A 138,548-nucleotide genomic window follows, 5' to 3' on the forward strand; every position below is an offset into this window, starting at 1 on the left:
TGACACCCTGTGCCAACCTCTGTGTGTAGCACTATGTTACATTTTGAAACCGCATGTGACAACACGTGTGGCAAGCCTTCATGATCTTCTTTTGTGACCTTGTGGTGCCACTGCGGATGACACCGTGTTTGTGATGCTGTATGCATCCAAGAAGCTGGGGGATTTGGTGTGGGACATGTGTGAGATGTGTTTTATGGGAGTGTGTGACTGTTAGACAGTGACAGTGTATGACACCCCACGTGTCATGTTGGGATGTGTGACCGTGACCCTATTTGAGTGTGTGACTGTGGGTGTTAACCCTTCTTGTGATGCTATTTGTGACTTCTTGTGACTGCATGACATATGAGTGTGTGACAATTACCGGATGTGTGACACGTGTGTGACTGGTGTGACAAGTTTGAGTGTGTAAAAATGTGTGTGACACTGTGTGATTGTGAAGCTGTGTGTGACCTGCTTGTGACTGCTTGTGACCCCATGGCAGTGTGCGACAGTCTATGACATTTGCGTGCTTGTGTGACACAGCGTGGGTGGTGACGGCACTATTTGAGTGTGTCACTATGTGTGAGGCTGTCGGGCACTGTGCCAGTGTGGGACCCCATGTGAGTGTGTGACTGCGTCTGAGTTTGAATGTTTGACTCTGTGTGACCCCGTCCGTAGGGGGTGATACTGTGTGAGTGTGTAGCTGTGGATCGTGTTTGCGACGCTGCATGTGACCCTGTGTGTGTGTGTGCCAGTGTGGGAGTGTGTGACCCCTTGAGGGTGCGTGGCTGTGGGTGACGCTACCTCTGGCCCCGCGAGTGCTGTGACTCGGTGTGTGACCGCGCGTGGGCCAGCGCTGCAGGCGGCCGAGGCGGCGGGGACCGCGGGCGGGAGGGGGTCCCGGGGGCGCGCCGAGCGCGGCGGCCGCGCGAGCGGGGGAGGCGCGGCAGTGGCGGCGGCGGCGCATGCGGATCTGGTCGAGCGGCGGGGCCGCCGGGGCCGAGCGGAGCCGGGCCGGGCCGGGCCCCGGACACCGAAAGGGAGGGCAGTCGGGCTCTGCGAGCAGCGGATACAGCGGCACCCGCGGCTGCGGGCCTAGGTGAGCGGCGTGGGGTGATAGCCCCTCCCTGCAGCATCTCCCCACCTGCCCAGCATCCCTCCCCCGCGCGCTGTGGGCATAGCCTGAGCCCCTAGAGTCCCCCCCGCCCCCCCCCGCCTGGAGGAGGGGACGAGTCTAGGGCAGAATGCACCCGCACCCCTCAGCCCAGCCAGTCTCCGCGCCATGCGTGGGTCTTCCACCCGGGCCTTGTCCTTCCCAGGCCCCCTCCTTGCGAGCAGTGACTAGACTGCAGGGAGAGACACGGCCTTGGAAGGGTTAAAGCATCGAGATATATAGATATATATATATATATATATATATATATATATATATTTTTTTTTTCCCCCACCCCCAGCCTCCAGCCTTTGCTGGGGCCGCAGGACACCTCTCTCCACCTCCCCCATCTCCCTCTCCTCCCTTCCTTCTCCATTCAATCGGGTAATGGCTAGGGCTCTTCCTGGAGCTGACAGCTCACCAAGTGTTAAGTACCTCCCCATCCCCAAGTATCCTCCACCGAGGAAACAGCTGTTTTAACAGGGAGAGAAACTGAGGCAGAGAGACCAAGTTAAAACGGAAATAAATCAGGGCTTGAACTCATGTCTGTCTGACTCCAACACAGGCACTTTGGTTTGCCAAGATATGTGACCAGAGGAATAATAATAGCAAGGACCATGTATCAAGGGCTTGCATGAACCAGATACCATGTTCCCTGCATTATTAACTCACTTCATCTACAAACATCCCTAGGAAATGAGCAATGTTACCATTACCATTTTACAGATGAACAAACTGAGGCCTAGAGAGAGGAAGTGACTGGCCAAGGTCACACAGGTGGTAAGTAGCAGCCATGCGCCGACTTACAGCTTTCCAAGGAAGAAGAGAAGAATAACAGGGGATTTTGCAGTGTCCACCAAAAGGGACAACCTCCGCTACCCTGACCAAGACCTGGACCTTGCTTTCCTACAATCTGAGTTGTCAAATGTCTGAGTTTTTGAGAAGGACAGTGATCTCCCTGCCATTCCCTCCTTTCTTAGTCTTGGAATCAGTGAGCCTGGAGGGAGGAGGAGATGTATCTGATGCCTCCCACCCCCTTAAATTTCATATTTGCAATCTGGCAGTGTTCTAGAGCCTAGCTCTGGATCTGACAATATGTCAGCTTGCTGTTGCCACAATAATGCTGCCTAAGGAACCATCCCCAAACTCAGTGTCTTAAAACACTGAGCGTTTATTTAACCATCAAGTCTGAGGTCAGTGACTTAGGCTGGGCTCAGCTGGCCAGTTTTTCTGGGCTCAGCTGGCCTTATGCTTATGTGTTGGATGTGGTGTTGGGAGTGGTGTTGGTGGCTGTAGCTGGCCTTGGCTTTAGTGACTGGGCCCGTAGACCAGGACTATGCCAACAATGTTTTCCTGACCCTCACAATCAAGCACAAGCAAAAACATGTGGTCTCCTGAGTTTTAGGCTCAGAATTCACTGGCACTTCTCCCTAATCCTGTTGATCAAAGATAGTCATGGGGCCAAACCCAGAGTCTAGGTTGTCAGGGGACACTCCTCCGATTTCCCCATTCCTACAGTAGAAGAACAGTCAGGAGTTATACGGCAAAGGACAAGGTTATAGGGATGAAAAATTGGGGCTGTTTAATGCAATCATTTGATCACAGTACCTACATTTGAACTCTGGCTACCCACTAGCTTGCGACCTCCTCTCTAAAATAGGCCAAAGACTAGCCTATCTTTAGGGAATTAAATAAGATAATGCATATAAAGTCCTGGAGACAGCACAAATGCTCGATAAATGTTAATTCTTGTTCTTACTGCATTGGAGAGTTCTACCGATAACAGTGTCATCATTCTAACAATAATACAGGGACAGTTTGCTGAGCCCCTACCCTACGCCGGGTGCTAAGCTGGGTGCTTTGCCACCGCCCTGAGAAGTGATCTGGGCGAAAGTGACTGTCAGTAGTAGTCTGAGGAAAGACAGGGAAACCATTAGAAGCAGGACCTCTGAGCTCAGGCTCTGTTTCTAGCCTAATGCGCCTCTGCTCCTCCCCAGGCCTCACCTTCCCCAATGGCGCAGGTTCCAGGGGAAGTGGACAACATGGAGGGCCTCCCGGCCCCCAACAACAACAACCCTGCAGCCCGCTGGGAGAGTCCTGACCGGGGCTGGGAGCGGGAGCAACCAGCAGCCTCCACAGCGGCCGCATCGCTCTTTGAGTGCTCCCGGATCAAGGCCTTGGCAGGTACCTGGAGGAGGGCTGGGTGAGAGAGAGAAGGGAGGGGAAAAGGCTGCTGGGCTGGTGTCTGGGTACCTCCTCCGTCAAGAACCTTGGTGGCCTGGAGGATGGTAAAGAGAGTCAACGACCCTTTGCATGTGAATCTCTAGACCAGCAGCGTCCAACGAATGGAACGTTCCTCGGCGACAGGAAAACGTTCTCTATCTGTGATGTCCAATACATGAACCACTAACCACTAGTACTTGTGGCTGTAAGCACTTGAAGTGTGGCCAGTGCTTCTTGAGGGGCTGAATTTTTCATTGTATTTCGTTTTAATTAATTTAAATTTAAATAGCCACATGTGGCTGGTGGATACTGGCTGGGGCAGGGCTGCCTTAGAACCTTAGAAAAGTAGAGTTCAGAAATGTGGGATTTTATAAGCATACTTCCTTAGAATCTCAAGATGCCGAAATACTAGATTTTTGGACCTTGGAATGTCATGCTCAGGAATTCTTCCAACTTGAGGCCTTTAGAAATGAGGTTAAGCATCTGCCTTTGGCTCAGGTCATGATCCCAGGGAACTGGGATGGAGCCCTGCCGTGTTGGGCTCCCTGCTCAGTGAGGAGTCTGTTTCTCTCTGCCTGCCACTCCCCCGACCTGTGCGCTCTCTCTCTGACAAATAAATAAATAAAATATTTAAAATAAATAAATATTAAAAACAAAACAAAACTATGAGCAAAGACCCCGAGAACCTTCAGAGACATGTAACTTCATAATCATTAGCTTTAAGCCTTTAAAATACTAGACCCTTGGGACCTTTGTTATCTCGGGAACTCAGAATGTTAGAAACAGAAACTATAGATTGTAGTAATCATGAAATCTTAAAACCCTAAGGTCGGAATCAGTTCCCTGAGAATCTCAAGAATTTTAGTAACTTAACATTTGACAATCATGGGATCTTTGCTACTAAGATTCTTGGAACTTCATAATTATAAGATTTTGAACAGTGATGTCCAACCCAAGGGCATCTGGGAAACAGGTGACAGGAATGAAAGAGTAGACTGGGGATCATGGTCAGCTGGAAAGCAGTGCCCTGAACACCAGCACCAGCCATGGGGAAACGTGGGCCCCAGATTGCTAGCTGTGATGTTTATCCAGAACTTCCCAATTGAAAAAAAAAAAATCTGTATGTGCCACAAAGTCTGAACTAATATTAATTCACGATTGCCAGCTTCCTCTGATTGAGAAACTAGAATGGTATAAAATGTATTTTCGGAAACTTAAAATCATAGTATCAGATGGGGCATCTGTGTGGCTCAGTGGGTTAATGCCTTTGCCTTCGGCTCAGGTCGTGATCCCAGGGTCCTGGGATCAAGCCCCGCATTGGGCTCTCTGCTCAGCAGGGAGTCTGCTTCCCTTCCTCCCTCTCTGCCTGCCTCTGCCTACTTGTGATCTCTGTTTGTCAAATAAAATAAATAAAAATCTAAAAAAATATATCATAGTATCAGACTCTTTGAGCCTTAAAAACTATGATCTCATCCACAAAATATTTATTCAGTGCCTGCTCTGTGCCTGACCCGTGTTGGACAATATAAGGGACATGATGGTGACTGAGCCAGCCCCTAGGGCTCCCAGGCCACTGAGAGAGTTAGATCCAGCCAGAGAGTAATGACCCTGAGTAGTCAGGGCCTGGATGGTCTGGGAAGGGAAAGCACAGATGACACCCCTGCTTCAGTCCAGGGGACTGCCCTGGAGGAAGCCAGAGGGCTTTCTGGAGGAGGAGGTACTGAAGATGAGCCCCAAAAGGATGAATAATAGTGAACCCTGGGGTAGAGAGTGGAAGAGTATTCCAGGCAGAGGAACAGCATATGTAAGACCTTCAAAACTTGGGAGTGACTAGATTGAAGTAATGAGGAAATGACAGTGAGAAAGGAGGCAGTGGGAGTCAGAGCCTGAGGACCCTATAAGCCACCATGCAGGGTATGAGGGCACTGGGGAGCTATGGTAAGAGTTTAAGCAGAGGTGGGATGTGAATGTGGGGATCAATCAAGGACTCTTCGCTTCTGAGAAGAATATCAGTGCCAAATACCACAGACAGATAAACATCTAGTCCAGGGAAATAATTGGTTCCCTGTAAGAAAAATAAATTCTCATACATTCCCTGTGTCTACTTAAATTATTATATCTATAATTTTCCTAAATGCAACAAACCCACAACTCTGTTTCTGTCTCTCATGCCTACAGTTCTCTAAAACTAAAACATGTTATACTGGACTCCAGAACCAAAGTGCAAAATCAGTTAACAGTCAGCTTGGAGCACCTGGGTGACTCAGTTGTTAACTGTCTGCCTTCGGCTCAGTTCATGATCCCAGGGTCCTGGGATTGAGCCCTTTGTCGGACTCCCTGCTCGACAGGGAGTCTGCTTCTCTCTCTCCCCGTCTCTTCACCCAGCCCGTGCTCATTCTTTCTCAAATAAATCAATACAGTATTTTTTTTAAAAAGATTTTATTGATTTATTTGACAGACAGAGATCACGTAGGCAGAGAGGCAGGCGGGGGTTGGGGGAGCAGGCTCCTTGCTAAGCAGAGAGCCTGATGCAGGGCTTGATCCCAGGACCCTGAGATCATGACCTGAGCCAAAGGCAGAGGCTTTAACCCACTGAGCCACCCAGCTGCCCCCATCAATAAAATCTTTTAAAAAAAGATTCAGCTTAAAGTAACTTCAGGATGCTGTTTATGCTGTTTAAATGATGTTGCTGCTCAAAATCCCGACATTGTGACATGGATCATGAGGGTGCATTTTTTTTTGCATCCGTTTCCTTATAGTTTTTCTCTCATGCTTTTTCTCTATTCAGACTATAAGTCCAAACCTTTGAGCAGAGTCCTGAGTAACATGCTTTCGTAGGAACATGTTTGAGAAAATTGTCTGGACCCCATGCTCAAGAGAGTTCCCTTAATGATGTTCCCCAGTTTGTGGCTTGTTGTCTTTATCAGTCTATGGGAGGATCCTCTCCTCCTCTTCATCTGTTCATTTGCTCTCTTTGCTTTTTAACATTTTTTTAAAAAGGAACCTCTATGCCCAACATGGGGCTTGAACTCAAAATCCCAAGATGAAAACTCTTGGGTTCTACCAACTGAGCCAGCCAGGCGCTCCTATTCCCACATCTCACACCAATGCCTTCTCCCCTATGGGCAACCATTCTAATCATTTGTTTGTTTGTTTGTTTGAAGAACAGTCTATCTGCTTATTTTTATTTTTATTTGTTTTTTTAGAGAGAGAACATGCATGCATGTGCTCTAGCGGGGTTGGAGGAGGGGCAGAGAGAGAGGGAGAGAGAACCCCAGGCCGGCTCCACAGTCAATACAGAGACCACTGTGGGGGCTCGATCCTACCACCCTGAGATGAAGACCTGAGCTGAAATTAAGTCAGTCACTTAATCGACTGAAACATCCAGGCATGCCCGACCCCCCATTCTGATAGCTTTTTTTTTTTTTTTAAGATTTTATTTATTTATTTGAGAGAAAGAGATCACAAGTAGGCAGAGAGGCAGGCAGAGAGGAGGAAGCGGGCTCCCCGCTGAGCAGAGAGCCTGATGCGAGACTCGATCCCAGGACGCTGAGATCATGACCTTAGCCGAAGGCAGAGACTTAACCCACTGAGCCACCCAGGTGCCCCCATTCTGGTAGTTTTAATGCAAATGATTATCTTTGCATGCCGATGATTTTGCAAAATGTACGTTGCAATTAGTGTGCACATATACGTATATTTTAACTGTTCATTAAAGTATGACATGCACACAAAAAGACAGATAAATTGTGAGTGTCCAGCATTTCCACAGGTGAGCACCCTCTGGTAACCAATCCCCAGATAGAGGAAACAGAATATGACTGCCCCAGGGCTGCCTCTCTCACTACATCGCAAAAGTAAACACTATGCTAACTTCTAAGAGCACACCCTGGTTAGGCTGGTGTTTGAACTTCATATGAATAGAATCCTAAAGCATGTACCCCTTTGTGTCTGGCTTTATTCACTCACCACTGTGCTGATAAGATTCGACCGTGTCTATCTGTCCTTGTTGGGTCTCCCTTTTCATTGCTGTATAGTATTCTACAGTGTGACTGTGCCATAGTTTATCCATTTACAGGTTGATGAGGATTGGGGTTACTCCTCTTTTAAGGTTATCCTAAGCTAAACTATTGCAAACCCGTAATTCCCAGTATTTCAAACTATTACAAACTGTTGCTGCTGGTGGGCGTAAGCCTTCATTTCCACCCAGGAGGGAAAGTGTTGGGTCATAGGGTAGGTGTATATCAAACTTGAATGGAAACTGCTGGTTTGTGTCATTTTCTATTCCCACCAGCTGTGTATGAGGGATTCACTTACTGTACCTCCAACCCTTCGGATGGTCAGTCTTTTTTATTTTAGCCATTCTGATGGGTGTGCATTCCATTGTGGTTTTAATTTACATTTTCCTGGTCACTAATAACAACTAGTGAAGTTGACTAGCTTTTCATATCTTTTGTTTTGTTTTTAAAGATTTTATATATTTATTTGACAGACAGAGATCACAAGTAGACAGAGAGGCAGGCAGAGAAAGAGGAGGAAGCAGGCTCCTTGCTGAGCAGAGAGCCTGATACAGGGCTAGAGCCCAGGACCCTGGAAGAGGCTTAACCCACTGAGCCACTCAGGCACCCCACTTTTCATATGTTTACTGACTATTTGGATAGCTTCCTGTGAAGTGCCTGGTCAAGTCATTTGCTTATTTGTATTTTAATTTTCCTGCCTTTTTCTCATTGTTTTATGGGAGTTCTTATATATCCTGGGTACAAGTCCTTTGTCAGATAGATGTGTTGTGAATATTTTCTCCCACTGTGTGGCTTGTCTTTTTATTCTTTTAAGGTTGCCTCTGGATGAGCAGTGTTTCTCTTTTTTTTTTTTTTAAGATTTTACTTATTTATTTGAGAGAGGGAGAGCACGAGAAGGGAGAGGGGCAGAAGGAGAGGAGAAACCAGGCTCTCCGCTGAGCAGGGAGCAGGATGATGTGGGTCTTGATCCCAGGACCCTGAGATCATGACCTGACACAGAAGGCAGAGGCTTAACTGACTGAGCCACCCAGGCTCCCTGATGAACAGTATTTCTTAATTTAAATATAGTCTAATCAAATCATTAGTAATTATTTCCTGTGTGGCTAACACTTAGTGTTTGAAGAAATCTTTGCTTACTTCAAGGTCATAGAGATTTTTTTTTTAAGGAAACCTTTTTTTTTCTTTTAAGATTTTATTTATTTATTTGACAGAGATCACAAGTAGGCAGAGAAGTAGGCAGACAGGGGGCAGGAAGCAGGCTCCCCGCTGAGCAGAGAGCCCGACGTGGGGCTCAATCCCAGGATCCTGAGACCATGACCTGAGCCGAAGACAGAGGCTAAACCCACTGAGCCACCCAGGTGCCCCTGGTGATATTTTTTTATGTTTTCTTCTAAAGGTCTTATTTGATCCTTTCACATTTAGACTTATAAGCCAGCTGATATTTACTGTATTTATTACTGTGTACAGTGTGGAGTGTCAGTCAAGGTTCTTATTTTTGCCACATGCAAATCCAGTCGACTCCATTCCATTTATTGAAGACTTTCTTTTCCTTACTCTACTGCAGTTTGACGGTTAAAAATCCGAGAGTTCTATGTACATGAATTTGTGCATGCAAACATTGCTAACTGGTGAAGGTTTTAGCATATTCTAGATCACAGGTTTTTTTTTTTTTAAGATTTTTTTTATTTATTTGACAGAGAGAGATCACAAGTAGTCAGAGAGGCAGGCAGAGAGAGAGGAAGGGAAGCAGGCCCCCGCTGAGCAGAGAGCCCAATGTGGGACTCGATCCCAGGACCCTGAGATCATGACCTGAGCCGAAGGCAGCAGCTTAACCCACTGAGCCACCCAGGCGCCCCTGTTTTTAAGTAAGCTCTAGGCCCAACATGGGGCTTGAACTCCGAACGCTGAGATCAAGAGTCCCATGCTCTGCCCACTGAGCCAGCCAGATGCCCCTAAGATTACAGTTTTTGCATTGTTTCCCCATTCAGCACTATGCCTTAAGACTCAGCCATTGTGGGGGCACCTGAGGGGCTTAGTTGGTTAAGAGTCTGACTCGATTTCAGTTTGGATCATGATCTCAGGGTCCTGGGATTAAACCCTGGGACAGGCTCCTCATTGAGCATGGAGTATGCCTGGGATTCTCTCTTCCTTCTCCCTCTGCCACTCCCCACTTGTGCCCCCCCTCAAGTAAAATAAAATAAAAATCTTTAAAAAAGGAAAGACTCAGACATGTGGCGGTGTGTGCATCGATTTTACTGCTTGTAACTGCTACATGGAGGCTATAGTATGAACTCACTGTATCCAGTTTTCCCAGTGATGGACAACGAGGCTTTATTGAACGGCCAACCTGCCCCTACCCCCTACTCCCCAAATAACATTGCATTGGACATCCTCCTCCATCCTCCTTATAAAGTAGCATGGAAAAGTTTATAGCACTTAAGCACAGGGAAAGAACTGCTCTGTCATGGGGGTATGCCCTAATTTCATTTGACTCCCAGGGCTTCCAAGATGGCTGCCCCAGTGTGTGACTCCCACCAGCAGGCACATTTCACCACTACTCGTGGCTTCCTAACTTTTCTCAGACCAGTAGCCAAACATTATTGACATGCTAAGTGTCGCTTTCCCCATAACCCATAATGAATAAAAGCATAGTTTGTTATTCCTCAGCTCTGTGAAAGTCTCAGTGTATGAAAGAGAAGAATACGCTGAAGTCTTATTTTAAGGAAATTGTTTTGCCTCTGACTAGAGACTACCACAGCAGAGAAGACATATAAATGACAACTCATGGGACGCCTGGGTGGTGCAGTTGGTTAAGCCTCTACCTTGGGCTCAGGGTCCTAGGATTGAGTCCCGTGTCAGGCTTCCTGCTCAGCAAGAACCCTTCTCCTCCCTCTGCCAAATAAATAAATGCAATCTTAAAAAATAGTTATATAAAAAAATGACAACTTACTATGAACACAATGGCAGGGGTAGGACGGTTGTCATTTGGCTTGGAGTCTTGACAACCCAAAGGCATGAATGCCAGCTAGAGTCCCGGCAGGAAGCAGATGACTCCCCTCAAGGGGGTAAAATTGCGGAGAGCTTAACAAAGGGACTAATTACAGAGGTGTGGCCAAGGCTATAGGAACCTACAAGGCCAGGGGACACCCCAGGGACTGGGGCAGGGCAGGGAGTGGTGAGAGGGCAGAGGGCTCCCAACTTGGGGGTTTAGAGAGAGGAACCAGATGCTGTTGTAAGCAGGGAGGGAATAAATTCCTCAGCCCTTCCTTTATACTCTTTTTTTTTTTTAAATTTAATTTCTTTACTTGCGTGATCGAGAGAGACCATGTAGAGAGAGAGGGAGAATGTCAAACAGACTCTCAGCTGAGAGCAGACTCCAACTTATGGCTCAGGGCTCGATCTTAGGACCCTGTGATCATGACCTGAGCCCAAATCAAGAGTCAGACACTCAACCAGCGGAGCCACCCAGGTGTGCTACCCACTTCTCCTCTAATCTCCTGCTAGCCAAACCCAACACAGGGTCTGAGGCCTTTGAGGGCTATGGAGCCCATTCATAACAGCCCCCACGGGCAGTCTCCCCGGGCCCAGAGCACGTGCAGAACAGTAGAGGCAGGCACCCGAGGGGTAAATGGAAGATACCCTCCATGGTAGCCAAACACATTCACCAGCAGAGTAAACATCCAGTGTCAGCTGAGGTTAGAAGGGGCACTTGGGGACATACCTGGTTTCCTCCACTGTGGTTTTTCTTTTTTCGTTTTCTTCCTTAATTTAAGGTTTCTTTATTTAGGGGCACCTGGGTGGTTCAGTCAGTTAAGCATCTGCCTTCAGCTCAGGTCATGACCCCAGGGTCCTGGGATTGAGTCCCGTATCTGGATCCCTGCTTCTCCCTCTCCCTCTGTTGCTCCCCCTGCTTGTGCTTTCTCTGTCAAATAAATAAATAAGTAAACAAATAAACAAAGAAAGAAATAAAATCTTTAAAAAAAGAAAAATATTTATTTGAGAGAAAGTGAGCACACATGCGAGTGGGGGGAGGGGTAGAGGGATTGAATCTTCAAGCTGACTCCCTGCTGATAGTACAGACTAGTGTAGGGCTGATCTCACAGCTCCTGAGATCCAGGATCTGAGCTGAAACCAAGAGTCCAAAGCTTAATTGACTGAGCCACCCAGGCGCCCCACCCACACTGTTTTGTTTCTTTTTATTTTATAGAGTTTATTTATTTATTTGACAGAGAGAGAACACAAGCAGGGGGAGTAGCAGAGGGAGAGGGAGAAGCACAGTCTCTGCTGAGCAGGGAGCCTAATGCAGGGTTCGATCCCAGGACCCTGGGATCATGACCTGAGCTGAAGGCAGATACTTAACTGAATGAGCCACCCAGGCTCCCCCCAATAATTAGTTAAAATAAACAAGATAAACAAGTAATTTAAAATAAAAAAGTAATTTAAATAAACAAGATATTTCTTATGGATTTACTATTAGTTTCTGCATACTCACTTTTTTTTTAAAGGTTTCATTTATTTATTTGACAGAGAGAGAGATCACAAGTAGGCAGAGAGGCAGGCAGAGAGAGAGGGAGAAGCAGGCTCCCCACAGAGCAGAGAGCCTGATGAGGGGCTTGATCCCAGGACCCTTAGATCATGACCTGAGCTAAAGGCAGAGGCCCAACCCACTGAGCCACCCAGGCACCCCTCTGTATTTACTTTCAAATGATAAGTAAACATTCAAGATCTTGTTTAAAGTAAAAAACAAAAACAAAAACAAAAACAAAAACAAAAACAAAACAGGACAGTCAGTGGATACTTTCTAGCAATGTCCATACGTTTTCACTGCCAGAATCACATGCAGTATTTAATATTACAAAAAGGGTGCTTGGATGGCTCAGTTAGTACAGCATGAGACTCTTGATCTCTGGGTCATGAGTTCGAGCCCCATGTTGGGGGTAGAGTTTACTTAATAACAAAAATAAATCATGGGGCACCTGGGTGGCTCAGTTGTTAGACTCTTGATTTCAATTCAGGTCATGATTTCTGGGTTATGGGATTGAGCCGTGTGTCTGGTTCCGTGCTCAGTAGGGAGTCTGCTTGGCCCTCTCCCTCTGCTCCTCCCCTCCACTTGCTTGTTTGTGCACGTGCGCTCTCTCTCATAAATGAATAAATAAATAAAACCTTTACAAAAAATATTACAAAAGGTAAATTTTTTGAAAAAATAAATTATTGACAGATTTCAAACAGTTAAAAAGGGAAATAGACTGGCTATTCAAATCTTGCTTCCTGCACTAATAGAAACTTAGAAGTATAATAATTAAGTTATTTAGTAATGAAATGCATACCATGCCCCTGAGCCGTTGCAACAGACCCAGCAATGCAACGCCTTAAAGGAGATAGAGGTTTATGTCTCCCTCCTGGATAATTCTGACATGAGCAGCCTCATGGGCAGAGGACGCTCTGGTCCAAGCAGTCAACCTTCTTCTGTCCTGTGCCTTGTGGACCTTGTTTTCAAGCCTGTGGGAGTTGGGGGAAGAGAATGGAAGGCCAGGTAGTAAGCTTCCTGATCTGGTAACACTTTAAATTGGGAAATAATCATAGATCCACACAAAGTTGCAGAGAAAGTACAGATGATAAAAAGACTCACCGAAGGGCGCCTGGGTGTCTCAGTTGTTAAGTATCCAGCTTTTGGTTTCATTCAGCTCAGGTCATGATTGCATGGGTGATGGGGTCAAGCCCCATGTCAGGCTCCGTGCTCCGCACAGTCTGCTTGTCCCCCTCCCTCTGCCCCTCCCTGGCTTGTTCTCTCTCTCTCAAGGAAATAAATAAAATCTTTTTTAAAAAATAAAAAATAGGGGTGCCTGGGTGGCTCAGTCAGTTAAGCATCTGCCTTTGGCTCAGGTCATGATTCCAGGGTCCTGGGATCGAGACCTGCATCAGGCTCCCTGCTCAACAGAGAACCAGCTTCTCCTTTTCCCCTGCTGCTGCTCCCCCGTTTGTGTGTGCTCTCTCTGTCAAATAAATAAATAAAATTTAAAAATAAAAAATAAATAAAAAGATTCACCCAATTTAAAAATGGGCAAAGGATTTGCATAGATGTCTCTCCAAGGAAGATACACAAATGGCCAATAAACACATGAGAAGAGGTTTACCGTCATTAGTCACCAGGGAAATGCAAATCAGAACCACATTAAGAGACTGGTTCATACCACTCTAATGGCCATGATCAGATAGGAAATAGCAAGGAGTGGTGAGGATGTGGGGACACTGGGACCCTTGTCCATTGCTGGTGGGAATGGAAAATGGTGCAGCCACTTTGGAAAACAGTCTGGCAGTTTTTCAAAAGGTTAATCCTAGAGGCGCCTGGGTGGCTCGGTCAGTTGAGCATCTGACTCTCGATTTCAGCTCAGGGCATGATCTCAGGGTCCTAAGATTGAGCCTCCCCTTCCCCCTCATCTGCTCTGCGTTGAGCAGGGAGCCTACTTGGTATTCTGTCTCTCTCTCTCCCTCTGCCCTCCCCCCTGTGCGTGCTCTCTCTCTCATAAGTAAATAATTATTTGTTTTTAAAGGTCAACCATAGAGTTAACATAGAGCCCAAGTATTTCACTCCCAGGTATATGCTCAAGATAACTGAAAACATGTGTCCACACAAAGCCGTAGGTACCCAAATGTTCATAGCCGCATTATTCATAATTGCCACAAAGTGGAAGCAGCTCCAATGTTCATCCACAGGAGAATAGATGAGTTAAATGCAGGCTGTCCGCGGAATGTCTATTATTTAGCCGTCAAAAAGAAATAAAGTACTGACACATGCCACAACACGGACGAACCTTGAGAACAGGACACTAAATGAAAGAAGCCAGACACCGAAAAGGTCATATATTGTATGATTCCATTGATATGAAATGCCCAGAATAGGTAAATCCATAGAGACAGAAAATAGATTAATAGTTTCCTAGGGCTGGGAGAAGGGGGAATGGGGAGCGACTGCTCCTAGGCACAGGGTTTTTTCTTGGAGGGATGAAAATGTTCTGATATTAGATGGTGATGTGGGCTGCACAGCCCTTTGAAAATACTAAAAATCACTGAATTTACGCTTTGAAAGGGTGAATTTTATAGCATGGGAATTATAGTTCACACTAAAGCTGTTGTTAAAAAAAAAGGGATGGGCACTTGGGTGGCTCAGCTGGCAGAGTGTCTCACACTTGATCTCAGATCAGGTTTTGATCTAAGGGTAGTGAGTTCGAGCCTGGTGTTGGGCTTGGTCGAGGAGCCTACCTAACCAGCTGAGCCACCCAGGCGCCCCTTGGTGGAGCCTACTTAAAAAAAAAAGGTAGTAGGAGAGGTTCCCAACTAATGTCTTTGTCAGTGAGGCAGCAGTTGAGCAGCTGCACAAATTCCTCCACCCCCTCCTGTTGGCAGTCACTTGCCTACTCTGCACCCTAGAGATGTGGGAAACTCGGGGTCCAGCTGGCAGTCCTACTACCACAGGGTGGGGGTTCGGGTGTGTGTGTGACATGGTTCCTGTCCTCAGGGTGCATTCTTACTAGCGTATTCCTTCCTCTTCATCCCCCACACCTGGCCAGTGCCAAGTCTTATTTTTTTCATCTGTGACTAACTCTTCAGTATGTCCCCTTCTCCCATTCCCAGCTTCTGCCCTCTCCACTTGTCCTCTCTCTCCAGAATTGCTTCCCCAGTCTCCCCCCTGAGCTGCCATTCTTGCGCTCTCTGACCTACCCTCCCCATTCTCCACCGCACAACTAAAACATAACTGAAACACAACTCTTATTCTGCCCCACCCCCTCCTTAACTTTCCATAGCTCCCTAGTGTAGTATCTGTGCCCCCCATAAACTGAGCTCTGGGAGGGAAGGCCTGTTTGTATTCAGAGCCTAGAACATAGTAGGTCCTCAATTATTGATTGACAAAATGAACAGGGCCAACTGGATGAGAATCCGGGAAGGCTTCTTGCGGGAAGTGGTAATCTCAGTAAAGCTTTAAAGGACCTGTCTCTAGGTGGGCAGCAAAGGGTTTGTGCAAAGCCCTGATTGTTGCAAGCTGGGCCAAAACAGCGTTTGGGCCCGAGGGGAGGCTGGGGAGAAGCTGCAAAAGGGGGAGGTACTGGGGATGCGGGAGCTCCTCAGAGCCCGTCTTTCAGATGAGCGCGAGGCCGTGCAGAAGAAGACCTTCACCAAGTGGGTGAACTCACACCTCGCCCGAGTCGGCTGCCACATCGTGGACCTCTACGCAGACCTCCGCGACGGCTTTGTGCTCACGCGGCTCTTGGAAGTGCTGTCCGGGGAGCAGCTGGTGAGGGGACCTGAGGGCCTGGGGGAAGGCCGCGACCCTGGGATAGGGGCTGGGTTATCACAGGGTCGGGCTAATGGATACCTGGAACGTCCAAGAAACCCTGGCGCGTTTGAGGCCTCCGTACTCAGGTGGGTGGGGCTATGGCCCAGAGGTGGGGCTTGAGTGAGCCTGGGGGCGTGGCTGGGAACGGAAGTGGGGATTCGGTGTAAGGTGAAGGCGGTGGTTCCTGCGGGCCTCTGGGCATGGGGTGGGGAGAAGCTCTGTTGGAAGGGGTGGGGCTATCGGAGAAGGGAGGGGCTTTATTAGAGGGGGCTGGCCTGCGTAGCGCCGTAGCGAGACCGAGGATTATAATATAGGGGCAGGACCCTGTAGCAGGGGGTTGAAGAGTGAGGGTGCGGTTGTTATCGGAAGGGGCGGCCTAGGTCATGGAAATCTGGGGCACCAGACAGAACTCTGGTGTGAGTTTGGCTTGTGGTATCGGTTGCCGTTGTATTTCTGGGCGTGGATGAGGCTTCATCGCAAACGGCGGGATTCTGACGGAACTAGAGATTTAGTAAAGGAGCTCAGAAATCCTAAATGGCATGGCTAGAGAATAGAAACAAAGGCCACTGGAAATGCTAGAGCTGTAAACAAGGAGAGACGTAGGGGAAATAGGCGTGGCTCTTGGCAAGGACCTGAGAGAGGGAGGCTGGGGGGTGGTGTGTGTGACCAAGGATCCAGTGGCCACACCAAGGTGGCCTGGGGCAGCCCTCCATGGGGAGGGGCGGGAATACGGTTTGCTGGCTTGATAAGAGGTGTGGCTATCAGGTCGGAGGCGGAGCTTCAGTTAAATGGATGGAAACAGGAAATAGAATGAGCCAAGAAGGGAACGGGCTCTTAAGAAAGGGTCTGGCCAAAAGAAAAGAAAAGAAAAGAAAAGAAAAGAAAAGAAAAGAAAAGAAAAGAAAAGAAAAGAAAAGAAAGAGTCTGGCTACGGGAAGGGGCAGGGCTTCTTTTAAAAGGATGGGGTCCCTGGTCCTCAAAAAGACTGCGGGGGCGTGGCCTGAGCTTGGGCACCCAGGGGGCATGGCTATGGGGGCTGGCCTTTGGAAGGGGTGAGGCCGAGGGCCCAGTGTTCTTGGCCAGGCCGCCCCCCAACGCCCCTGCCACCCTAGCCAAGACCCACGCGCGGTCGCATGAGGATCCACTCTCTGGAAAACGTGGACAAGGCGCTGCAGTTTCTGAAGGAGCAGCGCGTGCACCTGGAAAATGTGGGGTCGCATGACATTGTGGATGGGAACCACCGGCTGACCTTGGGGCTAGTCTGGACCATCATCCTGCGCTTCCAGGTGATCCCCAAGTGACCCCGGCCCGGTCTGCTCCCCACCGTGTGGCCTTAGGAGGGCGTCCCCCATTTACTCCCCCCACTTACTCACTCATTCATTCCAAAAATTTTTCCAGTATGGGCCAGGAACCCTAATTCCCGTGGTGGGGAGGGGGTGAACATTATGATAAAAATAATATCATTATCACCACCATCACTATGATCATTTACATATTTTTTACTCTGTTCCAGACACTGTTCTAAGCACTTGGCATTTAAAAGCCCAACAACCCCATAAATTAGGTACCATTTATTGTGTTTTACCATAAGGAAAGTGAAGCCCAGAGAGGTGAAGTAATATGTCCAAGGTCACACAGCTGGGGAGTGGAGCTGGAATTAAAATCCAGGCAGTTTTGCTTTAGTTCAGAAACAAAACCGACAAATTTCTTTTCTTCTTTTTTTTAACCAACAAATTTTCTGCCTCTATGGAGCTTACATTGTGGTGGGGGAGACAGACAGTAAAGAAACCCTTAAATACATAGGACAAGAGATAGATGAGAAAAGGATCAGCTTTAGGTAAGAGTTATGCAGAAAAGATTATGATAAAGCAGTAAAAGAAATACAAAACATCAGGTTGATGATGCTGAGATTTTAGACTTAATGGTCAGAGAAGGGCTCTCTGGGAAGCTGATGGCTTACATGACATGAAGATGAAGGAAGAAAGCATTCCAGGCCAGAGGCACAGCATTTGCAAAGGCCCTGACTAAGTTGGGAAGGAGCTGGAATGCCAGAGATCTAGGAGGGCCACTGTGGCTAGAGAATGGGAGGCAAGGGGGAACCAGGAAGATGAGGTCAGAAGGGTTGACAGGGCCTAGGTGATCTGAGATTAGCGGTTTTGATTTTATTGTTTGAGATGGGGAGAAATTAGAGAGTTTTAACAAGAAAATAGACATAAGGATGCCAGGGTGGCTCAGTCGCTTAAGAATCTGCCTTCGGCTCTGGTTGGTCATGATTCCAGGGTCCTGGGATCAAGTCCCATATAGGGCTCCTTCCTAAGTGGGGAGCCTGCTTCTCTCTTTGCCTGCTTCTCCCCCTGCTTGTGCTCTCTCTCTGACAAATAAATAAGATCTTTAAAAAAAAAAATCAAGTGGTTGGTTAAGACCTCACTGAGAGGTGACCAATGAATCAAGACCTCAAGTTGGGGTGGAGCCATGTGGGCCCCTGAGGGAAGGAACAGGCAGTGCAAAGGCCCTGTGATGGAAGGACACTGGTGATTTAATAGAAAGAACAGCAGGTCTCTAAGACAGAGCGGAGTAGGCTGTTGAAGATGAGGTCAGAGACATAATAAGGGGAAGTTTACTTTTGCCATGAGTGAGACCAACTGAGGGTCTCGAGGATGGGAGGGAGGCATGTGATCTGATCTGGGGGCTCACAGGGTCCCTCTCTGCCGTGAGAACAGATTGTGGGGGAGGAGCAGAGACACCAGCATGGAGGGGACTGCGCTAGCCCAGGCCCAGAAATGATGGTGCCTTGGATCAGAAAGTGAGCCAGATGCCAAAGTTTGGAGGCATCCCTGAAACTGACACCCTAATCCACAACCGCCTCCCCTAGCTGTAGATGTCCCAGCCCACCCAGGTCCCACTCTCACACTCCTGAACCCCCAGCCCCAGCCTGAAGCTCCCTCTCCCATCTCTTCTGTAACCGGCCACCCCCCCCACCCCCCAAAACGGGATCTGCCGGTGTCTCCCAGGCTCATGCCCTCCTGGTCCCAGCAGCCATGTTTTGTATCCTCACAGATTCAAGTAATCAAAATCGAGACTGAGGACAACAGAGAGACCCGCTCAGCCAAGGACGCCTTGCTCCTGTGGTGTCAGATGAAGACAGCTGGGTAAGCACACCCCCACCTGGCGCCCCCACCAGGTAGACAGGGCCCTAACCTAATCTGGAGGGTTCATTATAGGACAGGAATTCAAGGGGGCAGCCCAAGTCCTCAGTGTCAAAAGTTGCATCTGAAGTTAATGAACTGCTGGATAAATATGTCCACTCTTCTGACCTTGACAATAAACCCATGTAACAATCTGGAAGTCCTGGTTCAAATTTAGAACTCGGGCTCCCCAGAGAGCAATGTTGGAGAGTAGTGGACTGCCCCCAGCTTGCTCCCCTCCGTCGTCTCCCCACCCCCACCTCCAGAGGCCTCATGTGCACCTGTTTGGACACCCCAGCCCTGTTCCTGAGCTGTGGCCACCCCCCGACCCTGAAAGCAACCACCCTTCAGCCTAAGAGGGTCCACCGTGGGGCTCGGGCAGCTCCAGGAAGAAGTTCCAGCTTCTGGGACCTTTGCTGGGGCTGAGAAGGGAACTGTGCAGGCTCTGTTGGGAGGTCCCCAGGATGCTCAGTGCTCTGTCCTGTGGGAGGGGTGTGGCCTGGAACGTGGGCGCCCTCTAGAGAGCTGCCCCTGGGAGGAAGGGGAGGCCGGTATGGACGGAAACTGGGCTTTCTCTGATGTTCAGCCTTCTGGGTCTGGCAGGCTCTCTTGTAGTGCTGTCTTTCCTGGTGTCTTGTGTTTACCTCTTTGTCTGCTTTTCCTTGTTCTTCTCCCTCCCGCTTCTCTCACTCCTCCTGCCTCCTCCCCTCTCTCCTTTCTTTTCCCATCTCTGTCTATATCTTGTTTTCTCTCCCTCTCTCTGTCTTTCCATCTCCCTGCCTCAATGGATTGATGGATTAATCGTTCGATCTATCTATCGTCTATCTACCCACCCATCCATCCATCTCTGTCTCTCTTTCTCCCTCCCTTTTTTTCCTCCTGACTGTCTCCCTCTCTGCCTCTGTCTCTCCCTTCCATGCTGCCAGTTACCCTGAGGTTAACATCCAGAATTTCACCACCAGCTGGCGGGATGGCTTGGCCTTCAATGCTCTCATTCACCGGCACAGGTACTGCCCAGACCGCCCTGCCCTGCCCCCTACCCTGCGTCCTGTGGGTACAAGCCCGCATACGTGTGCATGTAGATGACCCATGTAGACTTGAGGACCCACCCCTTCACACACACGCCCTTCACACTTGTACAAAGCACATACCCCCTATCTTCCCAACTTAGTCCAGGCCATGTACTCTGTGTACACGCGGAAACACACGTGCCCTCACACAGATGTGTATACACACTCACACTCGTGTGCATACACGGCTTGCGCCTGCTGCTTCGATGCCCCCAGGGTGGAGAGCTCACTTCCCCAGGGGCTGTCCTCTCTGGTGTGTGCGTGGGGGCCCCCTTCTCAGCAAGTCATTCCTCTAGATGAGCCCCAGAGCCCTCCTTCTGCCTTTCACCCACCTTTCACACCCCCAGGCGTGGCGCTGAATTGGCTGAGGGGTTGGCATCCAGACAAACTGCACCACATCGTGATCATACAGATTAGGGAAACTGAGGCCCTGAGCCCGGGAAGGACTTGCTCTGGTGTGGTGGAAGTGGATCCCCAGCTTTTTCTGCTGTAGGCACGTGTTCACTCTCAAGCCTTGCCTGTTACACATAAACACTCATATACATGGGGAAACCCAGCCCCACCTCCACAGCCAGAAACCCACCAGCTCTACCTGATGGCAACATTTACTGAGCATTTCCTGTGTACCCATCATTGTTCTCATTGCTTTCCAATAAGTCACTTAATATTTAGTGAGCCCATGAAGCAGATACTAGTATTATCCCCATCTTATAGAGGAGAGAACTGAGGCACAGAGAGACAAAATAGCTTACCCAGCATGATAGCCAGGAAGTGGCTGAGCTGGGGTTTGGGCCCAGTAGACCGACTGTAGACCTCACACTTCGAACTGCTATGTGCTACTGTTTAGAAACACACCCAAGTAGTCACGTAAGCTTTGCGAATGCAGTCGCGCACATGCCCTCATGCTGTTCTCACAGCCTCAGATAAATGCACAGACACGCACCAGTGCACACAGCTTTCCCTGGGCCCGGGGGCGCCCCTCCTGCCCCTCGCTGTGGGTGGGGCTCAGACGAGGACGTCTTTCTACCCCCTTGCCCACTGGCCCTGGAGTCTGCCTGCTGCCTGCCCGCTCTGTGCCCCTGCCCAGGCCTGATCTCGTGGACTTCAGCAAACTCACCAAGTCCAATGCCAACTACAACCTGCAGAGAGCCTTCCGCACGGCTGAGCAGCACCTGGGGCTGACGCGTCTGCTGGACCCTGAGGGTGAGCCCTGCACGGCCCCAGCTAGACTTCCTCTTGGGGGGACTCCCGACCCCAGTGCCATCCCAAACTGCACTCCATCCTGCTGCAACACCGTAGGAACCCAAGGCCTTCCAAGTCCCAGCTCCCTCCCACCCTCTCCCCTTCCTCATCTCCAATCCCTCCTCCTCCCTATCCTCCTGTCCCTTCCTTTGGCATCTCCATCTCCAACTTCAGCCTCATCCCTCTTCCTGTCTCCAGCTGAGCCCCCTCCCCTTCCCAAGCCCCTCCTGAGTCAGCTCCCCTCAAGCCCAACCCCCTCTCCCTCCCTGACTCCAGTCCCAGCCCCAGTGCAAAGCCTGCCCCCAACATGATCCCCATCCCCTGACTTCAGCCTTGCTCCTCATCCATGATCATGCCAACACCAGTCCCCCAATCTCTGGAGTAACAGCTCTTCCCCTTCTCTGAGCATCTCCTCTGTGCCAAGCCCAGGGCCAGGAATTTAATGGAAACTTCTCCCCTTTATCCTCACACTGACCTGGTTGGATAGAACTTATCCATCCTGTTTTTAAAGGGATGGAAATGAAGGCTCAGAGAGGTGGAGTCCCTTGCCCAGGGTCACACAGCAAACCGGCAAATGGGACTTGTGATAGCTGGATTCTGTGCTCAGGGCCTGGCACAAAGAAGGTTTTTGGTGGCTCTCGGTTTCAGGAGTTGGTGAAGAGTAAAGGCCAAGTGTAATATTGTGCATTCAGTGGGCAAATCGAAATGACAATCGGAATTCGGGAAGTTTCTCCTCTGTGCCAGGCTAGTCTTTCTAATACTTATGGTGCTCCCAGGTGGCAGGCACTGTGATTATCCTTCCTGTTACACTGGGGAAACTGAGGCTCAGAGAAGTGAGGTCTGAGGACACACGTGAGGAAGTGGTTGAATAAGGATTTAAGCACATACTGCCTACAAAGCCCATGTCCTTGACCTCTGATCTCATACATCACTTATATACTTCATAAATATTTATGGAGTTCCTACTCTGTGCTGGGCATGGCTGAGACAATGGTGAAAAAAGACAGCCTTAGGGACACCTGGGTGGCTCAGTCAGTTGAGTGTCCAACTCTTGATTTCAGCTCGGGTCATGATCTCAGGGTCATGGGATCAGGGCCCACCTAGTGCTCTGAGATCAGTGGGGAGTTTTCTTGAGGATTCTCTCTCCCTCTCCCTCTCCCTCTCCCTCTGCCCCTCCCCTCACTCGCATTCACTTGCACATGTGCTCTCCCTCTCCCTCTCAGAAAAATAAATACATCTTAAAAAAAAAAAAAAGGCATAGCCTTTGTCCCCCCTGGTGCTTAAAGTCAAGCTAAGGACATGATCACATGAATGAATATTTAAATGCAAATTATAACATCTAGGAGGCAGTGATAAGATGCCATGAGGAAGACTAACAGGGATAACCAACTCTACACATGCTGAACAGGGAGGCTTATCTGAAGAAATGTAAGTTGAGTTGAGACCTGGAGGATGAAAGGGAGCTAGGCACACAAAGAGGGGACATTGTTCTACCTAGTGAAAACAGCATGTGCAAAGGCCCTGAGGCAGAAGGCAGAATGGTGTGAAATGATTATGGATCGTTTCTCTGTGGTGGCTTGCATGTGTCAGATATTGTTTAATCCCATGAAGTAGATCCCCATTTGGCAGATACATAAATTATGAAAATTAAAACTAAGAAACAGAGAGGTTAGTTATCTTGGTCACACAGTTAATAAGAGTGGGTTCCCCCTCCCTGCCCGATCCATGTCAGAATGCTCACCATCATGCTCCCCCACTCTCTTTTAACCCCTAGATGTGAACATGGAGGCTCCCGATGAGAAGTCCATCATCACCTATGTGGTCTCTTTCTACCACTATTTCTCCAAGATGAAGGCCCTGGCTGTGGAGGGGAAGAGGATCGGGAAGGTTTGGGAGCCGAGGGATGGGGTGGGTGGGAGCTTGGGAACCACCTGGAGGCCTATCTGGGATGAGGCTGACCCCAGCTTCCTTTGCTGGGTCAGGTTCTGGACCAGGTGTTGGAGGTGGGGAAGATCATTGAGCGCTATGAGGAGCTGGCAGCCGAGCTGCTGGCCTGGATCCACCGCACAGTCGGCCTCATCAGCAACCAGAAGTTTGCCAACTCACTGAGTGGGGTGCAGCAGCAGCTTCAGGCTTTCACGGCCTACTGCACCCTGGAGAAGCCAGTCAAGTGAGGCCCAACTCAGGAGGGAGGGTGGCAAGTGGCGGTGTGGAGGTTGGGTTCCTGAGCTCCAGCCCCTTCAGGTTTCAGGAGAAGGGGAACCTGGAGGTGCTGCTCTTCAGCATCCAGAGCAAACTGCGTGCCTGTAATCGTCGCCTCTTTGTGCCTCGGGAGGGCTGTGGCATCTGGGATATTGACAAGGTGAGGCTGAGAATGTCGGGGAGAGGCAAGGTTGCTCTGTGTGGGTGTGTAGGTTGTGCACTGCTCAAGGCAGCCATCTACAATGTAGACACCACGGACTGGATATTCATCCTGACAATTTTCCATCAGGGAAGTGTCATGAAGGAGCAATTTTTTTTTTCCAGTTTATACAAAGGTGCTGCTTTGAGTCACCTCAGACAGAGAATCCAGGGCCATTAAAATGTGGGGTGTTGTTGGGGTCTGACTGCTTCCTCCTGTCTCCCTAGGCATGGGGCCAGCTGGAGAAGGCTGAGCACGAACGGGAGGCTGCTCTGCGGGCTGAGCTGATCAGGCAGGAGAAGCTGGAACTACTGGCTCAGAGGTTTGACCACAAGGTCGCTATGAGGGAGAGCTGGCTGAATGAGAACCAGCGCCTGGTCTCCCAGGTACTGCATGGAGGGCTTGGTTCTGGGGGAGAAGGAGGGAGAGCAGGGCTGGTGAACCTGGGACCAGAGAAGGAGACTCGATCTCCAAAGCAACAGAGAAGTGTTGGATTATTCTCCTAGGTGGCCAATGAGGATGGGAAGGGAGAACTGGTCTCCTAAGTGAGCAGTGGGGGAGGGGAGTGGGCCTGATCTCCAAGGTAACAGGAGAGTTAGGTTGGTCTCCAGGGTAACTAAAGAGGACAGAATTAGTCTCTTCAGAAATAAGGAGAGTATTTAATTAGACTCTTAGTGACAGAAGAGGTTGTGTCTGGTGTCCAGGGTAACTCGGGAGGATAGAATCAGTCTCCTAAGTAACAGGATACAGTAGGCCTGGTCCCTAGTCTCTAGGGCAAGGGTAGGATGGGGACTGTTTCCTGGGTGACGAGTTTCAGGCTAGAAATGTAATGGAGACGTGTGGGGCTGGTCTCCAGGGGAACAGAGGAAGATGGGGCTGGTCTCCAGGGTAACTGGGGATGCTGAGGGCAGGGGCAGGGTAACAGGTGGATGGCTGGGGCAACATGGGTAAGTGTCTGCCCTGCCCCGCCCCAGGACAACTTCGGGTATGAGCTGCCGGCGGTGGAGGCCGCCATGAAGAAGCACGAGGCCATCGAGGCCGACATTGCGGCCTACGAGGAACGGGTGCAGGGCGTGGCCGAGCTGGCCCAGGCCCTGGCGGCCGAAGGCTACCACGACGCCCGGCGCGTGGCGGCCCAGCGTGACAGCGTCCTGCGTCAGTGGGCCCTGTTGACCGGGCTGGTGGGGGCCCGGCGGACACGGCTCGAGCAGAACCTGGCCCTGCAGAAGGTCTTCCAGGAGATGGTGTATATGGTAGACTGGATGGAGGAGATGCAGGTGCGCAGGCCCAGAGGCCGAGGGTGGGCGTGGCGGGCCGGAAGGGCGAAGGAGGGCCGTAGTCACTGCAAGAGTTGTCAGGGAGCTGGAGAGGGTCGGAGAGAGAGAGAGATGCTGACAGGGACAGGGAGACTGAGACAGAGATCAGAGTTCAAGAGATGGGTTGGAGGAGTAGAAGAGTGACGGGGCAGTGCAGGGGTGGGACCGGCCTGTCGCGGATGCCAAGCATGTGCTCAGTGCTGCCCCCTCTGGTAGGCTCAGCTGCTGTCCCGCGAATGCGGGCAGCACCTGGTGGAGGCCGAGGACCTATTGCAGAAGCATGGACTGCTAGAGGGGGACATCGCGGCCCAGAGCGAGCGGGTAGAGGCGCTCAACGCTGCTGCCCTGCGCTTCTCTCAGCTGCAGGGTGAGTTTGGGCCCTGGGGGTGGGGTTGGAGACTGTCAGTGCTGGTGCCTGTAGAAACAGAATGACTCCTAAGAGACAGTAGGAAGGAGTGAGCTCCCTGTCTTTGAAGGCATCCAAGCACAAAATAGGATCACACTCCATTGGGGATATCATGGGGCAAACTATTGAATGGAGTGGAGGTTAGACCACATGACTTTTTCCTGCTTTGAGATTCTGCAGTAATAGGTACATTCTTATCGAGCACTTATTTTGTGCTAAGCCCTTCACAGCCAGAGGTCAGTGAATACCATAAAAAGACTGTGTAAGGTAATACATAGTCAGGACCTGTTTGGCAGGAACTGACAGAAATATCAGTTCTCTCTCTCTCTCTCTCTCTCTTTTTTTAAAGATTTTATTTGTTTATTTGACAGATCACAAGTAGGCAGAGTGGCAGGCAGGGAGAGAGGAGGGGAAGCAGGCTCCCCACCGAGCAGAGAGCCTGATGCAGGGCTCGATCCCAGGACCCTGAGGTCATGAACTGAGCTGAAGGCAGAGGCTTAACCCACTGAGCCACCCAGGTGCCCCAGAAATGTCAGTTCTCTTAAGGCAAAAAGGAGAGTCACTAAAATGTCCAGAGGGGCAAGTTTGGCTTCAGGCATGGCTGGGTCCAGGGACTGTCCAATGATGCTTTTAAGACTCCATCTCTCTCACTGTAGTGTCTATGTTTGTGTCACTGTTGGGCCGTCTCTCCCCTTGTGATATAAATCTGGGATCATTCAGCCCCATGTTTACATCCTAGCAACTGAGGAGACCCAGCAGGAGACACTCCTCCTTATGGATGTTTACCCCAGGAGGCTCCCTCTGTCTTCTCCTTGTGAGATATTGGCGCCTGGTAGCAGGCACCACACAAACAGCAAAAAGGCTGGTGTGTGTGTGTGTCGGGGGGGGGGGTGTTGTCATGGTGATGGGAGGCTGCACTGCCTGATATGTGGTCCAGAGATTTGGCCTCCCGATCTGCTACTTAGCTGATCCTGGGCAAGTGGCCTCCCTCCCTAAAGCTCAGTTTCTTCATCTATAAGATGGGGCTAGTAAGGATACTAGCCCTAGTTGAAGCGACACTGGGCCAGGACCAGAGTCAGGTCTGGATACACAGATGCCTGTTGCTGTTGATTACTCAGTTGGATGCCTTGGTATTCAGGTCAATTTCAGTGAATGTCCAGAATTCCAGAAATGGCGCAGTCCATCTAGGGCAGTGTCTCTTACGGTGTTTTGACCCAGTAAGAAATACGTTTACCTCCTGACCCAGAGTTCACACACACACATACACACACAGGCACAAAGATTTTATTAAACAATGCTTCACCTTGTCCTGTGTGTGACATCCTGATATTTTCTATCCGTTCTATTCTGTTCCATTAAAGAAATGCTGGCTATGTGCCACTAAGTTAATTTCACAATTCTCTCATCACAAACCAGAGGTCTGGGAGGAAGGCAAACTATTTGGAGAAAAAAGGGAATTCAGATCACCCCTGGAATTAAAAGATAAGGCAACAGAGGATGAGAGGGGGAACCCAGAAAATGGCTTAAGAAGGGAGACGTTTCCAGTTGCCTGGCTGGCTCAGAGGGTCGAGCATGCAACTCTTGATCTCCAGGTTGTAAGTTCGAGCCCCATGTTGGGTGTAGGGATTACTTAAAATAAAAATAAAAAGAATAGAGATGTCTCATTTGGTTCAGTCCTGAAGGAAATACAATTCATCCTAAAACATACAGATTCTAGGATTCTCTGAATCTAAGTTTCCACCCATCATTCAATCAGTAATAAGTCACTGTTTTAATTAGGTACTGCTCTGGGCTCCACTCGGTGCTGGGCAATGGTGGGGGCACTGTGACAGAGACAGCCCCGGGCCCTGCCCTGGTGGGGCTCCCAGTCCTGTGAGGGTAAAATACAGGCAATGATAGGCCATAGGGGTCAGTGCCAGGATGGGGGTGCGGGGTGGGCACAGGCAGAGGGGTCAGGTCTGGGATGGGGGAAGCAGAGAAGCCTTGGGGAATCGGAGAAGGTGCCTGCTCCAGACAGCGTGTCCCGGACAGGGCAGGGCAGGAGGCCTGCACCTGGCTCTAGGGCGCCCCCTGGCCCGTGCGTAATCTGGGATCCTCACCTTCCCCCGGCCCAGGCTACCAGCCCTGCGACCCGCAGGTCATCTGCAACCGCGTGAACCACGTGCATGGCTGTCTGGCAGAGCTGCGGGACCAGGCGGCGCGACGGCGCGCGGAGCTGGAGGCCTCGCGGAGCCTGTGGGCGCTGTTGCAGGAGCTGGAGGAGGCGGAGAGCTGGGCCCGCGACAAGGAGCGCCTCCTCGAGGCGGCTTGCGGTGGCGGCGGCGGTGGCGCAGCGGGCACGGGGGGCACGGCGGGGGGCGCGCACGACCTGTCCAGCACCGCGCGCCTCCTGGCTCAGCACAAGATTCTGCAGGGCGAGCTGGGCGGGCGGCGGGCGCTGCTGCAGCAGGCCCTGCGGCGCGGCGAGGAGCTGGCTGCTGCCGGCGGCGCGGTGGGCCCGGGCGCAGAGACCGTGCATCTGGCGGGCCTGGCAGAGCGCGCGGCGAGCGCCCGGCGGCGCTGGCAGCGGCTGGAAGAGGCAGCAGCGCGGCGCGAGCGGCGGCTGCAGGAGGCGCGGGCACTGCATCAGTTCGGCGCTGACCTTGACGGGCTCCTGGACTGGCTTCGTGACGCCTACCGCCTCGCAGCCGCGGGCGACTTCGGCCACGACGAGGCGTCCAGCCGCCGCCTGGCCCGTCAGCACCGCGCGCTCACTGGGGAGGTGGAGGCGCATCGCGGGCCCGTAGGCGGCCTGCGGCGTCAGTTGGCGACCCTGGGGGGCGCCAGTGGCGCCGGGCCGCTGGTGGTGGCACTGCAGGTGCGCGTGGTGGAGGCGGAGCAGTTGTTCGCCGAGGTGACAGAGGTGGCCGCGCTGCGGCGCCAGTGGCTGCGGGATGCCCTGGCCGTCTACCGCATGTTTGGCGAAGTGCACGCGTGCGAGCTGTGGATCGGGGAGAAGGAGCAATGGCTGCTGGCCATGCGCGTGCCCGATTCACTCGACGACGTCGAGGTGGTGCAGCACCGGTGAGCACGCCCTCGTGGGACTTTGTGAGAGAGGGCCCCTTCCTCAGTTCACGCAGTCTCGCCTTCCTTGGTTCAGCAGTTTCCACTTCCGCTCTGCTGGGGGTTCCAGGGGAAGGGGAATGATGGTAGTATCCACCTCGCGGGTGACATGTAATGAGTACTTATAGGATACTTCGCAAATGCTAGGGTGCAGGGAGCCTTTCCGGGGCGTTTTCTATTATTATGAGGCTTATATTCACCTGGCCGGAGTTAACTGAAGCTTCTCAGAAGACATCCCAGCCTCACCCCTCCCCTGGGACTGCCACAGTTCCTGCATAGTTGCCACCTCCCTAGCTCATGAAGTAGCTCCAACCCTGTCACCTTCTCTTCCATCATTACCCTGCTTGATGTTTTTTCATAGCACTTAGCCACCCCTTGATACGTGATATGTGAGTTACTGACTCCTCTGTGGCTGACTTAGTAAATGAGAAATTAGTGGTAGATCCCTTTTATTCATCCATTTATTCATTCCCTTGATACTGACTGAGCTGTCACTGTGTTCTAGGTCTTGTGCTGGCCATCGCTGACACATAGGCCTGGTCCCTACCCTTACTGTGCCCGCAATTACCCAAGCCACAGTTTTGGGCACTGTTTTAAAAGGGGGAAGGCTATGCTCAGCTTTAAAAAGATCTCCCTGGGTGCCACGTAGTGGGTGTGTTGGAGCAGTTGAGAATGGTGGCTGGGAGCCCAGAAAGGGGCCTCAGGTGGGGCCCCGGGTGGAAGGGGACAGGACTGAACCAGGCTAGGAGGCCAAGTGGAGAGGCCATGGGGGTGAAGAGTCTGGGGAGGGCTGTTGTCAGAAACGGGACCCAGAGCTGTGGCCTAGGGGATGGTGGGGCTGCCACTGAGATGGGGACCCAGAGGAAAACCAAATCTGGGGGAAGATACTGATGCTGGTTTGAGTCACAGTGGCTGGGAGGAGCCCTGTGGAGGAGTCCGGCAGCTTTGAGGTTGCAGACATGTTCCAAAGGCTACAGAGAGAGATGTGTGGGTCATGAGGCCAGGGTCATGAGAACTGAGACTGTGCGGTTGGATGGGATGGCCCAGGCAAGGTGGGAAAGAAAGCTAAGGGAGTTAGCTAAGAGTTAGAAGGAAATGCAGGAGGAGGCCAAGAGGTGGGAAGGTCCCCAGGGTCCAGGCCTACCTGAGAAGGACCATCTTCCTCCTACAGATTTGAGAGTCTGGACCAGGAGATGAACAGTCTGATGGGCCGTGTCCTGGATGTGAACCACACAGTCCAGGAGCTGGTGGAAGGAGGCCACCCCAGTTCAGATGAGGTGCGCTCCTGCCAGGACCACCTTAACAGCAGGTAGGCGGGGCCTGGGGTCTCACATCAGTCCTTACCTGTTCTTTTCATCATTCCTATCCTCATTTACTCAACTGTCAGAAATCAAGAATGTGCAATTTTGACTCCCTGATGTGGTAATGACTACCTAGGAAATCAGCAAAATCTTGCGGGAACCTGGTAATACCCAGTGTTAGTGATGATGTGATAAAATGAGGATATAATATATTTTAGTGGGTTATTAGTTTACTTGTGTAGAAACGACTCACTGAGGATCTACTCTCTGGCAGGATTTCTTCTAAGTGCTTCATGTGCCTGGTTTTACCTTCCAATATCCCAATTTCCATAGTAAAGTTTCCAGAATTCAGAACTCTTTAAAAATGGTAACAAAGTAGTATCTTTCTCTCTAGAACACTACCAAAGTTTCCAGAATTCAGAACTCTTTAAAAATGATAACAAAGTAGTATCTTTCTCTCTAGAACACTACCAGCTGTTCTTCCAACGTGGGTAGGGTTCTTAGATGAAGACACCGATCCAGGGAGGTGAAATCCGTAACTTGATTACTCAATCCGATAAGTAGGAGTCAAACCTGTGATGTATTTTGAGAACTGCTGCTCAACAACCTACGATGACAGTTCTGTCTGAATCTGGAGCTGGGGTCTTGAGCACTTATAATGAGTCTTCTCAGCAACCCTATGGGGCACAAATTGCCCCATGTTAGAAAGGGGGAAGCAGGGGCTCAGAGATGTGAAGACACTGGCCTGAGGTCACACAGCAAATTATAGGCTCAAGCTGGGATGTGAAGTTCAATTTGTCTGACTCCAAAGACTATTTTTAACTACTGTGCTGTAACATTCCAGTAACCAGGGATTTAAAAACCTCTCTACCCTTGGCAATCTCAAAGCATCAGGGCCTTAAATGATAATAACAATAACGATTTGCTGCATAGTAAAGGTATAGACCAAGTGCTTTAGCCACTTGGTGGGTATTATTAAATACTCACTGAAATGGACATTATGCCCATTTTCCAGATGAGGAAACTGTGGATCAGAAGGAAATGATTTGCCCAAGGTCACATGGTCAATCTGGCCAAAGCAGAACTTGAACTTGGGTCCTTTTTTTTTTCTTTTTTTAAGATTTTATTTATTTATTTATGTGTCAGAAAGAGAGCGCACGCACGAGCGCACACACACAAGTAGGCAGAGTGGCAGGCAGAGACAGAGAAGCAGGCTCCCTGCTGAGCAAGGAGCCCAATTGGGGACTCGATCTTAGGACGATGGGATCATGACCTGAGCTGAAGGCAGTGGCCCAAGCAACTGAGCCACCCAGGCATCCCTTTTTTTCTTTTTTTAAAAAATATTTTATTTATTTATTTGACAGACCAAAGATCACAAGTAGGCAGAGAGGCAGGCAGAGAGAGAGGGGGAAAGAGGCTCCCTCCTGAGCAGAGAGCCCGATGCGGGGCTCATCCCAGGACCCAGAGATCATGACCTGAGCCAAAGGTAGAGGCTTAACCCACTGAGCCATCTAGGTGCCCCTCTTTTCTTTTTTTTAAGAGAGAGAGAGCACAAGACAGGGTGAAGGGAGAGAGAGAATCTTAAGCAGGCTCCGTCCCCAGCACAGAGCCCAGTGCGGGGCTCAATCCATCACCCTGACACCATGACCTGAGCCAAAATCAAGAGTGACATGCTTAACCATCTGAACCACCCAGGCGTTCCTGAACTTGGGTTCTTCTGATTTCAGAGTCCTAATCTCTGCCCTGTGGTATGTCCATTCTAGAGGGTACAGAGAGACAGTGAACAAATAAACTAATAAATGAACAAGATCCTTAGAGAAGTCTTGTGACCTGATAAAACATAACCAGGGGCCTGGAGGTGATTTTAGATCTTGTGGTCAGCCATGACATTTTTTTTAAAGATTTTATTTATTTATTTGTCAGAGAGAGAGCGAGCGAGAGTGAGCACAGGCAGACAGAGTGGAAGGCAGAGTCAGAGGGAGAAGCAGGCTCCCTGCGGAGCAAGGAGCCCGATGTGGGACTCGATCCCAGGACGCTGGGATCATGACCTGAGCCGAAGGCAGCTGCTTAACCAACTGAGCCACCCAGGCGTCCCAGCCATGACATTTTGAGCAGGGCCCTCAAAGGGGATGAGAAGGAGCCAGCCACACACAGGAAGGGACTGGAGGGTACAGAGCATTACAGGCAGGGAGCACAGCTGAGGCAGAAAAGAGTTTGATATGCTCCCCCAAATTGTCCCCAATCAATAATAGTAGCACACAAGTTCTGTTTGACCCACTTCATAAATCATAACTCATTGGACTCTCAGAACACCCACAAGGTAGGTGCTGTGCTATGATCGCATTCATTTTACTGATAGGGAAACTGAGGCACAGGGAGTATTACTTACCAAAGGGCAGACAGTTCAGCTTTGACTCCAGGCAGTCCAGCTTGGACCACACGCAGCCTATGAAGGGAAACTGAGAACCAGAAAAGTATCATCACTTGCCCGAGGGCACAGAGCAATACATAATTTTTCCCCCATTAACTTATTTTGCTATAGAATACGTTTGCCTTTCCTCGGTTTGATCCTCAGCCCCTGGATCATGGGACATGCTCAGTTTCTATTTGCCGGACCCTGTATCATATCTGTTGTTGTAAGCCAGCACGTCTTACACTCTGGGCTCAACATCCCTCTTAAAAACTGTTAGGAACCCCAAAGAGCTTGTTTTTGTGGGTTGTATCTATCAATATTTACTATGTTGTAAACTGATACTGAGAAATGTAAAACTATTAAGTCATTTTAACCCACTGAGCCACCTAGGCACCCTATTAAATCATTTTAAAATCACAATCAAGGGGTTTCTGGGTGGGTCAGTGGTTAAGCATCTGCCTTCGGCTCAGGTCATGATCCCAGGGTCCTGGGATCAAGTCTGGCATTGGGCTCCCTGCTCATTGGGAAGCCTGCTTCTCCCTTTCCCATTCCCCCTGCTGTGTTTCCTCTCTCGCTGTCGCTCTCTGTCAAATAAATAAAATCTTTTTAAAAAATCATAATCATATACCTGGCTAGATAAGATTTAATACATATATGCCTTCCTGAAAAAAAATAGAAATAAAAAAATAAAATCACAATCATAAACCCAGGATGTTCATGTCACTAATGTTTTTGGTGTGTTTTTTTTTAAATGAAAAATAACTACTTTTCAACACAAAAAATATAGTGAGAAGAGTGGCTTTGTGTTGCATTTTTGCAGATCTCTTTGCTCTCTGGTTGAGAAGGCAGCTGAGCTCTGGGGTGTGCTCCTGCGTTCATTCTTGGCCAAGCTACCTCTGAGAATTACACTGGACTCTGGGGACAGAATAGGAGAGAAAAGGCAAATAGCATCTTAGCACTATTATAAAGATGGGTTTGACCTAGCTCAGATTACATTTTGAGAACTGCTGCTCTAAGCAAGTGTGCCTTGTAGGGTTTTATTTTACACAGGCAGAAGTCGGGGTTCTGCGAGATAAAGTGACTTTCCAAAGTCACACAGTGGCCGGGTTCTATCCCAGGTTCGTGGGTCCCCCAGGCCCGGGAGGAGTCCCCGTCCTCAACAAGCCGCTCTTCTTACCCTCCTCCCCGCCACGGGCAGGTGGAACCGCATCGTGGAGCTGGTGGAACAGCGCAAAGAGGAAATGAGCGCCGTACTGCTGGTGGAGAACCACGTGTTGGAGGTGGCCGAAGTGCGCGCCCAGGTGCGCGAGAAACGGAGGGCGGTGGACAGCGCGCCCAGAGCGGGCGGTGCCCTGCAGTGGCGCCTGAGCGGCCTGGAGGCGGCCCTACAAGCGCTGGAGCCCCGCCAGGCGGCCCTCCAGGAGGAGGCCGCCCTCCTGGCCGCGCGCTTCCCAGCCCAGGCGGCGCGGCTGCACCAGGGTGCGGAAGAACTGAACGCTGAGTGGGGCGCGCTGGCCAGCGCGGCTCAGGCGTGCGGCGAGGCGGTGGCCGCAGCTGGGCGCCTGCAGCGCTTTCTGCACGACCTGGACGCTTTCTTGGACTGGCTGGTGCGCGCCCAGGAGGCGGCGGGCGGCGTCGAGGGGCCCCTGCCCAGTAGCCTGGAAGAGGCGGATGCGCTGCTGGCTCGCCACGCTGCGCTCAAGGAGGAAGTGGACCAGCGCGAGGAGGACTACGCGCGCATCGTGGCAGCCAGCGAGGCGCTGCTGGCGGCGGATGGCGCCGAGCTGGGTCCAGGCCTGGCGCTCGACGAGTGGCTCCCACATCTGGAACTTGGCTGGCACAAGCTGCTCGGCTTGTGGGAGGCACGCAGGGAGGCCCTGGTGCAGGCACACGTCTACCAGCTCTTTCTGCGCGACCTGCGCCAGGCTTGCGCGGTGCTCCACAACCAGGTGGCCGCCTCGGGGTTCGCGCGGTGGGGGCTTGAGGCCGCGGGGACTCGCAGCGACAGGGAGATGTACAGAGCGGTGTTTGCAGTGGTCACTGGGTTCGTGGCTCCGAGGTCCGTGGGCGTGGAGAGGGTATCTGGGACGGATGGCTGGTTTGTGGATCAGCCAGTGTGAACACGTGCAGGCGTGTGCGTAAGGATTTGAGGATTATGATGGGCAGACTGGTGTGTTATCCCAGGCGGCTGGCTGACAGCTTGTGGACTATCCCAAGTGAGTAAAGCTCTTGGATACACATTGCAGTGACTTCCCTGGGTTTGTGAATTGTCTGGAAGGAAATAAGATCGCCAGGTTGATTGGTGATGGTTAAAGGACTTCAAAGATCTTGAGGTGGATGATGGAGAATCAAGATTATGGAAATAGGTAATTCAGGCTCAGAGGTCATCCAGATTCGCAGTTGATTGTGGATTATGTGGTTGTGGGTGCCTAAATGAGCAGATAATCTTACCTTTGGGGAAAGCAATTTGCATGCTTTCTGCAGAGGGGAACCAACTATGTTTGGTTTAAGAAGTCAAGCAAGGTGCCGTGGGTATCTGGGAATAGCTGATCCGGCTGGAGGTCATTCTGGGATGGGAAGCAAGTTTGAGGATTTGGACAAGGTAGAGCATCCTGTTCTCAGATTGTCCAAGAGTACCCACAAGCTTTAGACATCATTTTAGAAAGAGTGACCACCTATGCTGGTTATCTCAGAAAAAGCTCACCCAGTTTGAGGATTATCTGGGGGGACAGACAGGGAGCCCCTGGAATTCTGAGGCTACTAAAGATGGGAGCAGAGGGGGCCTTAAGAGAACCTCTCCGAACCCCCTGTTTTACCAGTTAGAAAACTAACCTGAGAGGGAAAGAACTTCCCTGAGGTCACCCAGCACCCAGTTCAGACTTCATGGATTAACTAAATCTTTACGGAATGCCTCCTCTGTTCCAGGAACTAGTCTTAGGAAACAAAACACAAAATCCCACCTTCATGCAGCTGGCCTTCTAGTGTGTGTGTGTGTGTAGGGGGAGAAGAGGATGAAGAAGTAAATGCATACAAACATAATCATGTTGGGTGTACGCTATGAAAAATAATAAAGCAGGATGAGGAGATCTGGCTGGGGTGGAGGGTGGTATTTTTGGGCAGATGGTAAGAGACCTGAAGAAAGTGAAAGAGCCAAGCTGGGGGGATATCTGGAGGGAGGGACCGCGAGGCAGAGGGCCTGGCATGGCCAAAGGCCTGGAGGTGGGCACCTGCCTGGCAGGTTCGAAGCTAGAGCACGGTGAGCAAGGTGGGGAAGACAGAGGGAGGTGGCACGCCAGGCTGGCAGCGTCTCCCAAGTCCTGGAACTGAGCAGGGCTGACCTGAGCACCACCCCTCCCTCTCCCCCCTCCCCTCTCCCCAGGAGATGGCACTGTCGGGTCCAGAGCTCCCGGGCACCGTGGAGACAGTGGAGGAGGCGCTCAAGAGACACCGGGATTTTCTCACCACAATGGAGCTGAACCAGCAAAAGATGCAGGTGGCCGTGCAGGCAGCCGAGGGCCTCCTGAGACAGGGCAACATCTACGGGGAGCAGGCCCAGGAGGCTGTGACCCGGCTGCTGGAGAAGTAGGTCCCTGGTTGGGGGCACAGGGGAGGGAGGGAGTGGTCAGTGCTCGTCCCCTCTCCATCTGCATTTCCGCTTCTCTGCCTGCTCTCCAGTGTCCCTTTAATTCCATGCTGTCTTAGATTTGATGTAACTTGATGTTTTGTGAAAAGGTGACTAACTGGTGGTGGGAAACCCTTTTTGGGATATACAGGGAAGTTTTTCTGCCAAGCCAGCCCTCAGCCCCGCATAGCTGGACAGGTGGTGAAAATGTGACCTTCTTTTCTTAGATGCCCACCCCCTGCTGTGCTGGTCCCCAGATCCAGCAGCTAAAGTCCAGACACAGGTTCTGTTCTAGCTTTCCAGACGGGATGCCGCACCCTGGTGTGCTGGGTTTTCAGAAACGGTGACTGAGCTCCTCGGGCAGGCCCCAGAGGCCCCGTTCCTTTGGAAGCACACACAGCGCGTGTGTTTCTGTGTCCGTTTCAAGCCTCCTTCGCATGTTACAGCCACCATCTGTCTCACCACTGCCCTATCTCTTGTCTGTCCTTGCACTAATTAGGCAAAGACATTTACTGAATAGCCACTGTGTGCCAGGCACTCTTCTAGGCTCTGAGCAAAACACTAATGCCTACTGGCCTCCCTTCCCAAATCCCAGCCCTCAAGTAGAGCCTCTCAAAGGGTCTCTTCCAGGCCGATTTCTATCATCATTACTGTTTCTGACTCTTGGGGTGAGTCAACAACGGCCCAATGCCCCTCTTTCTATCCTTCCATCCTGATGGAAAACATGCCTGGTCTTTCCACTACCATCCACAGCCCGGAGACCCCAGCCCTTCCTCTGTCTGGGGCTCAGGGGTCCTTTTCCCCTAAATTCATCTGGAACAAGGCTGGAATTTTCTAAGGGGAACTTTCATGGGGAGTCTGGTCCTGAGGGTGTAAACTTGTGAGCTGGGGCTCCCAGTGCCAGGCCTAGACCTGTCCTTCCTTTACTTTTCTTTAAAATGAAGATTTTATTTATTTATTTATTTGAGAGAGAGTGAGAAAGAGAAAGAGCATGAGCAGGGGGAGGGACAGAGGAAGAAGCTGACTCCCTGCTGAGCAGGGAGCCCTGATGTGGGGCTCCATCCCAGGATCCCAGGATCATGACCCGAGCCGAAAGCAGACACTTAACCCACTGAGCCCCCCCAGGTGCCCTACCCCACATTTCTTGAATACCTGCTGTATGCCAGGCTCTGCAGAATGAAGAGGTGAAGCCTGGGGGACTGCTCGTTCTGTGACTCCTCTTCCTTCCTTCCTATCCTGTCATTAATTGCTCCTTTCATTTTATTATTTATTCAGCTAATTAAACAGGTACTGAGTCCATCCCCTGTTCCAGGTCCTGTGGGGGCCAATTTTGGGTATGCAGCAGTGACCAGGACAGCACATGATTCCTGCCCTCACAGAGCTCACATGCTGTCTGACAAGGACGGCCTGGAATGGTCAGGACCGAGATGGAAGAAATACAGGGGGTTGTCGGAGCCTCGAGGGGGGCATCTGCCCTAAGCTTGTGCTGGGTGAGGCTGGGAACACAGCAGGAACAGAGACAGTCCCAATCCCTGCCCCCTTCACTCCCAGGCCGCAGTTTGTCTGTCTAGAGACAGGGTTTCTTACCCTCTGGAAGTCAAAAAACATGTATTCGCTGGAGGCTGCAGCTCAGATGCTAGTCCCAGCTCTACCCCTCAACCCTGGAGATTGAGGGCCAGTCACTTAGTCCCTCCACATGTCTCCCCTGTCCTGGAACCTGGCCCCTTCCTGTGTGTGAAGTACTCTTCTTTGCAGTCTAGGGGCTCAGTTAGGGGAACTGACTTACCCAAGGTCACAGCCAGGAAGTGACCCAGCCTGGATATGAAGGATGTGACCACTGTTGTTTTCTTACCCTCTGTCCTCCAGGAAAAGAGGGATTTTCCTCATTCCTAGGACTAATGCTTGCAAGTTGGCTGGTAAAGACCTGGAGGGATTATGTCAGTTCAATTTCAGAGGCATTTCCTATTTCCTGGCTCCTGAGCTGAGTCTGGGCAGAAGGGAATTAGTATTTTGCTTGTTTGTCTCTGGCTTGTCCTGTTCCTCCTTCCAGCTGTGCCCCTGGTGTTTGGTGACCTCTCTCCCTCTTTGCCTCCATTTATCTGTATATCTCTGTGTCTCCATTTCCTTCTATGCCTCTCCCTGTTTTTCTCTCCCTCCATCTGCCTCTCTCGGACTCTGTACTCTCTTCTGCTCTTTTCTCTGTCTTTCCGAACACTTTACCTTAGCTTCTGTCATCTCTCTTTCCCTCTGTCTAATGTCTCATTCATTCATTCATTCATCCGTTTGTTCATTCAAGAAATGTATACTGAGCACCTGATGTGTGCGAGGCTCTTTATCTAGGCATTGAGGATACATCTGTGACCAAAACAGACAGAGATTCCTGCCCTGGTGGAATGGCATCCTAGTGGGGAAGACAGACAAGACAAATAAGTAACATATAGCACTGCTAAGTGCGAGAGAAAATTAAAGAAAGCCAGAAAGTGTTGGAGAGCGATCAGGAGGGACCTTGCTAAGAAGGTGGTATTTAAGTAGATGATGGGAGGCGGGAAGAGCTTTCCCAGCTGTGGGAGCAGCCAGTGCCAAGGTCCTGAGGTGGGAATGGCTTGTTCAAGGCAAAGGAAAATGGGATGTCCCCAGCCCCCTCCACCAGGACTCTTGGGCACTTTGTACTGTGGGCAGGAGGCCAGGCTGCCTGGGGCTGTGGTCCCTGCTGGCTCCGGGGTGGCGGGGCTTGGGTCCAGCTGGGCCAGTTCACTCAGGCCAAAGGTCTGACCCTGCTTGCCAGTGCACCTGCCCACCCTCTTTGCCCATGTCCTACTCTCTTCCCTTTCTCCAGCTCTGCTGTACCCTCCCATCTGGCTAGCTGTGTTTTACCGGTATCATCTTGCCACCTCTCTGCCTTTTCCTCTCCCTGATGTCCCCCACTCCCCCCGAATCTGTCATTTTCCCTCCATCTGGTTTCTTCTCTCTCTCTCTCTCCTTGTCTACTGCTCTTGGTCTCTCTGTCTGTCTGGCACTACCCTGATGCATTTCTTTCTTATTTTTTTCTCTCCCTAGGTTTCATTCTCTTTGTCTGTCTGGGGGTCTCTATCAATCACTTCCTCTTGAGGTCTGTTTCTCCTTGTCTTTGGTCCTGTGTCTGTGTGTTTATCTGTCTCTCTGCAGGCCTCTGCACCTCTCTCTCTCTTTCTCTCTCTCTGAGTCTGTCTCCCCCTCCTGTTCTTTCTTTCTCTCTAGGTGTCTCTTGATTTCTAAGTTACTGTCTCTTGGTATCGCTACTCTGCAAATCTCTTATCTCTCTGGGCTTGTGTCTCTCCATCACTCTTTCTCAGTGTCTGTATTTTTTTTTTAAAGATTTTATTTTTATTTATTTATTTGACAGAGAGAAATCACAAGTAGATTGAGAGGCAGGCAGAGAGAGAGACGGAAGCAGGCTCCCTGCCGAGCAGAGAGCCCGATGCGGGACTTGATCCCAGGACCCTGAGATCATGACCTGAGCCGAAGGCAGCGGCTTAACCACTGAGCCACCCAGGCGCCCACAGTGTCTGTATTTTTTCCAGGTCTCTGTCTGTCTCTCCCATTCTCTCTCTCTTTCTCTCTCTCTCTCTTGCCCTCTCTGGCTCCCTCTGCCCCTCTCTGGCTCATCCCTGGTTCTGCCCTCACCAATGTGTCTTTCCCTTTCCCCTCATCCCCACCTTACTTTCTCCTCTTCCTCACTGTTACATATGCCCCCGGTTCCTAGCTCTGACAAGCCCAATGCCCGCACAGCCCTCCACCAGTGTCCTCCCACCCCCACCCCCAGGCTTGCCCCAGCCCCTCTCTCCCCATCCCCAGGAGCCAAGAAAACCAACTACGGGCCCAGCAATGGATGCAGAAGCTACACGACCAACTTGGGCTGCAGCATTTCCTCCGAGACTGTCATGAGGTAGGATATCCAGCTGTGCGGGGCCAATGACTTCTTTCCTAGGGAGGGAAGTGCTCCAGGGCTGAGGCTCCTCGGGGCGGGGACGCCCCGTCTAAGTGGGTCGTGGAGCGATGTTCACTCGGAGCCGCCAGGAGGCGCGCGGGTTCCAGCCTCAGTGCGCAAGCTCCGCACCCCCCACCTCCTGTCGCGCCGCGGGAAGAGGGAGGGGCCCTGGGCGCCCCTGGCAACGGCGCGCGTTCACGCCTACGGGTCCCGCGGGAACGCGCGGTGATCTCACCTTTCTCTCAGGAGATTTGTGAGAACCGTCTTGCTGGGGAGAGTATTGAGAGTATTGGGAGACGGGCAGGGTCGGCGTGGGTAGACCAGCTGCCCAGAGCGCAAATTCGGTTAGAGACGGTCCAGAAACAAGGCCTCACCCTTTTAAAAGTGTCTAGGAATCAAGCTTTACCCCTTTAGAGATGACCTACACATCTGGAAGGATCTCCCCAAATCCTGAGGTGGCTCAGGATTTCTTCCCCATTAGAGACGGTTCAGGAGGCATGCTACACCCCCGCCCCCCACCTTTCGCCTGCATTCAATAGAAGCTGTTCTGGACCACATAAAAGAGCGTCCCATTAGAGATGGCCCAGTGAACATTTTCGTAACCCCCAGAGATGATACCGGCCTCATCCGTCTACCCAGGATCATCACTACCCCCCTTCATAACAATCCAGTGCCTAAGTTTCCCCCAAACAAAGATGACTCAGAAACAGGTCACAATTCCTCCTATTAAAGATGGTTTGACACCCTCCATGGTGACCCGCCACGGGAAATGGTTCTCTCCACATATGAAATGGACAAGGGCCTCCATACCGCCCACCTGCACATAACTCAAGTCCATTAGAGATGGGTCTGAGACTCAAGTCCACTAGAGAGAGGCCTAGGAACACCCCGTCTCCCTCCTTCCCAATGGAGATTATTCTGGCAATCCCATTTTGTAAGTCCATCTGGCAGAACACCTTATGAGATGTTCTAGGACCCCTCCCATATCCGGTATCTATATCCCTGAGATAGCCAGGAATCTGAGTCCCTTCTCATTAGAGATGGTTTAGGAGTCCACTCCATCCCTTACTTCACAAAGCTGAGGTAGCCCAGGTCCCAGGGCCCCCCTCCCTCCTGCCCTTCCATTAGGTCCAGGAGCTCCTTCTCCCTCCTGTGAGATTGTTCTGGACCAAGTAGCAATAATCAGAGATGGCGCAGAACCACCCCCCACCCCCCATGTTTTAGGGAGGTGCTGAATCCTCCTTCACTACCCGCCCCCGCCAGCTGAGGCTGGGCAAGGAGGCGGGCACGGAGGCAGGCAGGGGGCGCGCGCGGGCGGGCGCGCTGCCGCGGCGCGGGGGCGGGGGCGGGGGCGCGCGTCCGCGAGAGTCTCAGCGGTCGCCACCGCTGCTGCTACCGCCGTCGCAGTGGAGAGGCGAGAGCCCGCCCGCCGCAGGGACGCTCCGCCAACGCCGCTGCCAGTTCAGGTCCCCAGGGCGCCCAGAGGAGGGGGCTGACGCGCGTCCCCGCCGAGGCGTGCGGGGGAGGGGGCTCGAGCTCGTGCTCGCCGCCGAGGCCGCGGAAAGGAGGGGCGCGGACGGCGCGGGGGCGGGCCGGACCTGCGCAAGGACCCCAGCCCTGGGGAGGGGCTGCGAAGCTGGGAGCTGTCCGCGGTGCTGGTGCGGGCGGGACTGAGGGGACGGGTCCCAGGGGAGGGAAGCGGAAAAGGGGGACTTCTGAGGCTACTCTGGAGGTAGTCTGGATTTGCCAGGGGGTTTAGAGAGGTCTCACCCTCTCTCGGGGGCTCTCCTCTGGGTAACGGGGGATCTGATTTTTTGCCCCGGGGCTGGGGGCTCTCAACCTTTTGAGGGGTATCTTCCTTGGTTCTTGCGCGATCTGTATTAGCTTTAAATGATGGGAGCGAATCACTTTAGCAGGGGTCTGCTTTGGGCGGTGAGGGACTTGGATCTGTTCTGGGTTTGGAGGCTCTGATTTTGAGGACTGTTTCCTTGGTTGTTCAGGACTCTAGCTTTGCCCTCGGTGATGGGGGTCAGTCACTTTGGGGGTACTTTACCTTGATGACGAAGTACCGTCTCCTTTAGGGGTACTTTACCTTGATGACGAAGTACCGTCTCCTTTAGGGGCTTTGCCTTCACTGTGCGCTGTGGCTGCCATTGGCGAGCTCTTCCCTGTATGTCAAAAATCTGTGAATTGAGTTGGAGGGTTCAGCATTTGACTTGGCTCATGTGTGTGTGTGTGTGTGTGCGCGCGCTTGTGTGTATGACGGAGTCTGAAGCTGACCTGGACCCCTAGGGAGCACATGCTCCAGGGACACAGGGTGGGGTTTGGCCCGCTCAGGATTTGTCCTTGGTTATGACTGCATTTGCCTCTCAGATCGAGCTAGAGTCTTTTTTTTTTTTTTCTTTTTTTTTTTTCCAGGAGGGAAGAAGAGGATCTTGTGACTTGGGGGGGGGGGGAAGGGGAGGAGCAAAATGTCCCAGGTGCCAGGTTTGGTCATGAGTGGGTGGGGAGATTCTGGCTTGGGGGACAAGTCTTGAGGGGGGCTCAGAAGGCAACCTTGTGATTGGTCCTGCTCAGGACAATAAGGGGGGGCTATCCTGTGCTTGCATTTTGGATGACTGCTTTTCCTGACCAGTGGGGGAAATAGAACTGGCTTTAGTTTGGGAAGGGGGCTGGCATAGGCAGGTTCTGTCTGATCCTGTTGAGGAGTCTGGGGCTAGATTTGGGGTTGGCTCATTTGAGGAGTCAGAAAGTGGCCCTGTTGCTTACATTTGGGAGGTTGGCTTTGGCTGGGGGCTAGAACTAGTCATGGTTTGGGGACTGCAGTCTTGGAGTCCCAGGGCTGAACATGGAAAGTCTTGTGGGCTCATTAGGGAAGCTGGATATGGGTTGTGGGGGATGGGTTTACCCCAGATCGGAGGGTTGGTTTGGAGGGAATTAGACTAGGCTGTAGTTGGGAAGTTGTTTAGGGGTTCAACTTGCCATACTGGGAGGTTAGCACTAGATAGGGGCTTCATTTGATACCCTTGGGAATGGTTTGAGAATCTTTAATTGGTCCTTATTGGAGGTGGCTAAGACTAGATGGAAGGGTCAAAGTGTTGCTGTTGGGAAAATGGCACGGGAGGCAGGGGCTAAATTGGAAGTTAGCTAAATTAGCTGGAGATCTAGTTTTGGAGGGTTGATTTGTCCCTGGGAGGGAGGAGGCTGACTGGCCCAGAAGCTGTACCTTTGGGGGCTTATGAGGAGTTGAGAAGGGCAGCCCTGAGGATGGGGCAACTAAGAGATTGGGCATTCTGGGTAATACCCATCCATCCTCCACCCCCTAGGGGAAAGCCTGAATGCCTCCCTCCACCCCCCAACAAAGATAGTACTTGTAAAGCTTCTTCCATCCCTTCCTTCCAACCTCCCCCTAAATCTAGCAGCCTAAGCTTTGAATCTGGGATGTTCTGGAATGGATAGGTGTATTGTGCCAAGCTGGGGGAATTAGCTGTGCTCCTCTCCCTGTCCTGCACAGCTGGATGGCTGGATCCATGAGAAAATGCTAATGGCGCGGGATGGCACGAGGGAAGACGGCCACAAGCTGCATAAGAGATGGCTCCGGCACCAGGCATTCATGGCCGAGCTGGCTCAGAATAAGGAGTGGCTGGAGAAGATCGAGAGGGTGAGGATGTAGAGCGTCCCTCTGCCCTTGTCAGGTGCTGGAGGCCTCCAGGGCACCCACATCTCAGTTCCAGAACCCACCACTGCTGTCCTGCCGTTCCTACCCCTCTGAACCCTTAACAGATCATTTCCACATCTGCTTCTCGCCATGGGGCTGTGAGCAATTCTTGTAACCTCTTTGAGCTTCAGTTTTTCCATCTGTAAAATGGCTCGCATCTCTTCTTCATGGTGCTCATACCCATCTGGTTGTTAAATATTTTACCCTTCCTCTAAACTCCCCCACTCCACATGGAGGACCTAGGCTGGAAGGTCAAGTAGATAGGATGGAGCCATCCTGGGAGACCCAGGGTTAATGTGAACTATGGATTCATCCAACCCTGGGTTTTAATTGTATCTATGCCTCTTACCAGCCTTGGAGAACTATGCTAACCTCTTTGAGCCACAGTTTGCTCTGCTTTAAAAATAAGGAAATAGGGGTGCCTGGCTGGTTCAGTCAGAAGAGCATTTGACTCTTGATCTTGGGGTTGTGAGTTCAGCCCTGTGTTGGGTGCAGAGATTACTTAAATAAATAAAACTTTAAAGAAAGAAAATTAGATAAGGAAACAATGAACATTGCTACTTCTATGGGCTCTTAAGTCATACATATAAAGTCCTTAATACAAGGCCAGGCACCTAGGAATGTAATTGGTATGGTATTGTTATTTTTAATGTGTACTGTACCATATGTAGCTCTAGACCACCAAGGAGTTTGACTTTTGTCTTGGAGGAACCCAGCCTCAACCCCCCAAACTGATCCCTACTCTTGTTGGAGCCGTAGACTTACAGCCTTGAGTACCTCCACTCTCCTGACTTAAAGGGGATACCTACGTCAGTCTTAAACCCATTGATGCCCCATAAATGGTGGCAGGGGGCAAAGTCAATCTTTGAGTTTAACTGAAGTTCATTCTTTCTGCTTCTTTTGCTCTCCCCCATCTCTTCTGTCTCCATCTCTCTCTCTCTCTCTCTGTCTCTCTCTCTCTCTCATCTTTCTTTCTTTGGACCTCTTCCCATGTTTCTGACTTGATGGGCATGTCCCTGTGTCCCTAACTCTATGTCTATCCATCTTTTGTCTCATCCTTCTTCTCATGTGTTGGTTCCTTCCATCTCTGGGCCTGTCTCTGTCTCCATGTCTCTCCCTGTGTCCCATTGCCCCCATACTTCTCTTTCCTTCCCCACCACCTGCCCCCCTCCCACTCCCTTCCTGTCTCCCACCTGTCTGGGGCAGGAGGGCCAGCAGCTGATGCAAGAGAAGCCAGAGCTAGCGGCCTCCGTGCGGAAAAAACTGGGGGAGATCCGGCAGTGCTGGGCCGAGCTGGAGAGCACCACCCAGGCCAAGGCGAGGCAGCTCTTTGAGGCCAGCAAGGCCGACCAGCTGGTGCAGAGCTTCGCTGAGCTGGACAAGAAACTCCTTCACATGGAAAGCCAGCTGCAGGATGTGGATCCTGGCGGGGACCTGGCCACGGTCAACAGCCAGCTCAAGAAGCTACAGGTATGGCCTGGCCGAACCTGACAGGGCCTCTGCATGCCCCCTGTAGCCTTAGTCAAGGTATTGCACACAGAGGGGATTTCATAGAGGGATTTGTTTCATATGTGTTAGAAGGGCTGGAAGAGCAGAAAGGGGGTTCCGAGGGAGCCCATTTAATGGTAACTCACTCCTTCCAGCAACCCTGAGATTGGTCCAGTGACTATCCCCCATTTTACCAATGGGGAAAGTGAGGCACAGAAGGTAAAGCACCTGGCCAAAGGACATACAGTGAGCTGGCGGCTCCCTTAGGACGCGAGGAGGGCTTGGAGGATAGACGTAGAGTCTGCATGGTCTCGGCTGCTAGCTGGCCGCTGGTCAGTGCTCGGGATCTGATCATTTGACAAGACTGTCTGGAGGTTCGAAAGCAGATGTTGCTTATCCCCTCCCGAAGTGTAGCAGCTCCTGCCTCCGAGTGCCAGGCACTCTGCCTGACCACAACGGGGAACGGAGCCTCCAAGAGGCGAACTTACTGGCCTAGGGGAGCAGGTGAAGAGCCTGGATTCAAATCCAGGACCCTTGACTCTTCACCGATGCTTTGGATATGCCCCCTGCATAGTTACGTTGCTAGAGGGTTGGGCATAGGGTCTGGGCGGGGAGAAGATAAAAAGAAAAAAAAAAGTTAGCTAATAATCAAAGCCTAAAGACGTTGATTAGAATCTATTCATTCATTTACACGGCAAATGTTCACTGAGCGCAGACTGTATGCCAGGCGCTTTTCTCGGTGCTGGAGAGCAGCAGTGGGCAAAAGTGACCGGAACCTGCAGCCTTCACAGGGCTCACATTCTGGTCGGGGGGACAGGCAAAGGAGCAAAGAAACACGGAGCTGATCTGATGCCAGTGATGTCATTGCTTTATACACAGCAGCAGCCCCCATGTGTGGTCTCCAGGACACCTTTCCACGCTTAGAAATCATGGCGATCCCCAAAGAGCTTTGGTTTCAGTGCATTTTACCTATCAATATTTACTGCACTAAAACAAATAAATGACTCACATAAAAAATGATAATAAATCCATTTTTTATATTAACCCCAGAGCATTCTTTTATGAATAATAACTCTTTTCCAAGCTAAAAAAAAAAAATTAGGAGATTGGCACTGTTTCCAGTACTGTAACTCTTTCATGTCTGGCTTACTAGAAGATTCTTTTTTTTTTTTTAAGATTTTATTTATTTATTTGACAGAGAGAGATGTCACAAGTAGGCAGACAGAGATAGAGAGGGGGAAGCAGGCTCCCTGCTGAGTAGAGACCCCCCCTCTGCCCCCCAATGCGGGCCTCGATCCCAGGAGTTCAGTGCCCGCTGGAACTCCTCAGGACCCTGAGATCATGACCTGAGCCGAAGGCAGAGGCTTAACCCACTGAGCCACCCAGGCGCTCATGCTTTTGCCACAGAAAACAGAGGATGTGCAGAAGATTCTTACCTACTAGAAGATTCTTACCTTTGCTTCTGCACATGTTCTGTTTTCTGTGGCAAAGGCATGAGTCATAGGGTCCCCACAAAACCACAATATACCCTTGGGAGAGAATGAGAATAAAGGCAAATAGTGCCTTCGTATTTTTTTTTTAAGATTTTTAATCTATTTATTTGACAGAGCGAGAGATCACAAGTAGGCAGAGAGGCAGGCAGAGAGAGAGAGGGAAGCAGGCTCCTCGCCAAGCAGAGAGCCAGACTCGGGGCTTGATCCCAGGACCCTGAGACCATGACCAGAGCTTAACCCATTGAGCAACCCAGGCGCCCCAGTGCCTTGGTATTCTTATAAAATAGTTGGAACCTTGCAGACCCTTTGGAAAGATGTTGGGGATATGGTGAACTCTCAAGAGATGAGGATCTGTGGGGTGCCTGGGACGCTCCGTTGGTTAAGTGTCTGCCTTCAGTTCTAGTCATGATCCCAGGAGCCCACATCGGGCTCCCTGCTCAGGGGAAAGCCTGCTTCTTTCTCTCCTGCTCCCCCTGCTTGTGTTCCCTCTCTCACTGTGTCTTTCTCTCTATGTCAAATAAATAAATAAAAATATTTTAAAAAATTATTTTTGGGGGGTGATATATGAAATGTTAATAGAGTGCCAAAAGTTAGAAGGGCCTTCAGTTCACATGATCTTGCCAAATAGCTTGCCCGAAGTCTGCTGCCAGTTAATGCTCTCTCCGCCTGTGAGAGTTCCTGTTTCTGCCCATACTCGCCAGCACCTGTATCGTCAGACATTTTAGATTTTTCTCAGTCTGATTTTTCTCATGCATGGGTTGTTTGCATTTGTATTTTTTCTGGTGACCAGTGAGCTTGAACATCCCTCTTTCCTCGGGCGTTTAGGTTTTGGAGAGAGGACAGGGGGCCTCCTGCTCTTCCCTCCCCACAGAAGAAAGTCCTGTTGAAGCGTTGTTCTAGGGCGAGGCCGAGGCCCATCGGAGACAAGGGTCTGGCTGGGGGTCACACAGAGATGGGAGGCAGGGGCAGGCCCCAGCACAGGACTTTCCCCAGCAGAGGGAGCCAGAGGCGGCAGGGAGTGTCTCAGTAGTCTCAGCCCCCAGATGGAGCCCAGCTGGGCCTCCGGAGCTGCCTTTGGGGAGGGGAGGGGCTGCCCAAGGCCCCCACTGTCCCTAGGGCCGCCTGAGAGCTCAGATGCTGGGCACAGGCAGGAGGGCGGGCGGCTGCCATCCAGCCAGCAAATTTCCTGGCTGCCGCACCCCTCCGGCCCTGGGGCCCGGCTGGGCTGGAGCAGGCTGGTTCAGGCAGAAGGGGTGTGGATCTGTGAGTGGTCTGCCCCCTTGGCTTCTCTCTGGGCCTGTCTCTCCGTCCTGGTCCCCGAGATCCTCTGTGTGGAAACTCTGCGAGTTGCCATCTCCTGTGTCCATGTCTCTGCTTCTCTTACTTTCTCACTCTCTTTTTGTTTCCATTCTTCATCTCCGCCTCTGTCCCTTGATCCCTGTGCCCTCCTGGGTCCTCTCCTGTGTCCTCTGCCCCAATCACTGCAGCAGGCTTCCTAGGAGCCCACCTGAGATGGAGGCCATGTGACCCCGAGTCTGTTCTCAGAGCCTCCTAGCCAACTGGCCTTCCTGGCCCAGGGACCAGATGGCAGTGTTCCAGGCCCCTGCTTGCCAGTCCTCAGGGGCCTGACCAGCTGGTCTGGCTCAGCCACGGGCTCCTGCCTGGGGTGGATGGGGGAAGCTGGTCTCCTGCCATCAGAGGGGGCCCGGCCAGGGGAAAATTCACTGGAGGCTTTGCAGCTGCTAGGCTGGGTCCCTGGGGACTCCTTACCACCTACTTCACCCCTGAAAGCTCCCCCCACCCCAAGCAAGGCACTTTCTCTGGCTAAGGAAACACCCTCCCCCCACACCGCCCCGTTCTTTGTGTCATATGTCTTCCTGAACTCAGTGCAGCCTATGGGGAGAATCGGGATATAGGAGCGGCACAGCCAGGGTTTGAAGCCCCCCCATCCCACTGCTACGCCACCCATGGCCAGTGACCCCTCCTTTCTGAGCCTCCATTTTAGAGAAGCAGAGTGACTGAGAACCGCCAGGATTTTGTGGTCACCTGGCTCTGGGTTCAAATTGTGGCTGTGGCAGTCTTTACTCTGAACCAGGGACTGCTCCTCTGAGTCTCAGTTTCCCCAACCAGGAAATGGGAAAGCAGCAAGGTGGATCCAAGTAGGGATGAGAATGATCTAGGGGTCAAAGCTTGTGTATTCTTACCTACAATGTGGCTAGTGACTGAGGCTTTTTCCCAAGTAGGCTCTTCTGCTTTTTTTTTTCTTACATTTAATGTCTTTTCACAAATTTAAGATTTAATTCCATACCATAAAATGCATACTTTTAATGTGTAAAAGTCAGTGGTTTTCATATATTTGCAAATCACCCCACCCCTCCAAATACTATTCCCATTAGCCTCCCTCTACCAGTTTACTCCTTCTATGCATCTTCTCTTTGACTCTATAGATTTACCCATTTCAGACGTTTCATATAAATGGAATCATACAATAGGTGGTCCTCTGTGTCTGGCTTTGAGCAATGTTTTCAAGAGTCATCCTTGCGGTAGAATGTGTCAGTACTTCGTGGCTCCTCTGGTTTTGATGTGTGTAAAGCCGGTTTAATTTTTGACAATTCTTAATTTCTTTTTTTAAAATATTTTATTTATTTATTTGACAGAGAACACAAGTAGGCAGAGAGAGAGGAGGAAGCAGACTCGCTGCTGAGCAGAGAGCCTGATTTGGGGCTTGATCCCAGGGCCCTGGGATCATGACCTGAGCTGAAGGCAGAGGCTTTAACCCACTGAGCCACCTAGGCGCCCCGACAATTCTTAATGTCTAATACGGCCCAACACACCAGCCTGGGGATCAGTCCAACGAAGGCAGTGAGCGCACATTTACAGAGACCTACTCTGTGCCAGGCACAGGGCCAGGCGCTAGGATCCAACCGTGAATGAAATAAACATCCCCATCTTCCCCCAGCCCCTTATGCTGTGAGGATTACGTAAATTATTCCTAGTCCAGTGCTCAGGGTGTTGGCTGGCTTGGGGCAGGCATCGGGATGTGTTACCTAGTATTGTTATGGTAAGAAATATCATGTGAAAAGTGAAAAGGCTTTCTTTCCTCTCCACACACATACATGGTCGCACTTCCCAGGGTGTGTATCTATCTTTCTTTCTTTCTTTTTTAAAGATTTTTATTTATTGAGAGAGAAAGAGCACGAACTGGGGCAGAGGGAAAGGGGGAAACAGGCTTCCTGCTGAGCAGAGAGCCCAATGCGAGGCTTGATCCCAGGACTCTGAGATCATGACCTCAGCCAAGGACAGGCACTTAACTGAGTGAGGACTACCCCCAGTTACCCCGTGGGGGTGTCATTCTTGTCACAGTTTCTTCTATGTCCTGGAAATCTTCCATGTATATGCACACATTCATGTGACATCGGGACAGACCATGCGGACACTTGCCCCTTTCGCTGGACCAGGTGTCCAAGAATGTCTTGGACAAGGTGTCTTGTCCTTGTCCAAGAATGGAGGGATCTCCTGGTTGCATGATATTCCATGTGGTGACTCAAGAGTCTCTCTTTAACCAGCCCTCTGTTGAGAGATGTCTGGGCTGTTTCTAATCTTCCACTAGTGTAAATAGCACCACAGTAGACATCCCCATCCATATGCATTTGAGCCTATGTACAAATACTTCTGTAGAAAAGAGCCTTCCAGGGGCACCTGGGTGGATGCCTCGGTTAAGCATCTGCCTTCAGCTCTGGTCATGATCCCAGGGTCCTGGGATCGAGCCCCGCCTCAGGCTCCTTGTTCAGCAGGGGATCTTCTCCCTCTCCTTCTGCTCCCCTCCCTGCTTGTGTTCTCTCTCTCTCAAATAGATAAACAAAATGTAAAAAGAAAGGAAAGAGTCCTCCAAGTGCAATTTGTGGGCCCAAATACACATTAAACTTTTTCTTTCTTTTTTTTTTTTTTTTGGTATACTTCCTTGCAGTCTCTTTTCTTTTTCTTTTTGTTTTTTTTTTTAAATAATTTTTATTTTTTATAAACATATATTTTTATCCCCAGGGGTACAGGTCTGTGAATCGCCAGGTTTACACACTTCACAGCACTCACCATAGCACATACCACCCCCAATGTCCATAACCCCACCCCCCTCTCCCGACCCCCCTCCCCCCAGCAACCCTCAGTTTGTTTTGTGAGATTAAGAGTCATTATGGTTTGTCTCCCTCCCAATCCCATCTTGTTTCATTTATTCTTCTCCTACCCCCTTAACCCCCCATGTTGCATCTCCACTTCCTATCAGGGAGGTCATATGATAGTTGTTTTTCTCCGAGTGACTTATTCACATTAAACTTTTTTTTTTTTAAGATTTTATTTATTTATTTGACAGACAGAGATCACAAGTAGGTAGAGAGGCAGGCAGAGAGAGAGGAGGAAGCAGGCTCCCCGCTGAGCAGAGAGCCCGATGTGGGGCTCCATCCCAGGACCCTGGGATCATGACCTGAGCCGAAGGCAGAGGCTTTAACCCACTGAGCCACACAGGTGCCCCTCACATTAAACTTTTTGAGAGATATTGCCGAGTGTCCCCGTAAAAAGACCGTGGACACTCCTGCACGTGATAGGGATCATCTCCCCAAGTGGCCCCCATCCTTAAGCATGGTCAAGCTTTCTCACCTCTGCTAATCTGAGAAGTGAAACATACTGTTTTGCAGTTATTTTATTTTTTTAAGATTTTATTTATTTGAGAGAGAAAGAGAGCACGAGTAAGGGGCAGGGAGAGGGAGAAGCAGACTCCGCACCAAACAGGGAGTCCGATGAGGGGCTCCATCCCAGGACCTTGGGATCATGACCCAAACCAAAGGCAGACACTTAACCAACTGACCCACCCAGGCGCCCCTGTCTTAAAGTTATTATTTTAATTTGCATTTCCCTTAACATTGAAGGAGGCTGAACATCTCTTTGTACATTTAACGACCACCGTCCTTCTGTTTCCTTTGCTCGTGTTTGCAAGGAAGGATCCACATTAAATGGGCATTCAAAACATGGCATTCTTGCAGAAGTAGAAAAGTGTTAGTCCTGGAATTATTCCATCTCGGGTCACACGGCCTCTTGTGGGCATGTTATGGAGAGGTTTTCATCTAGCAGAGAACTGGAACTTAGTAGCATTTCACATTATGTTTAAGAGTTTCCAGGATTTGAATGCATTTTGATTTTCTACGCATTGGTACACTGATTTGCCTAGTGAAAAAGGTTTTGGAGTGACTCTTTTATTTTTCTTTGATTTCTGCAGCTTGTAATTGTGCCTTTTGAAAATTCCTTTTATGTGCTTTTGGCTTGTTACAACGTTTGTTTTTTATCCATTTTCATGACTCCTACAGATTGTGAACTGTATCAGCTGGAACTCTTTGGGGTGCAGTTCATAGGACTTCAAGCCACATTGACTTGGGCTAATGGGGAGGTTCTTGGCTCACTTTGCTGAAAAACCCAGGCAGTAGGCGGCTTCAGGCGTGGCTGGATCAGTTCCTCAAATTATGTCCTCCTCAGCAATCTGTCTTCATTTCTGGGCATTGCTTTCCTCTCTGTTGGCCTTGTTGTCGGGAGCAAGTTGGCAAGTCAGCAAGTTGCCCCTCCACCACACCAGGCCTATGTTCTACCAACTGAGGAACCCCAATGGAAAGAGTACCCTCCTGAGTAACACAATTTTCCTGCAAAAGAGGGAAGCATTTGGGGGCCTGGGTGGCTCAGTGGGTTAAATGTACAACTCTTGATCTCAGCTCAGGTCTTAAATCTTTTTAAAAAAAATATTTTATTTATTTATTTATTTGAGATAGAGAGAGAGAGAGAGCGTGCGCATGAGCAAGGAGAAGGTCAGAGGGAGAAGCAGACTCCCCATGGAGTTGGGAGCCCAATGCGGGACTCCATTCCGGGACTCCAGCATCATGACCTGTCAGCTCAGGTCTTGAGATCAGGTGATGAGTTCAAACCCCAGACGGCTCCATCATCTGTGTGGTGCCTACTTTAAAAAAAAAAAAAAAAAAAAAGGTTTAAAAGGAGAAGGGATGGACTGTGAACTGGCAAAACCAACTGTTCTGGGCTGCGGAACCTTGGAAGAACAGTCTTCACTCGGTTCTTGGATTTTAACTGAGTTGCAGTCATTTGCTGTGATCTGTTACCACTTAGTTTCAGTATTGTAATGTTGTTTTCTTTTATGGCTTTTCCCCCCTCTGTTTGGAGTCACTCAAGTAATACATAATTATATTCTTTTGGTTAAAAGATCTTACTAACTTAGAAGTCTTCATTGAAACATAAAGTCTCCCTTGACCGCACCTCCCGTCCCCACACCCCAAAAGGAACCTTAGTTATGATTTGGGGTGCATCCTGCTAGCCCTCTTTCTGTGCATTTACTAACTACTAACTACCTAATTTTAATTTGTAATGTTTAATTTAAAATTTTTAATAATTACATTTTATGGCTCAGACATCAAACACTTTATTAAAAATCCTATGTGACAAGTCTCTCCTTCACCCCTGTCCCCATTCACTGAGTTCTCCTCCCCTGCCCATAGGTACCATCTGTGACTAATTTCTTGTTTATTCCAGGGAATTTTTATGCATGCACAACCCATAACAAATATAATATGTTCAAATGTATGTTCTAAGTTGTTTTTTTCTCTTAACAGCAAGTCTTGGCCATTATTCTCTACTGATGCGGATTTGTTTAACCATTTCACTTTGGTGGGCATCATGTTTGTTTCCAGTTGCTTCCCATTATAAACTCTGCTTACAGTGTGATCCTTGGGCAAACTTCTTTCTTTATTTCTTTAGTTATATTCCTAGAAGTGGAAGTGCAAGTGCTGGGTCAAAGCATATGAACTTTTTTTGCATTTTGATGGGATCTGCCAAATTGTCTTCCAAAAAGGCTCTGCTAATTTACACCACCACCGGTTGACAGCAGCTGAGTGTGCCTGCCCATCTCCCTGCATCTTTGCTAATAATAGATATTATCTGTCTTGTTCGTGGTTGCCAATCTGGTGAACAAGAAAAGAAGAAAGGGTAACTTGTTTTGATTTGTATTTTCCTGCTGATTAGTGAGACTAGGCATCTCTTCCTCATGCCTTTTTTTTTTTTTAAGATTTTATTTATTTATTTGACAGAGACAGCAAGAGAGGGAGCACAAGCAAGAGGAGTGGGAGAGGGAGAAGCAGGCTCCCTGCTGACCAGGGAGCCCGATGTGGGGCTTGATCCCAAGACCCCAGGATCATGACCTGAGCCCAAGGCAGACACTTAATGACTGAGCCACCTGCGCGTCCTTCGTGTTTATTTTTATTTCTGTGTGTTGCATGTTCACTGGGAAAGGTGCCTGTTCACACGGGGGCAGTCTTTTTCTTTGCCAGTGACATTCATCTGTGCATTGATCGAATCACAACCGAAGACCTATTACATGCCAGACACTGTCTAGGTGCTCAGGAATACCGAGGTCAATCAGCACAAACCCTGCCTCAAGAAGCTCCCATTCTTAAAAAAAAAAAAAAAAAAAAAAAAAAAGCTCCCATTCTAGAAGCAAGAGACCAATAAAAAAGTCACAAGTAAGGACAGAATTGGCTGATGGTGGTAAGTGGAGACAGAGGAAGCAGAATAAAGGGAATTCATTGTCAAAGAAACTAACTCCTTGTTCTAATAATAGGAGTTATGTTAAATATTTCTTGCAGGTTGTCATTTGCCTTCTCACTACATCTAGAAGTTCTGGTTGATGCAAAAGTATTTCATGTGGCCAAATTTATTAATCTTTCCCTTTATGATTTTTTTGGGGGGGGGGGCTGGAAAGATTTTCTCCATCCTAAGATTATAAAAGCATTTGCCCAGGTTTTCTTCTGTGCCTTATGGATTTACTTATTCCATTTAAGTCTTTAATCCATCTGGAATTGTTTTCAGCATAAAGAGGGAGGAAGGGATCCAGCTAAATTGGCCCATGACCACTCACTGAATAATCCATCTTTTCCTTGGGGATTTGAAATGGCATCTATAAAATGCATGAATTCTCCAGGGTATTTGGGTCTCCTTTTGCACTCTGTTTATTCCTATGGCATATGCACCACTTAAATCACTATAACTTCATATTTATGACATTTGGAAAGGTTGACTCTTTGGACAAATTACCTAACTTCTCTGGGCCTCAGTTTCCACCCCTGTAAAACAGGGATATCACCAAATTTGAAGGGTCGTTCTGAGAATGAACGAATGAATGAATGAATGGGTCACTTTACCCCAACGGGCCAGGTAAACTGCTGTGAGAAGGTAATGTTTGAGCTGAAATCTAATTAACAAGGAAGAGCATGCCAGATAGAGGGAATAGCAAAGGCGAAGGCCCCGAGGCAGGAGTAGTTTAGTCTTTGGCGGTATCAGGGAGGAGCCTAGAGCTTCTGGAGGGGATTTGGCAGGGGCCTAGTTGGAAATGGTGCGCCCTGGCGAGGGGTTTGGCTGCCACCATAAAGGCACTGGGGAGCCAGAGCAGGATTGGGAGGGAGGGTGGAGACCTTTGACTGTGCCCCTGTCCCCACAGTCGATGGAGTCGCAGGTGGAGGAGTGGTACCGCGAGGTGGGAGAGTTGCAGGCGCAGACCGCCGCCCTGCCGCTGGAGCCGGCCAGCAAGGAGCTGGTGGGCGAGCGGCAGAACGCGGTGGGCGAGCGCCTGGTGCGCCTGCTCGAGCCCTTGCAGGAGCGCCGCCGCCTACTGCTCGCCTCTAAGGAGCTGCACCAGGTGGCGCACGACCTTGACGACGAGCTGGTGAGGACGGGCGCGGGGATTGGGGCGAGGCCCGGGTAAAGCGGAGGAGATGGTTGCGCGGCTGGGATGGGATGAGAGGCCGCGGGAGAGCCAGCGGACCCGCGGGGGCGTGGAGGTTGGGAGTGAGGGCGGGACCGTGGCACCTTGGCGAGTTCAAGGGCGGAGCTGGCTGGGTGACCTTCCCCCTTACCTACTGGGAGACCTTCCCCCTGACCCCGAGGGTAGACTCAGTCATTCAGTCCTTCCCTCCCTTACTCATTCGCTTGTTCACTTATCCACTCATTCGTTCATTCACTTTTTCGCATTTACTCACTTTCATTCATTCATTGGCTTATTCACTGACTCATCTTCATTCTTTCTTCCACTGACTTATTGCTGTTCGTTATTCACTCATCCCTCATTCATTCCTCATTCAGTCACTCACTTCCTGATCTGCTCATTCATTCTTTTACTCACCAATTTGTTCATTCGCTTGATCCTTATGGGCCAGGCTCTGTACTTGGATGATGCTGGGGCCACAGGGGGACCAAGACAGACCCCATTCCTGCCTATAGAAGGCTCAAGAATCCGAAGGGGAAAATGGACTTATCTCCAGACAGTGACAACCCAGGGTGGTTTGGGCTGTTATGAGGGAGTTTAAGAGGCTGGGGGAGCCGAGAGGAGGCAATAGGCCAAAGTCAGGGAGGGTTTCCTAGAGGAGGGGATGTCTTGAGTTGAGACATGAAGGAAAAGTCCCCATTAGTCTGCTGAGGGAGTGGGAAGGGAATTGCAGGACTCAAGACCTTCTTGTGCCAAGGACAGAGGTAAGCAAGCCTGTGTGGTGTGGCTAACAGTTTAATTGGGATGCAGTGGTCTTTGGGTGCATTCTCCCCCTTGACTTGCTCCCTGCATCCTTTCCAGGCATGGGTCCAGGAGCGACTGCCACTGGCCATGCAGACGGAGCGAGGCAGTGGCTTACAGGCTGTCCAGCAGTACATCAAAAAGAACCAGGTGAGCAGAGCCAGAGGGAGGATGTGGGTTAGGGCACATTCGGAGACAAGTGAGAAAAAAACAGCTCCAAATGGTTAAAACCAAAATTTGTTGGCTCTTATGATTGAGAAGAGTGTGGACAGCAGGTATAGCTGCATCCAGGTCCTTCCATGATGTCATGAATCTTGCAACTCCATTTGTGTGTGTGTGTGTGTGTGTGTGTGTGTGTGTGTGTGTGTGTGTATTTTTGTGTTAGCTTTGGTCTCAGGTCAACTCTCTCCTCTCTTGATAGTGAAAGACCTCCAACAGATTCAAGTGTACATCCCACCAGCAGAACTGAAGGGGATTTCTCTCTCTCTCTCTCTCTCTCTCTCAATAATTTCAGCAGTAGTCCGAGGAATAACTCTTATGGGCTTAGCTTGAGTCCCATGCCCATCCCTGAACTAATCATGGTGGCCAGGGATTTAGACTGTTCTGTTGGCCTGGTCTGGACTCAAGGGCCACTCTTGGTGGTGTCAACCTTCACTTAATTACCTGAGCTGAGATGGAGACAAGGTTCCCCGGAGGAAAGTCAGGGTCCCGTGAGAAGCAGTAAGGAGAAAAGCTTATTGGAAAAGGAAAAGCAACAAGTAAGAACTCAAACCACCCACAGAGAGAAAAGACAGAGATGATCAGCGAAAGAACCTTGACTCCTAATAGTGTCCGTTCCACTCATGGAGGGGGAGCTCTTGAGCCCATAAGATCTCTGGATCTTTGTTCCCCTCCTTGGGCCTCATTTCCACATCTAAAGAAGCAGAGAGTTGGTCTAGAGCAGTGGTTTTCAAATCCCTTAGCAGAGGAACTTTTTGGGCAAAGCTACTCATTCACCAAACCCAGTGTAAGATGCATGAGAGAGGAATGAATAATACTAATACTAATAATTACAGGTTAAAGACTTACTGTGCGCCAGGAACAGTTGTAGGTGGTTATGTGTGGGTCTTTGAAAATTTAATCCCCACAATAACCTTATCAGGTAGGTCTTCTCATTACTCTCCTTTACCAAAAAATGTGAGCTGGGAGAACGGGCACTGGAGGATGGTAAGGAGGTGGGCTTACAAATGATTCTCAAGGTTTGTGACCATGCTGCCCTAGATGGAGTTAAGAGGCTGGAAGGTTTTGTGTGGGGTTTTTTTTGTTTTTTTTTTTTTTAGCTTTCATTTTTCTATTTTGCTGAAAACACTCTTGGCTGGTTTTTTTTTTTTTTTTAGATTTTATTAATTTATTTGCAAGAGGCGCATGCATGTGCACGAGCAGGGCACGAGGCAGAGGGAGAGGGAGAAGCCAACTGCACTCCTCCTGGGCTCTATCCCAGGACCCTGAGGTTATGACTGAGCCAAAAGACAGACGCTTAACAGACTGAGCCACCCAGAGACCCCAGAAAACTCTCATGACTGTTGACAGTGTTGAGGACTATTAGAACTGGCCTGCCCTTTTCATTGTTGACAGAAGTGCTCAAGTGCACTTCACGCTTATCACTGCGGTGGGGGTAGGGGCCCTGTATGTGCGCAGGAGCTCTGGATGCTTCCAAGCCCATGGAGGGCTAACAGCAGCTAGTACTGACTGAGCACCTACTGTACGCCCGCTCAGCTCTGAGTGCTCCAGGGCACAACAGCCCCATGAGGTGGACATTAAGCACCCCCTCCTACCAGCCACAGGGCAGTCTGGGAAGTTGGCAAGTTCCTCAAGCTCTCCGTGCCTCAGTTTCCCAATCTGTAAAGTGAGTCAGAGAACTGGAGGGGCAGTGAGGACTGGAGGAGTGGCTACATCCTGCAAAGCCCTTGTTTAGCCAAGTGCCTGGCAGGTGGCAGGCACTCAAGGTCGCCCCTTAGCACCTCTGTTTGCAAGTCGAGGAAACTGAGGCACAGGAGAAGCTAAGTAAGGTGTGTACCAAGTCCAGGGCTGGTAGAGGGAACCTTCTGGGCTGATGGAAGTGTTTCATATCCCAACCTGGGCATGGTATACCCGCATGTGAACGTGTTGAACTGTACCCCAGAAGACATGCACACCTCACTGCATGGGAGATACACGCGCACTGCCCTCCAGCAGCCTGATTCTGAGTCCTTTTGGCCATTAGAGGGTATCTTACACCACCAGGCATCTTGGTTGAGAGCACAGTGTCTGGAGCCTGCTTGCTGTGTTCAAATCCTGTCCTCCCCTTACTAACTGCTTGTTCTTAGGCGATGAACTGCTGCTCTTGGTGTCTGTTTTGCCACCTGTAGCAGGGGGTTGGAGTGAACTAGGAACAGCGAACTGCCTTGGCGGTGCCTGGTGCATCGGGGCGATCAGTAGCGGGTTCCTTTGGTGGAATGTGCCAGTCTCCGAAGCGCCGGCTACTCCGTTCCCCGGGGCCACGGAATGCTCCTCTCCACCACACCCCCACCTCCCGTCCCCAGGGCCTGCGGCGGGAGATCCAGGCGCACGGGCCACGGCTGGAGGAGGTGCTGGAGCGCGCGGGTGCGCTGGCATCGCTGCGCAGCCCGGAGGCGGAGGCCGTGCGTCGCGGCCAGGAGCAGCTGCAGGGCGCCTGGGCCGGACTGCGGGAGGCGGCCGAGAGGCGGCAGCAGGTGCTGGACGCCGCCTTCCAGGTGGAGCAGTACTACTTCGATGTGGCCGAGGTGGAGGCGTGGCTGGGCGAGCAGGAGCTGCTCATGATGAGTGAGGACAAGGGCAAGGTGCGCCCGGGCTGGGGGTGTGGGGGGCCTGGGGGCGCTGGAGCCGGGGGCCGGCCGCTGCCGCCTCATCACGGGCGCCGTGTACCCCCAGGACGAACAGAGCACCCTACAGCTGCTCAAGAAGCACCTGCAGCTGGAGCAGGGCGTGGAGAACTACGAGGAAAGCATCGCGCAGCTGTCTCGCCAGTGCCGGGCGCTGTTGGAGATGGGGCACCCGGACAGGTGAGCGGGTGGGGAGGGGGGATTGGGGCCAGGCAGGAGCGGGGCCAGTTCTTAAGGAATGGTCGGGAAGGATCTGAAGCTTCACTATTGGAAATTGGGACACGCCCCCGTTGGACGTTGGAGCGGGAGGGGCGCTCACTGCCAGGAGCTGGAGCCCTGGGATTTCAGCATGTGGGTGGGGCCGCCAATGGAGGGGCGGTGCCCAGGGATGTTGGGAGATGATGTCTCAGACTGAGGAGAGAAGGAAGAGCTCAGGACAGGGAAGGGTTCCTTCCTACCCAGTGTCTGGGAGGACGGAAAAGCTGGGAGTGCTATGATTGGGCATAGCCCGATACACTTCTGGTATGGGGCCTCCCTGAGGCCAGGAGTAGCGGCCATATCTGGGAGTCCTGGGCTAGGGGTGAGACCTGAGAGGGGGCGCAGGGCTAGACCTCTGTCCTCCAAAGCCAGGAGATGGCCTGGAGCAGAGATGGGCTGGCTGGGGACCCAAGTAGGGAGTCAGCAGCCCCACCCAGGCCACTGGAGGGAGAAGGAGCCTTGAATTTGTCAAGCTTAGGGAAGCAAAGTTTTCCCAGAGTGCTCAGGGGCAAATATTGGGTTCACTGAATCCAAGCCTTACAGAAAACAGAGGCCCCCATGAAGGAGTCTGAACTGAAGGATGAGAGGACACACAGACTTACCCCAACAGGGGCTGTCGGGGGGGGGGGGTCACAGCTCTGTGCTGGAAGTCTCAGGGGGTTCCATCCCTGCCCCTCCCTGTCCCCCATCAGTGAGCAGATCAGCCGCCGGCAGTCTCAGGTGGACCGTCTGTACGTGGCGCTCAAGGAGCTGGGGGAGGAGCGCAGGGTGGGCCTGGAACAGCAGTATTGGCTCTACCAGCTCAGCCGGCAGGTGGACGAGCTCGAGCACTGGATCGCGGAGAAGGAGGTGGTGGCCGGCTCGCCCGAGCTTGGCCAGGACTTTGAGCATGTCACGGTGAGCTTCGCTGGTAATAATATTAATACCAGTGGCTACTGCATATGCAATGAAGCTTCTCTGGGCCTCAGTTTCCCCAGCCATAATGTGAGGATAATAACAGCCCCCACCTCCTGTCTCTTCTGGGAGCCCCAAGATTCCCCATAGTGTGAAGTGCTTAGGAAGTGTTAGTTACTATCATGTGCTTATTTTTCTTGTTATTCTTATAGCTACAGCGGGAGTACTTCCCTTTATATCATGACCGCCATGGTCAGCATGATTATTATTACTCTTACCTGCTACAAGATGGCAGGCTGGAGGGGGCTTGGGTGCACAGGACCTTTGCCCATGCCGTGTACCCTGGGGGGGCAGGTGTTGCAGGAGAAATTCTCAGAGTTCGCCAATGAGACAGGCACCGCAGGGCGGGAGCGGTTGGCGGCTGTGAACCAGATGGTGGATGAGCTGATCGAGTGCGGCCACACAGCGGCGGCCACCATGGCCGAGTGGAAGGACGGGCTGAACGAGGCCTGGGCCGAGCTGCTGGAGCTTATGGGCACTCGGGCCCAGCTGCTGGCCGCCTCTCGGGAGCTGCATAAGTTCTTCAGCGACGCCCGAGAGCTTCAGGGACAGATTGAGGAGAAGCGGAGGCGGCTGCCCCGTCTGACTGCCCCGCCTGAGCCGAGACCCAGTGCCAGCTCCATGCAGCGGACCCTGCGTGCTTTTGAGCATGATCTGCAGCTCCTCGTGTCTCAGGTGGGGTGCTGGCGGGTGAGGGGGGAGGTGGGAGGGCCTGAGTGGCATGGCCGAGGGGTGCTGGGCAACAGAGCAGGTGGAAATTAGACAGTGGAGCAGGTGAAAACAGACCAGAGAATAGGCAGAAGCGGGATGATGGTGCAGGTAGAAAACCCACTGATTGCGTGGTGCCCAGAAGTCAGACCGTGTCCGGAAAATGTGGCTGAGTATGTCTTATAGAAATGGGACACTGTTTTCAGTGGAGACTGGGCAGGGCTTCTCCCAGAAACTGTGAAGGGAATCTTATCCAAATCCAGATGGAGAGCCTAAAGGAAATTTCGGAGGCTTTAGAGACACGTGGTGGGGGGGCAGATAGAGATTAGATAGCAGGTCTCTGATGGAAATGATATGATCTTCCTGCGAGAAATTCGATGGGGGTGGATTTTAATGGACATGATAACAGAGCCAAAAGAAATCGGGCTGTGAATGTGACAGGAGTCGGGAGGCAGATCTGAGAAATCAGATGGAAAGGAAGCTGTGGACGGGAATAGAGCTCCCATGGCCCAACCAGGGAAATTGGGCTGGGGGTCCAGCAGAAAGCAGGAAACGGGACAATCATCTTTATGGGAACCATCCAGCTGACTATTAGGAATAGGGCAGAGAGACTAACAGGGATTAGGTGGCGTGTCTCATAGAAAGAGGGCGGTCACTCCAAAAGAAATCAGGCAGTTGAACCTGTGAGCAATGGGTCTGCTAGAACCCACATGGCACAACCAACAGAAATTGAGCAGGAGACCCAACAGGAACTGAGTAGCCATTTTTTTTTTTAAGATTTTTATTTATTTATTTGACAGAGAGAGATCACAAGTAGGCAGAGAGGCAGGCAGAGAGAGAGAGGAGGAAGCAGGCTCCCTGCTGAGCAGAGAGCCCGATGCGGGACTCGATTCCAGGACCCTGAGATCATGACCTGAGCTGAAGGCAGGGGATTAACCCACTGAGCCACCCAGGCGCCCCCTGAGTAGCCATTTTGAAGGGAACTGGGCAGTAGGTAGCGATAAGAGAGAGACTCAGCTGTGGGATCACGAGGGGGCGGGCTCCCCGCACCCAGCCAGCCAATGGGGGAAGGAGGGCGGAGCCCGGGCCCACCGAGGGGCTGGGGCTGGACCTGGCTTGTCCAGCAGGTACGGCAGCTCCAGGAGGGGGCAGCCCAGCTGCGGACAGTGTACGCTGGTGAGCACGCGGAGGCCATTGCCAGCCGGGAACAGGAGGTGCTGCAGGGCTGGAAGGAGCTGCTGGCCGCCTGTGAGGACGCCCGCCTGCACGTCAGCTCCACGGCCGACACCCTGCGATTCCACAGCCAGGCCCGTGACCTTCTTTCCTGGATGGACGGCATCGCCAGCCAGATCGGGGCAGCCGACAAGCCCAGGTGCCCCTTCCCCTACCGCGGGCTTCCTACCTGCCGCCCCCCAGCCTGTCAACCATCCCCTGTCCATAAGAAATCACACCAGCCAACACCTGGGGGGCCCCTGGAGGGCACCTGGAGGGGGCAGGCACTGTACTAAATGCTTCATGTGTATTAGGACCCCTTGTCACGCCTGGCATTGGCGACTCACAGCATAGGGTGTTCTTCTGCCTTCTGGCCTCCCCAGATGCCCTGCACTGCCCTCCCCGTGGGAGGGGGCTGACCTTGGGATAGGGACAGCGATGTGTGGGGCTGTTATTTGTGGGTTAACCTAGCTGGTAGTGGGCACGGACTTATTGCAGATGTGACAGTCTGATGTGAACTGTCCCACAGTGATGGGGACCCAGGGTCTTTCCATTACTTGGCCCTGGGAGTGATACTCAGCTACAGCGGAGGAAAAGATCACATGGGAGCTTTTGGGGACTAAACCTACACCCACATTCTGTCAGCCCGGTAACCCTAACCTGTCTGCCTGTGGGGCTGGGGAACATAGGACAGTGATGTGTCTGGGAAGACAGGAAATTTCGAGAGTGGTGGACACAGAGCATTATTTCCATGACTGTGGGGACTTGCCCGAGTTCACTTACTCAGCAAATACTTACCAAATGCCCGCTCTGTGCTAGATGGGGAGCAAGGCTCAGCTGCTGTCCTGGTTCAGCTTACATTCTGCAGGGTGGGCACAAGTAACCCATAAATTAAAAAGCAACTAACATTATTTCAGACAGCAATAAGTGCTCTGAAGGCAAATAAAGCAAAGTAAGGGGATGCGGGGCTCGTGGGCAAGGCGTCTCCGAGGATGGGATGTGGGCATGGAAACCTTGATGAAGTGATGGTGAGTTGGGTAAAGTTTTGGGGGAAGGGCTTTCCAGGTGGAGGGGCCATAAGTGCAAAGACCCTGAGGTAGGTTGTGGTCATGCGTGCTTGAGGAAGAGCCAGACCATCCTTATGGTTAGATGGGGCTTAGCATAAGGTCACTCCAGATACCTTGTGGGAAGAGTACGGTGAGAAAAGGGTAGAAAGAGGTGGACCAGCCAGGAGGCCACTGCTATAATCCTGGTGAGAGGTGGAGTGGCTTGTGGCTTGCTGCAGTCTGATGGTTGTAGAGAGAGGGAGAAGGGATTCATTTTAGGAATTAACATCTTTTCATTTTGAAAAATTTCAAATATACCCAGAAGTAGCAAGAACAGTAGAATGACAGCCCCCCCCCCCCACGTGCAGAGTAAACATCCGTCAATATCTGGTCCTTCCTCTTTCATCCGTATCCTCCCCGACTCCCCGCCTCCCCTTGCTGAGTTCTTTTAAAACAAAACCTCAGGTTTCACATCATTTCACAGGGTGCTTTCACGTTATAAATATACAGTGTGACTGATGGATTAGCTTCAGGGGCTGAGAGAAAAAAGAAAAGACGAGTTATGGATGAATGATGGGTGAATTTACTGAGCTGGAGAATTTCAGGGGAGGGCATTTTGAGGAAATAGGAGAGAATCAGAGAGATCATTCTAGACATACCAAGTCTTAGGTAGGCATCTTATAATGCGGGACCTTAAATAAGTTTGAATCAAAAAAAAAAAGAAGAAGAAGAAGTTGTTTGGACATAGTAAGTCTTATAAAGCTATATTTGCTGACTGGTGGAACCTTCAGGAATTTCGGATTTGTTTCGGACATATGAGAGCTAAGAACAGTCCAGTGGTTATATAACACAAGCCACAAATGTAAGCCACATAGAGAATTTAAGATTTTCTTGTAACCACATCAAAAAAAGGGTACAAAGAAGCGAGCAAAAATTAATTTTAGCAATTCATTTTATTTAACCACGTAAGCCCCAAATATGATCACTTCAACATATAGTCAAAATTCAAATTATTGAGAGGTGCCTGCCTGGCTCAGTTGGTAGAGCATGTGACTCAACTCTTGATCTTGGGGTCATGAGTTCAAGCCTCACGCTGCGGGTAGAGCTTACTTTAAGAAAAATTAAAAATATTTAAAAAAACATAAAAGTATTGAGATATTTTACAGTCCTCAAAATACAGTGTGTGCTCTACATTTCCACACATCTCACACATCTCAGTTCAGACCAGCCACACTTCCAGGGCTGGGTTGCTTATCCGTGTCTAGGGGTGACCTAGCGTTTGGTTAGCACAGACATGGAATGCTCAGATCACTGACTGGTCTTCAGAGGCATAGCTTCAAAAAAATGAGAACAAAAATGGACCTTAAAGTCTGAGGTTAGAATCATCAAAGTGTGACATTCTAGCACCTCAGCAAAAGTTGGAATCCCTGAGAACCTGGTCCGAGAAGGTGGGTGTCCTGTCCCAAGACGCTCAGGGAATTGGGCTCCCCGGAAGTTGCATCTGTCATGGCGGCCGGGGGCGCTACCTGAGACTCAGATTCCTGGCCCCCGACCACCACCACCACCACCACAGGGATGTGTCTTCAGTGGAGGTGCTCATGAACTACCACCAGGGCCTGAAGACGGAGCTGGAGGCCCGGGTGCCCGAGCTGACGGCCTGCCAGGAGCTCGGGCGCTCTCTGCTGCTCAACAAGAGTGCCATGGCTGATGAGGTGGGCAGGGGTGCTGGGGGGTCCCCCTCTGCCCTCCCTGCCCATTGCAGTGGGAGCCCCCCCTTGACACCTTTCCTACCCTTGCGCCACTCGCAGATCCAGGCACAGCTGGACAAGCTGGGAACCAGGAAGGAAGAGGTGTCAGACAAGTGGGACCGCCATTGGGAATGGCTGCAGCAGAGTGAGTGGGGACCCGGACACAGAAAGCCAGAGGGTGTGGAGGGCGAGAGAAGACAGCTAGCGCCCTGTGAAGGGTCCCCATTACTCTTACCCCGATGTCTCCCCTCAGTGCTGGAAGTGCACCAATTTGCCCAGGAGGCTGTGGTGGCTGATGCCTGGCTGACGGCCCAAGAGCCAATCCTGCAGAGCCGGGAGCTGGGCAGCAGTGTGGATGAGGTGGAACAGCTTATCCGGAGACACGAGGCCTTCCGCAAAGCGGCTGCCGCCTGGGAAGAAAGGTTCAGCTCCCTGCGGCGCCTGACCACGGTCAGCATCCCAGATCCTGCCCCAGCCACCCCCACACCCATCCTTCTATGTGTGACTCGGCACTGTGTTGAGGCTGAGACAGATCCTTACTGGGCTCCCGGTCCAGTGGGGGAAGGAGGAACACCCTTGTCACCAGTGACAGCCCAGGGCTGGGATGGGGGAAACACAGGGGGCTGTGGGAGCCCAGAAGCATTTGTCTTGGTTTGGGGAGCTCTGATCTGAGACTTGAAGAATGAGAGGAGGTCCTGGGTTGGGGGGACATTCAGGAAGGAGTTGATAGAGTCAGATAGGCACCTAGAAAAAGTGATGATTTAGGCTTAGGCGATTTTTTTTTTTTAAGATTTTATTTATTTGACACAGACACAGCAAAAGAGGGAACACAAGCAGGGGGAGGGGAGTGGGAGAGGGAAAAGCAGTGTTTCTGTATTTGACAGACAGATCACAAGTAGGCAGAGAGGCAGAGAGAGAGAGAGAGAGAGAGAGAGGAGGAAGCAGGCTCTCCAGTGAGGAGAGAACCCAATGAGGGGCTCGATCACAGGACCCTGAAATCATGACCTGAGAAGAAGGCAGAGGCCTTAACCCACTGAGCCACCCAGGCACCCCGGATTTAGGCGATTCTTAAAAGAACACTATATGCCAAGGAAAATAGGAATTAAGTTCCCGGCAGGGAAAAAGCATGGGCTCAGGCTCGGACAACCTTGCTTTTACAGTAATAGAAACTACTGAACTGTGCAGGAAGGCAGACAACCCACAGCGGTCTTCCCAGACCACCCCCCCTCAACACACACACACACACACACCTCTGACCCTGGACGGACGGACACACACACACGCACCCCACCTGACCCACCTGACCCTGGCCCTCTGTTCCCAGATAGAGAAACTCAAGGCGGAACAGAGCAAGCAACCCCCCACCCCCCTGCTGGGGCGCAAGTTCTTTGGAGACCCCACGGAACTGGCGGCCAAAGCAGCGCCTCTCCTGCGGCCAGGGGGTTACGAGAGGGGCTTGGAGCCCCTGGCTCGCCGGGCCTCGGACACACTGTCGGCGGAGGTGCGGACCCGCGTGGGGTACGTGCGCCAGGAGCTCAAGCCTGAGCGCCTCCAGCCGCGCATCGACCGGCTGCCGGAAATCCCGGGGAGGGTGGAGCCCCCGGCCCCGCCGTCGGTACCAGAGGATGTGGTGGAGACCCCGGGGCCCCTACCGGTGGCAGAGCAGGTCCGGCTGCGGCCAGAGCGCCAGGAGTCAGCTGATCGCGCTGAGGAGCTGCCCAGGAGGCGGCGACCGGAGCGACAGGACATGGCGGATCAATCCGAGGAGGCTGCGCGGAGGCGAAGGCCAGAGCGGCAGGAGTCTGCGGAGCACGAGGCGGCACACAGCCTCACCCTGGGCCGCTACGAGCAGATGGAGCGGCGCCGTGAGCGGCGAGAGAGGCGGTTGGAGAGGCAGGAGTCCAGCGAGCAAGAGATGCCAACCAGAGGAGAGCTGGCCAAGGGGTGAGGCCCCCGTATGCCCCAGGGATTGAGGGAAAGGGGATGCAGAGTACCTGGAGCCTTGCAGGCCCAATGGAGAGGGCTTATGAGGGAGGCTCCAAACTGCTTCAGATACTGTCGTGGTATGGGTTTTGCAGAGGGGTAAGCTGGGGCTGAAAGGGGTTAGGAGAGGTGCCCCTTGTCTCACAGCTAGGTGGCCTGGGCAGAAATTTTGTCCTCTCTGCACCTCAGTTTCTGTACTGGGCTAGAGGTGGGACCATCTTCTCCCTGAGCAGAGATAAGAGCCTTTATTGCAGTCTTTCTCAACAGGGAGCTACTGTCATCTGCATTCTGTGAAGCCTCAGAAAGGCCAAATCACTCAGTTTGGGTGAAGCAGGACTGGAACCCAGGCCTTTTAGACCTCAGGGTTAACCAGTGTGAGGAGGGGATTGAGCCAACTGGCTGTGTCCCCAGAAAGAGGCATTTGGTCAGATATGTTTTGGAGACAATGACTTCTTGACTTCTTTTTAATTTTGTGTATCATGAGCAGTTGCCAGTCATGGCCCAATTATCTATGGTGTATAAGGCAAGCATCTCAGAAAAGCAGCCTGCCCAAGCGACCAGGGGCCTTGCATCTCAGGCGCCTCCAGCCAAGCAGGTTGGTCCCTGGGAGAGGGCATCCCAGTTCCATTGGGTCTTTTGGCCTCCCCCTCCCAGGAAGGCCACCCTAGCTGACATTGTGGAGCAGCTGCAGGAGAAAGAAGCAGGCCCAGCGCTCCCTGTTGGGGTAAGTTGAGCTTCAGGATGGGGGGTGGGAGTATGGGGAACCCTCTCCACCCACTGAGCAGGCATCAGGACCCAGAAGCACCAGTGCCTAGACCTGCTTTCCCCAAATCTGAGTCCTGCAGAGATTCTCAGGGGGTGATGGGGAGATCCCCCAGATGCCTCCCACAATCTGAAAATTTCTCCTTTAGAAAGAGAAGGCCAGCAGCCTAAGGAGACTCCTACCTCCCTCTACACACAGACTGCACATTCTTCCCACATCTGTCCTGGGGTCTCAGATATCGTCACAGACAGACAGACACACACACACACACACACACACACGTCCCAGATTCCTCCTACAGACAGCTGGGACACCAACCTCCCTGCACCCCCACTTCCGTAGATCTAGTGCTTTCCTCCCCAACCTTGAGAGCGATTCCAAACCTAGGAGTCCTGATAGTCTCACTCCCAACACCGGGGGGGCCCCCTAAAAGTTAAGACTCCAGCCCTGAGGTCCTCCCATACTCGCCTCCAAGACAGATGGGACCCCCAGACCCATGAATCCCCGGAGAGATGGCCCCAACAGCCCCCCTATGGACAGCACCCCTCTTCCCCCTCCCTTCACACAGCCGTCGCTGCCTCAGCCTCGCGAGCTTCCCCCAGGCCGCCTGCCCAACGGGCTTGAGCCGCCCGAGCGGACACCTCGGCCGGACCGGCCGCGGGCGCGCGACCGGCCCAAGCCGCGACGGCGGCCGCGGCCCAGAGAGGGTGGTGAGGGCGGGGGAAGCCGGCGCTCGCGCTCCGCCCCGGCCCAGGGCGGCTCCGCCCCCGCGCCTCCGCCACCGCCCACTCACACAGTGCAGCACGAGGGCTTCCTGCTGCGCAAGCGCGAGCTCGACGCTAACCGCAAGTCGTCCAACCGGTGAGCGTGTGGGCGGGGTTTCGGAAGGCGGGTCCCAAGCTCAGCGTATCCAATAAGTGGCTAGATGGGGCCTTGAGGAGGGGGGTGGTACTAAACGTCGGGGAATCCGTCGGGTGGTGGGAGTAGGAGGGACCTGAAGGGGGTGGGGTTAACATCAAGCACTCAAATCTATAAGTTGGAGGCGCGGGACCTAGAAGAGTGTCCAGTGGGCAAGGGGGTGGAGCGTAGGTGGGATCCGGATCGGAAGAAAATGTTCCGAGTGCAAATAAGCTGCAATCCAAACTCATAGCAATAAATTCAGGAGTTAACTAGAAATTAGAGAAAGTGGGGTCCAGTCTACATAGTTCCAATGGCTTGTGAGGTGGAGCCTGGAGAGGTCATCCAACCAATGAATGGGGTGGGGCCACCCTCGAAATTTCAAATTGTTGGAGTGGGCAGAAGAGGTTTGAAAAGGGGCAGAGCCCGAGGTCTGAGGTCTGAGGTTGGGGGCACATGTAGATGTCCAAAGAGAGCCCAGCTCATGGTTGTCCAAGCCTTTTAATTAGGAGGCAGAATCTGGGGAGAGGTGCAGCCAAAATGCGAAGCGCTGACCAACGAGAAGATGGAGGCCTAGATATAGTGAAATGGAAGGAACAGGTTGAAATTTTGCCATGAGGCAGTCTTCCTTCCTTGCGGCAAGGCCAAGGTGGTCATAAAGAGGCACCTTGGGTGTATTTCACTCTAGAGAGACTCCCTCCTCCGCTGAGGCCTTGGCTGAACGGGGAGACAGGAATTCCTCATTCCAGGCACTGGACCAATAGATCTTTCAGGGGATTCCATGGTGGCAGGGAGGAGTGGCAAGGAACATGCCTGAGCAAAGGCTTATGGAGAAGATAGCTAAAGTCTTGTCTCCGGGAAATTTCAGCATGGGGGTGTGTGTGTGGGGGGGGCTATGGAAGGACTACCCCAGCAGGCTTGGAACCAGGAGTCTTAGATTCTCCCCTCAGCTCAGGAACAGACATAGGAATATACCCCAGACATAGGGCCCGACTAAGACAAAAGCCCAGAGGAAGGAAGGGTCAGGCCTTTTCAGCCATGAAGTGTGTTAATGAAGAGTTCCCAGGCAGAGTGCTGTGACTCTGCCTTGAGCCCCATATCGTCGCCCCAGGTCGTGGGTGAGCCTGTACTGCGTGCTCAGCAAGGGGGAGCTGGGCTTCTACAAGGACGCCAAGGGCCCGGCGTCTGGGGGCACACACGGCGGGGAGCCACTGCTCAGCCTGCACAGGGCCACCAGCGAGGTGGCTAGTGACTACAAGAAAAAGAAGCACGTCTTCAAGCTCCAGTGAGCCCCCCAATGGGCAGGAGGGAGGGATCCGAGGCCCAACTTCCCCCTCCCAGCAATACCCTGCTCCCCTGGAGGCTAGCTGGTGGATGGGTGGGCTGGGCCCCTGCCCCAGATGCCCCAAGTCCTCTTGTCCCCTCCTACAGGACCCAGGATGGCAGCGAGTTTTTGCTCCAGGCTAAAGATGAGGTGAGATCTGGTCCTTTCTCTCCCATATCCGGACCTCAAGAACTACCTGGTTAACTGGTTCCTGGCCCAGAGCAATGGAGCTGTGAGCCAGAAACACAAACCAGAGTCACCAGGCTGTGACTGGAAAGCCCACTGGGAGTGAGAACCCAAAGGAAGTTCTTAACCTATATAGGGAGGAGGGGGGACAAGGAATGGGAAGGCTGCCTGGAGGCCCCAGAACAAAGTCCAACCTCCTTGTCTCAGCCTCTGAGAGGACGTCAGACAGATAAGAGGTGGGAGTTAGCTAAAAAGGGATGGTACAAGCAGAGAGAACTGCCAAGGGCAGAGAACCAGAGGTGCTGAAATGCAAAGCATTAACTGTGCTGGTGAAGGGTTCAAAGAAGAATCCCAGGAAGGTTCCCAGGGGCTGGATCTCACAGAGCATTGTGGGCCATTTGGAGGAGGTTGGAATTTGTCCTAAGGGCCCTGGGGAGCCATGGCAGAATTTTGAGCAAGGTTGGGGAGGGAGTGATGAAGTTTACAATGATGTATAAGAAAGATTTCCCTGGTAATATGCAGGGTAGACTAGGGGAAGGGAACCAGGACAGGGACCCACGTGGGGACTGCACAAGGCTGGACCCCAGCTGACCTGTGGGAGGGGAGGACTGGGGCTAAGGAGTAAGGTCAGGGGAGGAGGAGCAGGAATGGCGATGGTTTAAAGAGACGTTGAAAATAATAATGCTTGTTATTCATCCTTACAAGAAGCTCTGGAGTAGGCCTGTATTCTCTCCATGCCTTCTTATTTTTAAAAATAGTTTTCCATTCTAGGGTTCTTGTGAGAAGTAAGTAAGCTGATACATACAGAGCCACTTCTGTGGCCTGGTGAACATCAGTGCTCTGGAAATGTCTGCTGATGTTACTGGTTTTTTGTTGTTTATCTCTATAGTGGGAATATAATCCTATTGCCTAAGATTAAGTGAATCAATCCACAGAAGCACTTAAAACAGAGCGTGGCACATATTAAGGGCTATGTAACTGTTTGCATTATTATGATTAACCAATGTAAGATTGGAAAACTTATGTTCAGAGGGCGGTCCCATTCCAGGCCCATCTATTACTTAGTCTCCCTTCTTCCCAAGTCCGGACTCTGTGCCCTATTTCTCTCTCTAGGAGGAGATGAACGGCTGGCTGGAAGCTGTGGCCGCTTCCGTGGGAGAACACGCTGAGATCGCCCGCTGGGGACAGACACTACCCACCACGTCCTCCACAGACGAGGGCAATCCTAAGCGAGAGGCAGGGGAGCGCAGGGCCAGCGGGCGCCGGAAGTGACTTCCCAGCCCCTGGGCCTGACACAATCCCCGCCCCTTCTCTCCGCACTGTGGGCACAAAGACACTTTCTCTTCCGCAGGGGCGGGAGCCCCTAGTTCTACCGACACTGCGGACAGACGCGCCAAGATGGGCACTGGAAAGGAGGGGACTTCTGCACTCCAGGAAGTGGTGGGGGGATTGCTGCCCCTATAGCCATATCTCGGCCCCTTCCTGCTCACCACCCCACCCCAGGTGCTGGGGCTTCATTATTTTTATGCAATAACTGAGTTGGGGGGGGGGGCGGGTAAAGGGGCCAGTTGAGCCAAGCCCCCTGCCCGGATCTTTGGATCCTGCCCCAAGAAGCTGGGGTGGTAGGGGCCATAATTCCTGCCCCCACCCTCCGCCCTAGGGATGGGCACGGGGCCGCTGGTGAGGTCCCCTGGACCATCCAGGGTGCTAGGGGGTGGGGAGGGGACGCCTCCTCCCCGCCTTTACCTCACTTCCAATGCTGCCTTGATCTCTGTCTGGGTAGGGAGAGTGAAGGGGCCTTGGCCCCTGCACTCCGCCGTCTCAGAGCCATGCGGTTAATTCCTGACTTAGTTTATTTTTGCAAAACGTCAACCTTCTCCTCCCCCGCCCCGCATCCGCGAAGGCTTTTAATGGGAGGGGCGTCAAAGCTCAAAACCGTCTCCCTCTCGCCTCCCCCCTCCACTGTAAAGGCCACTTTGTGAGGGGAGGGGCGAGGGGAAGCCCCCCCGCCCCCCCGCATGCTTCTGGCAGGAGCATCTCCCTGGGGAGTGGGGGAACCGGGTTGTGGACAGCCCCCATGGCCGCCTGGAGGAGCCGCTGGGGCCTGGGGGTGTGGGGCGGTGTGGCAGGCGCACACTGTATGTACCTATAATAAATCCTTTGGCTTTGACGGTCTATGCGGGTTTGTTCGCGTTTCATGGGCGGCGTCTGGGAGGATGTGTGGGGTGGAGTGGAGGGGGCGGAGCAGGGAAAGACTGCAGAGAACATTTAGATACCCTCTTCGTGTGTACTCATTTAGGGATCTAAACACAAGTCCCCGACGAAACACCTAGATTCTATTCTTAAAATGAGAACCAGAAGGATAGCGGAATGTTTCGCTAACCCTTGTAGCTAAACTTCCCCAAAGGGGCCTTGCGGTACGTCCCGTCCAGCACAGGAAAGGCGAGTCCCTTTAAGGAGGCGGAGAAATTAACTGCGACGGGTGAGCTCTTTGTCCAATCGCCGGCGGCTCCGGAGTTTCCAGGCCAATGAGCAGGCGGTGAGGGCGGGGCCCGAGTACAGACCCGGAAGCGGGTGCAGGCCAGCCGGCTCGCCGGGGGGCCATGGCAGCCACCGCTCCTGCAGCCGAGTGGGTCCCAGGTCGGGGGCCTCCTGGGGAGGTGATTCATCTGAACGTGGGAGGCAAGAGGTGAGTGTAGGAGATTCCTGAGACCCGCCCACCCCGGGAGCGGAGAGCGGAATAGGAGTACCCGCCTCTCCCGGGGGGAATCCTTGTCCATCAGGGATTGCTCCGCCTCTTTCTGAAGGCGCGAGTGCCTGGACTGACGCCCTGGGGTTAGGAGCCGCATTCCTCACCCTTCCTCCCTCGCGTCTGCTTACTTTCCCCCGCTTAGATTCAGCACCTCTCGTCAGACTCTCACCTGGATCCCAGACTCCTTCTTCTCCAGGTGATCGGGAGAGTGAGTTTGGGGCGGGCTGTGGGGGGTCGGGAAGAAACAGTATGGGGAACCCTAATTCCCCCACTCACCCTCCCCACCGCCCCCCGACACACACACCGTGGCCCGTGACACCTCCTCTGTGTCCTCTCCATGCAGTCTTCTGAGCGGACGCATCTCAACACTGAAAGATGAGACCGGAGCCGTGAGTAGGGCATAGACCTCTGAAACGGGGCAGCGGGGCTAGGAGGAGGGACAGGACACCCGCTCGGTCGCGCTCTTTGCCCCATCCATCCTCTGCCTCCCTTCCCGCAGATCTTCATCGACAGGGACCCCACCGTCTTCGCCCCCATCCTCAACTTCCTGCGCACCAAAGAGTTGGACCCCAGGTTTGCATGGGCATAAAAGGACCCCACCGTCTTCCCGTCTTCACCTTCTTCCCCTCAGAATGTTCACTTAAGCTCTTCCATCCTATTTAAATCGCGTCCTTAGAATTTACCCCAAACACACACACACACACACACACACACACACACACACCCATTTTCATTGCCCATATATATCATCACGGCTTAAATTCTTGATCCAGTCAAAATTTGCTACCTCTTGGGATTCTCTAGGCAGTTTTGAAAACTTCCCGCTCAGAATTCACTACCCATTCCCACTCCCCAGACTCTGACTCTTAGTCAATTCTGCTACTCAGGGGTGTCCACGGTTCCAGCCTCCTCCACGAAGCCCAGTTCTATGGGCTCACTCCACTGGGTAAGTGGGGACCACATTAGATCTTCATTGCACAGAAAACGAGCCCCAGCTCTCCTGATGCTCCCTCTCCCCACTCTCCTGAAGGAAGTTTGGGTTAGAGCTGAGAGCACTGGAATTGGTCCTGGGTCTCAGGGGGAGTGGTGGAGAATGAGCTAGGCGAAGAGGATAGGATCTGCTTTAGGACTCTCCAAGTCCCAGTTTGAGTTATTCTGCCTCAGTTCGCCGCCTGCAACTGCGGGAGGAGTTGGACCGGTCTTCTTGTGGAAGCGTACTCTTCAATGGTTACCTGCCTCCACCAGGTGGGCACAACTAAAGGATGGAGGGGAAGGAGGGTGGACTAAAGACTACATTTCCCATAAGGTTGCAGCCCTTGGGGACCTGTGCTGGGAGCCCTGACACTCTATGGGAATTGTAGTCCTATATCACAGGCCAGACTGATGGAAAGGAAGTTAGGAAACAGCCTTTCCAGTGAGGCAGTGGTCCAGCTAGCCCCATGGAGGCTCAGAAGTATGCCTTAAATCTGAAGGGGGTTTCAGTCCAGGTTTGATTTCCCTGTGGGGAAGCTTAGGAAGGACTGGGGTCTTTTGCATGGAAGGGAGAAAAGGGGAGTTATTGGCTATAATCACCATGGGACCTTGGATCGATTGCCCCACTGGGCATAGAAAATATGCCCCAGTGGTTATCAGAACTGCAGTCCACTAGGCTTTGCTGATGAGTAGAAGGAACAAAATGGGGAAGTTTGATTTATGACTATTTCCCTAACCTCAGTCAATACCGACCTTCATGAAGTTTGCCAAATGCGAAGATCTCTGCTTTTGTTTTTTAAACTTAGTTTTACTGCGTTGTTTTTAAAAAGTAATTGTTTAAAGTTTATTTATTGATTTAAGTAATCTTTATGTACCACATGGGGCTCAGACTCACAAACCTGAGATCAAGAGTCCCATGCCCTCCCAACTGAGCCAACCACAGTGCCTGGCACAAGAGCCATTTTACATAGGAGTTTTATATCACTGCCTTTATACCATGAATAAGTAAACGTGAAAATGAAACCCCCCCAAATACCAGTGTTGTGATGCTGTTGCCTGCCAAGAAGATAGGCTTCCATTTCTTTTTTTTTTTTTTTTTTTAAGATTTTATCTATTTGACAGAAGGAGCAAATGAGAGAGAGAACAAGCACAAGCAGGGGGAGGGGCAGACAGGAGCTTTATGTAGGACCCTGGGATTATGACCTGAGCCAAAGGCAGCTGCTTAACTGGCTGAGCCACCCAGGTGCTCTATCCTTCCGTTTGTTAAAACAGATTAGCAAACACTGAAAAGGCAGCCTGTGAGGGCAGCACCAAACTGATTCATCCTTTGTGATGGGCTCAAAGGAACCCAAGAGGGAGTAACTTGCTATGTGATTCAGTGTCATTGAATGCAGTGTCCCCACACCACCTAAAATCTTTTCCCCAGGAGACTCTGCCCTACCTGGGGGGAATTCAGTATCTGGCATATTTTAAGTGCTCATGATGTGGCCATTAGTACTATTGTTACCATTATTGTCACTCTGCTCTTGTCCCTGCCATAGTGTTCCCAGTGAAGCGGCGGAACCGGCACAGCCTAGTGGGGCCCCAGCAGTCAGGGGGACGCCCAGCCCCCGTTCGACGCAGCAACACCATGCCCCCCAACCTGGGCAATGCCGGGCTGCTGGGCCGCATGCTGGATGAGAGAGCCCCGCCCTCCCCTTCGGGTACTTTGCAGTCCCCTGGGAGGCTGGGGCAACTAGTGGGACCCCTGCGACCCTGACCCTGTCCTGATTCCTGTTCTTCCCACCCCCTCAAGGGCTTCCGGAGGAGCCGGGGATGGTGCGCCTGGTGTGTGGGCATCACAACTGGATCGCTGTGGCTTACACCCAGTTCCTTGTCTGCTACAGGTGCTCGGGGAGGGTGGTGGCCCAAGGCTCCAGCCCTGTGGACTGTGGGGGAGGGGTCATGGTGACCATTGATGATATCCCCCCATCCCCCAGGCTCAAGGAAGCCTCTGGCTGGCAGCTGGTGTTTTCCAGTCCACGCCTGGACTGGCCCATTGAGCGGCTGGCACTCACGGCTCGGGTGCTTGGTGGGGCTTTGGGTGAGCATGACAAGATGGTGGCAGCGGCCACAGGCAGCGAGATCCTGCTGTGGGCTCTACAGGCCGAAGGTGGTGGCTCCGAGATAGGTAGGATACCAGGACTTTTCCAGAACCTCCTGCCCTCTAGAGACCTCTGGTCTCTTAGAATTCTCTATCCCATTGGAACCCTGTGGCCCATTCAAACAACCCACCGCATATGGTTCTCACACCCATAAAGATTCTTTGCATTATTAAGATGTTCCTACCCTTTAGAATTCTGTATCCTGTTAGAATGCCTCAGCTTGTAGAAAAATCCACTCACATACAATCCTCCCCTCTGTCAGAATTCCCTGCCCTGTTAGATCTCCATGCCTATAGAATCCCAGGGCCTGTTAGAATCGGTATTCCCATTAGAAATCTCTATTTGGGGAAAAAAAAAATCTCTATTTGCCTTGTTGAAAATCTCCACCATGTTAGAATTCCACACCGCATCAAGAATCTGGCTTGTATAATCCTCTGTAATTCCTGCTGGAATCTTCTGTAAAGATTCCACCGCCCAGCTGAAGCCTCAGGGCCTTGGAATTCTTCCTGCCCCCTCCCTTCTCCCTCATGAGGTGGGGTCCTGGCTAAGTGCTCCTTGCCCTCTGCAGGCGTCTTCCATCTGGGGGTGCCCGTGGAGGCCTTATTCTTCGTTGGGAACCAGCTCATTGCCACAAGCCACACGGGGCGCATCGGGGTGTGGAATGCTGTCACCAAGCACTGGCAGGTCAGGGTGCTGGCTGGCCTGGCTGCCTCTTTCCCAGGTGTCCAAACCATACAGACCCAGGGAGGGGTGCCTTTCTGCTCTGCCCCCCTGGAAAGAGACAGAGAACCCAGTGGTGGGCCAGATCCTGGTGGGAGTGCTGGCAGGAGAAAGGCCTAAGGGATGTCATATCAGGGAGACCTTCTGGAAGAGGGGCTGCCAAGCTGATAGGAAAGATGATGGATTTGCAAAGGAGGAGAGTGGATTCTCCAGACACTGAACAGGGGAGTGGGTGAGTGGAGACGCTGTAGGAGGCAGAAACCCAGAGGGAGACGTGCAAATGTCTGTCATTCCCTCTGCACCCTCCCAAACCCTGTCTAAATGGAAAGAAAAATACATCTCCCGTGTGGCTTTCTCCCGTCCAGTGTGTTTGGGAGGGACAGACAGAGATAGAAGGAAACAGACAAATAGAAGTAGAGGAAGTGGGAAAGAGGGGACAGAGAGCGGGAAGGGTAGACAGAGGGAGGGGCAGTGTGGTATGGTGAAGGGATGCAGAGAGATAGACAGAGGGGACTAAAAAAAGCCAGAAAGACAGAGTCAAAGAGAGGCTAAGAGACAGAGGCCTCAGAGATTTCTAGAGATGGAGAGACACAGATGGAGATAGGCCTGGAGCAGGTAAGGCTGGAGAGAGGCAGGCCTAGAAACCCTGGGAGTGTTCTGGAGTTGGGGGGTGGATGCCCTGAGGGGTGCTGTGCCCGGCCCCCAGCCACAGCCAGTCCTGCCTGCGCCAGGTCCAGGAGGTACAACCCATAACCAGCTATGACGCAGCGGGTTCCTTCCTTCTCCTGGGTTGCGACAACGGCTCCATCTACTACGTGGGTAAGCAGCAGCCAGCCCCCCTCATGCCCCAGAACCTTCCTGGGGAAGCGGAAAAGGAGGGAAAAGCCTAGGTGGCTTGAACAACCCCATCCAACCCTCCCTGCCCAACCCAGATGTGCAGAAGTTTCCCCTGCGCATGAAGGACAATGATCTCCTTGTCAGTGAGCTCTACCGGGACCCAGCAGAGGATGGAGTCACAGCCCTCAGCGTCTACCTCACCCCCAAAACCAGTAAGCTCTGATGGGCTCCCCGCTCTGCCATCAACCCCTGCCCCCAGCTTGCTCCCCACCACTTATGTAGCTTGAACCAGTGAGATTTGACTGGGGGCAGGGCCGGGGGTGGGGGGAGGTGGGGCGATGCGGGGAGGGAGATTCAACTCTTGTTTAGTCATTCACCAAACACTCACTGAGCACCACTTGTGTGAAAGCACTCTTCCAGGTGCTGCACCATGGCAGACCCCTCCAACTGGGGGCAGAACTGGCCACTAGTAGTTCACCTTTGGGTTTTTTTTTTTCACCTCTGCATTTAGGGCATGACACCTGTGCGCTCATAAAACAAAGAAGGTGCACATTTTCTAGTTCTTTCACTCGGGCAGTTTTTTGTTGTGGTTTCTTGACTTTAAATCCAGAGCAATAGGTTCCTTTTTGTTTGTTTGTTTGTTTGTTTGTTTTGGAGCTGTGATTCACCTAGTGGAGCATTCCCCATTTTAAAGTGTGCACTTCAGTGATTTTTCAGAGATTCACACTGTTGTGCACACATCACTACCGTGTCATTCCTGAGCAGGATTTTTATCACCCGAAAAATGAACCCTGAACTCGTTAGCTGTCATACCCTGTTCTCCCTCCTGACAGCCCCCAGAGACCTAATTTATTTTCTGCTTCTGTGGATTGGCTGATTCTGGACATTTCATGTACACAGGACACGGGACCATAATAATCTGGCTTTTTTCACCTAGCATAATGGCAAAAATTTATTTTTTCTTTCTTTCTTCTTTTTTTTTTTTTTTTCCATGGGGATTGCTTTCTGGATCTTGAGTTATTGCCTGTTCCCAGGTTTTGAAGGTTTTCCCCTCTACTTTCTCCTAGAGGCTTTGCAGTTTTAGCTTTTTTTTTTTTTAAGATTTTATTTATTTATTTGACAGAGTGAGAGAGATCACAAGTAGGCAGAGAGGCCAGCAGAGACAGACAGGGAAGCAGGCTCCCTGCTGAGCAGAGAGCCCAATGTGGGGCTCAATCCCAGGACCCTGAGGTCATGACCTGAGCTGAAGGCAGAGGCTTAGCCATCTGAGCCATCCAGACGTCCCCAGTTTTAACTTTTTTAAGATTTTATTTATTTATTTATTTGACAGAGATCACAAATAGGTGGAGAGGCAGGCAGAGAGAGGGGGAAGCAGGCTCCCTGCTGAACAGAGAGCCCAATATGGGGCTTGATCCCAGGACCCTGGGATCATGACCTGAGCTGAAGGCAGAGGCTTTAACCCACTGAGCCACCCAGGCACCCCCAGTTTTAACTTTTTATACACAGGTTTCTGCTGCCTTTACCATTACCTTTTATGTATGGTGTGAAGTAAGGCTCACAGTTCATTTTTTTCCCCAGCAGCAGTAAAAGAGTAATACACCTAACTTCTCACTGTCATCCCCTTTCCTCCACGGAGGACCCCTTGCTCATTTCATGTATTTATTCCTTTCTTCGCCAGCCCCCTCCATGCCACGTGCCACCATACTGTCATTTCTCTCTTCATTTGTTTGTGTCCTTACAAGATGGGTGTTGTCAGCAGGCTTTGAAATCGCAGAAATGAGCCTGGGTGTATATGTCACTTGTCCCCTTCCTTTTTTGCCCACCCTGCCTTAGGCTTAATGTCCATCTGTGTGACTGTGCACGATCCTAATCCAAGGTTTTGAGCCGCTGCACAAAATACAAAACCATGTTTTACCTACCCACATTCCTTAAGATGGTCCATTAAGTCTCCAACCGTTGCAAAATAATCATTCCCCTCTGGAAGGTGGTGAAGGTGGGCAGTCCCTCAGACACCCAGTTGCATTCTCTTGTCTTACTGTCTGTCTGCTTATATGTCTCTGCTTTTCAGTCTTTTGCTCTGTAACCCCATCTCTCTCTGTGTCTGTCAGTCATTATAGCTCTCTCTGAGATCCAGTTTCTTGGTTACCTTTGCCTCCCTGTTTCTCTATTTTTTTCTATGAGCTCTGTCTCTGTCTCTCTCTTGTTTTCTGTCTCTGCTTCTCTCTCTCTCTCTGATTGGTCCCTCTCTTCGTCCTTGGCCCCTCCCCAGGTGACAGTGGGAACTGGATTGAGATTGCCTATGGCACCAGCTCTGGGGGCGTGCGGGTCATCGTCCAGCACCCTGAAACCGTGGGCTCAGGGCCCCAGCTTTTCCAGACCTTCACTGTGCACCGCAGCCCCGTCACCAAGATCATGCTCTCGGAGAAGCACCTCATCTCAGGTGGGCCTCGCCGGGCTGTCCCCACTGCTCATCTCCCTGCAGGATGGTGGCCCAGAAGGGAGTGTGAAACCAGGGAGTGACAGAGAGAATTTTAACCTGGAACAGTAATTGCAGAAGTGGGAGAATCCTATAAAGGGACCCATCCAGGCGAGAGCGAGTAACTCACCAAGTCCGCAAACATTGATGGAGCACCTGTCATGGGCCAGGCACCAGGGATACAGTGATGGACAAGACAGGTCAAATCCCTATCCCTGGGGAGCTCATGTTCTGCTAGGGGTGGCAAATGATAAATACATCAGAATAGAAACCACCAACAAGCAGTGATGAAGACCAAGAATGAAAAATCAGAGCTGTGTGCATGGCTAGAGTACAGTGGGGTCACTGGGGAAGGAGTTTGGAGCTGAAACAAAGGAGTGGGCAGGGCAGCTTGATGGGGACAGCCGTTCCAGCAGAGGGAACAGGCATTGCAAAGGCTCTGAGCTGGGAGGGTGATGGATGGATCTGAGTGGGGAGCAGGGAGCCCCTGTGCCTGGAGTGGTGAGGGCGACAGAGCCACGCAGGACTTTGTCCTTGACCCTTATTGGGAAGGAGTCTCTGGAAGGAATGCTGTGAGCAGAGGAGGGCCATGTGTTCACAGGGTCCCTCTGGCTGCGTGTGGGGACAGACCCTGGGGGCAGGACAGGAGCAGGGAGTCCAGGGAGGAGGAAGTGATGATGGACAGGACCAGGGTGGGGACAGTGATGGGGTTAGGTGAGATCGCTCTGGAATGATTCTGGAGGCAGAGCCAAGAGGATTTTTAACCATTCGGTGTTCTGGGGCATTCTCTAAAGGGGAGGAATTCATAGGGGCCCGCATCAGGACACCTTCATGGGGGTCCTCCTGGGGCTCGAGAGTATGGGGTGGTGGGGATGCCATAGCTGGCCTGACCTGTGCCCACCCCCTTGCTCCCCAGTCTGTGCCGACAACAACCATGTGCGCACGTGGTCCGTGACTCGCTTCCGGGGCATGATTTCCACCCAGCCTGGCTCCACCCCGCTCGCTTCCTTCAAGATCTTGGCACTGGAGTCAGCCGACGGACAAGGCGGCTGCAGCGCCGGCAATGACATTGGTGCCTACCAGCCACTGGCCCCTGGCCCCATGCACCCTGCCTGACCCCCACTGGCTGCCATTGGCCCCTTCCCCAGCCTGGTGGACCTCCATTCTCTTCCCACCACCCCCAACCCCATTGAATTCTGTTATCCCATTGTGTCCTCTGACTGCCCCCTGACCTGGGCTCCCCGACCCTACATCCCTGAACTCCACTGACTGTTGCTAACCCCCGGCCCTCTGTGAGATCGCCCAATTCCAGAAACCTATGAATGGGGACCTAGGGTCCTGGAAGGGTCTCATCCACAGGGAAGGAGGCAGAACCTGGGAGTCTGGAGTCCCAGGGACCCCTGCTGGTCCTGACTCCCCTGCCCCCCATCATCCTGGCGCAGGCCCCTATGGCGAGCGGGATGACCAGCAGGTATTCATTCAGAAGGTGGTGCCAAACGCCAGCCAGCTCTTTGTGCGTCTTTCGTCCACTGGGCAGAGGTGAGGACCATCCCATCAAACGGGGTGCAGGGAGTGGTCAGAGGAGAAGGCAAGATAACAGCTGGGGCATGGAGGCCAAAAGCGGGGTCCTAGCCGAGGGACCCCTGAAGGAGCAAGGGCTAGGAGGGAGCCCGAGGCCTGGCCTGGGTTCGGGGGCTGGAGGAAGCAAAGGGGTGACACATACGGTGGCAGTGACGCAGGAGAAACCCCAGGTGCCTGTGCTGGATGTCAGGCAGGTGGCCCAGGGTGATCAGGGCCTGGTGTGGGGGCAGGGGGCACAGGTGCGGGTGTCTGGGCCAGGGGGTGGGGTGCAGGCTGCAGGCTGCTGTAGGAGCCCTGATGGGGTGCTCACCCTAACCTGGGAGGGGGGGTCTGTGAGGCTTTTCTTGAGGAGGGAGTCCTGAGGTTCTCAAGGCTAGAAGTGACCAAATAGGACATCCAGTGGGGTGCAGCGTGGTCCTGGGGCTGGAGCAGTGGCCAGGTTGTAAGTGGGGGCGCAGGGCGATCTGGTGGAAGAGTGGAAAGAGATTGCCTGGAGCGTGGCCACTGCAGGGGCTAGACTGGAGGTTGGCACTGGGGACCCATGGTCACTGCGGGGGGTGCTGGACTGGAGGTTGACACTGGGGATCCATGGTCACTGCGGGGGGGGGGGTGCTGGACTGGAGGTTGGCTAGGAGCCACAAAGCCCAGTGAGGAGGCTGGGACAGGTGCCTGGCCTGAGCAGGCAGTGCTCAACTGGGTCAGACAGGAGGGGAGGAGGGGACCCTGGGAGAGATGCTGGAGGCGGAGGGGACTGACTGGTTGGGGGGAACGATAGGAGATGAGGGAGGTGCCCAGAATGACTCAGGCCTTCCCTGCAGTAGGACCAGGGGAGAGCAGCAGATGTGGGGGAGAATCCCTCCTGAGGCAGCAGCACCCGGAGAGAGAACATGGAGTGGGGGGGCGAAGGGGGTAAGGAGCCTTGGGATGGTGGTTGCAAAGGCAGGAACTGAGGCCATAACGGTGAGGTCTGAAGCCCTGGAAGCGTGTAAGGACAAGATGACTAGCCACGGGCAGGGTGACCCCCTCCCCTCTGTCTCAGGGTGTGCTCCGTGCGCTCCGTGGACGGCTCCCCCACCACCGCCTTTACGGTGCTCGAGTGTGAGGGCTCTCGGCGGCTTGGCTCTCGGCCCCGGCGCTACCTGCTCACCGGCCAGGCCAATGGCAGCCTGGCCATGTGGGACCTCACCACCGCAATGGATGGCCTCGGCCAGGCCCCTGGTACTCCCTGCCCCGCCTCAGTGCTATCCCAGAACCCCCCAGTCCCCACTCCAGTCCCTCTCCTCGACCCCCTTCATCAGTCTCCCTCCCTAAGCCCTTGGCCTCTGACCCCTTTCCTCTGCCTTTGAACCCTACCTTGCCCCAGGGTGTCAACCCCGCCCTCTTAGCTTCTGACCCCTGGACCTCTGCCTTTTTTCTCCCATCCTGACCTCAGCCCTTGCACATAACCCTTGTCCCTTGCCCAGTGATCCTTGTCTTGCCCCCCTGACCCACTTCCGTGCCCCCCAGCCGGTGGCCTGACGGAGGAAGAGCTGATGCAGCAGCTGGAGCAGTGTGAGCTGGCGCCCCTGTCTGCCTCCAGGAGCTCCCTCCGGAGCCCCTCCCCCCGCACCTCTGTCACCAGGTAGGCCTGACTCCAATTCCCTTTTGTGCAGTGGGGGAGGAGGCCCAATATGGCCGTGGGGTAGGGGTAGGGGGGTTGCTGGTGAGCAGCAACCCCTCACCAGCCCAGGATGACCCACCCTGACCCTCATCACACCCACCCACCCCCGCCCGCCCAGTCTTCACTTGGCCTCCAGCAGCACCTCCTTGTCTGGCCGGCGCGGGAGCCCAAGCCCCCCACAGGCTGAGGCCCGGCGTCGTGGGGCAGGTAACTTCGTGGAACGCTGCCAAGAACTGGTGCGGGCTGGGCCAGAGCCCCGCCGGCCACCAACACCAGCCCCTCGGCCCGCCACGGGTCTGGGAGCCCCCCTTGCACCCCCCAAGGTGAAGCTCAATGAAACTTCCTTCTGAACACAGCTACCATGGTGCCTTTGGATACCCAGATCCTGGGGGTGGGGGGTCGGGGGGCCTCTGGTGCCTCCCTGCTTCCTTCAGAGCCCTGGGTTCAGGGCCAGGGCCTCCTTGGAATGGTCACTGTTACTAAGCCCCCACTGCCCCCCCTTTTCTGGAGCCAAAGCCACCCTCCCCTAATAAAGTTCTCACTGCCAACACCTTGCTGACAGAGATCACAAGTAGGCAGAGCAGCAGGCAGAGAGAGAGGGGAAAGCAGGCTCCCTGCTGATCGGGGCTCCATCCCAGCCAAAGGCAGAGGCTTAACTCACTGAGCCACCCAGGTACCCCAACCTTGCTGACATTCTTAGAAGGTTTGGGGACCCCCAGGGAAAGGGTGGGAGAGATGTGGGGGCCAACCAGATGTCTGGCTATAGATTCAAGAACATCTGGCTGTCTTTCGGTTTAAGCGAAGAAGGGGAACATAATGGTTTACCCCTGGTTTCAGGCATAGTTGGATCCAGGGATTCAAAAACCCATCCAGAATGTCTTTCCATCTTTTGGCTTTGCTTGCCTCTGGCTGCATCATTCTCAGTCAGGTTTTCCCCTCTGGGTGCCAAGATGACTCCAGGTACCTCCTTAGCAACTTTTTTCCTCTCCAGCATCAGCAAAAAAAAAAAAAAAAGTCACATGCCCTATTCTTACTGGCTCAAATGTAGTCAGATGACCACCCCTGAACCAATCACTATGCCCCGTGTGATGGAGGACTTCCACTGTTCCAAGGGTCCTGTGCTCTCACAAGCCAGGAGGTGAGATCATTCCTCCCCTCCAACGGGAGGAGGAGGAGTTCCTGAAAGGTGAATCAGGGTACTGTTGCCACAAGCGGGGATGGATGGCTGCAGGTCAACAGAAACACAGATGTTGGCTAGACAATTGCCACATCCTTAACATTTGTACCCTAAACCTAGCCATGGCCAATACCTTGCCCACATCCCTGGCTGCCCAGTCTCATCCCTTTCCTGCCCCAACCAGAGAAGTTATGTGAGACCCATTCCACTCACTCCAATTAATATCCTTGAGGTTTTCCCCCAGATAATACCTATTCCTATGGCAACTTCTCAGGAAAGTTTTCTGCCTCTTTTCCTTGGGCCAGTGAAGAGGAGAGGGGGCCAGACTCGGGACAAGGGGTTTTAGAATATTGCTAATTTGAGAATTCCAGAGTTTCTGGAATGCCAGAGTTTCTGTAACAGTGGAGAGGGGTCCAGAATGTAAGGGAATCTTCTAGAATGCTAGTGGATGAACAGCATTAGGGTTCTCCCCCTCATTTCAGAGAATGCAGTCTGTAGAGGTTTCTTGGCAAAAGGATCTGGAAGTCAATGATTCTAGAATAGGGGAGTGTTCTAGAATAATATGAATCTACACTTGTAGGACTATTTTGTATGCCAGAGTTTCTGGAATGCTGACAATTCTAGGACACAGAAAGCAGTCTGGAGTACTAGAAAATCTAGAGCCTAGGGGCATTCTGGAATGTCAGCTTTTCTAGACCACTAACGGATTTGTTGGCATTCTGAGAAATCCATAATGGCAGGGGGATCTGGGTTGGCAAAGAATCTAAAATATGATTGGGAGATGAGTGATTCTAAAATGTGAGTGTTCTGGAATACCTGCAAATCTCAGACTCTGGAAATGTTTTTACATGTCGGGACATTCAGAATCCTGGGAGGTGTTTGTATGTTAGGAAGTCAAGAATGTTAGGATGTGCAAGCATCTAGAAGATGGGATGTTTTATAATGCTCCGAGATCTAGAATATTGACAGTTTTTCCTTGCCAGGGAATCCAGAACACTTGTGTTTCTGGAATGCTGGTGATTCTAGAACGGAGAGAGAGAGAGAGAATCAAAAAATCTGGAACGCTAAGGAGATTTGTCTGTTAATACTAGGGATAAAACCCTGGGTGTGAGTACATGATGGAAGGAAGCTTCCAGAATGCCATGGCTCTAGAACTCTGAGGGATTCTGAAGGGTTGAAAGCAGATCAGGATCCAAGAGATGACATAGAAACGACCCTGGGAGATACTGGCACTGTCAGAGAGGGATTGGGAGCCTGGGGGAATCCAGAGGCAGCGGGGGATGGGAAACCAACACCATCCCCGGAAGTTGTAGTGGTGAGCCCGAGGCAGTTGCCTAGCAACAAGCATTGAAGATGCCCCGGCTCCCAGGCAGAAGGGAGAAATTTCGGCAGCGCCCCCAGCAAATGCTCCAGCCACGGGGTAGGAGGTGAGGAGGAGGGCAAGGGGGGGAGGGTTGTCAGGACACGCTGTCCTGCCGGGCCATGTTAACCAGATTGCGGGGGCTTCACAAAAACTGGGACACAGCACAAATTCAGTGGGCAGTCAGGCACTCCATCATCATGCTAGGACTGCCCATGGATGCCCGCGAGTGGGGCCCGAGTGTCGCTGTTACTGCTCTAAAGAGCTGCGTGTCCCTGGATGGCGAGTAGGCCCAGATTCTGGCTGTCAGTGTGGGATGGAGGCGTGGATTGCTGTAGGTGGCAGTAACAGTGTGCGTGTGGCTGTGTGAGTTAACCAGGGTGCCTCGCTGTAATGCGGGGGGGGTGAGGGGTGCCCTTTCATCCTGCACACCCTCCACTGGAAGAAGGAGCTGGAGTGGGGGGGGGCGGTGAGGATGAAGCTGGATCGGTTGATATTCTTAGTCTAGAATGGACCCTATATGGTCTGGGTCCCAGGCCTTCTATCCTGTGGGGGTGGAGCCTGTGACCCGCTGGGGGCGGAGCTAAGTTTCCAGAACTGGAAATCTTAAGACTCAAACTGCCTCGAGGGTTGGGGCCTGGGACAACCCCCCTACCCCCAGACAGAGCAGACATGAAAGGGGTGGGGCTTGGGATGCTATGTATAGGGCTGCGCGCGAATTTGCTGTGGGAAGGGCAGAGACCAGAAACTCAGAGGAGAAGGGGGAAAGTGGGGAGCCAGATCTGAAGGTGGTGGGGGTGGGGGGCGGTGACTTTAGGACAGGAAAGTGGGAAGTGTAATTGCGAAGACAAAGAGGGGGGCCTGAATTTATAATGAAGGGAAGGGGCTGGGCTTGAGACCTACCAGTGGCGGGGGGGGGGGGGGGGGGGGGCGCTGTAAGCAAGGCTTCGAGCCTGGAACTCCCTAAAGAGAGTGCAGGTGGGGCCTAAGGCCCCCTGTGACTTGGGGCTCCAGAAGGACGGTAGAGGACCCTAGGAGGGGAGAGGACTGGAATTTTCCAAAGGGAGTGTCAGTTGGGAGGTGCGCTCTTGGGAATCTTTATAAAGGCTCAGGTTAGGGAAAGAGAGTCTAATAACCTCTCGGGGCAGCCGTAGAGAAGAGGTGTATGAAGAACAGCTCTCTGGGAGTCAAGTCTGGGGGTGAGTCAGGAGCAGAGCCTGGGTCCTATGAGGGACAGAAGCTACAGCCTTCTGAGGAACAAGCTTTTGCTTGTTTGGACCTGGAACCCTTGAACCACAGGGCTTTGAGAAAAGGAAATCCTTTGGGAAGGAACAGAGTGGGCCTGGGGCCTCAGAGGGTCCAGAATTGGGGCCTACTGTAGGATTAGCATTCCCCGCCCCCGCATGAGAGGTGGACACTTCTGGGGGCTTCCAGCGTTTATCCCAGTCAGGAAGCAAATTCAGATTAAATTCTCCCACAACTGAGTGAGGAATGAGGCCTGTGCATGAGTGTCTAGTTTAGGGGACCCTACCCACTGCCTACGCATCCCTCCCAGCCGTAGGGGTGTGTGTGTGTCCCAGCATCTCCACTCCTCAGCTTCTCCTTCCGGAATCGGCACCTGACTCCCGATTTCCCCTCCAGCACTGAGAACTCCCGGCCCCAGCTCCCCCCGCCCGGCACCTGTCCCTCTTAGCCCCTCCCCTGCCGCCTTCCGATTGGCCAAGCGGGCAGCGCCCCCTGGCGACATCGGGCTCGGATTGGCGGGAAGTTCGCAGCTGCGGCTGGGACTGTGGAGAAAATGAGTCGGCCTCGGGCGGGGGCGGGGGGCGGGGCCGCGCGGAGCCGGACCCGCTGGACAGACTGCCCGCCTGGAGCGGGACTCCACGCCGGACACGATGCGGCGGCCTGGCCCCAGCGGCCGCCGCCCCCTTCTGCTGGTGCTGCTGCTGCCTCTCTTCGCAGCCACCGTCTCCGCCGCCAGCCCCAGCCCCAACCCCAGCGAGGCCGTCGAGGTTGCGGGGATCCCGGGCCGCCCGGCCGGGTAAGCCCCGCTGCGACCCCTTCTTCCTTGTGCCCCCTCCACCCGTTAAGTCTGGCGGTCCGGAAGCACCAGGACTTGCAGATTTAGGGGGATGACGAACCCAGTGTTTCGTGGGTAGTGATGAAAGAGCAAGAGCCCTTGGATTTATTAGGACCCTCTATTTTGCAAGGCTTAGTATCGGGGAGTACTGAAATTTGGAGTCGAGGGATTCGCCGCTGGTGTGGTAGATGGAGAATATGGCCCCAGGGAATTCTAGGGTCTTTTCGGCGAAGGGTCCCAGCTTCTTTGGGGATGGAGTTTTGAGTTTTCCCACGATGATAGATGGGTGGGGCCCTTCAGATGGGATGGGGTTCCCCAAGCTTCTTGGGTGCTTGGAAGGAACAGGAGTAGCGGAGGTTATGAAGGGACTCTATGGTGGGGTTGAGGTGCCCTGGTTTTCTAGGGTTTGGGAACGTTTGGATGAATTAAAAGGGACCCTTGGATTTTCCTAATAACTTAGGAAGACGTGGACTTCGGGCTTGATGGCCGAGGAGCCTGCAAGAGGGGTTTGTGCGGAGGAGGTTCCCCGGATTTCATGAGGGTTGGGGATACTCTGGTTTCCTAGAATTTGAGGATCCCGGGCTTGAATGAGGGACCTGTGATTTCGCGGCATACGATCCAAAATTTCCTATAGAAATTGGGGTTTATAGCTATTCTTCCTGTCTACGGGTGATGAGATCGAAGAAAGCAGTCTACCCAGCACCCCCACCCCCAGCCCTGCGGCCCAGCGCTGGGTTACAAAGGCCCCGGGCTCCGCTCCCGCCTCGGTCTCTGCGAATGCGTTTAGTAACCTGAGCCGCGCCGGGGGCGGGGCCGGGAAGGGGTTAACCCGGAGAAAAGGCGGGAGGGATAACGGCAATGTCGGGGGTCCCGGAGGCTCCCATCCGGGCGGTCTCCTCCCTCACTGGGCCCCACCCGTCTGGAAAGAGTCCGTGCGCCCGACGTCCCCTTCACAGTATCTCTCCACGGCCCTTTTCTCGGGGCCTGCGCGCGCGTCCTCGTCTCTCGTCCCCCTTAGCCTGGATAATGGATTTGTCTGGGGGCCCCCTGGTTGCGACGCACTTGCGCTGGAGCTGAGGACTCCGCTATCCAGAATCTGAGACCCTCTGGGCGCAGAGATTTCTCGACGAACGACTCCTTACTCCTGGTCAGGCGAGAAACTGAGGCCCAAAGACCAGGAGATGCTGGCTCAAAGACATAGCTCGTGGAAAGGCAGGAACGGTCTAGAACTCAGGCCTTGGGATTCCCAGTTCTGGGCTGTGGCTCCTTCGGTAACCCCCTCCACCTCAGCACCCTGCTGGACCCACAGTCAAAAGAGGACCTCCCTCCCCAGCTGCGGAGGCCTGTGGAAGTGGCGCCACCTGCCGGCCTTGCTCGGGATGACGGCTGAGTCAAAGACAGGGATGAGCGGGGAGGGCGGGGTTCTAGATTCCCAGACAGTCGGGGGCTTGGAAACGAGCTTAGAAACCCTCTTTGCGTTAAAAAAAAAAAAAAAAAAAAAAAAAAAAAGTTAAAAAAAGGGAGAGAGAGACTTTAAAATGTCCTTACCAATGAGACTTTACCACTAAACACTTCAGAAAATAAGTAAAAGTCGGGTTGCTGTGACCTCTATCCCTGAAGAGTCTTTGCCAATTTGCCTCCCAGGGTTCAGATGGGGAAACTGAGGCTTCCAGCATGGTACTTCAGACTGATCAAACATCTATTTCGAGTGCTCTCAAGCCTTCTCTTGGCTTTCTCTCTCCTACCCCTTGTTTCCCTCTCTGGGAAGTCTTAGAGAACTGGGGGCCTGAGTGATTTCCACCCCTGTTTATAGTCTTGCTGCTTGCCGGTGCTGCCCAGGCCAATCGCCCAGGAGAAGTCGCTGCCTCAGAGGTGGGTTCTTCTACGTGGGGTATGGGTAGGAAGTGCAAGTGGGTAAGAGCAGAGGGGTGGTGTCTCCCTTCCCCACCCTGCCTCCCAGCTGGAATGCTGGATGCACTTGGTGGAAAGAAAGACTTGGTCCCCTCCTTCTCCACTTAGTCCCTGGCTATCTCCGAAGCCTCCTGCAGGGTCCAGAGCTGCCCTCCCGAAAAGTGTGCAGGCCCTCTGCAGTGCCTGACCCCTGTGCCCCTGGTGGTGCCGAGCCCCAGCCCCAGCGTGAGGAAGAGGCAGGTGTCCCTCAATTGGCAGCCACTGACGTGAGTGACACAGACGCTGGGGAGCTCCCAGCTCTGCCACTATTCCCCACACACCTTTCTCTCTGCTCCCTGTCTCTTCTCCCTTCTCTTTCTCTCTCTCTCAACTTGTATTGCTGTTTCTAGCTCTCCTTTTCTCACCTATCCCATTCTCTGCGTCTTTCAGTCTCCATTTCTCTGCTGCTGTCTCCATGCCCTCTGTCTGTATGTGTTCTTTTCCATTTCTGTCTCTGTTTCTCCCATCATTGTCCTCTGTGTGTCTCTGACTCTCTCTGTCTTTCTCTTTCTGCCTCTGTCTTCTCTCCTCTTTCTGCCTTCCTCATCTCCACCACCCCCCATCTTTGCCTCCGTTTCTCCCCAAGCCTGTGGAGAACGCTCAAGGTCTGGTCCCTGGAAAGGGATTGGGTGGGGGGCGCCGTTGGAGAGCAGCTACTGGGAGATCTCCTGGCACAGAAGGCCCCTTCCAACTGAGAGGGAAGGGGATCTAGGGGGGAGGGAGTGTCCACCTAACCTCGTTTGTCTCTTCGGCCCTCTCCTACCTAGGCTGCAGGAGGCCAGAGCTCTGCTGAGACGAAGGCGGCCTCGGGGGCCAGGGGGCCGGGCACTGCTGAGAAGGAGGCCCCCACAGCGCGCCCCTGCCGGCCAGACCCAGGGTAAGAACATCCGCCCTTCCTCTGGCAGGGGGCAGGGGGGTGGGTTCCGGGCCAGATAAAGCCGTCTGGTTCCCACGGTTCAGCCGCCGCCTAGCTGCCCCCCATTGTAGCTCAGCCCCCCGCCCCCCCCCAGACCCCCAGGACACCGACCCTCTAGGGACCCTGGCGTCCCGCTGTGCGAGGTGAGCCCGGGACAGGACCAGACGCCGGCCAGAGGCGCTGACCCGCGGGGGTGGGGCCGGGAAGCCAGGCGTCCGGGCTCCCTGCGGCCAAAGAGGGGGGCGCTGTCCTGGCAGAGAGCGCAGCCGAACTAGCCCAGACAACAAAAGCGATTGTGCGGGTTGGCGCCTGCCCGGTCACCGAATGCCCAAAATTGTGGGCCGGCCGGGAGCCAAAGGCCTCCCCCTGCTTCCCCGACCCTCCCTTTGCCCTCCTCCCACTCCGGCGCTCGGCCCCTGGGCTAGCACACCCCCTAGTCTCAACTACTCTCTAAAGTCGTCCCCCCCCCCCCCCGCTGTGGCCTTCAGCCCAGATGTGTCCCCTTCTCCCTAAAGTCTTCCAGATGTGGGCATCCGGCCAGATGTGAGGACCCCCGCCCACAGCCTCAATCCACCGTTCGCTCTTGTCCATTCTGACTTCTCCTACCAGGTGTGGGGGGTCCTGGCCAGATGAGACTGCATCCTCAGATGTGCCCCCCACCCCGCCAGCGTCCTGCCCACAATCCAGACCCCCAATTCCTTCACGTTCCCAGGTGCACCAACCCTTCTTCTCTCCTCCAGATGGGCCACCTGGCTGCCCAGATGTGCCATGACAGCCCCCTATCCAGATGAAGCCTCCTTCTGTGTGTCTAGGGCGGGGAATCAGCCTTTACCGGCCTCCCCAAATGTGGCCCCTATTACTCTTTTCCTCTTTATGAATTCAGCCCTGTCTGGGGGGAAACCGTCCCGCCCCCACCTGTTCCCTTCCCCGCCGCTCCTTGGAGGGCCCCATTCACTTGTTAGTGCGAGGCGGGGGCAGACGGGGCGCCCCCCTCCCCCCCGTGAGTCTAGCGCCCAGCCTGCGCGCCTCTGGCTGCGCGCCCAGCCCCACGCGCCCCCGCGCGGCCGCCGGGGAGGGAGTGGTGGGGAGGGGGGGCCTGAGCGGGGGCGCGGCCGCCCTCCCCCGCAGGCGGGCGGGCGCGGCCGGGCCCCTCGGGCGGGCTGGGGCGGCGGCGCGGCGGAGCGCGGCGCTGCAGCCATGGCGGGCGGCGCGCGGGTGTCGCTATTGGTGCTGCTGGCGCTGCTCGGGCCGCAGCCCGTGCTGGGCCGGCCCCGAGAGCGCCTCCGCGTGCGCTTCACCCCGGCCGTGTGCGGCCTGCGCTGCGTCCATGGCCCCACCGGCTCCCGCTGTACCCCGACCTGCGCGCCCCGCAACGCCACCAGCGTGGACAGCGGCGCGCCCGGCGGGGCGGCCCCGGGGGGACCCGGCTTCCGCGCCTGTGAGTGCGGGGTGGTGGTCCCGGGGGAGGGGTTCCCTAGGGGAGGAGGGTCCCCGGGGATGGGCGAGACAGTCCCCCAGGGAGAGGGAGCGCAGATTCGGTATGCAGGAGTGCTGGGGAATCCCTGGGGTATTTAAGGAAGGGGGACTTAAATTCCTGGAGTTTGGGGTTGAGCCCCGAGGGTCCCGATTTTACAAGCAATGAGTATTCTCAGAGACCTGTGGCGTCCGACGTGAGGGGACTGGGGCCAGCTTTCATGCCTCTGAGTTAAAGCGGGAGATACCAGAACTGAGGGGCCTGGAGCTTGGGGGAAGGGGGCCCCAATTCTGAGGTTGTAAGGAATCCCTGGAGACCAAGGGAGGGCTTCAGGGCCCTGAGGGGTGTCCCAGTTTATGTCTTGGGTGGGAGGCATTATTAAAGTCCAGGATGAGAATGCCTGTGAAGAGGGGGATTAGGGTGAGGAAAGTTGATCCCAAAAGCTGAGAGGGAAAGGGTCCCTAGAAGGAGGGTCTCTGCAGGCCACTGAGTTGTAAAGGTCCCACGTGGGAGAGAAATCCAAATAGGAGGCCTGGAGGAAGGGGCGCCCCCTGGGGGCAGAGGGGACAGTAGGGTGTTATCCGGGCACCCCTACAGTAGGAAGCGCCCCCCTCCTCAGGTGAGGTGGGGAGGGCCAGCCACCTGTTGGCCCCAGGATGCCGGGATGGGCGGGCTCTCAGGGTCGGGGCCTACCTGCCCCCCAAACTCAGAGGCCCTCTGGAGTGGGGAGTGGGGGCCCCTGGCTCTGAGAACTCGCCCAGCCTGGCCCCCAGCCAATCCAGCCCTGGCCGGCGTGAGCTCATCTCCCGCCTCAGCCCCCACCCGCTGCCACTCCCTCCCTCCTCTCCTCCCTCCCTCCTTCCTACACTCACTCGAAGCCCAGCCCCAACGCACCCGTGCCAGGCGCTGTGCCCAGGCGGGTGCCAAGCCCCTGGAGGCTCAGGAGGGGCATGTGAAGGGGGGCTGACCCTGGCAGGACCCTGATGTCCTCAGCAACTTATTCCTTCAGAGGCGTGAGGCATGGAGTTGGCTGTACCCATGTAACCAGCCATCCGGGGTGTGGGAGCTCCAAGGGAGCTGGGTGGAGCGGTGGGGAAAAGGTGGAGAAATGCCGGTGGAGGCTGGAAAATGTCCTGAGACCTAGCTGGATTACTGTGACCACCACCAGGGACCCCTCCTATTCTGGAACCGTGATTCTTAGTTAAGTTTCTCCTGCTATTCAATTAAGGACCCTTATTAGGGCCCTCTGGAGTCCCAGCCTGACTCCCTTAAGTAGGGGAGCTCAGCATCTCAGCCTTCAGACCCTAAGCCTCCTCCCCACCCCATCAACAGACTCCAGAGACCAGCCCCTCCAGTAAAGTTCCCTCCCATTCTTCTGATGTAATCCCCCCAAACTGTGCCCCTCACCAGAGAACTCTGTAGTATTGTCCCTGAGCTACTCCTCCCTACTTCTCAGAGAAACCCCAGATTACAAACCCTGTACAGCGATAATGCCATTCCCTTGCTGAATTCTCTTTCCACAAAAGACTACCATTCTCTTGTATTTCCAACTGAGTGCCATCAGATTCCTGATTCCTGTCTTTCCAAATCCTGCTTTTCCAGCTGACCGCCCCCCCTCCTCGAACTTCTGATCCATCTGTCTTCAGAGAACCCCAGAACTGCTCTTAATCAGCTGGTTCTCACAAGAAGACTCTGCAGACACTGTGCCCTCTATGCAGCCATTAATCCAAAAATTTGGGCACCTAATCCCTTAGCTGGGAGGGGATGGGGGATCCACAGTATCTAAGAATCTTCCCAGACAGTTTAGGCTCCCCTGTCCTGGGGACTCCCAGGGAATCCCACTTCTCCATGTAAACCCTGTTCTCAGCACCCTCAATTTGGCTCTCCCCCAGAAGGTACTAGAGTCCTGTTTTCTAGCTAACTCTCCCCAAAATAATTTAACAGACTTCTAATTGAAAGGGAGCTTCAGTTTCCTCTGAACTAGGCTCTCTTTCCATTCTAGAAACCTTGAGCCATCTTTGAATCCCAGAGCACTGCACTCTATCTGATCTCCTTCCAGGAGCCGAGTCTCTACCCTTCTAAACAGAAGGGTCTCCCTCTCTGCTTTTCCCCTCTCCACTGTGTGGCTCAGAATCCCACACACGCCTTCCTGGACGGCCCCAGCCGCCTGCCCCCTTCCTCCCTCCGCACAGCTGTCTCCAGCTGTTCTCTGCAGCCCCAGGGGAGAAAGGGAGGGGGTGCCCTCTCAGGATACGTCCGGCCTTCTTTGGCTCTGAGGACTCGGGGCTCCCCAAGGGTCCGGAATGCGGAGCCGCCGCCCTACCCCCGCCGCACCCCTCTCTTTGTTTACCCCGCGGCACAGCTGGCAGTGCCCCGCCCAGAGGTGGCCAGGGGCCCAGCGAGGGCGCGCAGAGGGGAGAGAAGGCGCGGCCCCGGCGCGGCCCCGCCCCGGGGCTACAGGAGGCGGGAAGGCAGAGCGAGAACTCTGCAGCCAGAACCGGAGGGGACGTGGGCGGAGGCAAAGCGCGGTGGGTGGGGCTAGGACGCCCAGATAGCCAGGGAGGTGGGGCGGGAGGAGCGTAAGCTGGGGGAAATTGGCGTGAGGAAAGGCGGGTGGGCGGGGCTAAAGGCAGCTGATTAAACACCTTGACACCCGAGGTTTAGAATCCGGTGGATAGAAGGTAATGTGGGCGAATAGCTTAGAAGGGGATGCACAGCCAGTAGACGGAATCTGAGTGTCGTGGACCTCTGCATACGGGATGTGCGTGTGCCTAGAATGGTAAAGAGACAGAGTTGGGAGATGGGAGTGGTGCCAGGGAGGTGGCCAAAATGTCGATTTAGTCAATGGAAGAGACCAGCGCCGGGCCTGCGTAGCTAAAGACCCAGCCAGATGATTAGATGGGCGGGGTTAACTGCTTAGGAAAAAGCGAGAGTGGTCCGGGCTGAACCAATGGGCGGGGACAGCGCTGTCTGGGTGGGGCTGGAACGCCTGGACCCGGCCTCAAAGTGGGACTGGAGAGGAAGGGCGGAGTGACCTGAGAGTGAATGAAGAGCGGGAGGGCCTGGAGACCTGATCCAGGGGGCGGAGCTATTCCAAAGGGCTGGACGACGGGACCCAGCCAGTGCAGGTGGCCAGGGTCGGTGGGGGTGACACAAGACAGCTCAAGGCGGAGCGACTTACAACGAGGTCATACTTTGTGTATAACGTTAAGGTCTGAGCTAGCCTCTCTCTCCCCCCAGTCCTGTGTCCCTTGATCTGTCACAACGGCGGTGTGTGCGTGAAGCCTGACCGCTGCCTCTGTCCCCCGGACTTCGCTGGCAAGTTCTGCCAGCTGCATTCCTCGGGCGCCCGGCCACCGGCCCCAGCCATGCCGGGCCTCACCCGCTCGGTGTACACCATGCCACTGGCCAACCACCGCGATGACGAGCACGGTGAGGAAAATGAGGCCCGGGTCCCCTCTGCCCCATCTGTTCACTATCTCGCCGTTTCTCTGACCCTCATCTTTCCTGCCTTCCCCTGAGTACCCTTCTCCAGCGCGCCCTTCTTCCCATTCCTAGTCCCAGTCCGTTAGAACCCGTGGCGACACCACTTTGCCCTGCCGTGCCTCCCTCCAGGCGTGGCGTCCATGGTGAGCGTCCACGTGGAGCACCCGCAGGAGGCGTCCGTGGTGGTGCACCAGGTGGAGCGTGTGTCCGGCTCTTGGGAGGAGGCGGACGCCGAGGCAGTGGCACGGGCGGAGGCGGCGGCGCGGGCGGAGGCGGCGGCGCCCTACACGGTGCTGGCACAGAGCGCGCCGCGCGAGGACAGCTATTCGGATGCCTCCGGCTTCGGTTACTGCTTTCGGGAGCTGCGCGGAGGCGAAGTGAGACGAGGCGGGTGGGGAGGGGCCCGGAGCGTGCAACCACGCGGGGGTGCGCTCACCCAACACTTTTCCGCAGTGTGCGTCCCCGCTGCCCGGGCTCCGGACTCAGGAGGTGTGCTGCAGAGGAGCAGGCTTGGCCTGGGGCGTTCACGACTGTCAGTCATGCTCGGAACACCTGGGTAAGCCCCAGGACGTCCCTGAGGTGCTCGGAGCTGGGGAGAGGTGATAACCCCATGGCTCCTGGTACTCTGCCCACAGACAAACCGTGTTCACAAAATCAAGCCACACCTGCCCAGCTGTGGGGATCATTTCCAGTCTAGAGCTATCCATACCGCTCTGGGACCGCCCACTCCGCTTTCTGACTTTGGCTACTCTGTTCTCACCCCACCTTTATGCCACAGCCCCACTCGTGCATTTCTGGGGCCTCCGACGTTGCCTTCTGTCCCACCTCCTACCTAAGGCTCTTGCTGCGCTCAAGCCGCACCCAACATCCTTTAACCCCTCCCATCCCTCTTTTGTCCCCGCCCACCTATTTTCGCTCCGCCGGCCCCTGGCGCACCCCTCTCTTCTCTCCACAGGGTTTTCAGACCGAGTAGGCACCCCAGATGGACCGTGTCCAACGGGGTTTCAAAGGGTTAATGGATCCTGCCAAGGTAAGCTCGGGGGCGGGGGGGGGGGCACGGGGCAGGAGTGGGAAGGGCTTGGCTCTATGAGCTGGGCTGGCAGGGAGCTCGTCCCTGAAGCTACTGAGACCACGGCATTCCTGGCAGATGTGGATGAGTGCGCGACCGGTGGGCGCTGCCAACACGGGGAGTGCGCGAACACGCACGGCGGGTACACGTGCGTGTGCCCCGACGGCTTCCTGCACGACTCATCCCGCAGCAGCTGTATCTGTGAGCCACCGGGAGGGGGCTGAGGCTGTATCCCTGAGTCTGTCCTCCCAGCCCTCAGACCCATTCCAGAGCATCCCTGGGCCTTAATTCCCGTAGACTCCTCAGGTCCTCCCGGACTCCCCCCGGTTACTCTTATTACACCCCCCTCAGAACGTCTCAGACTTTTACACACCCTCAGACTCCCTAGACCTTCTTTAGCCCCTCTAAGAACCCTTCAAACCTTTAGGTCTGTATCCTTTCAGATCTTCATATTTTCTTCAGCTCTTCTCAGGCCCGGAATCCCTTCGTCTCCCTCAGAACCAGACCTTCTGCAGACCCCAAGATCCTTCTCAGATTCCCTCATTCCCTCCTCAGGCCCCAGACCTTTCTCAGACCTCCAGACCCCTCACCTCTCCTTCAGACCCTCTTAGACCTCTTCTGAATGGCCTTTACACCCATTAAACCCTTCCGGGGGCTATCCTCCTGTCTCCCAGATCCCCTACTTCCGCTACACTCCCAAGCCCGCCCTGAATAATTTTCACCCCCCCCACCAGCCCAGCACGTGATCTCAGAGGCCAAAGGGCCCTGCTTCCGCGTGCTCCGCGACGGTGGCTGCTCGCTGCCCATTCTGCGCAACATCACCAAGCAAATCTGCTGCTGTAGCCGCGTGGGCAAAGCCTGGGGTCGAGGCTGCCAGCTCTGCCCACCCTTTGGCTCAGGTGAGCGCCTCCCGCCTTGGCCTATCTCTAGACTCGACTAACTTGGTGCCTACTCTAGGCCCTGCTCCTGGGCCCTAGCCTTGGCCACGCCCCCAGCCCCTGAGATCCTCAGACAGGACTCGGGCCGGGCCCCACCCCACCTTTGGCCACACCCACCCCTGAGACACACCCCTGAGTCACCACCAGACTTGACAACCCCTAGCCCTTTGGATATGCTACTTGCCCAACCGTGTCCCCAAGCTTTGGCCAAGCCCGAAGTTCCTGAGACCCTGCCTTCAGCCTAGGCTCCTTCTTGGGATCCACCCCAGACACCCCCTTTCCTGAGACACTTCCCCGGCAGTCTGCCTTCTGTTTAAAGCCAGACCCTTCGACAGACTAAACCAGATTCCACTCTCAACCCTTGTCCCTGTCCCTATACCAAATAAGGAAAAATACCCTTGGTCGCACCCTTAGCCTCTGAGATGTCCCATTCTTTGGCCAGGATACTACCCCAAATCAGCATCCAACCCAAACCCCTGACCCACACCTAAAGCCAAGCCCTGCCCCCAGTCAAGGCCAGATTCTAGACTCCTCTTCTCATTCCCTCCTACTTTCACATTCTGTCTCTCTCCCTCCCTTTCTTGTTCCCAGAGGGTTTTCGGGAGATCTGTCCTGCTGGCCCTGGCTACCACTACTCGGCCTCTGACCTCCGCTACAACACCAGACCCCTGAGCCAGGAGCCACCCCGAGTGTCCCTGAGCCACCGGGCTCCACCCTCCACCCCTAGGCCACCCACAGGTGAGCTGGCTTCTGGAGGAGGAGATGCCATCTCCAAGGGGAGGCCTCAGCCTCATAAGGAAAGGAGGAGAGAGAGGAGGGGGGACACCCAAATCTATGTCTCCATTTACTGGTACCCCTTCTTTGCCAGGCTTTCTGCCCACCCGCCGTCCAGAACTCCCACCTGAGCACAGGCCGGGCCCTGAGCTTCCCCTGCCCAGCATCCCTGCCTGGTCTGGTCCCGAGATCCCTGAATCAGGTGCAGTAGAAGGAATCGAGGGCATCGATGGGGGTATTACAGGTGGGGATTCCAGAGGGGAGCTCCAAGGTGAAGATCACAGGATAGGGATGTTACAGCAAGAGTTAAGGAACGGATGAGAAGAGAGAAAGGTTTCGACGGTCAGGTGTTGGGTAACATTAGGAGCTGCTGTCATACAGGCCTGGGGTCAAGTTCTCTGTCAATTAAGTAAGTCATTGAACCTCTCTGAGCTCAGAAGCGAACTTGCGGAGGGACGTCCATGAGGGTGCCTTAGGCAGAGCATGGGAGGGAATTGTACTGGGATGAAGGGGACAGAGGATTCAGAGATGGAGGAACCCTGGCTGTCTGGACCGCCCCCCCCCCACCCTAGGTTCCTCGCCGGGCGTGTGTCAGCGCAATCCCCAGGTCTGTGGTCCGGGACGCTGCATCCCGCGGCCCAGAGGCTACACTTGCGCGTGCGACTCCGGTTTCCGGCTCAGCCCGCAAGGCACACACTGCATCGGTGAGTCTGGCAGTGGGGGTGGACGGAGGCGGGGCGGGAGGGGCTCTGCCAGTCGCTTCCTGACCAGCCGCGTCCATGCCCTCAGACGTGGACGAGTGTCGCCGCGTGCCCCCGCCCTGTGCCCCCGGGCGCTGTGAAAACACGCCAGGCAGCTTCCATTGCGTGTGTGGCCAGGGCTACCGAGCGGGCCCGCGGGCTGCGGAGTGCTTGGGTGAGAAATCCGCCCCGCCCAGCTTCAGGCCCCACCCCTGCCCGGGTCGCCCTCCAGCAGTTCCCTCCCTCCCGCGGTTCCCCAAGCTTCTGCTCCCGTCCCCCACCCCGCCCCCGCGATCTGCTCCCGCTCTCCCTTCCGCCCCACCACTACCTCTTCCGCGCCCAGCCGGCTCTTCCCGTCGGGGCGGGTCCCTGCTGTACAACCGCCCGGCTCCTCTCCCGGACCCAGTCAGGCTCCGCTCCTCCCTGGCCCCGCCCCCTCCATGTTCCCGACGGGCTCCCGCCCTCCCCCCGGCTCCGCCCCTGTCCTACACCCGCGGCATCCTATCTCCTGACCGCCACGCACAATTCCCACCCTGCCGCACCTCTGCCCCGTCCTCACCCGCACCGCCCCTTCCCTCGCTCCTGCCTTCCCTTTGTTCGGTCCCCAAAGCTGCCCTTCCCGCCCTAGCCCTGCCCAGGTCCTGCCCTCCCCACACTGCCCCCCTCGCTGTTCTCCCCGCCTTTGCCCTGGCCGGGTCCCCAGTCGTCGCCTGGTCCTCCCCCTCTCACCTGCCCTCCTCCCTCCTTCCCCGCCTACGCCTTAAACCTACCCACTCCGGGCTGTCCTACTGCCGCTGGCTCCCGCCTTAGTGTGGCCCCGGCCCAAGTTTGGCTGCGCCCGTGCCCTCCCCACCTCCCATCCTTCCTGAGCCCTCTGAAGGCGGGCATGGGGGGAGTGAGGGGGAGTATCTGCCCCAGCCTCAACCTCTGGGTTGGTGCCTGCAGACGTGGACGAGTGCCACCGCGTGCCGCCGCCGTGTGACCGGGGGCGCTGCGAGAACACGCCAGGCAGCTTCCTGTGCGTGTGCCCCGCTGGGTACCAGGCGGCTCCCCACGGTGCCGGCTGCCAGGGTGAGGAACTGGAAGGGACTGAGGGGAAGGGGGTGTGGGGGGAAGGGTAGAGCAGCAGTGATGAGGGATGGAGAAACTGAGCAATGAGGCAGGGGGAGACTGATTGCTGCGAGACGGAGGGGCCAGGTTCTAAGAGCCAGGCAGGCAGCCTGATGGCTGTAGAGACAGACTGACATGGGGATGGAGAGGCCAAGTGGTCAGAAACAGAAAAGCTGAGTCATGGAAGATGGAGAAGCAGAAGGATGGAGGATGGTGATGTCAGTTATGGGGGAAGGGGGTAGAGTTACCAATAGTGCAGAAAGAGACCAATTGATGGGGACTAGAGTTCTAGGAGGGTGACCAGAAGCTTAGGGATTGAGAAGGTAGAGGGATGGAGGACGGAGAATTTGAATAACAGAGAAGAGGAGGTAGAATGAGGCAGACAAGGAGGCGGAGTGATGGGACAGGGAGGCAGAATGATGGAGAGGGGAAAGTGAAAGTGTTGGAGGTCAGGGAGGCAGAGCAGGTCACGGGGGTGGGGTGACTCTGGCTGGCCCCTTGTTCTGGGCAGATGTGGACGAGTGCACGCAGAGCCCAGGACTTTGTGGCAGAGGGGTCTGTGAGAACCTGTCCGGCTCTTTCCGCTGTGTTTGCCCGGCTGGCTTCCGGGGCTCGGCGTGTGAAGAAGATGTGGATGAGTGTGCCCAAGAGCCACCGCCCTGCGGGCCAGGCCGCTGTGACAACACAGCGGGCTCCTTCCACTGTGCCTGCCCTGCTGGCTTCCGCTCCCGAGGGCCGGGGGCCCCGTGCCAAGGTGAGGGTCCTGGGTCCAAGTCCATTCCACTGCCACTGGCTGTGGGGACTGGAGAGAGACATGATTGGGGAGTAGAGAGACAGGATGGTGGGGCTTGGTAATGGAGAGCAGGGACACAGGAGTGGAGCTACAGAGAGGGTGGGGAGGGTTTGACTCTAGAGTCTTCTCCCATTTCTCCGAATGTGAGGGTGCCCTGCGTTCCTCCTCCCTTTAGGAATGACTCATGTGCTTGTCTGGGGAGGGGACCACCCTGAGGTGGGGAGGGCAGCATGTAGGAGGTGGGGTCCTAGCTTCCCCATGGTAGCTGGAGAGACCATAGATGGGGGTCCGGGAAAGGAGTCTGTTCTCCTGGGAGTGGGATGAGCCTGGGCAAAGTCCAGGAGCCTGCCTCCAGCCCGGAATGTTGGAGTAGATGGTGAAAGCAATGGGATGATTGGGTCCAGGCCCCTTTCTCAGCCCCACTGGTCCCCTCTCCCCCAGACGTGGATGAGTGTGCCCGTAGCCCACCACCCTGCGCCTATGGCCGGTGCGAGAACACAGAAGGCGGCTTTCAGTGTGTCTGCCCCACGGGCTTCCAACCCAATGCTGCCGGCTCTGAGTGCGAGGGTGAGGCCGGGGAGGGAGGGAGGAGTGTGGATGGGTGAGGTGGGCTCTGGGCTGCTCCTTCAAGGCCACCTTCTTCCCTGCCCCCCAGATGTGGATGAGTGTGAGAATCACCTGGCCTGTCCTGGGCAGGAGTGTGTGAACTCACCCGGCTCCTTCCAGTGTAGGGCCTGTCCTGCTGGCCACCACCTGCACCATGGCCGATGCACTGGTGAGACCAAGCCCCAGCTATGACCTTAGGCCTTCATCGTGATCCATACCCTTCTAATCTGGACCTCAGTTCCCTGGACCATGACCCCCAGAGTCTGACTGTGACTCTTGACCTAGATTATGGGCCCTTGACCCGTATTGCAATTCCTGATCTGGACCATGAAACTTGACCGTGAATGTGACATCTAATTCTGTGACCCATAAACCCTCAACTTGGCTGTGACATTTGACTGTAACCATTACCCCTGCTGATAAACACTCCCTACAACCCTGATAAGCAGTTGTAACCCTTTTAAGCCTGACTGTCCCTTTACCCTGAAAGTGACCTGTGACCCCTGAAACTGACTGTGACATTTGACCTAGCCATAACTCCTGCCATAACCTCTGGCTTTCTGTGACCTTTGATCCTGTCTCTCACTGCCCCTGCCCATTCTCAGAATTCCTTCCCTGGGGCCTGATTGGGTTCATGATCCCTGACCAGACCCTGACTAGAGGCAGAATTCTGGACCCTGACTCTCACCCCTGATCCAAATTGGTCTCAGATGCCAATTACTGACTCTGACCCCTGATTCAGCAGAATGCCATCCTGTGCTCCTGGCTTGTAATACCTGGCCTCTTAACCTAATTAATTTCTGACCCCAGTCCTAGTCCAGAGTCCCTCCCTGACTCCAGGATCCTAGCACAGGGAATTCCCAGAAATCCAGATTCACAGGATTATGGTCCCTAGAATCACAGAATCTTGATGTACCCCACTCACTTCTGTCACAGAGCTTTCACCTCCTATCCATCCTGAGACACTACCCACCAACTGCTCAAGACCCCTCAGCCCCAAGGGGATCCTTGCAGTGTCCCTAAACCAGACCTCTTCTGAAACTTGCGTTCCCACAGATGTGGACGAGTGCAGCTCGGGTGCTTCCTGCGGCCCCCATGGCCACTGCACCAACACCGAAGGCTCCTTCCGCTGCAGCTGTGAGCCGGGCTACCGCGCGCCCTCTGGTCGGCCTGGGCCCTGCGCAGGTGGGTAGGGCAGGGGAGAGGGCGGGGAGAGGGCGGAGAGAGGTCGGAGAACTTGGGAATCCTGGGGTCTGCGTTTCTCGGCAAACGCTATTGGAGAGGTGGAAGCTGGTCTGGCAGGTTGTGGGTGGGGCTTGCGGGCGGAGTTGCTCCTTGGGCGACGACCCCCGAATCCCATCTCTCCCTGTACCCTAGATGTGAACGAGTGCCTAGAGGGCGACTTCTGTTTCCCCCACGGCGAGTGCCTCAACACCGACGGCTCCTTTGCCTGCACTTGCGCCCCCGGCTACCGGCCCGGACCCCGTGGAGCCTCTTGCCTCGGTCGGTACCCAGGCTGGGTCTGGACGGGGAAAGGGTGGGCTTACACCAAGAAAATCAGGACTAGGAGAGGGCGGAAGGCGGAGTCTGAATTTTAGGACTGAGGTCGCAAAGCTTCAAAGCCGGGAGTGTGGAGCCTCCTGGTGGCGATCAGGGAGGGGCGAGGTTTGGAGGGAAAGGGGCGGAGTCGGAGTAAGGAGTGCCGTGATTGGAGAGGGCGGGGCCTGAACCCGTCGGAGGGGAGCGGCTTGCAGAGAAAGGAGGAGCCTAAGAGGGGCGGGGCAAGGGGGCAGAGGGGCGGGGCCTGCAATGCTAAGCTGCGGAGGTGGGCGGTGGTTTCGAACGTGGTCCCGCAGACGTGGACGAGTGCAGCGAGGAGGACCTCTGCCAGAGTGGCATCTGTACCAACACCGACGGCTCCTTCGAGTGCGTCTGTCCTCCCGGACATCGCGCTGGCCCAGACCTCGCCTCCTGCCTGGGTGAGAGGCGCCCCCCGCCTGATCCCTGCCCCTTCTCTCCTATTCTCTCCTACCTCTCCTTCTCTCCCATTAGGCTCTCTTCCGCTGCGTCCTCCCTACCCCCCCCCCCCCCCCCCCCCGTCTCTACTGCCTTCCTTAACTCGCTCACCTGTTCTCCTTTGCCTCCGAGACTCCCCTGCTTCCCCCATTTGACTGCTGTGCCTCCTTCCTCAGACGTGGACGAATGCCGCGAGCGGGGCCCTGCCCTGTGTGGGTCCCAGCGTTGTGAGAATTCCCCGGGTTCCTACCGCTGTGTACGAGACTGTGACCCTGGCTACCACGCAGGCCCTGAGGGCACCTGTGACGGTGAGACTACTCTCCTTCCCCACCCCTGCCCCTAGGACAAGTTGCTGGAGTCAGCTCTCTTGGGGACTTGAGGAGGAGCACCCTGCCTTCGGGACTTGAGGGGAGCGAAGAAGCCCCCAGCCTGCGCACTTAACCGTGTCTCATATCTCTGTGGTGGAAATAAACCACCAGTGTGCCCTTGCATTTTCTCGTGGAGGTGAGGTGGGAGGATTGGGGGAGCAAATGAAATGACATGGGCTCTCTGGCTAGCAGACCTCTGATCCGTGGAAGGCTAGTTTCAGGGGATCTCATTCAAATTCCACAAGAATTCATTAAACACCTGTGTGTCAGGCACTGGGGGGTGCAACAGGCATCGAGTCAAACAAAGTCCCTGCCCTCATGGAGCTGACAGGGGATGGGGAGGGGATGGGGAGAAATAGGCAGTAAATACACAAATAGATTCAAGGTTCATTTAGCAAACACTTTGGGGGCACCTACTGAGTGTCAGGCACAGTTCTACACCTTGGGGATACAAGGCTGGGGGGGGAGGTGGCAGGAGCCAGACAGACACAAGTCCCAGCTTGGTGGAGTTTGTAGTCTAGGGAGGTGACAGTTGGTATGCCAAGAGACACATGGATAATATATCAAGTTTAAGAAGGAAAACAGAGCAGGATAGATGGACATAGATGATAGAACAGTAGGGGAAGGGTTGCTAGGAGGGCTCAACCTTGACACTTGAGTGAAGTGAGAGAGGGAGCCATGCAGAGAGTTGAGGGAAAAGTGTTTCTGACGAAGGGAACTGTGAGTGCAAAGGCCCTGTGGTGGGATAGTTTGGACTGTGTGAGAAATGGCAGTAAGAACTTAAAGAGTTTTTAGAAGCTCAGACTCCTAGAATACTAGATTTATAGAGACTTCTCAGCCACGGGAACTGGAAACAGCATCAGGATCTTGTGAATCTGGTCCTGTGACTCCCCTCCCCTCCACCCACGCCACTTTTTTTGCAGATGTTGATGAGTGCCAAGAATATGGCTCAGCAATTTGTGGAGCCCAGCGCTGTGAGAACACTCCTGGCTCCTACCGCTGCACACCAGCCTGTGACCCTGGCTATCAACCCACGCCAGGGGGCGGATGCCAGGGTAGGTGTCGGTCTGGCTTTGGGTGAGATGTGGAGGGGAAGGAAAGTCCAGCAAGGGCCTGACTGTCTGGTGGTTGCAGATGTGGACGAATGCCGGAATCGGTCCTTCTGCGGGGCCCACGCCGTGTGCCAGAACCTGCCCGGCTCCTTCCAGTGCCTCTGTGACCAGGGATATGAAGGGGCCAGGGACGGGCGTCACTGCGTGGGTACGGGGCTCCAGGGGGTGGATGGGTCCAGAGGGTGGGGAAGAGGTTGGTCAGGCCCTGCTCCCCTCTGCAGACCCAAACAGCTCTGAGTTCACATTTGCTGTAAATCAGTATAAACACACACACACTGGGCCTGTGGAACTTAGACTTGGAATATACATTATTTCCATATTGGTCAGGACTCCTTTTGGTTGCAAGCAACAGAAACCTGTTCATTCAGATCTTGTTTGGGGAGGGCTTAAAAAAAATACATGTGTAAAGTGTGTAAAATGCACACTAATCCTAAGTGCACATAAACATTTTCTCTTTTCCCAACATTTTGTGAGGAAAACATCTAAATGTACAGAAAATTGAAAGACCTCTAGAATGAATGTCCACATGCCCATGATCTATATTCCATTATCATTCTTTTATTTACTTTTTGGCTCACCTACCTGTCTGTAATTCATCTTCTCTCTAGGATTGGTTTAAAATTAAATCACAGGCATCAGTACATTTCTCCCTAAATTCTAAAGTATGTATAGCACTAACCAGAGTCCAGTAGGAGTTTCCAGATATTTTCACTCGAGGTTCAATTTACATACAGTGAGTTGCACAAATCCTAGTTTTTTGTGCATATATATATATACATATATATGTGTGTGTGTGTGTGTATTTTTTTTTAAGTGGGCTCCATGCTGAGCCAACGTGGGGCTTGAACTCACGACCCTGAAATCAAGACCTGAACTGAGATCAAGAGTCAGATGCTTAACCGACTGAGCCACCCAGGCACCCTGTGTGCAAATACAATAGGCTTTATTTCTTTGAAGAGAATTAAAATGGTGAAGTCCTAGAAAATGTTTAACTTGGATCCAGGGATTCTAACAAGGCTAGCTGTCTCCTCCTCTCAGCCCTGCTTTCCTCTGTTGTATTTATTTTCAGGCAGACACTTCACAATGACAAAGAAGGCCCTAGCACCTCCAGGCTAACATCCTTAGCTTGGCAACCCCAGTGCTAAAGAGGGAGGCTCATTCTTGATATTCCTAGCAAAAGTCCCAGGACTGGCATTGACTGCCCCAGCTTGGCCACCACCCATCTCTCTGAACCAGAGAAATGCAGTAACCTGGTCGGCCATGCCTGGAACTCAGGTCTACTCGGAGTAGATTTAACCGTACTCAAAAATACATGAGTTGAAAATGGATGAGCAGAAGGCTCCCAAGGGAAATCCAGGGTTTGTCCCCCAAAGAGAAGTAAATGATGGGGTTTGAGTCATTAAAAATACCCATTACATTTGGGTATTTCAGACTTCTAGAGCTTTGGAATCACAGACGTTTACAACCATTGACCCTCTCCTTTGTCTCTTGCTCATAGACGTGAATGAATGTGAAACGCTACAGCGTGTGTGCGGAGCTGCCCTGTGTGAGAATGTTGAAGGCTCCTTCCTCTGTGTCTGTCCTACCAGCCCTGAGGAGTTTGACCCCATGACTGGACGTTGTGTTCCCCCGCGAACTTCTGTTGGTAAGACTGATGCGTCTATTTAACTGATGGATGCAGGGCTCAGAAAAATGATGTGATCTAACCATTCCAGGCACAGACAGCTGCCATGTTAAATGCTGTTTTAAATAACAATAAAAAAAAATCAAAACACATGGGTTAACACGGGTGGTGGGACTCGGTGTCAGCCCTGTCCCTAACTCTACACCAGATTCTTTCATTCAACAAATGTTAACAGGGCATCCACTGCATTTAGGCCCTATTCTAGGTCCTAGAGACACAGTAGTGATGAGGAGATATCACCAGATAGTGACAGCCAGAGAATTCAGGACTGGAAGGAGAAAGCCCAGGCCAGAGGGAACAAGGCTGTGCCAGGGCAAGGGTAGGGGATCATGGGAATCTGGAGGAGGTGCCTACCCCAGCCTGAGATGAAAGTTAGAGACAGCTTCCTATAGGAAGGGAGGTCTGAACTGAGAGCAGTAGGATGAGTAGAAATAAGCCAGGTGAAGTGGGTGAGGGAGGGCATTCTGGGCAGAGGATACAGCAAGGGCAAAGGCCTGGCAAGGCGAGTGAGGACCTGACCTGTTTGAGGATCAAAAATAAGTTCAGGGTGGCATGCTGTACAGAGCAAGGGAAGGGGTGGGGAGAAACGAGGCTACAGAAGGGATGCAGTGCCGGATCACACTGATTTACCATCTTTGGGAGGTTGGCCTTTCTTGAGGGCACTCTGGCACCCACGGGAGGGTTTTGAATGGGAGAGAGGTATAATCAGATTTTAAAACCTCCCTCCAGCTGCCCTGTGAAGGTGGACTGGAGTGGGTGACTAGGGGCTTGGATTCTAGAGAGCAGGTTGGGCCAGGGACCTGGGCAGGAGAGAAGAGGACTAGACCAAGGCAGGGGGCCATGGGAGAGGAAGGGAGGGTGGGTGGCAGAACGCAAGAGGCCCGTGGCCAGGCTGTAGGCTGCCTGGTGGAAGAGAAAGATATGGGGGCGCCTGGGTGGCTCAGTGGGTTAAAGCCTTTGCCTTCGGCTCGGGTCATGATCCCAGGGTCCTGGGATTCAGCCCCACATCGGGGTCTCTGCTCAGCAGGGAGCCTGCTTCCTCCTCTCTGTCTCTGCCTGCCTCACTGCCTACTTGTGATCTCTGTCTGTCAAATAAATAAATAAAAATCTAAAAAAAAAAATAAATAAATAACTAAAAGGGAAGAGAGAGATGTGTCCAGGCCTAAGGCTAGGTCTGGGAAGACTCTGGGGCCTGTTTAGAATGCATTGGATCTGAGGACCCAGGAGGTAAAAAGGAGGCCAGAGACACCCCCCTCCTACTCCCACTTCCCAAACTGCCCCTGGGCCATGGGCCAGACACCCGGCAGGGTGTGAACTGGGGTGGCAAGAGATGGAGAAACAACAGGGAGTGAGAATGGATGAGGACAGATGGGGAGAGGTGTGGAGTTGGGTTCTGCCTCAGTTTCCTCATCTATAATATGGGGGTGGGAGACTCAGCCCACACTGGGCTAAATTAGCCCCTTGCTTCCCTAGGCACATTCCCTGGCCCACAGCCCCAGGCTCCTGCCAGCCCAGGTCTGCCTGCCCGGCCACCTCCACCATCCCCACCCCGCCGGCCCAGCCCACCCAGGCAGGGCCCTGCAGGCAGTGGGCGCCGGGAGTGCTACTTTGATACGGCAGCCCCGGATGCTTGTGACAACATCCTGGCACGGAATGTGACGTGGCAAGAGTGCTGCTGCACCGTGGGTGAGGGCTGGGGCAGCGGCTGCCGCATCCAGCAGTGCCCCAGCACTGAGACAGGTGGGCAGGGGCTACAGGGTGGATGGAGGGCTGAGGGTTTGGGTCGAGAGAGGGGGGCATGGGACTGGGACAGCAGATGCACTGGGACATGGACTGGGGTACTGGGAACTGCACGGGCAAGGGTGAGATGCCAGCCAGGTGGGCATGAGGCCAAGAGGTGAGCACAAAGGCAGGGGGCTTGAAAACTTGGGTGATGAAGGGTGGCCTCCAGGGGCAAGAGTAAGCCCAGGACCCAGGGCAGGGGCTGGGTGTAGCGCATCTGTGCTCAGCCTTGTGTCTGTGTGCAGTGGAGTACCAGTCACTATGCCCCCATGGCCGGGGCTATCTGGCACCAAGTGGAGACCTGAGCCTCCGGAGGGGTAAGGCCAGACTTCAAGCCCCAAATCCCCTTCAACCCCCAGGGCCAGCTCAGTCTCACCGGCTGGTTCTGTTCACCTCTCACCTCTATCTCTCACTGGTTCTCTGTCTCCCCCACTCCCCCACACCCCGTGCTCTCTCTAAACTCCACCTTTCCCTGTCTGTCTACCTCTGGGTCTCTGTCGCCACCTTTCGGTCCCTCTCTTCCCCGGTCAAGCCTCGGAGCCACCCATTCCCCCCATCCAGCCGCCCCCCCCCCCCCCGCCCTGGCCCGCCCCCTTCCCTCGCTTCGTGTGGGGCGCGCCTCTGACCATCCTTCCCGCAGACGTGGACGAGTGCCAGCTCTTCCGAGACCAGGTGTGCAAGAGCGGCGTGTGTGTGAACACGGCCCCGGGCTACTCATGTTACTGCAGCAACGGCTACTACTACCATGCCCAGCGACTGGAGTGCGTCGGTACGAGCCCCCTCCCCTCCCCTCCCCACCTCCCCGACCGTCTACCCCACCAGTCCCTGTCTGGAATGTGGCCACCGCCAGCAGGAAATCTTTCCTAGAGTCTAGACTCCATCTATCACTGTCAACGCGCTGGGCAAGTGGGAAAGGCTTGAGGGCTGCTTCCTAACCACTCCCTCCACGTCTCCCTTAGATAACGACGAGTGCGCAGACGAGGAGCCTGCGTGTGAGGGCGGCAGCTGCGTTAACACCGTGGGTTCTTACCACTGCACCTGCGAGCCCCCGCTGGTGCTGGACGGCTCCCGACGCCGCTGTGTCTCCAACGAGAGCCAGAGCCTCGGTAGCCCCGCCCCCAGACCCGCCCGTCCCGCCCCCACGCTCGGCCTTGCCCCCTCACGCCCCTAACTCTAACCCCATTTCCTCGCGGTGTCTGAGGCTCCTACAGGCCGACTGGCTTGGTGTCCAGGGGTTCTCCCAAAATCAGAGGTCCCAGGGGAGCCTGCCACTGGCTGGCCGTGTGTATCTGCACGTTGATTATAGCCCCGGGGCCCCAGCTTCCTTTCGGCCCACTGGGTGCAACGGCGATTGGTGGCTATGGGGAATTTTATTTCTGTTATGGGACCTGGTTTTACTAAGCGCTGAAGCCGCGCTTCCTGTGATGATTTCCCTGTGTGTCTCTGTCTCTTTCCACCTCTCTGGGCTTTCTGGAATTTCTGCCACTCTCGGGGTCTTTCTAGGTATGTTTCTTTTCATTTCTCTCTTTCCCTCTCTCTGCATCTTCGCTTTCCTGTTTTTCTTGGAGTCTCTGATTCTTGGGATGTATTTGTCTCTATCTCTTTGGGTCCTTTCTTTTTGCCCACTGACCTAAGCTCTCTTCTCCTTCCACATCCTGTTCTTACATTTCCCCCCGCCTCTCACCCCTCAAACACCCTGGGACTCCATTCAAACAATGCTCAGATATAAAAAGCAACTGCCCTTCAGAGGCTGGGCTTGGAGAGAGCCCTCTCAGACCCTACCTCCTCTACGACTGCCTCATTTCAGACCAAGCCCAGGAGCTACCTCAGAGGGCCTCCGGGAGGCAGATCACAGCTAAGGAGAAGCATCTGGTGTTAGGCATCAGGTGGCTGGGTTGCTCCAAGCATTTGGGAGGATCCGATCCTGCCTGTCCCACCCTGATGCACGCTGTCTCTGCCCTCAGATGACAACCTGGGAGTGTGCTGGCAGGAAGTAGGAGCTGACCTCGTGTGTAGTCGCCCTCGGCTGGACCGCCAGGCCACTTACACAGAGTGCTGCTGCCTCTATGGCGAGGCCTGGGGCATGGACTGTGCCCTTTGCCCCGCCCAGGACTCAGGTACTGCCACCTGCCTGGGCCACACCCAGGGGCCGAGACAGCCCATGAGACCCTTCCTTCCAAATCCTCTGCCCTTAGGCCCGACCCCATCATCCTGGCCCACAGACCACAGTGTACTGGACACTCACTTCCAGGTGCCTAAGACCCCAGCACACAATCCCAGAGACCCCCAAAGCTTGGCTCTTAAAACCCCTGAATCCCCCAATCCTGCCCTTGGGAACACAACCCCAGGCCCAAAACCCTGGTCCTTGGTCCTCAGACCTCCAGCTCCCCTGGCTCAGATCCCTTCCTATTCATCCTGGCCCCTCAGGCCCCCCATTCCTGTGACTCCCCAGCTCTGGTCCCTAAAACACCTTCCATCTTATTTCTCTAGGCCCCTAGTCCAAGCTCCCAGGGGTCCCCCCAAATTCCAACACTTGGACCCTGATTCCTACCAGCTGTCCTTAGTACTCTTGATCCCAGCAACTTGGAATCCCAGTCTCAGCCCTCAGCTGCCTAATCCTAGCTCCAGAACCCCTGATCCTGACCGAGAGATCCCAGCCCCCTCCTTTGAAGCCCCTCCCATGCCTCAGCCCCAGGCCCTCCTCACTCCTCTGGGCTCCTCTTTCCACACTAGGACATGAATGGTGGGTGCTGAGGCTAGCCTGGGCTAACCATGAGGCTTTTCCTGTTTACAGATGACTTTGAGGCCCTGTGTAATGTGCTGCGCCCCCCTGCATACGGTCCCCCGCGGCCAGGTGGCTTTGGACTCCCTTACGAATATGGCCCTGACCTAGGTCCACCCTACCCAGGCCTTCCCTATGGGCCTGAACTGTACCCACCAGCCGTGCTACCCTATGACCCCTACCCACCTCCTCCTGGGCCCTTCGCCCGCCGGGAGGCCCCGTACGGAGCACCACCCTTCGACATGCCCGACTTTGAGGATGATGGCGGCCCCTACAGTGACTCTGAGGCTGCCGCGCCACCTGGCCCAGGCAGCCGTTGGCGCTATCGGTCCCGCGACACGCGTGGCTCCTTCCCAGAGCCTGAGGAGTCACCTGAAGGTGGAGGCTATCCTGGTGAGCACTGTGGCCAAGGGATGGAGACTGAAATGGGGAGTTAGGGGTGCAGAGAGATGGAGACAGGGAAGAGGGAGAGAAAGAGCATGAGATCCAGAAACCCAGAGAAGCGGGGGAGGGGGGCTGGGGGGCATTGGCTCAGAGAGATGGGAAAACACAGATACAGTCGGAGAGAGCTACGGAGAGCCATGAAGAAGAGGGACCGAAACACCAGCAGACCAAGAGGTGAGGACCACAGGAGAGCAGAGTGAGGGAAACTTGGCCCCACAGCGCCCCCCAGAGCCCCCGAGCGGGACGCACAGTTTAGAAGAGGATACCTGGACGGGGCGTGGCCCCACGGTGGGGGTTCGAGGGATGGGAGGCTGAGACCATCCCCCACAACAACCCCGGAGTCCCCGCCTTCTCTGCAGGCACCCTGTCTGGGCCCTATGAGGGACTGGAAGCGGAGGAGTGCGGGATCTTGGACGGCTGTGCCCACGGCCGCTGCGTGCGTGTCCCTGAGGGCTTCACCTGCGACTGCTTCAGTGGTTACCGCCTGGACATGACCCGCATGGCCTGCGTCGGTGAGGGGCGGCCAGAGCCAGCCCGCGCCGGGAGAGGGTGGACGCCCTAACTCGAGCGGGGTGGAGGGGAGTCAGAGATGTCAAGGGGTCCGGCCAGATCACAGGAAACAGGAAGGAGCTCCCGCACAGGGATGGGGCTTGCCTGTAGAAACTGAGGTCAGGCTGCGAGGACCTCAGGGGGGCTGGGCTTGAAGCAGGATCGAGGCACCCTGAAGAATCCTGCAGATGCGATCTCCCAGTCATACCTGGGCGATTTGCTTGACCGCTTCGGAGAGCTTCCCTCTTCTCCTCTGTACAATGGCAGTATGAGTCAGGGCTGCCTAGTTTAGGAAGCAGTAAGACAAAGTGGTTATAGACAAGGACGCCGGGGGAATTGGACAGACCTCAGGCTCAGTCTAGCAATGTGTCGTGTGACCCTGGACGGGTCATTGTGTGACCCTGGACGGGTCATTGGCCCTTTAGTTTTTCACATTCAAAAAATGAGCATAGTTGTAGAACGCATTTCATAGAATTGTGACCATCATCAGTACTGATTGACAGTGATACTGAGGCCTGTGTGTAAACCAAGGCTCAGAAAAGAGGACTGAGTGTCCCAAAGACTCACAGCCAAGAAATAGCAGGGGACTGAGAACTCAGACTATGAGAGCTGGCCTGAGAACTCCCTGGGCAGAAAGGGGGCTTGTTGTGTGATATTGGGCAAGGAGCTTTTCCAGGCTGGGCCTCAGTTTGCCCGTATGTCAACGGGATCACGGTACCTACCTCATAGGGTTATTAGGAGGATAAGTACATGTAATGTGCTTTAAACAGTGCCTGGTATAGAGTAAGCATTGGTTGTTGTGATATCATTATCAATATTATTTTCCTAACAAAAACCTAGTGACCTAAGGGCTACCGTCCCCATCTCACAGAACACAAAGCTGAGGCACAGACAGGTTAAGCCACCTGCCCAGGCTTACACAGCCAGCAGGTGGTAGTAGCCACAATCAACTCCAAATAGGGGGCTCAGCATTTCCACTTCTTTGCCTCAGGAGCCCCAGGGGCCAGACAAGTGGGCTACAGGGTCCCGAGGCCTGAGCAGCGCTCCCTGTACCTCCTTCTGCAGACATCAATGAGTGTGATGAAGCTGAGGCGGCCTCCCCGCTCTGTGTCAACGCACGCTGTGTCAACACCGATGGCTCCTTCCGCTGTATCTGCCGCCCAGGATTCGCACCCTCGCACCAGCCGCACCACTGCACTCCTGCCAGGCCACGGGCCTGAGCCTCAGTGGCCCCAGGCCATTTGCTCCACGCCTGAGCACACAGGTCCCTGCCAAGCACCCTCCTGCCCACTTGTGTTCATGAGCAGGGGGTGCCTGAGGGCCAGCAAGGAGGGACACACGAAGAATGAACCGATGGAAAGAGGGATGCCCTTCACTGCTCCTGCCACCCTCAGACCCTCCTACCAACGCTGCAGGGCCCTGGGACTAGCCCATGGGCACCTTCATGTTCCCTCTCCTTTTTATAAAAATTTTCAATTAAAAAACACCTATTTTGTACTTTGTGCTTCTGTCTGCCTATGTATCTTTCTCCTCCTATGTCTGTTTCTCTCTGGCTCTCGTCTTTTCTCTATAACACAGGGACATAGTCTCTGTGTCCGTGTCTTTATTTTTTCCTATCTCTCTAATCTCGGGAGAGATCCCCTCTCCCCACCCCCCCACCCCCGCCATGGGGTCTTGCTCAGAGGGCTCCCTCTTTTCTCAGCTAGAGGGGGCCCTAGATTTCCCCTACTCCCCAAAGTCAAAAGCTATTGTGGGACTTGGGAGGTGGTGGGGGCTGGAGCCCCTGGAGGGATGAATGGAGGAGAACTGGACCTCCAGCTAGGAGCAGGGAGTGGCTGTCCTGGTGGGTGGCCTGTGAAGGGACATGTGGAAGTGACAATGAGCTGTGTGTGTTATGCTGAAGTGTCCCGCACAGGCCTCCCTACCCCCAGTGACCCCTGCCTACTTTCTGGCCATGATGGTGTTAGTGGTGATGGTGGTGGCTGGGAGAGTCCAAAATTCTTCCCACAAAAAGAGCCCTGGCAAATCATAAGCTAAGGGTACAGGGAATGGTTGGGAGTGGAAGGGTTCATTGACACCGAAACAAAACAGAACGGAAGTCTCTGTGTGAGTCATTCTTCACCCACGTAGCAGTGTTAGGGTCTTTTTTTTTTTTAAGATTTTTATTTATTTATTTGGGACAGAGAGAGGTGGGGAGGGGCAGAGGGAGAAGCAGACTACGCACTGAGCACAGAGCCTGGTGTGGGGCTCAACCTCAGAACCCTGGGATCATGACCCAAGTTGAAGGCAGACATTTAACTGACTGAGCTGGGCTGGCGGGGGGGGGGGGGGGGGGGTGGATGGGGTTAGCAATCCATTCTGGGATAGCAGAGGCGCTGGTAGAGGGGTCAGGACCCAGCTGGGGTAAGATCAGAGGCTGTGGATGCCCAGAGAATGCACCTGACCCAGTCTGAGAGAACATCAGGGAAGGCTTCCTGGAGGAAGAGATAGGGTTCCAAACAGTCTGTGTTGGGGGTTTATAGGTTCCTTTGAGAATCCATTGAAGCTCTGAACATTCACAGAAGAGAAACAAACAAACGTAGGCAATTTCCATATTGTCCTTCCCTCGGGCACCTCTGTCTGGAAGCCCACGTTCATCCCATTTTTTCCCATGACCACCTTGCGGTATAAATGTCCCAGGAATGGGGACAGCGGTGGCCAACAGTGCTGGAAAACTTTGAGGTCGAATTCCAGCTTCCCTCTCATTCCACCCCCCGGGGTCCGGACGGTGTATCGAGGATCTAGCCTTTATCCTGCCTGTATCCCGCTCACTAATCCTCAGAACCAGCGCTATGAGGCCCTTGGCACAAATCGGGGACCAACGCGTTCTCGTTTGGAATGTCCGGAGGAAAACAGTCCGGGTGGTCAAGGCGTTCAAGGGACGAGCGCCCCCGCGCCCCCTGACGGTCACTGAGCGCCGATGCACCCCAAGCCGTTCGTGCCCCCTGGTGGCCGGTGCTCTCACAATCCTCAGTAAACATGGCCAGTTCCAGCCTTTGGTCTAGGGACTGGGGGTCGTGACCCAAATAGCGTCTGGTATAATGATTAAACTCTTCATTAAACTTCAGACCTGATTTTTTAAAGTGTACACGAATTGTAAGGTTTGAAATTCATTGCAACTCCAAATTGCAAAGTATTACTATTAAAACAATATAAAGAATGCATAAATTGCAAATTAGTGGAAGGAAAAGAAAGGCAAAAAATAGGTAAGACAAAACCAAGCCGAATATGCAGCTAGCCACTTCAAAGAAGCCTACATTAGAGGTGGGGACAACAGAATCACAAAATAAGATGGCAGAAGTCAATAAAATACATCGCTAATCATATACCAAAAAGTGTATTCTGCATCTAAACATTTCTGGCTACCTCCACTGCTTCTACCCACTCTATCCCTCTTCCCCGTCCTGCCTCTGCCCCTGGGCTCTCTTCCCTCACACAGTTAGTGGGACTCTGAATACCCAAGTCAGATCAGGTTCCTCCCCTGCTCAGAAACTTCCCTCGGCCCCATTTCACTCCGAGTAAAAGCTAGACTCACCACTGCCGCCCTTACGACTGGGCACCATTGGCTTCCTTCACACTGTCTGACCTAATCTATCCACCCCACCTTCCTTGCTTGCTCCTCTCTAGCCCCGCCTATCTCCTTGTTGGTCCTCTAAAATACCAAACATGTTCTCACCTTGGGACCTTTGCACTAACTGTTCTGTCTGCCTGGAGAACTCTTTCCCTTTGGCTTACTCCCTCATTCCCAACGGAGAGGGGATAAATAAAGTAGGTATAGTCACACAGGGGGATCCACAGTGAGAATGACTTCAGTTGGCGAAAACTCACCCCGCTGTACAGTTATAGATTGTACTGTTTTGCATGTGTGTCTACTTAAATAGACGATTTAAAAAAAAAAATGAAATGAACCTCCTTCTTCCCACCGCCCAGCTTAGGAAGCAGGCCATTTTCAGCTCTCAGGCCTTTCTCTCCCACTACCAGAACTCTTAAATCCACACACCTGCCCGCCGTCTCAGTTCCACCCCCGACCCCCTAGCACCACCCTCCGATTTGCTAAGCCCATCTCCCTGTGCAGGTTCAAGGCAGGCCCCGCAGAGAACTCTGGGGAGTCAGGGCTGGCCAGCACGTAGCTGGAGGTGCGAACTGGAGGGATGCAGCTTCTGGAGGGAGCCAGGGACCAGGAGGTAAGTTTTCTGCGAAGCCATCGTCCTAACTCCTTGGCTGGGGGCGGGACGGGGGTGGGTGGGTTTGGAGGGCGCCCCCTAGTGTTCAGAGCCCTGTGTCCGGAAGATGGGACTCAGAGCTGTGCCTTTACTGTAAAGTAGCCATTGGAAATGCAACCAACTTCTTTGTACGCGTTCTCTCTCTCTCTCTCTCTCTCTCTTTGTGTCTCCCTCCCTCCCAATCTCGCTCTCGTCGAAAAGGAAAAAAACTCAGTTATTTACATAAAACTTTATTACATCAGACTGTAACCAAAGGACCCAAGTTCAAACTTTGAATCTTGCCATAAATTTTGAATAATTAATAGTGCTTTTTTTTTCTTTTTTGTACTGTAATGTTTATTTTTAAATGCTTTTTCTACTGGCATGATTTTATATATATGAGGTTCAAGAAAAGAAAATGTTCACTCTGCATTTTTTGTGGCCATTAATATTGTTTGTTTCATTTTCCAATTATTACTGGAAATAATTTTGTCATATAGGGCACAAGGGCACTTGGCAGGCCTCTGTGATATCCTTTTGGATATCACGCAGGGTGTGGTGTGATTTAGGAATGGGGGAGGAGGAGCGGGTTCCAGGGGAAACAAGGGAAGGCTGTAGGCCAGGCTGGGGCCCAGGTGGCACAGGCACTGGGGTCCCCGCCTGCTGAGAGTCTCATCAACAGCGGGAACCACAGAACACAGTGTCTGGTTGGCTTCGGGGAGAGAAAGGGGAGGGGCCAAAGAGTGCAGGCTGATCTGGACCAGATGACTCAGTCTAGGGGGCTGTGATTAAAGAAGGGAGAGTAGGTCAGACCACCCCAGTCCCCCATCTCCCGTCACTGAGATCTTCCTAAGAACCCTCCTAACTCACTGGGTCCTCAGAGCACCCACCTTACTGATGGGAAACTGAGGCCCAGAGAGAGGAAGGCCCCAAGCTGGAGAGAGTGGGGACAGGAGCCCAGGTCTCCTACCTAACCCCATGGTTGGAAATCTTATTAAGTTCAGGGTTTAAATCACCTCTGATTATTGCTTTCTCTTCCATTAGGAAAAAAAAGAGTATAGAAACATAAAAACCAAACACACTTGACTACAAAACCCAGGGGCATTTTGGAGTAGAAGTGCCCCAAATCCTGCTTCTGATGGTCATTAACATGACTCTGAGGTTGTCAAAACTCATAGAACTGTACACACACGCACACACACACACTCACTTGATTTTCACTGTGTGTAAATAAGAATATAAAAACAAACAAACAAAAAAACAAGAACAGGAGTGTGACTCTTGACCTTGGGGTCCTGTGTTCGGACCCCACCTTGGGGAGTAGAACTCGTTCAAACAACAACAACAACAATTAAGAACAAGTACAATGAATGTAGCCAGAATAAGGATTGGCTGTAAGAAATGTATTGGAGTGCCTGGTTGGCTCAGCTAGAAGAGCAAGCTACTCTTGATCATGGGGTCCAGTATTTGAGCCCCACTTTAGGGGCAGAGATTACTAAAAACAAATAAATAAACTTTTAAAAACATGTTAATTTTGTTAGATGTGATTAGGTGTTGTAGCTATGTAAGGAAATATACCCCTCCCCTTTTTCGATGCTCATTGTATCATTTAAATGAATGTGATGTCTGGGTTTTTTTGATTTTTTTTTTTTTTTGTTTTTTAAGTATTGGAAATAATGGGGAGGGGGAAGAAGATGAAATGGCAGAATGTTGATGGTTCTTGAAGCTGGGTGATGGGCCGGTGTGGGTTTACTGTCTCTCTGTTTTTGTTTTGTTTTGTTTTGTTTTATCTGCAGATGTTCATGATCTCAGTTACAATTTTGAAAAATAAAGAAGAGTTTCAGGGCACCTGGCTGGCTCAGTTTGTGGAGAGAGAAGCTCTCGATCTTGGGGTTGTGAATTCCAGCCCCACCTTGAGTGTAGAGATTACTTAAAAATAAAACCTTAAATATAATAATAGTTAGCATTTCTTTCTTTCTTTCTTTCTTTTAAATATTTTATTTATTTATTTGACAGAGAGAGAGACCACAAGTAGGCAGAGAAGCAGGCAGAGAGAGAGGAAGGGAAACAGGCTCCCCCCTGAGCAGAGAGCCAGATGCGGGGCTCCATCCCAGGATTCTGAGATCATGACCTGAGCCAAAGGCAGAGGCTTTAACCCACTGAGCCACCCAGGTGCCCCAATAGTTAACATTTCTTAAAAAAAAAAAAAAGTTTGCTGTCCCTTAAGCAGAGTTTGGAAAATATAGAAAACTAAAAAGACAAAGATCCATTGCCTGCAAACCCCATGACACTATTGTGGTTAACAGGTTAATGTATTTTCATTGAGTCTTTTCTATTTTATTCAGGCTATAAGAAAATGTGTGTGTGTGTGTCTGTGTTTTACATAACTCTGTGAGCGAATTGTTTATACAGTCCTACTTTTTCCCTTCTTAAAACGTAAGCTGTTCCCCTGTTAAAACATCTTTGTATAAACACAATTTCTAATGTTTGCACAATGTTTACTCAACGAGGCAGCGTTGCCAGATATTGAAGCTGTTTCCAATTTCCTCCCATTATAAATAATGCCGCGATCCACATCCTTGTACGTCCCAGAAGTGGGATTCCTGGGCCAAAGGGTGCGGACTCTGGCAGCTCCGTCTGAATCTCGGTAGAGTTTCTGCCTGACCCGAAGCTGAAATGACCTCATTCGGTTACACTGACATCTCACTGCTATTTGTTATTTCCTAAAGGTTTGATTCATGACTCAGGTTCATGAAAGGATGTCTTTTTTTCCACTTGCAGGAAACAGAAATCCATTCACACTAGTTTATGTCAAAAGGGGGTTGTATCAGTCAGCAAGGAAAGCGGAACAGTCAGCTTGGACTGTCTCGCTGTGTCAGTGGCTGAGATACTAAAGTACTTGCTTTGGTTGGTAAATTACGCTGCCTTGAGGGCCACAAATGTCCCTCACCATGACCACTCCAGCTGCCCTGGTCCCTTCCCCAGAGCGTCCCAGACCTCTCCACAATGCAGCAAGAGAAGTGTCACGGTCTTGCACAGCAGTGAACCATACTGACTGCTCAGTGCCCAAAACACTGGTTGTTAAAATTTTTTTTAAAGATTTTATTTATTTATTTGAGAGAGAGATCACAAGTAGGCAGAGAGGCAGGGGGAAGCAGGCTCCCTGCTGAGCAGAGAGCCTGATGTGGGGCTCGATTCCAAGACCCTGAGATCATGACCTGAGCTGAAGGCAGAGGCTTAACCCACTGAGCCACCCAGGCTGCCCACTGGTTGTTAAATATTTTGATTAGTCTCATGCAAATAACAGAAAAGCTGACTCCAATGGCTTATGCTACAAAGAGAACTTTTAACTGGAAAATCCACCCCTTGGTTGGCTACAGCTAAAGCTGAGACAATAATTCAGCATTGTCACTCACGACCCCATTTTGTTTTCCTCCTTCTGCTCCCATCTTTCTCTGTGACAGCTCCCCCAAAATGGCTGCCAGCAGCCCTCTGGCCACTAGACACCACCTTCCTATTCTGAAGGTAAAAGGGAGCACCTCAGACTCAGCTTCCCCTGCCAAAGTGATGAGGCTGACTCTGACTGGCTGGCCGAGGTCACATGACCCTACAGCTCTCATCACATGCCCATCTCACAGCCAATCACTGTGGCCTGGGAGAGTTGGGAGCAGAATGCCCGGATTGGCTGAGCCAAGTCATATGTTCCTCTTTGGCAAGATGAGTGGTTAATCCCAGCTGCTGAAGCAATGGGGGGAGGGGGGTCCAAATTCCCCTTTTTAGCTAATTTCTGCTGTCTTCTGTGCTCTGTTTCCTATCTGTGAGACGGAGATAATAATGACGCTCTCTTCCTGGGGTTGCTGTGCAGATTAAATAAGGTGGTTAATGCCAAGCACTTAAAATGGTGCTCAGACACAAAAACACTTAAAATGTTATCAGCTATTGCTATCATTGATATGATCATGTTCAGCTCTGGAGGCTGCAGTTCTCCACAAGCTACTTATTTTCTGCACTCCACCCTCTTTCTAGTTAACTACTGCTGGGTAACAAATCACTCCCAAAACATGATGGCTTAAACCAAGAGTCAGCCTGTACTCTCTCACCTTGTCTGTGGTCAGATTTGGGGGAAGGATCCAGAAGAGCAGTTCTGGCTGGGGAACCTCATATGGTTGCAATCAGTGGGTGGCCGAAGCCGGGACAGAGAAGCAGCTGGGGGCCAGGGTGGGGGGCGGCTCTCTCTCCTCACGTGGTCTCTCCACGTAGATTAGTTTGGGCTTCCTCACAGGGTGGTGGTCCTGGGGCATTTAGAATTCTGACCCTGCTGCTCAGCCTACAGCGGGTGAGTGTTTCGCAAAAGAGTTGTAAGAGAGAGCATACAATCCTTACTTCTCAAAGAGAGGAGCATTAAGGTTCTCCGGAAACATGCATGATAGCAAACCTTGTTACAGCCAAATTTGGGAAATTACAGTATGGCTCATCTTGGTACTAACTTAAAACCCACCTCTGTCCCAAAAGTATCCAGTGCTATCCCCTGGGATCATGGCGTCCAAGTCCCAATTCCAGATGGAAATCGTTTATTGAGAAGTGTCAGTGCCTGGGGATCAAAAGGTGAGTTTCCTTTTGTTTTCCAACTACTGGCCCTACCTAATATCCACGTTAATTTATTTCTTTCTTTCTTTCTTTCTTTCTTTCTTTCTTTTCTTTTCTTTTCTTTCTTTCTTTCTTTTCTTTCTTTTCTTTCTTTCTTCTTTTTCCTCCCCTCCCCTCCCCTCCCCTCTCCTGTCCTTTCCTTCTCCCCTGCTGGATAAAGGCTGTGGGGGAAACTTAATGACAATTTCACCAGATTCTCTACTGCTTTTCTCATTGTCATGTATTTTGTTTTTATTTAAGTTTTTCTTGAGTTTGGTTGGCATACAGTGTTCCATTAGCTTCAGGTGTTTACACTATAGTGATTCCGCCTCTTTAAAGATTACCTATGCTCGCCACAGGTGTAGCTACCGTCTGTCACCCTACATCGTTATTACAATATCATTGGCTACATTCTCTATGCTGTATCTTTTATCCCCGGGTCTTACTCAACCGGTAACTGGAAGTCTGTACCTCCCACGCCCCTTCACCTATTTGCCCATCCCCCCCAGCCCCTCCCCTCTGGCAACCCTCCCCTTGTTCTTTGTATTTCTAGGTGGGATTCTGCTTTTTATTTGTTCACTCGTTTTGGCTTTTTAGAATCTGCATGTGAGTGAAATCCTATGGTATTTGTCTTGATCAGTCTGGTGTATTTCATTTTCATTCATTTTAAAACCGAGCCTTGGGTACCGCGAGTTTGTGTGGAATGATTTGCTCATGGTTTTGGCTGTGATAATGATATTGTCATTCAGGGAGTGAATATCCTTATTCTTAGAAAATACATAAAGTCCTTAGGAGCCAAGACTCAGGATGGTTCAGCAAAGGTCATGTGTGTGTGAGCATGTGTGGGTACTAAGAGAGGAAGCAAACTATAGAATGTTAGCCACTGCTGATTCTATGGAGAGGATATGTGGGAGTGTTTGTGCACCATTCTCTCAACTTTTCCATAGATTTAAAAAAAATTTTTTTAAAGATTTTTTATTTTAGAGAGGGAGAGCAGAGGCAGAAGGAAAGAGAGAGAATCTCCAGCAGACTCCCAACCGAGCATGGAGCCTGAAGTGGGGCTCGATCCCACAACCTTGAAGTCCTGACCTGAGCCAAAATCAAGAGTTGGCCACTTAGCTGAGTGAGCCATCCAGGTACCCCTAAATTTTTTCATAACAAATATTTGAGGGGAAAAATAAAAAACTTCTGTTGAAACCTGATTCAGAGTTTATGAAGGAAAGAAAGGTCTTGTTACTCTAGGGAATTCTGCCTTTTCCATTCTCTCCAAACAGGCTGGTACTTCCTTACTCTGCTCCATCTTTTTTTTTTTTTTTTTAAGATTTTATTTATTTATTTGACAGGGAGAGATCACAAGTAGGCAGAGAGGCAGGCAGAGAGAGAGAGAAGCAGGCCCCCTGCTGAGCAGAGAGCCCAACGCAGGACTCGATCCCAGGACCCTGAGATCATGACCTGAGCCGAAGGCAGTGGCTTAATCCACTGAGCCACCCAGGCGCCCCTGCTCCATCTTTTGGTCAGGGTGGGGGGGAAGGGGGGGTTGCTGGAAGGTGGGTCAGCCTTGTGCCATCTCAGTGAATTCTTTGGGTAGGTGGCTGGTTCCAATTGTGGAGACGTTAAACTTAAGCTATGGGGTAGTTGGACACTTTGGGCCCCATCTTGGGGACTTAGTAGCAATTCTGGTGGTCCTGGAAAAATCCAATTCAGCGTCCTCTTACAGAAGTAAGAGGAAGAAGGACAAAGAATCCTGTTGATTCTCTGTAGCCAGTGGCTGTGATTCTTAGCCAGGAGCCGTGGCTGGGCAACATTTGGAAACTTGTGGAATCGTTTTGTGACTGTCACAGTGACTTGGGAAAGATTTGCTCTGGGCAGCTCTTCTGGAACTTTCTCAGTCTCAAGATCCTTTTCTTACAAGTACTAAGGATGCCAAAGAGGTTTTACTTATGTGGGGTTACAACTACTGATATTCACTATATTAGAACTTAAAACAGAAATTTAAAAAAAGATTTTTATTTATTTACTTGACAGAGCAAGAAGGACCACAAGTAGGCAGAGCAGCAAAGAGAGAGGGAGAAGCAGACTCCCTGCTGAGCAGGGAGGGAGCCTGATGTGGGGGCTTGATAGAGGACCCTGGGATTGATGAAGTTTTAGAACATAAGTGAGGTCCGGAGTCGACGACCAAGAAAGAATTCTTAAGACATCTCTGGTTCAAAAAGGTGGTTTTATTAAAGCACGGGGACAGGCCCCATGGGCAGGAAGAGCTGCTGACCCGGGATCCCAAGTGGCTGATTATATACTTGGAAGTTGGGGAGGTGAGGACAAAAGGGGGTGTTCAGATGGGCTGACATATGGTAAAGAAGACTTTCAGGATATTGGCGGCCTGGTAATTGTCAAGCCAAGCTGTGTTTGTTTCTCTAACGAAGTACCAACATGGAGACAGTTTGGAGTTTCCCGGTGGAATGTCACGTTTCTCCTGCACATCCTTGTCAGTGAGCTTTAGGTTTAGAAGAAACAACAGTTCCTTTCGCCTCAGCCTCCTTCAGTCTTATGGGGGGAGGGCAGTTAGGGCTTTTGGAACTGAGTTATGGGTCTTTGGAAGCTAGGCTATTGATAAGAAAGCCTCTTCCCTGCAAATCACGAGGACATTTGCAAACTGAGGGAGACTTGGGTCTTGCAGGATTGTGATCTCTACAAGCTAACTATTTGTTTTTCCTTTAGGGCAGCCAGGAATGCCTGAGGAATGTCACATATATCCCATGGCGGGGGGGGTGTGTGCCATTTTCTGCAATTTTGACCCTTAAATCTTTAAGGTTGTTGAAGGTGGAAGGTCTCATCTTCTGTAACTTCTTCCTTAGGGGCGTCGAGCTGTCCCTACCTATGGGTCAACATTGGTCAGTTGGGGAATGTGTAGGGGAGTTATGGAAGATGGAGGTAGCTGAACCCAATGGTGACAGTACAGAACTTATCTCTGTGGGTGGTCAGGATCATGTGGACGACGTGAAGTCATTGTAGCCACGGAGTCTCGGCACCAAGTGGAGAAACATCAAAGGAGGCAGCACATTAAGATTAGTAAGATTATAAGAATGAGAAATCCAGGGGTACCTGGGTGGCTCAGTGGGTTAAGCCTCTGCCTTCAGCTCAGGTCATGATCTCAGGGTCCTGGGATCGAGCCTCACATTGGGCTCTCTGCTCAGTGGGGAGCCTGCTTCTCCCCTCTCTCTGCCTGCCTCTCTGCCTACTTGAGATCTCTCTCTCTCTGTCAAATAAATAAATAAAATCTTAAAAAAAAAAAAAATGAGAAGTCCAGGAAAGAGATCTTTAATCATTGACCATAATCCTCCTTTAAACCAGGAACTTAACCAATCACTGAGAGAGGGAAGGATTTTGTACAGCCCCAATTGGGGCATTCATATCTTTTATTAGTCTTGTGACATTTTTGTGATAATCTGGGATGTACACATGGCATTCTGTTCTGATCATTGCACCTGTGCTACGCTGTGCGGCCATTAGGACAGCTAAGGTCATTCTGTTCTGTATCATCACCTTGCACACCTGTGTGACTTCCATATTAAGTAAGGAAATGCTATTTAGTGAATCACTGAGTGCCTTCACGGCGCGTTTATGAAGGGGTTCTACAAGCCAGATGACATCCTCTAGCCCTACAGATGGAACAAAAATGGATGTTAAGTGATCATACCATTTAAAAGCAGATCATGTCCATCTTTGTTTTAAATTGGGGAGATTAGTTGCAGTAGTGGTGGTTTTTATTTATTTTTATCTTTTTAAGATTTTATTTATTTATTTATTTGACAGAGAGAGAGATTGATCACAAGTAGGCAGAGAGGCAGGCAGAGGAAGCAGGCTCCCCACTGAGCAGAGAGCTTGATGCAGGGCTCAATCCCAGGACCCTGATATCATGCCCTGGTAGTGATGGTTTTTAGTAATGCATCCATGAATCCCAGCAAAACCTAAGGTGCAGTGACCTATCCACCCCAGAGGAAGCCAGGGCCAGAGGTTAGTTCCACATACCCAGTGGGTTCCACTTGTTGCTGGCCATCTGATGCCAGGTTGCCTGACCCAATCAGGAGCAAACCAGTCGGTAGCCCGGACTACTATTATTTGGGAACATACTTCTAATGACAGCCATCCCAGATGTCGTGTGTTACTTGTCCAAATATCATCTGTATGATTTCTTTGCTCCCAGCATAAAACTGCCTTTTGATTGAGCTGTCTGATAGTCGGTGTGAGCCAGAAACATGGATCCCAGATTTGATACATGCTTTCCTCAGTATAGTGATAAGTAGAGTTTTGTAACTTAGGCGCTGGTTGGTGGGTATTAATTTGTGGGTTTGTAAGGTCAGTTAAGATTTTAATAGTTCGGGGCGCCTGGGTGGCTCAGTGGGATAAAGCCTCTGCCTTCGACTCAGGTCATGATCCCAGTGTCCTGGGATCGAGCCCCACATTGGGCTGTCTGCTCCGTGGAGAGCCTGCTTCCTCCTCTCTCTCTCTCTCTCTCTCTCTCTCTGCCTACTTGTGATCTCTGTCTGTCAAATAAATAAATAAAATATTTTTTTTAAAAGATTTTTTTTAAGATTTTATTTATTCATTTGACAGAGAGAGATCACAAGCAGGCAGAGAGGCAGGCAGAGAGAGAGGAGGAAGCAGGCTCCCCGCTGAGCAGAGAGCCCGATGCGGGGCTCGATCCCAGGACCCTGAGATCATGACCTGAGCCAAAGGCAGAGGCTTAACCCACTGAGCCACCCAGGCGCCCCCCCAAAAAAAGATTTTAATAGTTTAAGCATATGAAAAAGTTTGGTCATGTCTTGGTGAGTTCCACACCTTACTGATCATGGGCCAGGAAGAAACTTCTTGACTAGTGATAGATTTATCCTGATACATGCTATCTCTATATATTATATCTGAAATATAATCCTATAGAGTGTGCTGATCAGTGCCCTGTGAAGGGGAAACCCACCAGGGTAACCCAGACATACTTGACATGGGCAAAATTCCACACACCCAACAACCCGTTTGATTTTGTAGTTCAGCATAATGCTGTGCCCACTGTAGAAAGGAACTGTCTGTTAGGATAGGTGGAAGGAAAGCACAGAGAAGATATACAATCTTTTCGCTTGAAGAGAAGTTTGAGATCTTCTGTGGGTTCACAGGAGGAAGAAGACACATTAGTTTGCGCACCGGGTTCCTGTGAAGGAAGTGCAGGCTTTATTCTAGATACATGAGGCCACAAAGAATGACCTTCTAGCTTTACCGTGGTGGGAGTACATAGTATGACCCGATGTGGGCCTTTCCATTCTGAATTTAAGTTCTCTGCTATATCCAACTTCCAATTTTTTAAATAAACCATGTCTCCAGGATTTATGTGGTGTGGACGTTCAGTTATAGTTAAATCAGGTTTAGGGAGTGATGATTAATAGATTCATTGAGTAATTTATGGATTAAACCAGCTTCCACTGAATAATTTAATAGAACATTATAATCTCCATCTAATAACAGATCTACAGAAAGAAATGGTTATCTGTACAATAACTCAAAAGGGCTGAGTCCTAGGGGTTGTTTTGGAGCAGTTCTTATCCTGAGAAGTCCTACTGGCAAGAGAATAACCCAGTTTTCCTGGGTTTCTAGACTAAGTGTAGCAGGATGACATTTTGAATTATGATTAGCCTTTTCTACTTTCCCGGAGGATTGTGGATGCCAGGCTGAATGCAAGAAGTGTTTAATTTTTAAGGTTTGGGCTATTTGTTGAGTTATTTCAGCGGTGAAAGAAGGACTGTTGTCACCTTGAAGAGAGCGAGGAAGGCCAGATTTAGGGACAATCTCTAGCAACAAAATCTTGGTTACTTCTATGGCTCTTTCAGTTTTACATGGAAAGGCCCCAACCCATCTGGTGAAGGTATCAACAACACTAATAGAAACTTAGAGCCTTTGGAGGGTGGCCTTTGTGTGACATCAAGTTGTCTGTCCTCTCCTGGACAGGATGCAGGCCTTTGGACTGGTTTTAAGAGAGGAGGAGGGCTAGCCGCGCCTTCTGGGTTTACTTGGGTACAGACAATAGGGGATCAGCAGACCTGTTTTATTGTGGCTGTTAAATTCACTTCATCAAATATATATGTATATACATATATATATACACATATATATTTAAAGATTTTATTTATTTATTTGACAGACAGAGAGATCACAAGTAGGCAGAGAGGCAGGCAGAGAGAGAAAGAGCGGAAGAAGCAGGCTCCTTGCCGAGCAGAGAGCCCAATGTGGAGCTTGATCCCAGGACCCTGAGATCATGACCTGAGCCGAAGGCAGAGGCTTAACCCACTGAGCCACCCAGGCGCTCTCATCAAATATATTTTTTTTTTTTTAAAGATTTTATTCATTTGACAGACAGAGATCACAGGTAGGCAGAGAGGCAGGCAGAGAGAGAGGAGGAAGCAGGCTCCCCGCTGAGCAGAGAGCCCGATGCGGGGCTCGATCCCAGGACCTGAGATCATGACCTGAGCCGAAGGCAGAGGCTTAACCCACTGAGCCACCCAGGCGCCCCTCATCAAATATATTTTTAATTGAATATTTTAAAGCGTCTTTACCCAAATGAGTAGCTTGGTGTAGGCCCTGTATTAACTTCCACTGATTATCTTTGGGTATAAAGATTTTCCCCTCATTGTTAACAAGCCGGTCATCTGCAGTTTTAGTATATCCTTGCTCCTGAGCTATGTGAGTCTCTTGATCTTAGTAGACTGGCGGATTATGGGCTCCATTGGAGGTAAGACTGCATAAGGCTTAATATCTGTTTCTGTTTTGCTACCTCTTTGGCTTCATGATTCCTGTAGATTCTAAGGTCCTATCCTTTTGATGTCCTTTGAGGTGAATCACGCTACCTCCTTGGGCAGGAGTACAGCCTCAAGAAGGGTAATGATCGGGGCACCTGGGTGGCTCAGCGGGTTAAGCCTCTGCCTTCAGCTCAGGTCATTATCCCAGGGTCCTGGGATCGAGCCCCACATCGGGCTCTCTGCTCAGCGGGGAGCCTATTTCCTCCTCTCTCTCTGCCTGCTTGTGATCTGTCAAATAAATAAATAAATAAATAATCTTTTAAAAAAAAGAAAAAAAGAAGGGTAATGATCTCAGGCCCATGTTGGCTTGGGGAGTTATGACTTGATAACAATCCCCTTTGTGGGGTGCCTGGGTGGCTCAGTGGGTTAAAGCCTCTGCCTTCGGCTCCGGTCATGACCCTGGGGTCCTAGGATCAAGCCCCACTTCGGGTTCTCTGCTCAGCAGGAAGCCTGCTTCCCTTCCTCTCTCTCTGCCTGCCTCCTTGCCTACTTGTGATCTCTGTCAAATAAATAAAATCTTTAAAAAACAAAACAAAACCACAACAATCCCCTTTCCTTCCAAATAGCCCCATGGGCATGTAGTACCAGGAAGGCATATTTGGAGTCAGTATAAATGTTAATTTTTAGACCTTTTGCCAACTAAAGAGCACGGACGAGTACCATTATTTCAGCTTTTTGGGCAGAGGTATTTATTGGACTTTTTTTTTTTTTAAGATTTCATTTATTTATTTGACAGAGAGATCACAAGCAGGCAGAGAGGGGGAAGCAGACTCCCTGCTGAGCAGAGATCCCAATTCGGGGCTTGATACCAGGACCCGGAGATCATGACCTGAGCTGAAGGCAGAGGCTTAATCCACTGAGCCAGGTGCTCCTGTCATGTTTCTTTACAGAGAGGACATGGTGTTAGTGGAAAGGGTTTGTTTGGACATTCTCTGCTCCAGTGTCCAATCTGGCCACATGTATAGCATGGGGACTTACCTAGTTCTCTGTTACTGGCCTTTTCTTTTGCCCCTGGTTAGTCTGGTGCAGCCATCATTTGAGCCTGTATCTTATCCTGCAGTTTAGTTCTCCAGTCCTTTTCTTGCCTTAAGGCCACATCTCTATTAGTAAAGCCTCCAGTCACTATTTCTAGGAGGTGCTGGATGGGAATTTAAGGGCCTAAAGCCATTTTAGTTCATTTTTGGCGGATGTCAGGTGCTGACTGGTTTATAAAATGTGTATTTAGTATGGTGACTCTCTTGGGTGAGACTGGGTCCAAACTTGTATATTTCTGGATGGCCTCTACCGCTCGTCCCTGAAATAGAGCTGGATTCTCATCAGTTCCTTGTGTGACTTCCTGAAGTTTATCAAAGTTTACAGGTTTAAAGAACGCTTTTTTCATTCCTTCTATCAGTGATCATATGGTCTCATTTTTATCTCCCTGGATCGTCCTCCTGATAGTTGCAGCATGTTTTGGTGCTAGGGATGGCAGCACCCCTGGCCTGGCAATAATCCCTGCCTCCCATCGCCAGCTCCTCACGAACTCCTATGCTTCCTCCCAGATTTGTCTCTTTCCCTCAGGGGCGCAAAAAGTTAAAATGATATATATATATATATATATATATATATATATAGATATATAGATATAGATATAGATATAGGCAGGATATATATATATATATAGATATAGATATAGATATAGATATAGATATAGATATAGATATCTATATCTATATATATATCCTGCCAGGTCAAATCGAACACAATTGATACTTCTTGAAAGCTCTCAATAAATCGAGAGGGGTTTTCAGAATACTGTCCTAATGGTTGTTTTCTCTGAGCCAGGTCTGTCGTGGAGAATGGGATGTGGACCCTAATTGTGTCCATTTCTCCATTAGTGACTTCCCTAAGAGGATGCATCCCATTCTTAAATGGAAGATAGGGAGTCCCGTTCCTGGTATGTCCAGCTGGGCTGGTGGCAGAAGGGTCTTGGGGTTTATAAGGAGGAGGGTTAGCAACAGAGCAGACGTCCTCTTTCTTTGGACTGGCTAGCAGTCCCTCCAATATCCCAGGTTTTTTAAGAGGAATCAGCCTAGTTAGACAGTCCTCACTCAACATACCCACTGGGGGTTGTTAACCTGGTTGAGGATTAGATAAACTCTACAAGAGGCCTGCAGATCCTGATCCTGATTTAGGGCCATAAAGCCTTGGACATATGGGATTTCAGTCCATTTGCCCTTCTCCTTGCCGAAGAGATCGAACTGACAGATTGACTTGAAACTTAATGTCCCATTTATGGGCTGCTTTTCCTCACCTCCTAAGGAGTACTGAGGCCATTCAGTGTTACAGAGGAAGTTCTTTTTTTTTTTTTTTTCTTTCTTAAATCTTGTAGTCCGAATTGATACCAGTGGGTTAAAAGGCATCCCAAGGGAGAATCCTTGGGAACAGATGATGATCCCATGTTCCTAGAAAAAGAAGGTCCATTACCAAAATCCCCCCTGACTCCTGGGTGGCATCCCACACAGGATACGTCAGAGGTTCCAGGTGTCAAAAGCGACCAGAGACGTCCCTCAATGAAAATCACTATTGAGAACCATCTCTGCCTTCCTGTGATGGCATTACTGCTGGAAAAGGCCCTGGAGGGGTGCCAGCGGCCCTCCTCTCCCCCATCGCATCCGAGGCTACAGGTGGGTGCCTGGTGAATGGACTAAAATATTGTGTCGTCCTACACTCTGGAAGTTATGTTATTGCCCTGCTGTTCTCAACCCATGGAAAATACTAGAAAAGTTTCACAAGGGGAAATTACCCAATTTTGTAGCTTTAAGTAGTTAATAAAGGACATTGACAGAAAACCGTAAAGATAGAAATCCATCATGGTCTAACAGACATTCTAACACATGTGGTCCTTACAGCCAACTTCCCTAGGAAACGGTCCCCAGTTGGGTTTTAATTCAGTCGGGTACTGGCCAGCTCCCAGTGGAGGTCCCATGGCCAGAAGTGGCTAGACCAGGGATGTGGAGGGGATCACATTAGATCAGTCAGGAGGAAGCCTCACACGGGAGTCTTAAGATTGGCAGCCTTGGGGAGCCTGGGTGGCTCAGTGGGTTAAGCCGCTGCCTTCGGCTCGGGTCATGATCTCGGGGTCCTGGGATCGAGCCCCGCATTGGGCTCTCTGCTCAGCAGGGAGCCTGCTTCCTCCTCTCTCTCTCTGCCTGCCTCTCTGCCTACTTGTGCTCTCTCTGTGTCAAATAAATAAATAAATAAAATCTTAAAAAAAAAAAAAGATTGGCAGCCTTCCTAGTGACATAGGTGGCTGCCCTGTGCCTAAGACAGACAACTTTGTGTAAAAACGGGAATAAAGAGAGGGTATCAAGTTTCTGGGTCTTACTACCATTCTGACCAGGAAACTAACTTCCAGCCAAAAGGCAGACTTATGGAACACTTATGCAAGTGTTCCATAAAGACCTTGAAGGGCGCCTGAAATGAGACTAGGGGAAGAGAAAAGAAAGTACTCACTGATTTTGTGCCCAGGCTCAGAGTCCAGATGTAAGGATTCAAATCCACATGTTTGGGTGCCAAATGATGAAGTTTTAGAACATAAATGAGGTCTGGAGCCAACGACCAAGAAAGAATTCTTAAGACGTCTCTGGTGCAAAAAGGTGATTCTGTTAAAGCACGGGGACAGGCCCCGTGGTCAGGAAGAGCTGCTGCCCCGGGATCCCGAGTGGCTGATTATATACTCGGGATTTGGGGAGGTGAGGACAAAAGGGGTTCAGATGGTCTGACATGGTAAATACTGGTAGCTTTAAGTAGTTTCAGGATACTGGTGGCCTGGTAATTGTCAAGCCAAGCTGTGTTTTGTTTGTTTGTTTCTCTAACGAGGTACCAACATGAAGACAGTTGGGAGGTTCCTGGTGGAATGTCACATTTCTCCTGTCACCATCCTTGTCAGAAACTCAGCCTGATTTACAGCTCCTTTCACCTCAGAATCCTTCAGTCTTATGGGCAGGGAGGGGCTTCCGGAACTGAGTTATGGGTCTTTGGAAGTTAGGCTGTTGATAAGAAAGCCTCTTCCTTGTAAGTCACGAGGACATTTGCAAACTGAGGGGGACTCCTGTCCTGCAGGATTGTGATCTCTATTAGTTAACCATCTGTCCTTCCTGTAGGGCAGCCAGCAGTTCCGGAGGAAGTCACAGATGTCACAAGGGGTGGGGGGTGTAGGGTGCCAGTGTCTGCTTTGTCCTTAGCCAGCCTTTTGCTCCCTCATTAGGATCATGACCTGAGCCGAAGGCAGAGGCCAAACCGACTGAGCCACCCAGGTGCCCCAAAACAGAGAATTTTACACACAAGAATCTGGGGCTCCTGGCTGGCTCAGTCAGTAGAGCATGCAACCCGTGATCTCAGGCTCGTGAGTTCAAGCCCCACATTCCATGTAGGGATTACTTAAAAAAAAAAAAAAGATAAAAATAAAGTGAAATCCTACCTCAAAATAAATAAACAAAATATAAGAACTTACAAGCACACGTTCCATGAGTGAAATAAGCTAAAAGAACATATTGATATTATTATGGAAATCATGTGAACTTTGTCCACATGATGTCTCCGGCACCTCCCCTGGGGTCCCTAAACCAAACTCTTGAGACCTGCTCAGAAGGCGTATATAAGCCTGGGATGGCTAGGAGCACGGAGTGTGCCCCAGTGTGTGGGCCGCCCTGACATCGAGGCTCAACACTTTATTATAAAATTTATTATATATATTTATTATCAAATAGGTCAGGTCTCTCATCAAATGTTTATTTCTCATAGACATGCTCCCTGAACACCTTAAAATCCTACCCCATCAATCTCTTTAAAAAGATTTATTTTATTATTTTTTTGAAGATTTTATTTATTTATTTGACAGAGACAGATCACAAGCAGGCAGAGAGGCAGGGGGAGAGAGGGAGAGGGAAGCAAGCTCCCTACTGAGTTGAGAGCCCAATATGGGACTTGATCCCAGGACCCTGAGATCATGACCTGCGCTCAAGGCAGAGGCTTAAGTCACTGAGCCACCCAGGCGCCCTATTTATTTATTTTAGAGAGAAAGAACACAAGACCAGCATGGGGGAGGAGGGTCAGAGGGAGAGAGGGACAGTTTTCTTTTTTTAAAGATTTATTTATTTATTTGAGAGCGAATGAGAGAGAGTACGTACACACACACACACACACACTAGCTCAGAGAGGAGGAGCAGAGGGAAAGGGAGAAGCAGACTCCTGCTGAGCAGGGAGCCCTGATGCAGAAGCTCAGATGAGGTCACAACCTGAGCTACAACCCAGATTCCAATGCTTAACTGACTGAGCCACCCAGGCGCCCCTCACCCCATCACTTTCTATCCCTTCCACTAGCTTATTTCTCTTTATAAAACTTCATAACACTCAACCAGGCATTGTATCACACATCTACTTGGTGATTTCTTTATTTTTAGCCTCTCATTAAAATATCCTCCAGCAGAACAGGATTTTTGTCCCGCCTCCAGCCACTGCTCTATCCCTAGATCCTAGAGTAGTACATGGCACATGGAAGGTACTCAGGAAACATTAAATAGTTTTGAATGAATGAATGAGCAAATGGACATATTTTCCCATTAGCCATTGTCCCAGCCGGACTTTGACTTCCTTGAGGCCAGAGCCTGTGTGTGTCGTTGTGTATTCTCAGCACCTAATATCTGATGGAAGCAGGTATCCAGCAAATGTATGTAAAAGGAAGAAAAGAATATATATGTGAGGGAAAGTAGATGAATGGCTGCCTGGGGCTGGATGTGGGAATGGGGAGTGGCTGCAAAAGGGCCCAGGAAATCTTTTTAGGGTAGGTGTGCCTGGATGGCTTAGATGGTTAAATGTCTTCCTTAGACTCGGTTATGGTCCTGGGGTCTTGGGATCGAGTCCCACTTAGGGCTTCCTGCTTAGAGGAGAGCCTGCTTCTCCCACTCCTGCTGCCGCTCCCCTTGCTTATGCTTGCTCTCTCTCTCTCTGTCAAATGAAAAAATAAAATCTTAAAAAAAAAAGCTATTAAACAAAGCAAAATGTGTGTTGAGGGAGAATGTTGAGGGTGCCTTGCTGGTCATCCAAGCCTTACTTTGTGCCCCAGATTGTGGAGTTACAGTGGTGACCCAGACGGCCTTTTTCCCTTGCCTTCACAGGCCAACAGTGACAGCCCAGGGGGTGGGGGTGTAGAGAGCAAAATGGAGTCTCTCATGTCAAGCAGGAGCCCGTGTCAAGGAAAGACACAAGCAGTTAAGGCACCACAGCTAGGAGATATCGCCGGGACCAACGCCGGCTGACACCCAGACTTGATAACGAGCAGAACCGGAGGAAGTCTGCAGAGGCCCTAAACCAATGAAATCCCTTTAAAAGAAATAGGATTTTGGCAGCAAACTGTGAGACTCTTCAGACCTGACTCCTCTCTGTCTTGACATTTTAAAAAGGCAGCTGCAGGGGTGCCTGGGTGGCTCAGTGGGTTAAAGCCTCTGCCTTAGGCTTGGGTCATGATCCCAGGGTCCTGGAATCGAGCCCCACATCCGGCTCTCCGCTCAGCGGGGAGCCTGCTTTCCTTCCTCTCTCTCTGCCTGCCTCTCTGCCTACTTGTGCTCTGTCTGCCAAATAAATAAAATCTTAAAAAAAAAAAAGGTAGCTCCTCCCAAAGACTCTGTCCAATTGTTCTCCGAACAGAACCGAGACCCTTCTGTGCTTGAACATCAGAAGCAGTAGGTGGGGCCGCCTGGGGAGCTCAGTTGGTTAAGCATCTGTCTTTGGCTCAGGTCATGACCCCGGAGTCCTGGGATGGAGGCTGCCCATGCAGGGAGTCTGCTTCTCCCCCTGACCCTCTCCCCTCTCATGATCTCTCTCACTCTCTCAAATGGATAGCATCTTTAAAAAAAGAGAAAAAAGGCCCCAGTAGGTGCAAAGAGTTGACCCAGATTGTTCTTTGGTCCGTTCACTTCCTGCCCCCTTCTGTCCTCTTGTTTGTCGTGTGGCTTGTCTTCTGTCCGGCTTTCTGCGCTGGCTAAGAAGCCATGTTTAATCACATGGTGAGTTGTTATTGAGCTTGGAATCCTGAACCTGCTTTAGAGTTGTGATTTAACTTTGCTTCATGATTGAACAGAGGCGACGTAGTGGAAAGCCCCAACTGGTGCGTGCGCCTCCGTAGTGTCCTCGTGGCAGGGGGCCAGGTCTGGGAGGCACCGGGCAGGGTGCTCAGGGAGGAGTGGGAGGCATGGGGGATGGGAGGAGTCAGGGAGCATTTACTGAAGGAGCAAACGGCTGAACCAGAGCCTGAACAATGTCGTTCATGACTGCGCCGCCAATTTTGTTTTTATCCACGCATGCGTGTATGTTTATGCTTGAACACTTTTTCCGGCCTTAGCGTCGGTCTTGCGGGTCTCTCCTTCCGAGCCCTGGTCCGGCTTGCCGAGGACAGGGCCACAAGGGGGCGCTGCTCTCCCGGGCTCGCGCTGATCCCCGCAGCCTTCCCGGAGCCGGAGGTCTGTTTGTCGGTGGGGGACGTGTCCGCAGAGACCCGGGAGCAGGGGCGGCGAGAGGTGCGGGGGCCCGGGGAGCCGCAGGGCGCCAGCACGGTGGGGTCTGTACCCCCGGCTTGGGGGCTGGGCACCCCTGGGCTGCGGCGCCCTGTGGAGCTTTCCCAAGAGCAGGGGGGCGCTAAGCACTAGCCCTTCGGTGGGACGTTCCAAAAGAGCCCTTGCGGCCTCCCTGGTGCCTGGAGAGAAGGCGTTGCGACGGGCGGAACCCTCCAGAAAGCACGGGGAGGGGCTCACGTGGCCTGTTCCCCGAGGGGGGTTGGCGCGGGAAGCCGCTGTGAGGGTGGGCAGAGCTTCCCAGACAGAACTGAAAAAGGCGCACTGAACCAGCCTGGGCTGGGTGGTCCCTGCGAAGTGACCTTGGTGGCAGTGGGGTTGGGATGCCCCATGGGGGTTAGGCGGGTGTAGGTTCCCAGATAGGGCAGGGATGTTAGGTCTATTCTGAGAGCCCAAGCTTGGGGGAAAGTTACCCCCAGATCTGTGGTCTCCGTGGAGGGAGAAGAGCCCTGGGGTGTGGGACCCAAAAAAACAAGAGACTTAACAAAATGTACTGCTGTGTCAGATGACACTTTGGCCCAAGTTACAGAAAATGCAAATTGACCAATTTTCCAGCTCAAAGATCTACTGTTCCAAAGCTGGTTATTGAGAATTTCCATACTCAACTAGGAAATACAAAAATGACATTTCAATACTGAACTGATTAGAAGCAGATTATAATATTTTGAATTCTTTGGTTCAGACTCTGTTAAGAATTAGAAATTGGGGTGATTAATTTTGGGTCCCCTTTAGTACCCAACCTCTCAAATGCTGGGCCAGCATTCCCTCCTACCATGTTATGACTCAGAGGTTATGGTCCCTCATTTTAGGAGAGGACTCAGAAGAAAAGGCTCTGCCACTGCACCAGCCCCCCCAACACACACACCCCCGCTGTCCCGAGGGACGTCATTATATTCTTCCTTTATTGGCTGTCCTTGTATAATACAAATCTGTAAGTTTAGATACAAAAAAATCTGGAAATAAAAGATAGAAAAGTACCCGCCAGGCGCCCCCCCCCCGCTCCTTGTCCCAGACCCCTCCCCAGCGGGCACTGACGTGAGGTAACTGAGCATCTCCTTCCCCTTCCCCCTATCCCGCCTCCTGGGCCCCCAACTTGGCCCCCACCCCCATGAGACCTTGGCCCAGGGAAGATGTGGGCCCCCCCAAGTGGGGGAGAGGGGTGATCGGGGTGAGCACAGCATTGGCAGTGAACGCAGCAGGTGGGCAGAGGGAAGCCCTTTGCTTGTGCTGTGTATGGGAGGGGATGACCAGACGGGGTGGGCCCTAGTGGGCCCAGAAGAGCCCCGAGGCAGGCATCCCTTTTCCATCCCACCCGACACTGGAAGGCGGAAGGTCAACAACAGAAACTGGGAAATGTTGCTTGAACTGAGGGCACTCAGTGGGACTGTGGCCATCCCACTGTGTTTGGGGGTGGGGGTGAGGGAGGGCATTGCCAGCCTAAGTCTGGCAGTGAAATGGGTCCCTTAGCCAGGCCGGTCCATCCCTGAATTCCATCCTGTTGCAATCTGGGCGTACAATGTCAGTTCTGTAGTGGTTGTGGGGGGTGATCAAGGGGCTGGAGGGGGTGTTGGGGGGCGCAGCCCCAGGGTGTGGGACTAGGAAGAGAGGTTGGGCCTCCATGCCCAGATGTGGGGCACCCAGGGATGCTGGGACGGGCAGGGCGGCTCGAGCTACAGTTCAATCTCGAAGGTCTTCTGCAGGTCGCCGGAGAAGGGGTTGGAAGGTTTTTCAACAGCCGGTTTGCCTTCTAATGCTGCCCACTGGGCCTCAAAGGGGTCCAACTCAGGGGCCGGAGCAGGGGCCGGCTCTGGGGGCCACGGTGCCCCATTGGGACGTGGGCGGGCCTGGCCCCCAGGGGCAGTGGCCATGGCTGGGGGTGGGAAGGCTCCAGCCTTCCCGAGCAGGGTGGCGGGCTGGGGCTGGAGCTGGGCGGCAGAGCAGAAGGCGTTGGCCACCATCTGTGAGGGGGTGATGCCCACCACAGGCACCCGGGGCACGGGCGGGTAGCCCAAGCCTGGGTAGGCGGGCACAAAAGGCGGCTGCATGTGTGGGGGTGGCAGGAACACGGCCACCTGGGCGGGTGCCGCATCGAAAGGCCCCATGGGGGCAGGGAAGGGCTGCAGAGCGGGGGCCACAGGGGGCACAGATGCTGTTTGCTGCTGCTGCTGCTGCTGCTGCTGCTGCGCTTTGGCCACTTGGGACACCTCCTCCAGCCACCTCTCGGCCTCTGAAGGGGTCCGCTTGTGCCCAGGCTGGAAGGCAGTTGCCGGGGGCACGGAGGACTCACCCCAGGCAGAAGTCCCTAGAGAGAGGAGAGGGGACAGTTGAGAGAACCCTAGGTTGGGGGTTGGGCCCTGCCATTCACTACCTGTGTCAACTTTGGGGCAAACAGCTTAACCATCCTGGACCACAGTTCTGAGTGCTCAGAAAATACAGTTCTGAGAATCTCAGGTCCCAAGATGGAAAAGTACAGGCAAGACTGACTGTCACCAGCCCAGCTTCCCCTCCGATGGGTCAGGGCCAAACCTGTTCCTAAATATTTTTGATAGCACCCTTAGTTCTGATTATTTTGACAATGTATCATTTGGGGAGGCTAAAATTCTAAGATGGTGTAAGTCTTTTTCGAGGGGTCCCATACGTTTCCAACATAGCGAGGCTCACCGGTTTTAAGGTTGTGCTTTCGAAGACTCTACAACTCTAAATTTATACTACACTTCCAAGGGCTTCTGTGGTTCTAAGATAAGCTCATGGCTCTAAGGTGATTCCAAGGCTTCATGGCTACGAATCTGGAGGTTCTAATACCGTGTGATCCTAAGACTGTGGGTTTCTCAATTTTATGGTTCTGAGACAGAAAGGTTTAAAATGAATCCCGTGGTTCTAAGTTGACC

General features: G+C 52.6%; 4 protein-coding genes and 1 long non-coding RNA gene across 22 annotated transcripts in view; 4 read left to right on the forward strand and 1 right to left on the reverse strand.

The window, feature by feature from the left end:
- Positions 1 to 940: 940 nt before the first annotated feature.
- Positions 941 to 72,167, forward strand: SPTBN4 (spectrin beta, non-erythrocytic 4). Of its 7 annotated transcripts, none has more exons than XM_082709277.1 (36): positions 941 to 1,078; positions 3,130 to 3,316; positions 15,513 to 15,664; positions 16,819 to 16,992; positions 18,764 to 18,855; positions 19,818 to 19,898; positions 21,049 to 21,164; positions 22,978 to 23,090; positions 23,186 to 23,373; positions 23,448 to 23,565; positions 23,832 to 23,990; positions 24,579 to 24,881; positions 25,137 to 25,287; positions 27,441 to 28,389; positions 29,600 to 29,737; positions 33,341 to 34,091; positions 35,522 to 35,724; positions 39,599 to 39,689; positions 43,246 to 43,392; positions 44,656 to 44,919; positions 54,967 to 55,191; positions 56,092 to 56,181; positions 58,593 to 58,871; positions 58,963 to 59,093; positions 59,864 to 60,068; positions 60,420 to 60,800; positions 61,961 to 62,205; positions 64,665 to 64,803; positions 64,900 to 64,984; positions 65,093 to 65,289; positions 66,164 to 66,783; positions 67,477 to 67,546; positions 68,154 to 68,446; positions 69,594 to 69,767; positions 69,914 to 69,956; positions 71,106 to 72,167. In XM_082709277.1, the coding sequence occupies exons 2-36, from the start codon at positions 3,145 to 3,147 to the stop codon at positions 71,262 to 71,264; spliced, it is 7,698 nt and encodes a 2,565-aa protein (XP_082565403.1). In that variant the 5' UTR covers positions 941 to 1,078; positions 3,130 to 3,144; the 3' UTR covers positions 71,265 to 72,167. The 7 variants fall into 7 exon arrangements, 6 of the variants coding, with proteins under 6 accessions (XP_082565403.1, XP_082565402.1, XP_082565405.1 ...); XM_082709276.1 differs by lacking the exon at positions 941 to 1,078 and adding an exon at positions 1,826 to 1,912; XR_014305229.1 differs by lacking the exons at positions 941 to 1,078; positions 68,154 to 68,446 and adding an exon at positions 1,826 to 1,912.
- A 357-nt stretch (positions 72,168 to 72,524) lies between these two features.
- Positions 72,525 to 83,684, forward strand: SHKBP1 (SH3KBP1 binding protein 1). 3 transcript variants are annotated; one of them, XM_082709292.1, is made up of 18 exons: positions 72,525 to 72,681; positions 72,887 to 72,940; positions 73,088 to 73,133; positions 73,244 to 73,317; positions 73,632 to 73,690; positions 73,909 to 73,989; positions 75,258 to 75,419; positions 75,512 to 75,602; positions 75,696 to 75,886; positions 76,429 to 76,544; positions 77,312 to 77,399; positions 77,513 to 77,629; positions 79,687 to 79,857; positions 80,810 to 80,965; positions 81,336 to 81,432; positions 82,514 to 82,692; positions 82,981 to 83,095; positions 83,253 to 83,684. In XM_082709292.1, exons 1-18 carry the CDS (start codon positions 72,596 to 72,598, stop codon positions 83,482 to 83,484), a joined length of 2,115 nt encoding a protein of 704 aa, XP_082565418.1. In that variant the 5' UTR covers positions 72,525 to 72,595; the 3' UTR covers positions 83,485 to 83,684. The 3 variants fall into 3 exon arrangements, with proteins under 3 accessions (XP_082565418.1, XP_082565419.1, XP_082565420.1); XM_082709293.1 differs by having other exon boundaries at positions 72,536 to 72,681; positions 73,872 to 73,989; XM_082709294.1 differs by having other exon boundaries at positions 72,551 to 72,681; positions 72,887 to 72,952; positions 73,872 to 73,989.
- A 1,965-nt stretch (positions 83,685 to 85,649) lies between these two features.
- On the forward strand, positions 85,650 to 113,841 carry LTBP4 (latent transforming growth factor beta binding protein 4). 7 transcript variants are annotated; one of them, XM_082709289.1, is made up of 33 exons: positions 85,650 to 85,738; positions 89,565 to 89,623; positions 89,790 to 89,928; positions 90,469 to 90,578; positions 95,332 to 95,523; positions 95,707 to 95,954; positions 96,031 to 96,133; positions 96,533 to 96,607; positions 96,725 to 96,847; positions 97,381 to 97,545; positions 98,176 to 98,322; positions 98,453 to 98,560; positions 98,931 to 99,062; positions 99,148 to 99,273; positions 100,044 to 100,169; positions 100,720 to 100,962; positions 101,443 to 101,568; positions 101,657 to 101,776; positions 102,664 to 102,792; positions 102,985 to 103,110; positions 103,464 to 103,586; positions 103,800 to 103,931; positions 104,915 to 105,046; positions 105,126 to 105,251; positions 106,602 to 106,748; positions 108,261 to 108,527; positions 108,815 to 108,886; positions 109,210 to 109,338; positions 109,529 to 109,675; positions 110,534 to 110,686; positions 111,364 to 111,744; positions 112,155 to 112,307; positions 113,410 to 113,841. In XM_082709289.1, exons 1-33 carry the CDS (start codon positions 85,665 to 85,667, stop codon positions 113,562 to 113,564), a joined length of 4,788 nt encoding a protein of 1,595 aa, XP_082565415.1. In that variant the 5' UTR covers positions 85,650 to 85,664; the 3' UTR covers positions 113,565 to 113,841. The 7 variants fall into 7 exon arrangements, with proteins under 7 accessions (XP_082565415.1, XP_082565412.1, XP_082565414.1 ...); XM_082709285.1 differs by lacking the exon at positions 85,650 to 85,738 and adding an exon at positions 87,455 to 87,712 and having other exon boundaries at positions 89,800 to 89,928; XM_082709287.1 differs by lacking the exon at positions 85,650 to 85,738 and adding an exon at positions 87,552 to 87,712.
- A 21,165-nt stretch (positions 113,842 to 135,006) lies between these two features.
- Positions 135,007 to 138,548, forward strand: part of LOC309852531 — an 8,667-nt gene continuing 5,125 nt past the window's right edge. The window contains exon 1 of the long non-coding RNA XR_014305230.1: positions 135,007 to 135,096. This is a non-coding gene — a long non-coding RNA (uncharacterized lncRNA). The remainder of the gene's footprint in view (positions 135,097 to 138,548) is intronic.
- Positions 136,549 to 138,548, reverse strand: part of NUMBL (NUMB like endocytic adaptor protein) — a 21,141-nt gene continuing 19,141 nt past the window's right edge. For all 4 annotated transcript variants that reach the window (XM_082709298.1, XM_082709297.1, XM_082709296.1 and 1 more), the window contains exon 10: positions 136,549 to 137,962. In XM_082709298.1, coding sequence (XP_082565424.1) covers positions 137,331 to 137,962 — 632 coding nt within the window. In that variant the 3' untranslated portion in view covers positions 136,549 to 137,330. The remainder of the gene's footprint in view (positions 137,963 to 138,548) is intronic.

This window comes from Mustela nivalis, assembly GCF_964662115.1.
Source record: "Mustela nivalis genome assembly, chromosome: 18".
Taxonomy (NCBI): Eukaryota; Metazoa; Chordata; class Mammalia; order Carnivora; family Mustelidae; genus Mustela; species Mustela nivalis.

Excerpts from the sequence above, each read along its gene's own strand:
- SPTBN4 (XM_082709277.1), top strand. The coding sequence starts at position 3,145 with ATGGCGCAGGTTCCAGGGGAAGTGGACAACATGGAGGGCCTCCCGGCC. Across the intron at positions 23,566-23,831 it reads GCATCTGGGATATTGACAAG|GCATGGGGCCAGCTGGAGAA; the intron begins GTGAGGCTGAGA and ends CTGTCTCCCTAG. Across the intron at positions 64,804-64,899 it reads AGAGTGCCATGGCTGATGAG|ATCCAGGCACAGCTGGACAA; the intron begins GTGGGCAGGGGT and ends CGCCACTCGCAG.
- LTBP4 (XM_082709285.1), top strand. The coding sequence starts at position 87,470 with ATGAGTCGGCCTCGGGCGGGGGCGGGGGGCGGGGCCGCGCGGAGCCGG. Across the intron at positions 89,624-89,799 it reads GAGAAGTCGCTGCCTCAGAG|GGTCCAGAGCTGCCCTCCCG; the intron begins GTGGGTTCTTCT and ends AGCCTCCTGCAG. Across the intron at positions 109,339-109,528 it reads CCAGCGACTGGAGTGCGTCG|ATAACGACGAGTGCGCAGAC; the intron begins GTACGAGCCCCC and ends CGTCTCCCTTAG.
- SHKBP1 (XM_082709292.1), top strand. The coding sequence starts at position 72,596 with ATGGCAGCCACCGCTCCTGCAGCCGAGTGGGTCCCAGGTCGGGGGCCT. Across the intron at positions 73,318-73,631 it reads ACCAAAGAGTTGGACCCCAG|GGGTGTCCACGGTTCCAGCC; the intron begins GTTTGCATGGGC and ends TCTGCTACTCAG. Across the intron at positions 77,630-79,686 it reads CTACCTCACCCCCAAAACCA|GTGACAGTGGGAACTGGATT; the intron begins GTAAGCTCTGAT and ends GCCCCTCCCCAG.